Source organism: Protopterus annectens, chromosome 5.part0 (assembly GCF_019279795.1).
Source record: "Protopterus annectens isolate FY-2018-M chromosome 5.part0, PAN1.0, whole genome shotgun sequence".
Taxonomy (NCBI): domain Eukaryota; kingdom Metazoa; phylum Chordata; order Ceratodontiformes; family Protopteridae; genus Protopterus; species Protopterus annectens.
The window spans coordinates 781,962,546-782,106,724 of NC_056735.1; positions in this window are offsets into that span (position 1 = coordinate 781,962,546).

A 144,179-nucleotide genomic window follows, 5' to 3' on the forward strand; every position below is an offset into this window, starting at 1 on the left:
AGGCAGACATGATTGCAGCTTTGGTCAAAACTGCAGCAGAAAATAGCAGCCAGGAGGATGATCAGACTGGCCGTGGAGATGTAGAATACTCAGAGAATGGACAGCTCAACCTTTCTGCAGAGGACTTAAAAATCCATATGGAACTAAAGAGACTTGGGTTGGAGGCCAGGCATTTGGAAATGAAAGCTGTGGAGAAGGAGAGGCAGAGGCAGCACAAAAAGGAGATGCTGACTCTTCACTAGAGTCATGGAGGTAATGGGGAAGTGAGTAACCGGACCCCAGAAGCACAAAAGGTCAGTAAATTTCTTCCACAGTTTACAGAGGGGGATACTTTTGATAATTTCATTCACATGTTTGAGAGAGTATGTAAACAGTATGATGCTGATCAAAGGCTCTGGGTATGGTTCCTCAACCCCTTACTCCATGATAAAGCTGTAAATGTACTTTCCAAATTATTTTACATTGACTGTTTTAACTATAATGCTGTAAAGAAGTGTCTGTTAGAATTTTTTAAGCTAACACCTGAAACTTATAGGAAAAAGTTTTGTGAACATAGTACAAGGCAGATGAAATTGTGTGTGAATATGTTGCTGAACTGAGCACTTATTTTCATAGGTTGGTGAGTGGATGTCAGGTCACCACTTTTGAAAGACTGGCAGATATTTTGGTGAGGGAAAAAAAATGTTAGCACTTTGCCTGAGGACATGAGGATCTGGTTAGCTGATAGACAATGTGCTACTTCAGATGAGTTGAGGAAGAACGGAGACCTATACCTAGCAAGCAGGGCATCACTACACAGGAAAAGGATGCCCAGTGCTGCTCATGGATCTAAAGGAAACCATGGTGGGCAGCCCAGACAGCCTCAACAGAATCTGCCAGTAGCAGAGGAAGCCACTAGTCCAGGTACATGTCCAGGACCTAGGGTTAAATGTTTTGAATGCAACCTGTTGGGCCATGTGGCATATAGATGTCCACGGAGGCAAGGTGAGGAACATAAGTTGAGGGAGCCAGTAGGTGTGAAGGACAAAATTTCAATAGTTGCTTGTCTTGAAGCAACAAGGGTACCAAACTACCACCAGAGGTCATAGCTCTCAACCAATCAAGTCAAGAAAAAAATCAGGGACAATCAAGGACACTTTTAAAATATTAATGCTATTAACTTGAGACATTGACAGAATCAGAGCATATGAATTTATAAACATTTTCTGAAGTAAAAGAAGTCTTTAACTTGTAATTATTGTCATTATTCATGAAGTGTAATTCACCACCTGAGGTTATATCCTATCGTAATGAATGGCAAAGAGGCCATTGCTAAGAGAGACACAGCCTCTGACATAACCATTGTGAAGCTTGCAATAGTTACAGAGGAGCACAACTTGCCTGGACAGTCTACTACATGTCAGAGGTGTAGGAGGGACCCCATTCCAAATATCTTTGGCTAGGGTTCACCTTAACTGGGGGATGGAAAAGGAAGCCAGCAAGTAGGTGTCTTTGAGGATATCCCTGCAGATGCCTTGATAGGAAATGATTTTGATAATGCAATACCATGTGCTCATGTAGTTACACACAATCAGGCTTGGAGACAAGCATGTGGGTCTGGTAGCCTGGGGGAGAACCAGACAGACCTCACAATTGCAGCCAGGACTGGCTAGGTGATTACTTCAGGGAGGGAGCTACAATGGAGCAGTGAGACTGAAGGAGAGCCACAGCTGCTTGTGGTACTGATGTTCCCTTGGACAGAGTGACTGCAAAGATAGAGGTGAGTAGTTGTACCAAGGCTGACAGTGAGGCACCACTGTTAGATGAGGCCAGACTTTGTAGAAGGGGAGCTGGGAAGGGTTACAAGGAGAGAGCTGAGACAGGCTCAGGTCTCAGACCCTACATTGCAAGGCTTGAGGCAGGTAGATAGTGAGGCACTTGATTCTCAAGGGAAGGGGGAATCTGTATAATGGGACAAAGGGTTACTGTATAGCGAGTGGACCCTTGAAGGAGGGCTAGAAGGTGAGAAAATACAGCAGTTAGTAGTGCCTAGAGCCTACCATCTGGTGCTTCTAGCAATAGCCCATGATATTCCCTTTGCAGGTCATATGGGCATAAAACATACAAAGAGACATATTATGCAGAACTTATATTGGCCTAGAATTTCCATAGATGTAACAAGGTACTGCAGGACCTGTGAGCAATGCCAAAAGGTAGACAAGGCAGGAGACAAGGGGAGAGCTCCTTTGATGCCATTGCCTGTGAATGAGGAGCCATTTCAGAAGGTATATATGGATATTGTAAGGCCTCTGAATACTCCAAGTTACACAGGGAAAAAGTATATCCTGGTGGTAGTAGATTTTGCTACAAGATACACTGAGGCAGTGGCTTTGTCCTTCACTGAGGCAGAAAAGGTGGCAAATACTTTGTTAGAGGTTTTCAGCAGGGTAGGTTTCCTTTACGAAATGCTGACTGACAGAGGTGCCAATTTCATGTCAGACCTCCTGGCTTGTCTGTGGAAGTACTGTGGGGTGAAGCACCTGAAGACCCCAGAGGTTAAACTCTACAATCAAGTTCATACTACAGGCATTTGCAGACCAGTTTAAGTGGGAGTGGGACAAATATTTGCCCTATCTGTTTTTTGCTCACAGAGAGGTTCCCCAGGAATCCACAGGTTCTTCACCCTTTGAGATGCTGTAGGGGCATAGGGTGAGGGGACATCTAGATTTATTTCATGATGAGTGGGAAGATGAGTGTAAATCTCACAAAGAGTCTGTTGTGGCATATGTCCAAAACCTTAGGACAAGGCTCTGGGAACTCATGCCCAGGAGAACCTGGCAGAAGCCCAACAATAGAAAAATGCCTGGTTTGACAGGAATGCTCGAGCTAGAGCGTATGCTGTAGGGCAGCAAGTAATGGTTCTCATTCCTGTCAGACACAACAAACTGCAAGCAGCTTGGGAGGGACCCTACAAGGTGATAAGAAAGGTAAGTGATGTTAACTACATGGTAGAACTGCTAAGCAGGAGGCAGGGACACAAATGATACCATCTTAACATGATGAAACCTTACTGTGATAGGGAGGCCCTTGTGCTTAGAATTTGCAGTGGATTGCAGGAGGAGTCTGAGGGAGATCTGGTGAGTGATCTCCTCAGTGAGGTTCGGATTGAAGGAAGGGGTAGCAATGTCCCAGCAGCTATCACCTACCCAGGTTCGAGAAATCCAAGCAGTGTTACAGGAGTTTAGGGACATGTTCAATGGGAAACCACAGTGTACCCACCTGGTGCAGCACCACATGGATACAGGACCCCAAAGGCCTATTAGGCTGTCCTCTTATTGGGTGCCTGAGAGAGTCAAACAGACTCTGAGGGAGGAGATACAGGAAATGTTGGAACTAGGGTTAATTCAATAGTCAAAAAGTCCCCTCCCCAGTGGTGCTGGTGCCAAAGAAGGATGGCAGCACCAGGTTCTGTGTAGACTACAGGAAATTAAATAGTCACACAGAGTCAGATGCTTACCCCATGCTCAGGACAGATGAAGCCCTAGAGAAGATGGGTGGGGCTAAGTATCTTACCACCATTGAACTTACCAAGGGTTACTGGCAAGTGCCCTTGACTCTCAGTGCTAGAGAAAGGTCCTCCTTTGTGACAGCTTTTGGCTTGTATGAGTTCACAAACATGCCCGTTGGAATGAAAAATGCCCCAGTGACTTTCCAGAGGCTGGTACATCATACCCTAGCAGGAGCCAGAGGGTTTGCCCTTGCTTACCTAAATGATATTGCCATCTACAGCCATTCCTGGCAAGAGCACCTTCAGCATGTCAGGGAGGTGCTGGGCAGATTACAGAAGGCAGGATTGACCATTAAGCCCAGCAAATGTCAGGTGGGTATGGCAGAGGTCTCCTACCTGGGGCATAGAGTGGTGAATGGTAAGATCAGGCCAGAACCTGATAAAGTTGAAGCCATTCAGGCATGGCCTGCATCTGTTACCAAAAAGCAGATGAGGACATTTTTAGTGACAGCAGGGTACTACAGACAGTTTGTCTGCAGTTATAGTACCATAGCTGCTCCCCTTAAAGATCTGACAAGGAGAAACAGGCCAGATAAGTTAATGTGGACCCTAGCATGTGAGCAGGCATTCCAGAATCTTAAAGAAGCAAACAAAACCAAAAAGAGAGTGAGAATAGTCACCACGATCAAGGGTACTCCCAATATAAATTCAGCCAAAGGACTCCATATACATATAAAAACACTTTATTGCAAAAAAATGGATAAGCGCTTTCGCGTAGTCCAGGCTACGCTTCATCAGATAAAGTTACAAAAATCACACCACATTTATATACAAAAACTTTTTGGCGGGCTCAGTAAATCATTAACCCAATTATTTAATAATCACATATCCCTGATAAGCCAAAGCTTTAGCACCATTAACATCGTATTTAGTTTGAATAATCGGAAACACCATATATGGCCACACAAAATTCAAAACAAAGATTCACCATCCAGTTTCGTAAAAAGCCATCCAAAACTAAATATCCTATAATGTTTGCACATAATGATTTGCAATATTCATATTAAATATACAAAAAACAAGTATGACATTCAAAAAATGAGGATAAGAATAAAAATAAAAATAAAAACATAAGGATACATAGAACGCTACAACATTCAACGCTGCTGAAAAGTTCAGTCAGCTGCATCAAAACATACTCATATATACCTCAATCGCAAGATGTATCCATATATTCCGTTCACTCCTGACAAGGCTGTATATCAAAAAAACGCATATCACCCTGATCATCAGAGTTTCATATTGCTAACTCTCCCTGTTCGTTAACAGAAAGTATAGATTGCATCCACTGCCATATCTCTAAACATCCGCATAGGCACCTAGCATCCCTGACGTAACTAACTATCTACAGGGTGCTAGAGTCTGTTGCGTATAGCTTAATGGTCAAAAACGAACCCAGTTTTAACATTCTACACATCCCAAAATATATTAAACTAATAACAGAGGAAATATATAATTTATAGATGAATTAAAAAATATGTAGTATATTTAATAACATGTAATAGATAAATAAATAAATGTGTTCTAATGTGATTTTATGAAGTGTTGTGACCATCTGTACACTTGTTATTACATTTAGTTTTTACATTTATATACATATCTATTCATTTTAAATTTATAAATATTACAAAATCAAGTTCATTATTGTATAGTATACAAACGCAAACACAGATGTATGTAATCAATTTAAATAAATATAACAATTTAAAACATAAAATAATATTGTAAAATAAGAAGTGAATACAGAGGTGTTATTCATATTCAAATCCATTATGTTATTAAAACACCTATATTATTATATGCTTATCCAATACACAATATGTATGTGTAAATACTAATACGTACAAACCCACTTCTGAATCATATGTAATATACATTATGAGTTTGTAGACTTAATCCATTATTAGGATACATAACATATTATAAAAAATATATATAGCGAGACCAATGCCAATACCTATGCCAACCTGGTAGTATATTGGTGGGAACAAATGTTTCTATTCCCCCATGAATCAGCTAAGTTTATTAAATATTACAAACGTTTTGTTGACGACATACTGATTGTATGGGAAGGTACCAGTGAAGGTTTTAATAGTTTCTTAAACTATTTGGAAACTACTACAGAATTTCTGAGATTCACCAAAGAATACTCATGTGAACAGGTTAATTATTTAGACGTTACACTTAAACTGACACCTGAAGGTGATATTATATCTACCCTATATAGAAAAACTGTATGGAAGAATGCAATACTGGCGTTTGACAGTATGCATCCCAGATTTACCTTCTATGGCATAGTGAAAAGCCAGTTCATCAGAATATCTAGATTGTGTCAAGATAGATCCGATTTGATGAGGGAGGCTGATAGCATGGAACATCTTTTCAATGATAGAGGCTATGATCCAATAATGGTAAAGGGAATAAGACATGAAGTTATAGGTGATACCAGAGGTGTAGGTGTTCCAACAAACTTGAGTCACACTATTTATAAAGGGCCACGTGAATTTACAACAAACAATTGCATGGTGAACTATGTCACTAAATATACCAGTGACATAGAGAGAGTAAGGCAAGTGATTAGGAAGAACTGGAACGTCCTTACGATTAACAAACAAGTTAGAGATATTGTAGGGACTACACCTAGATTTTGCTATAAGAATAGTAATAACTTGAAGATGTTATTATGTAATGACCAACATGTTACCAAGGTGAAACATCTTGACTTAAGGAGAATTGTGAACAAAGGTACCTATCCATGTCGACAATGTCCCAGATGTAACTACATCACTAAGGTACAGATATACAAACATCCCTCTATGAACTACATTTTCCAACCTGATCACTATGCCGATTGTAATACCAAGAATGTGGTGTACCTAGCCACATGCACCCTGTGTACGGCTTTCTACGTAGGTTTGACCAAGAGGAGGTTGAGGGATCGAATATATGATCACCTCTATGATATCCGTAGACAGGATGAAAACAATGCATTGGCTAGACATGTTGGAGTACATCCCACACATTCTTTTACTTTCAGAGTATTACAGATCCTGACAATGAGTATGAGAGGGGGAGATAATGAGAACACCCTAGCTAAGATAGAACTACATTGGATCTTGAAACTGGCAGCACACCTACTACCAGGATTGAATAATTATGTTTCCATTAAACCTGTGTTACTTGGGAAGTAATAGACATATGTCTAGATGGCCTTGGTTAAGGTCTCCATTGAGAATTGTCTATATATTGAGATATGCTCGATTTAGATCCACTATACAATGAGTATGAGAGGGGAGATAATGAGAACACCCTAGCTAAGATAGAACCACATTGGATCTTGAAACTGGCAACACACCTACTACCAGGATTGAACAATAATGTTTCCACTAAACCTGTGTTATTTGGGAAGCAATAGACGTATGTCTAGACGACCTTGGCTAAAGTCCCTATTGAGAATTGTCTACATATTGACATATGCTAGATTTAGATCCACTATACTTTGATAGTAGACTAGATGTATGAGGACGATGTTCTGCTATTAGACATTCTTTAGCCCTTGTTATATATATTTCTACAATTGTTTTCGGTTGTTTTCAACTGTTTTTACATTTCATTGGAGACATTGATGTCCATTTAGTGTCTCCATGTACCACAATGTTTTCATATATGTATCAAGATTGGTGCACAACAATATAGAGTGTAGTACATGTCTTTCCCCCATATATATATATTTCTTCATCTTCCTTTATGGTAAAGAAGTGTTCTTATCAAGAATTACAATTACACCTAACTTCAAGTGATCCCGCTTTTTTGTCACTACCCAGATATATTCATAATGGATCAACTATGATTATGTTTGTACAAAAGGGTCTCGCTATATATATTTTTTATAATATGTTATGTATCCTAATAATGGATTAAGTCTACAAACTCATAATGTATATTACATATGATTCAGAAGTGGGTTTGTACGTATTAGTATTTACACATACATATTGTGTATTGGATAAGCATATAATAATATAGGTGTTTTAATAACATAATGGATTTGAATATGAATAACACCTATGTATTCACTTCTTATTTTACAATATTATTTTATGTTTTAAATTGTTATATTTATTTAAATTGATTACATACATCTGTGTTTGCGTTTGTATACTATACAATAATGAACTTGATTTTGTAATACTTATAAATTTAAAATGAATAGATATGTATATAAATGTAAAAACTAAATGTAATAACAAGTGTACAGATGGTCACAACACTTCATAAAATCACATTAGAACACATTTATTTATTTATCTATTACATGTTATTAAATATACTACATATTTTTTAATTCATCTATAAATTATATATTTCCTCTGTTATTAGTTTAATATATTTTGGGATGTGTAGAATGTTAAAACTGGGTTCGTTTTTGACCATTAAGCTATACGCAACAGACTCTAGGACCCTGTAGATAGTTAGTTACGTCAGGGATGCTAGGTGCCTATGCGGATGTTTAGAGATATGGCAGTGGATGCAATCTATACTTTCTGTTAACGAACAGGGAGAGTTAGCAATATGAAACTCTGATGATCAGGGTGATATGCGTTTTTTTGATATACAGCCTTGTCAGGAGTGAACGGAATATATGGATACATCTTGCGATTGAGGTATATATGAGTATGTTTTGATACAGCTGACTGAACTTTTCAGCAGCGTTGAATGTTGTAGCGTTCTATGTATCCTTATGTTTTTATTTTTATTTTTATTCTTATCCTCATTTTTTGAATGTCATACTTGTTTTTTGTATATTTAATATGAATATTGCAAATCATTATGTGCAAACATTATAGGATATTTAGTTTTGGATGGCTTTTTACGAAACTGGATGGTGAATCTTTGTTTTGAATTTTGTGTGGCCATATATGGTGTTTCCGATTATTCAAACTAAATACGATGTTAATGGTGCTAAAGCTTTGGCTTATCAGGGATATGTGATTATTAAATAATTGGGTTAATGATTTACTGAGCCCGCCAAAAAGTTTTTGTATATAAATGTGGTGTGATTTTTGTAACTTTATCTGATGAAGCGTAGCCTGGACTACGCGAAAGCGCTTATCCATTTTTTTGCAATAAAGTGTTTTTATATGCATATGGAGACCTTTGGCTGAATTTATATTGGGAGTACCCTTGATCGTGGTGACTATTCTCACTCTCTTTTTGGTTGATATCGTAAACTTTTTGGTGAGCTACGTCTTTGGCTGAGAAGTGGTGTTCCTTTTACGGAATCTTAAAGAAGCCTTGGGAGGACCCCCTGTGTTAGCCAGTCCAGATTCCAGGAAATAATTTGTTGTGCAGGTGGATGTTTTGAACCATGGGGTGGGGGCTGTACTTAACCAGATTTCTTCAGAGGGAGAAGAACACCCAGTGGTTTATCTCAGTCATAGGCTTCACACCAGGGAGGAATGCCACACAGATGTAGGAAAGGAATGTCTAGCCATAGTGTGGGCACTGCAGAAACTTCAGCTTTATCTGTGTGGAAGAAAATTCACTGTAGTTACAGATCGCAATCCCCTAACATGGTTACACTGAGCCAGCCAGCAAAATGCCAAGTTGCTAAGGTGGAGCCTAGTGTTGCAAGCATATATGTCAGTGCTGCACCACACTGGGGTTAGCAATGCCAATGCAGATGGGCTCTCAAGACAAGGAATGGGGTAAGGTATACTCAGATAGATCTAACCCCCTCAAGCAACATTTCTCAAGGGTCACTTGAAAAACTAGCTTGCGTTCTCCGGGGTGGGGAAGGTATGTGAAGGCTGCCAGCATAGCTAGATAGAATTTTGTAAATAATTCTATGTCATTGTACATATTAATGTAATCCACAGACTTGCTTTATGTTATGATTAAACTGTATGTGTATTAAGCTTTAAAATGTAACCACAGTGCACTCTGCTGGAAGAAAGCTGATAAGTCACGCATTATATGACTGATCTCAAACTTGGCGACAGGATGTCTGGACCAGCAAATTCTTTCTATTGTTATTAAAAAAGAGTTAATTACCAGATTTTACATGTAAAATGTCTTTTATTGCTGTGGCTTCATGCAGGTGCAGATTACAAAAAGAAATGCAAATTTTAAGTTCTGTGAGCCTGGGAAACTAAATCAGAACTGCTAAGAATTATGTAATCTGAAAGGACTCAGCAGTACTGTGTTATCAATTTAAGGACAGAAAGAAAGTAGAGCATTTTGGATTTTGTCTGAACCTGAACACATCAGCTAACCAGAACTTGCTTTGCTATGGGACTAGGATCTTAGACTTTGGTATTTCTCTGAGAGTTAGGAGTTTAGCCAAATTAGTCTAGCTGTTTTTCTGCATTTATGTCAGACTATCCAGCAATATTATTTTAAAGTTTCCTGTGATTTCTGAGCTCTGTAATGTCATTGTGTTGAAGTTATAAGTATTGTCTTGTGTTATTTATTATTAAATATTTTTAAACCTTTCAACTGTGGTTGTTTTGTGTAGAGATAATGTAAGCTCTTGAGAGTACTTGCATGTATTTGGTGATACTGTACTAAGCCACTCCAGAATAGCCTTTGGGTTACACTTACTATTTGGATAACAGTAATATAATACAGTGACATTGGTCACCCTTTGGGAAGAGCCTTATTAGTGGCGGATAAGAGTAGTTGGTGACAGTGATCACTACCTTATAGCCTGGCAGGAAGGGGCATAGCTGGAGAACCTGTGCCGGCCTTTCCCAGGAGTGTCTGTATGTTTGTATATAAACTAAATCTCAAAGTATGTGTGTGTTAGCTACTTGGGCAGGGACACAAAGCACTGGTTGGATAGAGAGGGTACTGGAGATTTTGTCTTGACTACTTGGCTGAGATCTGGACCCTATAGCTGTGCCAGTGTGTAGTCTTCATGAGGATCTGGAGAGAAATGGAGAAACCAGCCCCAGACTGACTGTGATCTCTGTGTGCTCTTAAGGGAAATTGTACTTTGCTGTGTGTGTACTTGTTATCCTTCCCAGTGTGCATGCCCCTCACTGGTGCTAGTGGTGAGGATTGAGGCTCCTTGATTACTGGGCCAGTGTACAGGTGTCAGGCCATCATTCACATATTTCACTCCAGTGTTGTCTCATTTTCACTATATACTTCCCCTGCAATACAGTTTCTACCTTATTAGAATGTCTATGGGATAGGTAGCTTAATGAAAACAATAGGATCAAAAAGCAAAAAAGAAAATGGGAGTGATGCAAGTTAGCAGAGGTAACCAATTTAGTTATTATTTTAAATACTAGCATATATGCAACCGCATCTCATTAGAGTGACACCTTTTTATTTTATTCACTTCCTAACTGAATTAGTAAATGATTTATCAAAAATCCCTTGTTGCCTGGACCTGTGCCACAAAGACAAGGGTATAAACAATATACATGGGCACTTTAGAGTAGACAGTCAATCAGCATGTGTTAGGGAGGGGAAGGAAAACAGATTACTGAGAGAACTGTCACTGAGACAGTACCGGTATATAAAGTAATGAGCTGGCTATCCTGATGCCTCCTCTTCACTAAAAGACCTCCCAGAGATAGCAACTGAGGGTAGGAACTTAAGAGCTGCTCAGGCAATATACCAATAACAGTGCCATCAAATTCTGTCAAAGACCTCCTCAGGGTTGGAGTCACATCACTGTCCTGGGCATAAGTCTTCAGGATGTCACACAGAGCTCACAGCACACTTTGTCATTGGAGTTGTATGCTGTAAGTGTGCCAATATATAGGGATGGGAATGTACGTAAATGAATATTTAATGTAAAGGAATGAGTGACAACTGGAGACCCATTATTAGGAATCTGTAGGGTGAAAACAGATGTGGCTGTATTGCCTATGTGCTACAATGAACATGTGTTACAGCATGAAGAAACTCAAATCTCATGGGGTCCTTTGCTCATAAACCTAAGACTTCTTTCAGATTATGCTCCTTAGCAGCTACATTTCTCCTATTTGGGTGAGGCTATTCCCACATATCAAAGTATCATGTCTTTCATTGGTAGTGCCCTGATACTTCTGTAGAATCATCAGCAGGTGTTGCATGGCAGAGTGGCATACTCATGCACCTCTTTCAGCCTTCTACTTGATTCTATGTTCTTGATAAATTACACTCCATGAGTTCATGCAGAATCTAATGTGTGATGGAGAACATATGAGGGACACACAGCATCTTGCATGATTTCCACCATTCTCTCAGAAATGACCTACAAGTAATTGTACTCCATGACGTGCTGGATCTACCAAACCTTGGCAGGTGAGGATCTATCCACTTTGTCAAACCATTCCTGGATCTCACTGGGAGGCACACATTCAAAGTTGTTGTGGCAATCTGTGGTCAGTGATGTAATTCAATGCAAGGTGGTGCTTCTGAATCTATCATGACAAAGTGTGCCTCAGTTGAAACAGGCAACCCTTTGTTAATGATTCAGTTTTGACTTTTGAGTAAACCTTATAGCAGCCCCTAAAATCCATTAAGATGAACTTTTGTGTTTATGGCAGACATTCAGTCTTGACCATCTCCTTTGTAGAACATCACATGTATTTATAGCTGGCCATTGTCTTCCTTCACATTAGGCAGTATATGAGGGGGACCATTCTATAGTTGGTTCTTGTGCCAGTTTTGTTTTGCGAGGTCCACAACTGCCTCTCAACTGGCCAAATTCCAGAGGGACAACCCTAATTTGTTTCAAACATTTACTCCATTTCTCAAAAAACTGGAAATTATTTTAAGAAGTTCTAAGCTAATAGTGTCAACATTTATAATGTTTCTCTTATTTGTGGTCTTTTTCATAATTCTATTTTGCTTTGTCGCTAACTTTGGAGGTAAATGTTGAGAGCTATGGCAGACTTGCAGACTGTGCCTGTGGTGGGAAATATGCCATTTTGTACAAGTATGTCAAAGAAGCACAGATCAGCAAGAATGCTGTCAATTTTTTTTTGTGGCAGGAGAGTGCCTCCTGGTATTGTATATTTGGTTGTGACATCAAGCAGTGATGCAGGACATAGTGTTGTGGTATAATATGGCTTCAGACGTTTCTGAACAATGTTACCTCTTCCATGTTCTTGTGGATACAAGGGGCTGCACAACATTACTGTTACCAGTGGTTATAACATCCTGCATTACTTGGGAGTGGAGCTAATTTGAAGTGCTAGCCCTGTCTCTGATTGGTGGTGTAGCCACAAGTACAAGTACCTTGGCTGGATTTGGGGGATGGTTCTCGGATGTACTTTGTACAAGTTCCTCCTCTTATGCAGGAGCTTGTACAGTTTCTATACATCCTGCACTTGCATACCCAAATGTCACATTTTTTTTTTTTAGATGGAAATTTATAGCTTTCCAATACTATGTTTCTTTCCTATCTGAGGTCCAACAGTCTCATATATCCTTTTAGCTTTCCCTGGAATATGTGCCAGTCCTGGGTAGCTTTTTTACTACATTGCATATGCTGACTATGCAGTTTGCATAATTCACTTTATCACACGTGAATGGAAACTAACTGCCCACTGTATTTCCTTACATATCATTAAATCATCTGCAATTGTGCTTTGTTAAAGTGAAGTTCCAACATTAAGTGGAGACTGTAGCACTCTGACTACATTGAAGTATAAATTCAGACTATATCTGGTACCTGCTGATAACTTCCTGGATGTTCTGCAATGTTTCTTGTTTTGGAGATTGCATCTCCCTGTTACTTTTCATCTATATGTTGTGGGAGGTGTAGCCATCTACAATATAAATGAATGTAATTTACAACTTAGCCTAAAAGTAAAATACTAAGTTAAAATATAAAAAATTCCTCTGTTGAACCAAATACTACCTGATAAATAGTTTCAATACTCATAATTGAATATCACTTATAATATAACCACAGAAGAAATACCTTTTTAATCTGTGTATGGTATCACTAAAGAACCATTACATGTTTGCATCTAGATTTCTATCTATGTAAAATAGCTTTGCAAAAAAAAAGTTTTGTCAAGAGTATCTTAAATATATCTGGTAGAGCCTTTCTCCCTGGGCCTCCACTGAAAAGTGATCTTTGTCCAGTCTAACTTCCCCAGTAAACAAAAGCAAATACATACATAAACTATAATTATAAATATAGAGCACACATGCTGAAACCATGTTGTTCAGATAAATGATCTCCAATATACAGAACATCGTTTCATTAGGAGACTCTGAAAGACTGAGATTTTTATGAAGTCTTAGAAGGTGCAATTTTGTGTTACACAGTAGACACAACAGAAAAATACACATAAAATGGGGTAGGGGCTTAACTTCAATAAACATGCATTTTTAAGACTATAATACAATTTTTATAATTCTTGATTTAGTTTGGAAGGGTATTTTCATTTAATATGGTGTACTATAATCAAGACAACAAAAAAATCCAAAAAAAAGAAAACTCATTCTCAATTTGGGTTCCAAAGTTTATCTCCTAAACTGTACACATTAAACTACTGATGGAAAAGTATATTTTAAATGGTTGTATGAGTTATTCAGAGGTAATTTCCTATGCATTTCACTTCTTGAATTGTTGTGTCAGTCAGCTTTTTGGGTTTTGAGAATAACCATTTGTATAACCTCAGCTTTATTATGTCTAAAAAGCAAACAGACTTCAAGGAGGTTATAGGGAAAAGTCTTCTGAAAACACCCTGCTAGCAGTGCGACATATCTATGCACAACATACATATATGGAAAATATACACCAATATCCACAAAAGTGCCCACTACAAGCATTACTGTGGAAGAAGCTTCACAAATGTAAGCAGTATCATAATGTATTGACAGAAGGATCAACTGAATCTATATTAGATCATTGAAATACGTACTCATCGATGGCTAAACAGCAAAATTCATTACAGCTAAGCACGGAACTTTTCCCAGGATTAAGAACCACTGGACCATCACCACAAATTTGCCCTTTTCCCCACTGTAGTGCAATCTCAGAGTTGGCATATATAGTTGGGGGTTGTGGGGGCGAAACCCCCCACTTGGGTGGGTTTGATTTAGTGCAGTGTGTGTTCTGGAGTGCTAGAGGTGAATGGTTCCTAACCCTGGGAAAACTTCTGTGCTTCACTGTAATGAATTGTTTAGCCTTTGCTGAATACTTATTCGATGAATACAAATCTTGAAGAATTAATATAGACCCACATCAACTTCAACAAAAACATGGCAGGAGCATTATAGTCATGCACACATTGAACACAGATCCAACAAGTGATACAGCACAAGCGATGACACAAAAAATAAGACTAAATTCCTTTGTATCAGGTAGCTATACTTGCCTTTGTAAAGGTAAGCCCATATGTCTGAGCATTTCAGAATGGTTCAGACAAATACGAAATGTTGGCTGCCATATTTTGTTCTTCAGCACAATATAGCACTGATGAATCTCACTGGCATGTGATATTTCAGAATTTCAGGGACTGACGGAATACAGCTCCAGTTTCTGCCAAACCTTCTTGAATACAAAACTAAATGCCAAATTTAGAAATATCACAGAGGAAGCCAGGCTACTTCAGTAGCATAGAGGGATAAAATCTTAACTACAGCTTCTTATCCAGGTTCAGTTAGTGACTTGTAGACTGGCAGAGGAACAGGGAGGGATGGGAGTGCCCAACTTGGTGGGGGTGGATGCTCATTGATGACATTCCCTAAGGGGAGATGTGGTCCAAAGGGGAGAGTTGCCCTTGTATACAATTAGTTTGATGAGGAGTAGTAGGTATGGCACATTAAAAAAAAAAAATTAAAAGGAGCACAGACAGGCAGCCAATCTCCGAGGATGCCCTTAAGATCCATGACCAGCCCCAGCAATACTGGATTAAGTCCTAAGGAGGTAGGAAGATGGCTGGTAGACCTGGTGTGAGCATGAGGCATTGGGGGCTGGGCTGGTAATATGAAGTCTGAGGAGACCAAAAAAATAATATTGCAACGAAAAACCAGTACTGTAGGTATAGAGGGATAATGTCCTTGCTAGAACCCAGGCAGCCTGATTTCATTTAGTGATCCAAGCATGCCTCTTAACTGTACACATTTTTGCAGAATGGTTTTGGTCTGTTTCTCATAAAATTGTGGTTTTCTGGCAAATCACTGGCAAATCATTGAGGGTTGAAATCAAAAAATAATGACAGACATTTCAACTTCAGCTTTCACACCCTTCAAAAACTTCATGCTAATGCAAAGCCTGTTATTCTATTAATTTTCCAATTTGTAAGAGCAATATTTAAAAAATGTCCCTATTTTTGGGCCTTTGCACCCCCCTCCCCCATTATTTATGGCTTTGTCCAGATTCTTTCTCTAAGAGGTTGAGAGTTATGGAAGCACTTGTAAGAGCTGGTGGGTGAAGGAAAGAATGATGAGACTATGCCTGCTCATCTCTGTTCAGAGGAGGCACAGGGATGTCATGCTGGTGTGGCGATTCAGTGAAGCACAGAGCCATGAACAGTGGGCAGAGAAGGATAACAATAAGGCTATAAAAGTGTATCACAAGTTTATAAAGGGGTATGGACACACCTAAAGAGATACTCATGTCTGACAGCTCACAATGGTTTTATGAATAATGCTATCACAGAAGGGATTGGGGTTCCCAGCACTTCGTCAAGCCATCATCGGTAAGAACTGATGTTGGCTCCCAATTTCTCCCTTCTCCTGCTTCCTCTCTTCACTAGTCTGTACCAGCGGATGAGCTGGTCTGGAGGGTTTACATACATTGGTGATACTGTAAAACTGTGGTATCGTAGAGAGGAGGGCTGAGGAGTACCACACTTTCTCAGATGTCATCAAGTCTCACAGAACCACCATAGATTTACAAAAAAATATATAGTCCTGCAGATGAACATGTGGATGATGCATGGCATATAACCAAAGTGAAACATCAGCAGAGTTATAGAAATGTTTGGGCTTTTCAGGTATGTCTTGGATATTGCAGAGTATAATGCAGTATGATCATACCTGGATATACGTATAACTGATATATACTAATATGTGGTAGTCTAGGTAGTATGACCATATGTATGTACAATACTGAATGGTGTAATGCCATTTTTAACAGCAGTAGATATTGGTTCGTGAATGCTTATAATGCAATTATTGTGCATGGAAGTTCACTGTAACAATACGGTTGTGCACAAAAGTTCACTGTAACAGTATGGTTGTTTACCACTCCTAAGTAGCACTAGTAGCTGTGCTAACCAGAATGCCATGCTATTAGAAAAGGCTTTGTCATGCTAGTAAAATGTAGTTATATGTATAAGAAACTCAACAGTTATGATTAGAATATTACCCACTCACTTAGGAGTACTTGTTGCATACTTATAGGAAATGTTATATGATTACATAGCAGGAGACATTTAATAATTTGTGTAATCCTAGTAGTGACATCAAAAGGTAAATTTAAATATATCCAACATGCATTGAAGCCGAAAAGTCAGTATAGCAACCACATATACAATGAAAAGTATGGATAAGTAAAATAGTAGATTCTAGTTTCATTTTCATTTGCAAGTACATTGTATTGTTGATTGTTGGTAAGAGATATGTAGTTAATAGAATAATGCGTTATGGACAGTGTATTGCAGTGAGTATGATAGTGGAATGCTGCTGATACAGTCTTTGTGTTGATGCCACAAGTCAGTGACTGCTGCAGCTATGTAAAGCACTTATGCTCTTCTGGCATTGCTGGATGTTGTAATGTGCATTATGGGAAGTGATGCTTTAAAAAGATGTGCTGATGACATGGGACCAAAACTCAGGAAAGTACAAAGAGAATATGATCTAATAGTGAGACTACAAAATAATAACTGATTTTCTATTAATACATGGATTAAGGATGTCACCACTACCATTATTTTGTCACTTAGCTATAATAATGATCTCATAATGCCAGTTATCTAAGTTAAGCCTATATAGTCACAGTTTAAGGAGATGTAATTAAGATACAAGTCCACGCACTGTACAGTGCAACTATCATCTGCATAATGAAAATAAAAAGCACCTATAATAATAATATTATTATTATTATTATTATTATTATTATTATTATGCCCCTGCAGTGGGCCAGTAATCAAGGAGCCTCAATCCTCACCACAAGCACCAGTGAGGGATGTGCACATTGGGAGGATGACAAGAACACACACAATAAAGTACAATGTCCCTTAAGAGCACAAAGAGATCACAGTCAGTCTGGGGCTGGTTTCTCCCTCTTTTTCCAGATTCCCAGTAAGACACCCCACTGGCACAGCTATAGGGTTAAGATCTCAGCTAAATGGTCAAGCCAAAAAATCTAGCACCCTCTCTGTCAAACTAGTGCGTTGTGTCCCTATCCAAGTACCTGACACCCATACACACACTTTGAGATTTGATTTATATACAAACACAGAGACACTCCCGAGGAAGGCTGGCATAGGTTCACTAGCTATGCCCCTTCTGCCCAGACTATATGGTAGTAAAATCTGCCACCAACCACTCTTACTTATCAGCTACTATAAGGCCCTTCCCAAAGGGTGACCAATTCTACTGTGTAATGTTACTGAAATCCAAATGGTAAGTGTGACCAAGAATTTAAAGCTATTGGAGTGGCCTATACAGTGTCACCAAATACATGTGCAAGTACTCTAGGAGCTTAAATATCCCTAAACAAACCAGCCACAATTAAAAGTTTTAAATATATTTAATAACACATAATAAATGAACAAGACAATACTCAACTCAATACAGTGACAACAGAGTTCAGAATCACAGGAAATATTTTAAAACAACATTGCAGGACAGTCTCAAAAATACAGAAAATATCTAAACTAATCTTACTATATTCCTATCTATCTCTAAAAGAGATACTATGACCTAAGTCTTACTTACACAGCAAAGCAAATGCAGATGAGAAGTGCTAAAGATGGAGATTTCAGGTCCAAAGACAGGATACAAAATCCCCAGACTCCCTCTCTGAGATAGTTCTTAAATTATTATCAAACATTTCTGCTGGATTATCTCAAATTACATCATTCTTTGTCACCTCAATGACAAAAATACTTATCTCTCAGAAGCTTGCCTGGAACTGGAAGACATAAAACAGTTACACACTTTTACCTTTGAAACCTGTAATTATTTCTGTTTCCAGACAATAGAAAAAAATTCTAGCTGCAGACATTCTGTCTTTTAGCTGAGATAAACACCGTCATAAACAATTCACTTATTTTCTTAGAGTTTGCAAGTTAAATCTGTTCTTTTCCAGTAGGGTACACTGTGGTTACATTCTTAAAGCTCAGCACATAACATATAGTTTAACACACACTTCTGTACCAGCAGTTTAATGCACACATGCCATATAGTTTTCTTATATTTGTAGTTCAAGCATACAAATCATATTACTATTCCCAAATGACATTGAATTATTTACAAAATTCCAGCTAGCTGGGCTGGCAGCCTTCACAACCCCCCCCCCAAAAAAAAAAAAACAGAAGCTAGTTTTTCAAATGACCTCTGAGAAACTTTGCTTGAAAAAGTTGAACCTGAGTATACCTTGCCCCATTCCCTGTTTTGAGAGCTGATCTGCACTGGCATTGCTATCCCCATATGCTTGCAACCCAAGGCTCCACCTTAATAACTTGGCATTTTGCTGGCTGGCTCAATGTAACCATGTCAGGGGATTGTGGTCTGTAACTACACTGAATTTATTTCCATACAGATAAGGCTGAAGTTTCTGCAGTGCCCACATTATGACTAGTTATTCCTTTTCTATAGCTGCATAGCATTCCTCCCTGGGTTGGAGTCTATCCCCGGGATTCATGAACCTTGCGCCAGGCGAACGCATAGCGTAGGCGTTACAATGCCAAATATGGCCGCCGAGCGATTCAGGTACGATCCAATTCCACGTGCACTACCGGCGTGCGCCAGATCTGCGCAGCCCCCGGCGTAGGTATGCTAAACACCCCATGTGCGGTGTGTCACCATGCAAATGAAGGCATATAGCGATTCACGAAGTGGTGCAGGTGTAGCATAAGCCCACGGCAATGTAAACCAAAAAAAAAATGGTTTACATTTTCCCAAACATAACATCGGAGTAATGGAAGAGTATCAGACCCAGGTATCGCACTGTTAACATATGCCAATGGCGAAATACACAGACAATGGCAAAAGAAAACATGCACAACACGTAAACAACAACTTAAATGGCATGTCCACAGTAACTCACAACAGAACCGCAGGACATGTGTGCGGAAGGTGCAACATAATGAAATAATATAACAATGCTATAAAACAGCATCGTAATAGACATCAGGTCCACAGCATAATACACCATGGTATGCATGGAACGCCACAACCACGGTGCAAGGGTTGCCAAGGACTCGCGGCAGTCTTCAGCATGGTAACTATGAATTAGTAGTCAATGCCATGCAAATGAGGCAGATAATACTGAATCGCAAATTCCCCGCCGGAGTAAGGTTGTACCAAACGGTGCAGCGGTAATACACCGAGGAGTGGCTCAGAGGGAATACATGACATCTGCAGAGGGGTGTGCCACCTTAGCAGTAAGCACATTGGAGCACAGCAAACCTGGGCTGTACATCGCAAATCAAAGCTGCAGGACCGGGGTGTGGGGTAATAGTTTAGCTGAGAGCACACAATGCGCGCAAAAGTGCATGTGTACGAGGATGACAACGTTCCCGGAACCTAGTCATGGGACACACGCCCCGCAAACAATATCGGAAACAGGAAGGTGATGTGAAGAATATAAGGAAATGCGGAAGAAGTGTAATTGGAGTACTAATGAGCAATCAACACTAATCAACCCACAAAGGCCAATCGGCGGCAGCTGACAACTCTGCATGCAGAAACCTGCAAAACGGGATAGGGGAGGCATATGAATGCAAAGAAAGTAGGGGAGGTAGCAGATTGCAAAGATAGAAGACCTGACACAGCAGAGCAAAGCAGACAGGCAGCACAACGGCAGTAGCACACAAAACGCATGATATGCCATGTCCATGAAAGCACAAATGACAGTGCTTTGCAGGATGCATGCCAGAAAATGGTAGGTGCAACGTGCAGAAATAGTAAGGGAAGGTCGAAAGGTAATCCACGGCAGGCAAGAGTAATGCAACACCAAAGGCAACACCGTTGTAGTTCCATCGGTAAAACATGGAAGATAACCCTTAGATACGGCCGTACAAACACACCCTATGACATCATCGGTGTGCACAGCACAATAGTATAAAGTGTGAATGCACACAACACACAGCCGTGTATTCCCAAATGCCGCACCATAGGTGTAAACACACGGGGAACTTTTAAAATGTACATGTTGGGTGCTGCCGTAGCTGTGATCCATCAGCATGTGTTAGAGACAGATGGTGTTGTGGAGGAGGATGCCGACAACCACCGCAGGCCTCGGAGGAGAAGGAAAGTGTTCAGACCAAGGGTAACCTACCAAGGGCTATATGACCAGGAGATAGTAGAGCGTTACAGGGTGGACAGGGACATGTTACAGCAAATAGTGGAGCTGTGCCGGCCATGCCTGAGACCAAGAAACAACAGAGGGGAACCCATCTCAGTGCTCACAAAGGTATGTGTAAGCATGCGAATACTGGCCACAGTTACCTTTCAAAGGCCAACTGGAGATATAATGGGCATCTCACAGGCATCAGCATCCAGGGTACTACACCAGTTCCTGGATGCCATGTTACCACATGCCAATGAGCATATATACTTCCCCAGATCTCAGGAGGAGTTGGCTAGCAATATGCGCCACTTCCAAGGTGTGGCACAATACCCGGAGGTACTGGGTGTGATAGACTGTACGCACATACAAATCAAGTCACCACCTGGTGAGCAGGGTAGACGCTACATAAACCACAAGGGATTCCACTCCATCAATTGCTAGGTCATGTGCAATGCCCAGGGCATTATCATGGATGTGTGTGCTGGCAGCCCTGGAAGTTACCACGACTCCCATATCTGGCATGCCTCATAGCTGTATCAGGTATTTGTCAGGGGGGACATCCCACAAGGCCATCTCGTGGGGGATGCTGGCTATGCACTGGAGCCGTGGATGATGACTCCCATCAGAAATGCACACACATACATGCAAGAACGCCATAATGAGGCACACGCACAAACCAGAATAATCATAGAGCATGTGTTCGGGATGCTGAAATCACGGTTCCGGTGCTTGGATACATCTGGTGGAGCCTTGCAGTACTCTCCAGGCACATGTGCCCATATATTCATAGTATGTGCCATGCTACATAATATGATCCTGTGGAAGCAGCTGCTGCAGGGACATAATGGTGAAGGGCCACAAAGCCCACCACAATTGCCAAGGCCAGTCCAGGCACAGAGGGTTCCAAACCAGGAACACACTGTGCCAGCCCCAGTAGGCAGACGGAGGCGTACCCAATATGCCTACGCCTTGGCAAAGAGGGAACGTATAGCACATACTCTGACAGCATAGGCCCCATGGACTGACACCTCCCCACCTGCACACACAGTGAAATGGACGACACACAAACATGACCACCTGTAAAGTGTAATGTATGAGTGGCCTTATGCGTGACTCCAACAAAGGCAGCCCCCAAACACTGTAAACCCAACAGCCAGTGGAACATGTAACGCCAACACCTGAACAGTACGTGAGTCCTACAGCATATGGCATTGCTGTGTGCCTGCCACAGTCGCCGCAAGATGTATACATATAAATATATATATATATATATATATATATATATATATATATATATATATATATATATGTATGTATATATATATATATATATATATATATATATATATATATATATATATATATATATATATATATATATATATGTATATATATTTATGATATATATATATATATATATATATATATATAGATGAATATGTACACATATACATATATATAATACAGATAAGACAGGGAATTAGAGGGATATAAGGTGAATGAGAGGTATCCCGCGATATCTGTACATAGTATACATAGTGCAACGACAATCTGAACATCTGGGAGGTTCAAAATAAGACGATACCGCCAACCATGGAACGTGTAACATACCGATATGCATAACCGCGAGGCTGAAAGACCGCCAGAACACAGTACTGTAACAGTACATGCGCATGTAATAGTATGATGATATGAAGGGAGAGGTAGACACTGCCGCCGGTGTTGCGGTCCACGTAGGTACTGTGTGCAACCGTCCCCGTGAATGCCGTAGTATGTGTACGTGTGCGCTGAGGGTGCTGTGTGCGTCGCTGTGTGAGTGTAATGTGTGTGTGTCTGCAACATGTGTATGTTGGTGCCAAGTTAGAGGCAGAGCAGAATATTAGGTGTAGGCATACGGTAAACTAGCCTCAGGCATATGTTCACTACTAGTCCCACAGTAGTAGTGACAGCCCCACCCTGGCTAGGTGTGTCGTGACATAGAACGATACAAAGTGAATATGTCCCAGATGGTAGCACAGGAATATTCCCCATAAGAAATGGAAAGGACGTATGTAATAGTCATGCCTGCATGTACGACACTGATATGTTACATGCAATATGATACGTTGGCAAAGTCACATAGCAATAGGTATGTATCGCGGTAATATGTATGTGCTACCCCAGTACTGACCGTGGCCACGTGTTGGCCCGTAAACACCGCTGTGTGTTCTACAAGTGTCAAACAATCAATTCCCATCTGAATATGTGGCAACCACTGGCAAACAGGCTATCCCAACAACAGGACCACAATGACTGCAAATATCTGGGACAGACTGACAAGGGATAGTTGTCTCGTACACATAACCGCTGATATACCACAGATGTTACGGAGGTATACATGCATCAAGCTCACCTGCAGGCGATACCAACACCACATGACAACAGCCCAACCTACAATCCCATAACAAAAGACTATTAACTGCTAACTCTCCAAGTAGGGATGGAGCACACAGACAACTATACTGGTTATGTAGAGATGCAAGGCCCACAAACCGTATCCGTGACGTACAAACACCGATATCCCCCACTGTAGATAATAAAGGAATACAAACCGTAATAGCAGCACAAACATACAGTCAGTCAATGACATCTGCATAACCACAACATATCGCGTGGGAGTCACAATTAAAGGCGGATGCATAATTGCATGCGTTGTATAATTGCAAACAATAGCCATGTTACAGTTTGGAATGCAATACTCCGTTATCATTCGTCGGCAGGACAGGTACACCCACATGTCGAACCAAATACTACACCTGTCACACACAATCCACGGGTGACTTGAATGCAGAATATACTTGTCCCTATGCATAGCAGATGCAGTTACACATAACATAAGACAATACAGACCATCTCCACGAAGGTAGGGCAAATATCCAATGCCCAGGCGGAGAATCCAATTATACCCCAGTATCGACGCGTTATTACCAAATGGAGTAGATGCACAGGTGATATGCATGTAATTACTCACGTACACATAGCCGCTGATATACCACAAAAGTTACGGGGGTATACATGCAGCAAGGCCACGTGCAGACGATATCGGAACCAATTAACAACAGCCCAACCTACACTCCCATAACAAAAGACTATTAACTGTTACCTCTACAAGTAGGGATGGAGCACACAGACAACTATACTGTCTATGTAGAGATGCAAAGCCCACAACCCGTATCCGTCACGTACAACCACCGATATCCCCCACCGTAGATATTAAAGGAATACAAACCGTAATAGCAGCACAAACATACAGTCAGTCAATGACATCTGCATAACCACAACATATCGCGTGGGAGACACAATTAAAGGCGGATGCATACTTGCAAACATTGTATAAAGGAATACAACAGCCATGTTACAGTTTTGAATGCAATACCCCATTATCATTCGTCGGCAGGACAGCTACACCCACATGTCGAACCAAATACTACACCTGTCACACACAATCCACGGGTGACATGACTTCAAAATATACTTGTCGCTACGCATAGCAGTTGCAGTTACACATAACATAACACAATACAGACCATCTCCATGAAGGTAGGGCAAATAGCCAATTCCCAGGTGGAGAATCCAATTATACCCCTGTATGGACGCGTAATTTCCGAATGGAGTAGATGCACAGGTGATATGCACGTAATTACTCACTGAGGAACAGCAATTGGTGGGATGAATCCACATGTTGCAGGTATCGACGTATATAAGGATGACTCTCAGGATATTCAAACCGTATGCTCATACCGAAACAGCAATGTACTACCGAAAACGAAAGTAAACGGAAAAACGATACATGGAATGACACACCAACAAGGTATGTAGAACACACGATATGTAAGGTTGTGTAACGCATGATCTGTATTAATAAGCTGTACTGTATGTGAATGGTGGTTGTAATTAATTACACTTGTCCGTAATGCAGAACGTGGTGAAAGGTAGTTATGTAGTGATATCTTGCTGAGCATACCAACGCTTGTAGACACCGTGTGTACAGCAGTGGGACATCATGTACACAGCGGAGACACCACAAGGGATGCCACAGGAGGGCATTAAAGAGAACAATGCCATACCACACGCTGTTACTGGCAGTGGATGTCCAACAAGGAAGCGCCATAGCAGGGGATAGTACATGTATGTATACTGTCACAGCACGCATGTGTATGAGCATATACCGTTGATGTCATATGTAAGGTGTGGCCGACGTGCAAGTATGCCCTGCATTAGGGGATACTATGTGAAATATGTGTAATGTAAAGTTGTCTAGGTAGATATGGCAGATATCATACACGGTATCACAGGCATATCATGCATAACACAGGTATCACCTATTGGTATGTACAATAACAGGATACATATGGCCTGTAGGTATGGGACAGAGTAGTAGCATGATAGCTAGTCTAAATGGAAGGGACACCAAGTAACCATGCCCAAAGGACTTGTAGTAGCTGCACAGGTGCACAGTGGGCAACAATGCAGTCTGGCAGGTCCATGTGTAAGCACATGGGCAGTGTACACAGTAGTGTCACCTCTCCATGGTAGTGTCCTGTGAACAGCAGAGGCAGGTGTCAACAGCACCACTACACAGTACCACTGCTGTGGTGGTACCAGGACTACGTGTCACTCAAACAGCAAGGGAGGTATCACATGAACAGTGCTACTGTGTGTCCCTGCGGGATGTACACAGGACCTATGTTCCACAGCATGGTGTGTGTTGTGTTCGTGGAAGTAACACAGAAGACCAGCCCATGCAGTGTGGCATGTGTGCACATATCCAGGAGCATTTTGTTCACACTGCCCACCGCAGATGGCATGTATGAGGAGTATAGTTTTATATATATATAATATATATATATATATATATATATATATATATATATATATATATATATATATATATATATATATATATATATAAAAAAATATATATATATATATATATATATATATATATATATATATATATATTTTTTTTTTTTTTTCTTTGCCTACTGTAGTTTTTATTTGTAACCTGTCCTTTTTGGACATTTTTCTATTTTAGTCATTTGTTACAAAGATGTTTACTTTGTTCTATTGGGATTTTTTTTTCTTTTGTGTGTGGAGCTTTTCTCCCCGGGCCTCTACTGAAAATGGACATATATCCAGCTAGACTAGCCCGGTCAACAAATGTAAAATAAAAATAAAATAAAAATAAAATAAATATGCATCAATAATGTGGAGGACATGGGCCGTTTCAGAGCAGAAGACACCCCTGAGTATGTGGTATGCAGATGTGTACAGATGTGTTGTCCGTATGTCAGACGCATATGTAAACTGTCTGAGCCCAGTAAATATCGTGGCATGTCAGTGTTGTGCCATGTAAAGCTGTAGCTGTTGTTGAAGGTACACCATAAATGTAGTATTGTACCCTTGACTGTGTGTAGATGTGTGTAGTTCACAGGTACAATGGCTACCTATGTACCAGCATCACACACAGTACAGATAGGTGTGGCCTTGCAGAAGGATATCCATTCCACAGTGGAATACGGTAACCACAGCACTGTGTGTGGCATATGTGTGTACTGCAATTATGTACAATATGATATGTATGTACGGGACCGCTATCCATGTGATAGTCAGTGGGTGAATGTTGTTATGCAAAGGTGATGTGCATGCACCATGTGTCATGCATCCTGATGCCATGATACACATATGAAGTATCTGCCACACTGACACCCATATGGTTGGTATCGGTATGAGCTGGTGGAGCAATAATGGCACTTGGTATGTAGGTGTGGGAAATCTAGGCATGGACAGTACTCTGTGACAGCATGTTCTGTATGTAAGCATATAGTGAACATGAGTGGCCCTATGACTGAGGACTGTGTAATGCAATATGTACCTGACATGTAGTAGGTACTATGGTATGCTGGCACCACTGTGTTTACAGTCCATGAGCCACATAGCATAACATCCTGAGACACAGGGTATGATGTGCAGGTGGATGTGTATGTTGTCAATACCAGAATGTGGAATGTTGCTGAAAGGCAATGTGAGGACAACGTATGATGTGTCGGCCTCCGTACCATCCTCAACTGCCCATGCAACTGTATGACAGGTGGCCAGCATGTGTATGTGCCTTTCTGTGGCATACACAAGCCCAACACGGGTGCTAGGAAAGGACTGGAGGCCATCAATATGTGTGTGTGTAGTGCGATAAATGCCGCTGTGCGGCAGTCAGGATCCACAATGTCCGACAAAAGGCTAGCAGTGAATATAGTGGCCTGGTGCGGAGACATATACCGAACAGGTTGGTGGGACATTACAGCCAGGGACATTGGAAGGTGACATTGGGCCAGTGTCCCAGGACATATTGTGTGCATGTCAGTACTGTGTATGTGACCACAGGGACGCTACGATGTCCATGTACGGATTGCGACCCTGTAGTGAGTGAGAGGGTGTATTGTCGGTAAGTACGCCATCGCCTGGCACCTTGCCAACATTAGCTCGGTCTGCAATGCTTGGGTGACTATTGTATGTGACATCAGATGTGGATGTTGCCAAAGAATACTGACATACCACCACAATGCCTGCGGCCCCACACCGCAATGTGCGGCAGTCATGTTTAGGTAGCTAGCCTTGGAGTATGTGATGATGGACCTCGAGGACCCACCATGGCTGAAAAGTGATACACCCCACACATGTGAATGTACACCACTGTGCAACAGCCTGTACATGTGGTTGTACATCATATGTGCATGGAACATGACCACCACAGTGGCGTCTGTGAACTGGTCAGTACCGCCATGTCTCTGTGTGGAATAGCATGATTCCTGCAATTGTGTACATGCTACTGAAGTGCACTGTGGTATGTGTCAGTATATGTATGTGCAGTGTCCATCTGCTTGGGTGTCATGATGTTAACAACTGCTGCCAGCAGACGTCCGTAGTAGTTGTTGTAGTACACATGTTCCGTGTATGCTGTGATGGGTGTGTTTCCAGGGTGTGGCTAGCAAGGCCGTGTAGCATATGTGTTGAATCCACCAAAAAAGGGATAACCCCAGGTGTGTCACACCAGTCACATGGAGGTAGTGTTCATGCTAAGGGTAGTGTAGGTATGGTATGTGTTGTGTATTGTTTCATCCGGCTGAGCAGAGTGCATGACTCAAGCATGTGTAGGTACATGGGTGTCTATCCCAGGGAAGTGTGGGTTACTGTCAGCACACAGCAGTGGTAGCTGTCTGAGGCCCAATGTACACTATAAAAACACAGACGGTATGTAACCTGTGGTGTACACTGTTGACTCTGTCATGTGTTACAATGTGTATAGCGGTCACAAACACGGTTATCTGCACATGGAGCACCTATGATGCATTGTGTTAAGCAACTATCCAGGATGTGTGCAAAACACTGTGTGATGTGTCAACCCCTCATCTGTGGGTGTTCCGGTCCAGATATGTGCCTGGAAGGTACGGTCTGTGTACAATCCGTAATCGCAGGTGTGCTGCACAGAGCATGGAGGCAGGTCCCAGTCACCGCAGAGATATGTGAGTGGTGCAATAGTGTGTGTGCCTCACTTGTGTGCATCACAGTGGAAGATGCAAGCATTGTTCCACATGACCCCATGCCGTGCCTGCCAGTTACAGCCCTGCCAGTGACAGTTATGTGAAACTGCCAGAGAGGCAGTATAGCATGTGATGATGTACATGTGTGCTCTACACCCCAGGCCGATGGCTGCAGGTCATGAGTGCCACAGCATTGTGTTTGACCTGGACTGTCATTGCGGTCAGATACCACATGCCTGTACAATAACAGTAGGAGCATAGGCAACTGTTGCAGTGACACAGTAGGTCAATGTACAGTGTCCCCGTGTCCAGACCACTGCCGACTGTACACCATGGCTAGACACACACCTAGAGGGCTATAACACCGGTGAGCCATTGCATGTCCCAGTACACATAGTCTGTGTATTGCCATCACAGAGCAGTCACAATAACATGATGTATGAGAGATATATTGTACCAGGTGATGTGTCATGTGTGCGTATGTTGAGTTTCAGAGGTGTTCACCCGTCCGCAACATCTCAGTGCATGATGCCTTGTGTAACATGATGTGTGGAACTGCAGTGTGATTCACAACAGCATCATCCGTGACTGGTGTGTTGTGAATGGTGTAACCCATGAGTCTGCGGGATATACACTGATGTTGGCTGCCATACTGGGGGCCACCAGTGGTGCCTACAGTGGTCATACAGACATACAGACATATTGCATACATTGTTTTTGCAGGGATGTCCATTGTTGTAGATGATGTGGTACTACGTGATGGTAGGTGTGTGTTATGAATGTTACCCATCAGACGTGACTGTCAGGTGCAGTCATGGTTGTCGACAGCATCACCCCCTTCCACAGCTGTCAGCACCCTGTCCCCAGAATGGGTAACAGTAGCCCTTGTACTGTGTGACTAATTTGCAGATCGTAGAACACCTACTACTGGCTGCCTAACAGTGTCATCTAGTAAGGGTATATGATGGCTGGAATACACTGCTCCAATGTATAAATATGATATCCCAATGAATTACAATGATTCCCATCTAGTAAGCCATGGCTGGCATGTAAACCGTGTACAACAATGACTGTGTGACAGACCCTTCCAATGTGGAGCTGTGATGAACATGCACCCATTAGAACACCAAATGAGGTATGTTGCACGTAATGATGTACAACTGACAGCTATGGGCACAGCATGGATGCAGAAGCACATCTCCCACAGGCAGTACCGCTGTACATTTGTAGGGGGGCATTGCACGAGTACATGTGACAGTTGCTGTATTGCCACATGTACGACATATCCGTCATATAGGGGTAGCACTGGTACGTGATGGTTGGACATGCCTGTACATACGACCATGTCCCACAGGATATGTGTTAAGTGTGTACAACACCTGTCGTACCTTCAGCAAGCTGTGAAGTGTATGACTGCCAGTGTACCTGTGTGACATGTTGTGCAATGGGTGCAAAGGTACGCAGTAGCACATTACATGCTCACATGTCCTGCACAGATGCATAGCTTGACAATACAATACAAATAGGGTGTTGGATAATAGCAACCCACAAGATGTGTGCATGTCCATGACACATTAGCACCTGAGATGTTAGCAGTACAGCTGTACAGGACGGCATGTATATTTGATTACAAATACCCTTGCGTGTTCCACCAGTGGCCTGTTGACAGACAGACATCAACACAATGTGCAGCATTGACATGTGCACAGCACATCATGCTGGCTACAGTAGAACAGGGTTAATGTGTTGACATGTGCACAGAACATCAGCGCCAGCTACAGTCGAACACAGTATGTGTTGAACCCCACCGCCATTGTAGCCCATGCCACAGAGAGAAATGTTATGCATCTGTGTATGTACGGCTGGGAATGGACCTGGCCTAGCAGTATAGCTGTGTCAGTGTTGTGAACAACATACTGAATGGGCTGTGTGTGAGAGGTGTGCGTCATAAGTGTATGGTCTGATGGATGATACCAGCATTGCCACCGCTATGTGAACATCCCCGTCCCCATAAATGAATACCTCGGCTCTACTCAACACCATGGTCACTGTGGAAGGGATGGTGCTGTGCGGTGCACCCGCCGACATGGTGGTGACAGCAGGCACTGGATGTAGACATATGAGGTACCCATGTCAGGTCAGGGTACCATCCATGTGCACGGGATATCACCGTGCGGGCATATACAGCACTGTGTTGAAGAATATTACAGCACATAGCACCTGTCAGGGGTAATGTTTATGCATGGATGTGCGATACCAGCATGCACCATACACACCCCCACCATGCAGCATGCTGCCTACCTTGCAGAAGGACATTGTCCACACCATGATGATGGGCATGCAACATGTCCATATACCCATATAAATGACATATGGAATGGACAGCCACCATCCCAATACTGGCATTCCACAGGCTGGACACATCCCTGTGCCATATATGTGATATACCCTGCCATACCATGCAACCCTGTCCATCAAGGCTGCACGTGTCATCACAGTCATACATGGTGCAATGGCCACATGGCACATGCACTATCAACAGACTGGATCAGTAATGTGGCACTGATGCACCTTGTGGTGTCACAATTGCTGTGTGACAGCATGTAAAACGTGCACGCACATGCTATGTTTGACCATCCCTGCAAATGACATATGATTAGACATTGTCCCATGTGTATCACATGTGCAATACAGGCGAGCCATGGCAGGATGTCCAACACCCGTACAGTGCTGAGTAGATGTATATGGCAAAACACATGCATGTACAGGTGTCCATGTGTATGTGTGCAGTGCCACTGTTGACGTCCATAACGGCTGTGTCTGTGATGCTATGTGACATATACACAGCATCCAGGTGAACAGTAGTACTGTGGACACATCAGGCCAAGTGCAGATTGGTAAGAACACAGGTGCAGGCAGGTACACATGTCCACAGCAAGTTACCATCTACATGGAGTATGTACAGTGTGATGAGTTGACACAGAGATATGATATGATATCCACTGCATAACGGTGTGACAGGTGTGGCAGCAACACGTCAGCTGTGTCAGTGTCATGATGCGTCCCAGAGATTACTGTGCAGATGTCGTACATGTCATAGCAATGTATGTTCAGTGGTATGCCAGTACATCAGCGTGAATGTGACCTGTCACCATCATTATGTCTTACAGATAATGCCACGTTCATGGCTCCCAGGAGGATGAAGTCATCATACCACTGCTCCATGACAACTATGACGTGCTGTTCAGCCATGCGCCACAGCAAGCGCAGCAGCGGGATGACCTGTGGCAGGATATACGCAGGAGGGTGAATGACATGGGTGGCAACAACCGCACCTACCAGCAGGTACGCCGACACTGCACGGACCTCATACGGCATGCGAAACAGCGTGCCACTGCAATCGCCAGAGAACAAGGTGGAACAGGTGGTGGGCCACCAACCCAGCCCCCACTCACACACACAGAGGAGCTACTGGCCAGTCTGGGGACACCCAGGAACAGCATGCAGAAACACTAGCCGCCATCGTGGAGGTGGGTGTCTCCCAACCAATGAGCCTGGAGTTGCCTGGTAAGTCAGTCCTGCATATGAGTATGATACCCACTGTAGTTGCAGGTGTCACTGTACATCATGTAAAGTAACAACACATGCCAGGTATATGGGCACACAAACCGCATACTACAGTATGCTACGTTGTGTATGCAGACGTGTGCATACCATATGCTATCACACAGGTACATGATGTCACATGCACAATGCGAACTGTGGCTGTCATACAGTCATGGATAATGTTTATACTGTTGTGCCGCCCCTATACGGGTACCTCTGGCGTGTCGCACAGACATGGGTCCGTCGCAGGTGAGACTGTTGTCAGTATCAGGCATGTTACAGTGTAGAGTTATTTGCCATGTGGCCAGGTATAACATGCACACCTGGGTTTAGTTCCAGTCACGTTATACAGGTTGCACCACCAGACACACACATGCCACCCATGTGCAGTAGATACAACCGTTATTATACACCGGCATGAAACCACAGTACCTGTCAATGTGATATGTGCGGTCAGCTATGCATACCACGGTGGAGGTGTTCTACAATGGATGCATATGTAGTATGCATTGGAACAACATTCATGGTATGCACACAGTACCACACAGTGAGCAGTGATCTGGGCAGCACACAGGTGTCACCAATGTGACATATGCCCCTGCATTGTGTGCACACATTGTGACATGCCACCCGACATGTCCCAAGCTTGTGGTGTTCTGTCTGCAATATTGTCACTCCATCACATGACCTACACCTGACATAACAAACATCCACACTGTTGTCTGCATAGCCCTGTGGATTGTGACACCTCTGACATGTATGGGTGTATGTCACATGGGACACCACAGACATGTGTACAAGATGCCCATCATACACAATTGTCCAAGTCCCGTTCACACATGGCCATGGGTGATAGCCACAGGCATGTTGCCACACAGTACGTCTGATGTGGATAGACCCCGTTGCACATTGTCCACACATAGTGCAATCATAGCCATAGTGGACCACCTGCACATTTGATGTGTTACACCGGACAACCGGAATGCCTGTCTGCAGCCACCGGAGGTGTCACCGATGTCTACCATATATGTGCTGTGGAACAGCATGACTGTGTTGCAGTCATGGCAATGCAATGTGTCCATGTTATGCATTGCACAGCAACATACATGCGTCATGTTGCCATGCAGGGGCACAGTGCCAGTACTCCACACTGTATAGCTATGTACATGGCTCACACTAACCACACCTGCACATACATATTTGCTAAACATGCATTCTATCTGTAGGCTGTACACACAACACTGCACTGTGAAGCCCATTATGATGCGGTGCATGTGGCGGGACACCATTGTGTCACACATGTATACATGTTACTGCACATGTCAGCAGATTACATGTCAAAGTAACGTCAGCCATGTGTACTGTTAACCTGTTTGTGGCCACATGGTGTATCACGGTGATGCATGCAAACTACCATGATTGTGTGTACTGCATGCCTACTGATATGACACCTGTTTGATGTAGTGTGCACCCCAGGGTGGTATGCATACTAACACTATTAATGTCTGAGCTGCATTCCCTGTGCTGTAGTGCAGGAATGCTGCATACCATCTGAAATATCACATGCATGGTGTGTGTGTGTGTGTGTGTGTGTGTGTGTGTGTGTGTGTGTGTGTGTGTCTGTGTGTGTGTGTCTGTGTGTGTGTCTGTCTGTGTGTGTGTCTGTCTGTCTGTGTGTGTGTCTGTCTGTGTGTGTGTCTGTGTGTGTGTGTGTGTCTGTCTGTGTGTGTGTCAGTGTGTAATGTACCTTACAGTATGTCTTTGCATTCACAGGTGGTGTAGGTGCGTTACCCTCCTGCGGTCCATCTGATGTTAGTGTCCCCACAGATACTAGCGGTGATGACCAAATGCATGAGGTACAGGCAGGGTTGTCAGGGGCAGAATCTGTGCCATTGGTTACCATCCCACCTATGTCCCCCTCATCCCCGCACACGGTTCTGATTCCAACACATACCACATCACCGTTGCCCATAGAGGAAGGACAGTCAGCGTCTGTTGGCATTGAAGAGGAATGTGTGGTGGCTACAGAAGGTGTGACTACACACCATGTTGCCAGTGTAATGACTGGTGATGTGCCACACAGGCATGTGGCTGGTGCTGCTCGTAGGAGGACCTCTGGCAGACATGCACCTGCAGTACAGGGCGCAGCAGCTGGTATCACCAGATGCATGTTCCAGACTGTAATGGCGGCACAGGCACATGCAGAACGGCAGAACCAAGAAGGGAAGAGGCTGCAGAGGGCTGCAATCCGTACCCTAAATGACAACATCCAGTCACTGGCGAATGCTCAACAGCAGATTGCTAATGTACTGGATAGGCGATTAGGTGAAATGGTTGGAATCCTCGACTGAGGCATGACAATCCGCGAGCGTGAGCTGTCTGTGCTGGAACACCTGGTAGGGGTGAGGTGTAGGACACGTGGGCATAGGCCAGCAACACCACCTAGTGGAGGTCGACGTGTGCGTGCCACCTCTCATGCCCACTCACATAGTGCCGGTAGCAGTAGCAGTGCAGCTGGTGCTGCACTGTCCACACCAGGACACAGCAGGCCATGTGGACGTGGCCCTGGCTGGTCCCATCGTGGGCACAGTTCCAGCGGACATGTGTCATCAGACAGTAGCCACTCTATACCTCCACCTGGTAGTGCCTGTGCAACCCCAGGCAGGCACAGGTCACGTGGCCGTGGACGGACACAGTGAGCTGTACAACCTGCACTGTACAGTCTGGGGCTGTCAATTATAACCTGTCTAGGCATCACATATGGCTGAACTGTGTACACACATACCCACACACAGCAGACACAACTGTAGGGCTCCACCACATCCACATGCATTCTGCACTGACATGCCCAGTAAACTCACCGGCCCTTACACACACACATGATGTTATCCATTGGTGCAGCCTATGCCCCTGGCTAACATATCACCCTGTGCATATGATGAAGCCTCTGCTGCATCCCTGTCATCCACACCATTGGTGCAGGGTTATGCAAATATATTCTGATGCACAGGGTGGACAGGATAGTGAGAGGTGTATGTGATACCTGTGTATGCATAGCGTGGGATGTGTATGTTGCAGTGGTTGTGTATGAAAACTGACAGATGCGTATGTGACGTGGGTTGTGTACTGTCAACATGCAGCAGACATACCATGTTGTGCAGGTGCAGCATGCATTGTGATGTGTTCACGGTATGTGTGACGGTTACATGTGTAGCACCATGTTGGTTCTGATAACCTGAATCCCTCCTATGGTGTACTCGCATGTGCCTACAGGGAGCACTGTTATCGGTCCCCCACGTGTAGCTGTGGATTACCCACAGGCACATCTGGCAATAGCAGCATACTACATGTACCCGCAACCTGCCTGGACACCTACATGACACACATGTCCGCACATATACTGCACCTGACGCATGTGGTCGGTGTCACAGGCTACAGTGGACATAGACGTCACATACATAGCAGGACACACTACAGGTATGGTGACATGGCGCAGGTGTCGTACACAGCGTGCTGGCCACTGACTTCACGTGCCACTTGTCAGCTGTGGGGCACACTGTGGAGCAGTAGGACCCTGTAACAGTACAGGAATATGGTCGCAATCGCTGGGTGTACACCACTATGATGCACACCCCATAGTGTGCAGATGGGGACACCTGCCTGTGTGGTCAGCACCCTCACAATACTATGCACCCACATGCCATGTCACAGGGGATGGACTTGCACAGGTGGCCAGTATGGCTCACACCTATGGCATCGACAGGGTTGTGCAATGCAGCACCAGTACGGGATGGTCACCCTGTGTGGTTAGTGTCCGTTCACATCAGTATATTTGCATACACCCTCACACCAAGCAGCAGACATACAAACATGTCGACACACTCACATTGTGGTGACCACTCATGTATACACGGAGAGACAACGTGTTGCATGTACTGCACTATCCAAATCCATGCACCCCACACTGAGGTATGTATAGATCTCTACTATGGTGTACAGGGATGTGTAGCACATGGGACATATTCCCCCCGATATGTGGCATACATGGGCACACATTCATGCATACGTGTCAGTGCTGGGAATACTACACCCGCCATATGATACGTGTGCAGGCATGCAGCGGTATGTAGTGCATTACGTGTGCCAACACTGTATCCGGCAGATGTGCCGATATATGCACTTGGGAGGTGGTAGGTGTTACAGTTGCCATGTGACATACAGGCGATGATACCTGACCACTGGGTATGCATTATGTCAGCACTGTTATGTAACAGCGACATAGCATACTGTATGCACATGGCAGGGTAGGATGGTGTGTGACACACCTGTGAGCCACCACCTGCACACATGCATGTAGACAGGTGTTTAAACACATGATGTACACACATACCTCCATACGTGCTGTTTCTATGCCACCATATAACGGCCCCTATAATGGGTACACATGTGGTAGGGTGTTGCAACTATGTTATGGACATCAGCCACTGCTCATGCATGGCTGCTCCATGCACAGTACACGTGTCACATGTGTCTCCTGTTGCCATGTGTGCATGCATTGCTATGTTTTGACATGTGTGTTGACATACATAAAACATGGACTGTGGTATGGTATCACAGCTGTCACAGGCAAACAATACAAGGATATGTGTCCCAGTCAACACCGCTACACCCTGTAGTGGGAGCATTCCACAGACATGGGTCCACCTTCCATTCATGTGTGTAGCACTATGTACGCCAGTGTTATGCATGTGGTACATCACAGGCTTTGTATGTGTCATGTATGCAGTCCATGCACACATCCAGACAATCACATGTATGACATATCCAGACGTTGGTTCACTCTGGTACAGCAGCAGTTGTGTGTCACAGCTTTTTCAGGGCAGTGGTATGTGTGGAGCCGACCTGTCCATGTATACAGATATGGGTGGACTACATCACACATGTTGGATCATTGTTAGTACATGTGTACTCTGCACAACTGGTGTGCACTGCTATACAGACCTGTGGACATATGTCACATGCTGTTGTTGGACCGTGAGGCTTACTGCTGCACCGATGACATGGTGCTGGCATGGCAGCTACACTGCTCACTGCAGTGTGTACATGTTTGACCTGCACCCGTGACGCCTGTGATGTCATCTGTGTGTGTGTACGAGTAACTGCATGTGTGACCACCCTGTGCATGTGGACAGGTTTACCTTACTGTGACCTGCAGTGTGTACACTCAGTCTGCATGCTGGACGGCGTGTAGCAAATGTTAAGTGTGTGAGCATGCCCAGTAAGCAGTTGTGTAGATGGACACACAGTACAGTGCACACTGCGCCCTTCTGTGAGTATACCCTGTGTGCATGTATGTTTCCCCTTTGCAACCGCTAAGTGTGTGAGCATGCCCGTTTTGCTGTTGTGTAGGTGGACACACAGTACGTTCCGCACTCTACCCTTTCATGATTACACTCCATGTGTATGCATGTTTGCACTTTGCAAATGCTAAGTGTGTGAGCATGCCCAGTAAGCAGTTGTGTAGATGGAAACACAGTACAGTGCACACTGCGCCCTTCTGTGAGTATACCCCGTGTGCATGTATGTTTCCCCTTTGCAACCGCTAAGTGTGTGAGCATGCCCGGTTTGCTGTTGTGTAGGTGGACACACAGTATGTTCCACACTCTGCCCTTTCATGATTACACTCCATGTGTATGCATGTTTGCACTTTGCAAATGCTAAGTGTGTGAGCATGCCCAGTAAGCAGTTGCGTAGTTGGACACACAGTACAGTGCACACTGTGCCCTTCTGTGAGTATACCCCGTGTGCATGTATGTTTCCCCTTTGCAACCGCTAAGTGTGTGAGCATGCCCTGTTCGCTGTTGTGTAGGTGTACACACAGTACGTTCCACACTCTGCCCTTTCATGATTACACTCCATGTGTATGCATGTTTGCACTTTGAAAATGCTAAGTGTGTGAGCATACCCAGTAAGCAGTTGTGTAGATGGACACACAGTACAGTGCACACTGCACCCTTCTGTGAGTATACCCTGTGTGCATGTATGTTTCCCCTTTGCAACCGCTAAATGTGTGAGCATGCCCGGTTTGCTGTTGTGTAGGTGGGCACACAGTACGTTCCACACTCTGCCCTTTCATGATTACACTCCATGTGTATGCATGTTTGCACTTTGCAAATGCTAAGTGTGTGAGCATGCCCAGTACGCCATGCATGGACACACAGTACATTCGGCACGGACGTCTGATACTAGGCGTGTAGCCATGCCCAATGACATCCTGCATAGCCATGGTGGCCGTCCAGGCGAATTATATGTAGTTGCTATGCCACAATGGATGCCTACATCATACACACTGGTTGCTCTCTCAAAGGGTGTACTGTCTGTGGTGCATCCTGTATCCATTTCATGCTGTAATGCTCCGTAGATAGGTAGTATTCCCGAGTGCAGCACTGCCGTGTTACTGTACATCCACCTTGGGATAGTAACATGCTGTGTGACTGCTCACTCTGTATTCATTCCCTATCAGCATCCTTGCCTTTGCAGATGATATCACCCACCTAGGAGTATGCCTCTTGACAGTGCTGTGCTCAGTAATCTCGGTAGCACATTCTGTAAATGCATCATGCTGTAGTGTGTTCATGTAGTTAGGTGTAGGTTCAACTCCCAGCCCTTCCCAGTGTGTGTGTGTGTGTGTGTGTGTGTGTGTGTGTGTGTGTGTGTTTCCAGCCGCCTCTGGGGACAGTAATGCTTTTAGACACTTCACAACACATACATTTGCTATCAGCGTCTATTCCTTTGCGGATGATGTCACCCACCTAGAAGAATGCCTCTGACAGTGCTGTGCTCAGTAATCTCGGTAGCGCATTCTGTAAATGCATCATGCTGTAGTGTGTTCATGTAGTTAGGTGTAGGTTCAACTCCCAGCTCTTCCCAGTGTGTGTGTGTGTGTGTGTGTGTGTGTGTGTTTCCAGCCACCTCTGGGGACAGTAATGCTTTTAGATGCTTCACAACACATATATTTGCTATCAGCGTCTATTCCTTTGCGGATGATGTCACACACCTAGAAGTATGCCTCTGACAGTGCTGTGCTCAGTAATCTCGGTAGTGCGTTCTGTAAATGCATCATGCTGTTGTGTGTTCATGTAGGTAGGTGTAGGTTCAACCCCCAGCCCTTCCAAGTGTGTGGTGTGTGTTTCCAGCTGCTTCTGGAGACAGTAATGCTTTTAGACGCTTCACAACACATACATTTGCTATCAGTGTCTATTCCTTTGCGGATGATGAACAAATAACGCCAGTCGATAAAATCCCAAACTTTTTACTTAGTTAGCGCTTTCATGCAGGACACTGCCTGCACTTCTTCAGACAAAGTAAAATAAAGCACCTTACATTTTTATATGGTATAAAGTACTTAGACCAAACCCACAATTAATTGAGTAATTACATTAATTCATTCAATTAAGTCAACAAAGCAGCAACCACACAAAAGTTGACTTTAAAAAAAAAAGGTACATTCAAGCAAATGTAAAATTGTTTGCACACAAATCCATCCCAAACCAACATTACCAAACACTGTCTTTATGTATTATAAAATTAAATGTGTATTATATTAATAATATCCATTCTATACTAAATTAAAAAACAATAATAATAATAATAACAATAATAATAATAGTATGTATAATAAATTTGATCTTAAATAGACACCAAAGCAAACTTCTATTAACATTAATGCATTAGATGTTAAATATAATTTTTAATTTAAACTACATCTAGAAAATTCGTCCTTTCAAGGACATAAAACTATCTTATCCAAAATTTTGTGTATATATGTCTTTTTCTCTCTATCTCCCCAAAGCCTTAATATTTAGTAAACATTTAATAGAACATGCATCATTGATGCCTGGGTGGTTGTAAGCATTGGTTTTCAGTTGCCATAATAGTTCGGATTCTTGCAACTTCAAATACCATGGTCCTCCTCTAGGGTTTCTTTCAACCTTTTCCACAACATTAAATAAGAAACTGTGGGAATCGTTGTCCATTATATGCTTAGCTAGAGCATTAGATGAATTTTTTCTGGAAATGGCATATAAATGCTCATAAATTCTATTCTTGAGCAACCTTTCGGTTTTACCGAAATAATAAGCAGGACAATCTTTACATCTAGCAAGGTAAACAACTCCTTGGGTCTCACAATTAAACTTACCATTAATGTAGTATCTAGACCCTCTTATCGTAAAATTAGACCCTATTTGTATATGTTTACAGTATTTACATCGCCCACATTTAAACATACCTTTATTAGTCTTGTAGGGTCTGATAGAATACTCAAATAGGTTTTTCATGGAAGGGGCCTTTTTATAAACTACTTTTAAATGTGAACCCACTAAGGAGTGTAATTTTCTATCTTGCATAAGTAGTTCCCAATTAGTTTGCAAAATGGTTCTTACTTGTGGGGAATATTGGTTAAACTGTGTTATAAAACCAACACTATAGTTCATATTGTTGTTATTATCGTTGGTAGAAACCTGATTAATATTTTCAGGCTCACCAGTGTTGATATTAATAGCACCATTTATAACATTTTCATCATTTAAATCATTTGGTGTCCCATTATATAATGGTGCGAATATCCCTTCTTTCCTTTTGTTTTTTAACACAAGAATATACCGTAAACCAACATACAGTAACTCTTTCTTACATTTCACGAGTTGCCACCCCTATTTTCAAAAGAAGGGGGTAGTAAAAGGCCAACTCGTTCGAGCTTCACGTATGTGTTCCACAGAGGAGGGTTTCAAAGAAGAATGTAAAATTCTTTGGGAAATGTTTGAAAATAGAGGTTACCCCCACAAACTTTTGAACACGGTTTTCTAGAAGTTAAAAACAAAAGGAAAGAAGGGATATTCGCACCATTATATAATGGGACACCAAATGATTTAAATGATGAAAATGTTATAAATGGTGCTATTAATATCAACACTGGTGAGCCTGAAAATATTAACCAGGTTTCTACCAACGATAATAACAACAATATGAACTATAGTGTTGGTTTTATAACACAGTTTAACCAATATTCCCCACAAGTAAGAACCATTTTGCAAAGTAATTGGGAACTACTTATGCAAGATAGAAAATTACACTCCTTAGTGGGTTCACATTTAAAAGTAGTTTATAAAAAGGCCCCTTCCATGAAAAACCTATTTGAGTATTCTATCAGACCCTACAAGACTAATAAAGGTATGTTTAAATGTGGGCGATGTAAATACTGTAAACATATACAAATAGGGTCTAATTTTACGATAAGAGGGTCTAGATACTACATTAATGGTAAGTTTAATTGTGAGACCCAAGGAGTTGTTTACCTTGCTAGATGTAAAGATTGTCCTGCTTATTATTTCGGTAAAACCGAAAGGTTGCTCAAGAATAGAATTTATGAGCATTTATATGCCATTTCCAGAAAAAATTCATCTAATGCTCTAGCTAAGCATATAATGGACAACGATTCCACAGTTTCTTATTTAATGTTGTGGAAAAGGTTGAAAGAAACCCTAGAGGAGGACCATGGTATTTGAAGTTGCAAGAATCCGAACTATTATGGCAACTGAAAACCAATGCTTACAACCACCCAGGCATCAATGATGCATGTTCTATTAAATGTTTACTAAATATTAAGGCTTTGGGGAGATAGAGAGAAAGACATATATACACAAAATTTTGATAAGATAGTTTTATGTCCTTGAAAGGACGAATTTTCTAGATGTAGTTTAATTAAAAATTATATTTAACATCTAATGCATTAATGTTAATAGAAGTTTGCTTTGGTGTCTATTTAAAACAATAATAATAATGATAACAATAATAATAATAGTATGTATAATAAATTTGATCTTAAATAGACACCAAAGCAAACTTCTATTAACATTAATGCATTAGATGTTAAATATAATTTTAATTTAAACTACATCTAGAAAATTCGTCCTTTCATGACATAAAACTATCTTATCCAAAATTTTGTGTATATATGTCTTTTTCTCTCTATCTCCCCAAAGCCTTAATATTTAGTAAACATTTAATAGAACATGCATCATTGATGCCTGGGTGGTTGTAAGCATTGGTTTTCAGTTGCCATAATAGTTCGGATTCTTGCAACTTCAAATACCATGGTCCTCCTCTAGGGTTTCTTTCAACCTTTTCCACAACATTAAATAAGAAACTGTGGGAATCGTTGTCCATTATATGCTTAGCTAGAGCATTAGATGAATTTTTTCTGGAAATGGCATATAAATGCTCATAAATTCTATTCTTGAGCAACCTTTCGGTTTTACCGAAATAATAAGCAGGACAATCTTTACATCTAGCAAGGTAAACAACTCCTTGGGTCTCACAATTAAACTTACCATTAATGTAGTATCTAGACCCTCTTATCGTAAAATTAGACCCTATTTGTATATGTTTACAGTATTTACATCGCCCACATTTAAACATACCTTTATTAGTCTTGTAGGGTCTGATAGAATACTCAAATAGGTTTTTCATGGAAGGGGCCTTTTTATAAACTACTTTTAAATGTGAACCCACTAAGGAGTGTAATTTTCTATCTTGCATAAGTAGTTCCCAATTAGTTTGCAAAATGGTTCTTACTTGTGGGGAATATTGGTTAAACTGTGTTATAAAACCAACACTATAGTTCATATTGTTGTTATTATCGTTGGTAGAAACCTGATTAATATTTTCAGGCTCACCAGTGTTGATATTAATAGCACCATTTATAACATTTTCATCATTTAAATCATTTGGTGTCCCATTATATAATGGTGCGAATATCCCTTCTTTCCTTTTGTTTTTTAACACAAGAATATACCGTAAACCAACATACAGTAACTCTTTCTTACATTTCACGAGTTGCCACCCCTATTTTCAAAAGAAGGGGGTAGTAAAAGGCCAACTCGTTCGAGCTTCCCGTATGTGTTCCACAGAGGAGGGTTTCAAAGAAGAATGTAAAATTCTTTGGGAAATGTTTGAAAATAGAGGTTACCCCCACAAACTTTTGAACACGGTTTTTCTAGAAGTTAAAAACAAAAGGAAAGAAGGGATATTCGCACCATTATATAATGGGACACCAAATGATTTAAATGATGAAAATGTTATAAATGGTGCTATTAATATCAACACTGGTGAGCCTGAAAATATTAACCAGGTTTCTACCAACGATAATAACAACAATATGAACTATAGTGTTGGTTTTATAACACAGTTTAACCAATATTCCCCACAAGTAAGAACCATTTTGCAAAGTAATTGGGAACTACTTATGCAAGATAGAAAATTACACTCCTTAGTGGGTTCACATTTAAAAGTAGTTTATAAAAGGCCCCTTCCATGAAAACCTATTTGAGTATTCTATCAGACCCTACAAGACTAATAAAGGTATGTTTAAATGTGGCGTAAATACTGTAAACATATACAAATAGGGTCTAATTTTACGATAAGAGGGTCTAGATACTACATTAATGGTAAGTTTAATTGTGAGACCCAAGGAGTTGTTTACCTTGCTAGATGTAAAGATTGTCCCTTATTATTTCGTAAACCGAAAGGTTGCTCAAGAATAGAATTTATGAGCATTTATATGCCATTTCCAGAAAAAAGTCATCTAATGCTCTAGCTAAGCATATAATGGACAACGATTCCCACAGTTTCTTATTTAATGTTGTGGAAAAGGTTGAAAGAAACCCTAGAGGAGGACCATGGTATTTGAAGTTGCAAGAATCGAACTATTATGGCAACTGAAAACCAATGCTTACAACCACCCAGGCATCAATGATGCATGTTCTATTAAATGTTTACTAAATATTAAGGCTTTGGGGAGATAGAACGAAAAAGACATATATACACAAAATTTTGGATAAGATAGTTTTATGTCCTTGAAAGGACGAATTTTCTAGATGTAGTTTAAATTAAAAATTATATTTAACATCTAATGCATTAATGTTAATAGAAGTTTGCTTTGGTGTCTATTTAAGATCAAATTTATTATACATACTATTATTATTATTGTTATTATTATTATTATTGTTTTTTAATTTAGTATAGAATGGATATTATTAATATAATACACATTTAATTTTATAATACATAAAGACAGTGTTTGGTAATGTTGGTTTGGGATGGATTTGTGTGCAAACAATTTTACATTTGCTTGAATGTACCTTTTTTTTAAAGTCAACTTTTGTGTGGTTGCTGCTTTGTTGACTTAATTGAATGAATTAATGTAATTACTCAATTAATTGTGGGTTTGGTCTAAGTACTTTATACCATATAAAAATGTAAGGTGCTTTATTTTACTTTGTCTGAAGAAGTGCAGGCAGTGTCCTGCATGAAAGCACTAACTAAGTAAAAAGTTTGGGATTTTATCGACTGGCGTTATTTGTTCAGCCTCCGTTTTTTTGCTTTTCTGAGTTTGTGTTTTGAATTTTGGTTTTAGTCCTTTGCGGATGATGTCACCCAGCTAGAAGTATGCCTCTGACAGTGCTGTGCTCAGTAATCTCGGTAGCGTGTTCTGTAAATGCATCATGCTGTTGTGTGTTCATGTAGGTAGGTGTAGGTTCAACCCCCAGCCCTTCCCAGTGTGTGTGTGTTTCCAGCTGCCTCTGGAGACAGTAATGCTTCACAACACATACATTTGCTATCAGCGTCTATTCCTTTGCAGATGATGTCACACACCTAGAAGTATGCCTCTGACAGTACTGTGCTCAGTAATCTCGGTAGCGGGTTCTGTAAATGCATCATGCTGTTGTGTGTTCATGTAGGTAGGTGTAGGTTCAACCCCCAGCCCTTCCCAGTGTGTGTGGTGTGTGTGTGTGTGTGTGTTTCCAGCTGCCTCTGGAGACAGTAATGCTTTTAGATGCTTCAAAACACATACACTTGCTATCAGCATCTATTCCTTTGCGGATGATGTCACCCACCTAGAAGTATGCCTCTGACAGTGCTGTGCTCAGTAATCTCGGTAGCGTGTTCTGTCAATGCATCATGCTGTAATGTGTTCATGTAGTTAGGTGTAGGTTCAACTCCCAGCCCTTCCCAGTGTGTGTGTGTGTGTGTGTGTGTGTGTGTGTTTCCAGTCGCCTCTGGGGACAGTGATGCTTTTAGACGCTTTACAACACATACATTTGTTATCAGCGTCTATTCCTTTGCGGATGATGTCACCCACCTAGAAGTATGCCTCTGACAGTGCTGTGCTTAGTAATCTCGGTAGCACGTTCTGTAAATGCATCTTGCTGTAGTGTGTTCATGTAGGTAGGTGTAGGTTCAACTCCCGGCCCTGCCAAGTGTGTGTGTGTGTGTTTCCAGCTGCTTCTGGAGACAGTGATGCTTTTAGACGCCTCACAACACATACATTTGCTATCAGCGTCTATTCCTTTGCGGATGATGTCACCCACCTAGACGTATGCCTCTGACAGTGCTGTGTTCAGTACTCCGAGTAGCGTTCTGTAATTGCGTCATACTGTCGTGCAATAAGGTAGGTAGGTAAGGTCAATTCCCATGCCTGCCAGATGTGTGTGTGTGTGTGTGTGTGTGTGTGTGTGTGTGTGTCTATGCTCCCTGCCGCATGGGTTCTTAGGTTATGGTTTTAGATGCTTCGCAACACACATATATCCTGATGACATCTCTGTGTTTGCGGATGTTGAGACACAGCTAGTGGACTGCCTGTGTGTCTGCTGTGGTTAGCGACCTCCGTAGCGTATTCTCTACATGCGTCCTGCTGTGGTGTGATAGGGTAGTGATGTGTAGGTTCCACTACCGGCCTTGCCACATGTGTCTGTCTGTATCTCTCTCAATGTATATACATATACATATTTTATGCCTATGGCGCTGCTCTTGCATGGACAGCTGTCAGTCCCATGTATCACATATGTGCACAGCTTACACATAGCAATGTGGTACGATACAAATCCAAACATTGTCCATGCAATGTCCGTGTTCCGGGAGGTGTTACACGCCCTACAGACATCTGCTGTATATCTTGGCAGACAGCTATCCTTGCTGTACTGCCACTGTACTCGTACATGCCATAGACTTAGTGTGTCATTGCCTGTTTATGGTGTGTGTATGTCTATCTGAGCTGTGTGCATGGTCGTGTGTATGTCCCACTATAATCATCTGTGTAGGTGTCGCCAATATAGGTAATTCATGTAGACTTCTGTTTAATGTGCATTTCAGCACATACCTGCGGACAGTACTGCCCCTCCTACTGCGGCACATTTCATCTTCTTGCAGTGGATAATAATGTTTCCACACACATGTATCTGTGTCTGTTCATAACACTCCACCTCAAGGAGCGTATATCTGGACAAGGCCTTATGTGATAGTGGGACACTCAGGGCCAGTCATGACATGTTGCTCTTAGAAACATTGATAGTGGGCACAGTGATATGTTATGAATGCGTATGGCATTTCTGTCTGATTTGGTGTCTTCATCGCATGTTTGTCATTGTTTCCTGTCGTCAGTTATCATGAGGGTGCCGGACTGTTACTGTTATATGGAACACAGCAAACATATGAGGCATACATCTACACAGTCTGCGTACATCTGTGCAGTTGCACAGTATGTGTCTGATACAACATACCTACTGTCTGACTACAATACACACACAGTGTATGGCGGCATGACAGACCACATGACATTACTTTGTATTTGCACGACACACCCACGCAGACAGTTGTACTCCTCACATAGGTCTACATCTGCTTATCCACACTAATTGTTCTTTCATGTACCATATGTGTGCGTCGTATTTGCGCTTTCCGTCAGTGGCGGGGCTCACGTACGACTATGGGGGCCTGGTAATTATAATGTTGACACGTCATGTCATGACACCCTGGGGGACACTTTACCTTTGTGTCTGATTACCTTCCACATTGACCTTCGTGGGGCATACGTTGTCATTCACATCTTCCAGGGTATGACTTATACATGTTTGCACATTTGTCCTGCTGTCTTTCTTCTCACTTGTCCACCTAGTATCACCGGTTCAGTACATGTATTTTGGACAGGTTAGCTCCTTCATACCCTTGACCTGTTGTCATTATGTGTACACGCCCTAACGTTCGGCCTTTGCCCTTGTTACGTTTCACATAGTGATGTGCCTTCCTAGCAGATTGCTGCCTAGGCATTACGGACTGTGTGGTAGGTGATGGTGACCGCTATTTCCATTGCATGATTAGTGACATTCATAGCATCCATATTCATGGCTACGCCAGTATTCGCACAATGGTCTGACTTTGTCTGGGGTATTTATAATATAGTCTCTATCTGTATTTCCTGTACTATGCCTTACTGCAGCTGTGTTATTCTGACAGTTGTCCAGTTATGGGTACCATCTTGGTCGTACGCATGTCCATCCATGGGAATCGCCTACAGGACACTGATATAGGGCTGTACATATTTCCAACCTGCTTTCCGCATTATCCGGTGGATGCTTTGCACCATTAGTGGGGATAAAGGCATGTGCTATACCCACATCCCTCCCACGGGGCGGGCCTACGGATTATCCGCCAAACAACACCTAGGCCCATTTCTGCATACCCAGGTTCCCATGCCTGCAACCCTCTACGGTACACATTACACATGGTTAATGTGTGCGGTACTGGGATGTGGACGCACTTATATGCACTCTCCACTCTAGGGATATCTGTCCATATGTCCTGCATTTCATGGCCACATGTGTCATCACCCTTGAACCTGCTTTTAGTGCATGTATAGCTGATTCGTATTTGCGGGTGTCACTTCTTTTGCGTCGATCATAGCAGGTGCTGCGAATGGATACATTTTTGGAGTCCTACAATGGACACCAGTGTGCATGTTTAAAGTGTAGAACTTGCTGGACTGTCACTTTCTGGCCAGTGATTTTGACTGCTGCTGTATGTTCCCCATTCGTGGATGTCTGTTTGACTACCCATATTATCTATTACTTGGCATATTTATATCCATGTGTCATATATACGGGACATAGGTCTGTTGTGTGTACATATATACATGTAAACTCCTCGTTTCATACCTTGCTTTGTTAATGTCTGTGGATTACCTGTGTACACACATCTATAACCATACCATACCTTTCCACTGTACAGATACTGGCAGGTACGGATGGTTGACCCTTTATCTTAGGTGTGTTTTACATTGACCTGTGTCTATCTGGCAATTTGCTGGCATTTCATGTGAGACTTACAGTGGCACCTTCTGACAAGTAGGTCAGGTTACAAATGCATACCCTTCGTCAATCCCTGCTACTAACACACCCGTTATTCTATCCACTTTCTATGTTTGTCTTAGCACATATCATGTGTTTCTCACTATTTGTACCAGTACTTTGCATGGCGTTGTCCGGTTCCATACTTTCAGAGGCTGACAGTTTTGAGACATGTATAACTAACGTGGGGGAAACAGCATTAGGTTACTCTGCTGTGAGCGGATCACACACGCACAGGCGCACTTGCATTTCCTCATTGTGGGTTACGCGCAGGCGCACATGCATATCCGTATTCTGGGTTACATATGTTTACTGAGTCTGTGTGCTTACGTGGCCTGTATTAGTTGTGACAGTTCCAGGGACATATCTCTGATCCGGTTAATGGACGTATGCGGAACACACTTTCACCTTTACATATGTAACTGTCTTTGCGACACAGGCGCATTAATTACACGTTCACAATTATATGTTCTATAGTCGTAATTCAAACAGGACTGCATTCACATTGGCCGGTTGCTGTGACCACTACACGTTTGGTGTTCTGTCTCATTTATATGCATACCCATGGTACATAGCTACATTAACATATCCCCCCCCCCGCACTCACTTACGTCACAGGCATCCATTCTCCTGCTGGGAAAAGTGTGGTACTACATGTTACACATTCCCTATTCCCTAATGCTCTTGACCCAGGATGCATATGGCGTAACTGCAGGGATATTCAGATCACAGAGGCTTATAGCCCCAATGCATACAGGTCTTTGATTGTCAGGGTGTTCCTGTGGTGCTCTGGGTTTGGTCTTGTCCGCCTAGTGTACAGAACTGCCCTGACCATGTACGAATGTCAGACGAGGTACATGGGCACGGTTTGTCCATGTTCATTATACCATAAACCCCCCATTATTCCAAACCGTGCATGCTGATTGGCCAGCGTGCCCATTGTAAATCGAGTTATAGTAATGGAACACGGTCCGGTCGCCCGGACCTATTTCCATTAGTATACCTCAGTATTTAAAACCTGTCTCGTTATGTTACATGGGTTTAACATAGCGTGACAGCTTTAAATAAGCCATGGAGATGTCCGTTGCTTAGGTTGAGGCAGTCTCGCTATGCTATACACATTTAACATAGTGAGACAGGTTGTAAAACAAAGCAACGGGGACAGCAAGCTCTCCGTTGCTTTTTTGTAGTGTTTTGCTATGTTAACTGGATTTAACATAGCGAGACAGTTTCGACATTAGCAACGGACATCTCGCACAGTACATCAGCACCACCACAGATGCCAGACTTCTGCGGATGGGCAGCAGACAGGCATTATACTATGCCATTATGTAAGGGAATTAATAGTTTATTTCTTACATGATGTCATGGTATAATAGCAATAACCCACTTCTGGGTGTAGGTAATGCTGTATTTACCCACGGTTGCCTTTGTTTGGTCCCTCGGGCTTCGCCCTCGGGACCGCACCACACCAACCATGGGTATATCCAGCATTACCACACCCAGGCATGGGTTATTGCTATAATATTCAATCAGTGTTTACAGACACGGGTGTTTGGACAACCGACAATAGCTTATACTGTTGGCATACAATGATGTGGGTGGTGCCGGTTATCATACATATTCCATGTTGTGCGTTGTTCCCATTCACAATTGTCTATCCCCTGTCATCATTCATACGTGAATATTTATGTAGCACATGACTGAACTATGTATTACCTGCAGGTATGCTGTGTTACAGTGAACATATGTGACGGTTGGTTACAGTGTATATGTGTACGTACCTCTGTGATACTGGGGGCTACCACACATCCTTCGCAGCATTTCATGCGTATGTACATACTATTATTCGGTGGCCTGTTGAAGGTTGTGAGAGCACCGATTACATGTGTCCCTATTTGTGCACGCATCGTGTTAGTCTTTGTCCAGCTTTTGTTGCTGTCATGGGTTGGACGGTGGTGTTGGTGTGTCATTGGGTTGTATTTCTACTACCGATACTTCAGTGTGGGGGGTGGGGTTGGCACTTGTTCCTCTTTGCAGGGGAGGCCCCATTATGGACATTTGTGTCCTGCGTGGACACTTGACAAGTGCCATATGTCCTGTGATATTAATACAGTAGTGTATTTCTTACCTTCATTACTACTTGCATGTTACAGGCATTTTGTATCTGGTACACATGACTATTATATTGGATAGCTTAAGCTATTCACATGCTATGCAATAACCGTTCATTCTGGCCTATACGTGTTATTCTATCCTTTGCATTGGCCATGGGTGTTTTACCATACAGATCCACATATCTACGAGTGATGTCCCACCTTGACAATCTGTGCATGTGGCAACCCTGCTTGGGTGGCCTGCTTGGTGAACGGCTGTTCCGCCCTGTGTATTGTGTTTGGCATGTCTGCGTAGCTACTCATCAGTACCATGGCTGCACATACTGCTTTGTCCAGATGTGTACAGTTATGGACACCGTGGTGTGTGAACACCTTTGGGGTTTCGACAGGTCAGTAACCACACGCGGGATGTACATATTCTGCTGACACATTCACATGCAGCCATTTGGATTTCAGTACCTGGGATGGGATGTTGACATATGTGGGGTACATATTTGCAAGCATGTCACTGCCTAGGACAATACTTCCTACTACATATGGGGTATACCTGCTCTGTGTAGGTGTGCAGCTGCGCATGGCTGCTAGCTGGATTGGGTGGACATTCGGACATGGGTGCAGGTTACGTGCTATGACGGGGTTGTTGTGTATTACATTTGCATGCATGGGTTCTGCTTCTGGATATTCCGATTCGGCATATGCCATCCTATGTGTATGTGACAGTTACGTTGCTGTGTATAGCACATTTTACTATACATATGTTTGTGTGTGTTTGGGATATCTGGTTTCTTTATGGTTGTTATATGGCCACGACTGCCTGGCCGTGTACTATCACTACCACTGTGGGACTGCTGGTGACCATGCCTATGGGGCTGGTCGTGTGTATTTGCGGCGCGCTGACATGATGCAGTACACCTCCACTGGGTATGACTGCTGACAGTGCAATACGTAACGGACACAGTATTCTGAGTATCGTGTGTTCCATGAACGGGAACATTTTGTATGTCGTGCATTTATGTTTTGGTTCTCCATTTTGTGTGGACGGGTACTATGTAGCATACTTTGCATATGTTTCATTATCCACGGACACTGATAGGTGCGGTTACTATTGCAGGCAGCCTGTAAGACTCAGCACATTAGGTTGCTCATCGCCTGCCGACTTGGCCACGCCTCCGAGCGCAACCTAGTTAGGCTCCCTGGACTCGCGCACATGCCCTATGCACGTGGTTGTTGTTGCAGCGCACACTCATTACTATGCATGTGGCGCTGCTATGCCATTTGTACGCTGCACGGCCGGCACAAGCCTTACACCAGCCTTGCGCCGAGCTTCATGACTCCGGGGGTATGACTGAGATAAACCACTGGATGCTCTTCTACCTCTGAAGAAATCTGACTAAATACAGCCCTCACACCATTGTTTGAAGCATCCACCTGCACAAAACATTATTTGCTGGAACCTGGACTGGCTGACACAGGGGGTCCTCCCAAAGCTTCTTTAAGCTTCTGGAATGCTTGCTCACATGCTGAGGTCCACACTAACTTATCTGGCCTGTTTTCCCTTGTCAGGTCTGTGAAGGGAACAGCTATAGTACTATAATTGTGAACAAACGTTTTGTAGTACCCTGCTGTCCCTAAAAATGCCCTCACCTGCATTTTGGTAACAGGTGCAGGCCATGCCTGAATAGCTTCCACTTTGGCCGGTTCTGGCTTGATCTTACTACGCTCCACTCTATGTCACAGGTAGGATATCTCTGCCATACCTACATGACATTTGCTGGGCGTAATGGTCAACCCTGCCCTCTGTAGTCTGCCCAGCACCTCCCTGACATGCTGAATGTGCTCTTGCCAGGAATGGCTATAGATGGCAATATCATGTAGGTAAGCAAGGGCAAAATCTCCTGCTCCTGCTAGGAAATAATCTACCAGCCTCTAGAAAGTTGCTGGGGCATTTATCATCCCAAAGGGCATCTTTGTAAACTCATACAAGCCAAAAGGAGTCACAAAGCCTGACCTCTTTCTAGCACTGGGAGTCAAGGGCACCTGCCAGTAACCCTTAGTAAGATAAGTGGTGGTAAGATACTTAGCGCCACCCAGCTGCTCTAGAACTTCATCTGTCCTAGATATGGCATAAACATTTACTCTGTATGGCTATTTGATTTTCTGTAGTCCACACAGAACCTGGTGATGCCATCCTTCTTTGGTACAAGCACCACTGAGGAGGAACAGGGACTGCTGGACTCCTGAATTACCCCTAGTTCCAACATTTCCTGTATCTCCTCCTTCAGAGTTTGTTTAACTCTCTTAGGCACCCTATAAGGGGCCTGCTTAATAGGCCTTTGGCGTCCTTTATCACATGGCAGTGCACCAGGTGGGTGCACTCTGACTTCCCAGTGAACATGTCCCCAAACTCCTGTAACTCTGCTCCAATTTCTCAAACCTGGGTAGGGAATAACTGCTGGGACATTGCTACCCCTTCCACTGAGGTGTCTGTCCGAGTCTGCCTGAGGAGATCAATCACCAGATCCCCCTCAGACTCTTCCTGCAATCCACTGCAAATACTCAGCACAAGGGCCTAACTATCATGGTAAGGTTTCATCATGTCAAGATAGTACAATTTGTGCCACTGCCTCCTGCCTAGCAGTTCGACCATGTAGTTAACATCACTGACCTCCCAACTACCTTGTAGGGTCCATCCCAAGCTGCTTGATGCTTGTTGTGTCTGACAGGAATGAGAATCTTTACCTACTGCCCTACAGCATACTCTCTAGCTTGAGCATTCCTGCCATACCAGACCATTTTCTGTTGTTGGGCTTCTGCCAGGTTCTCCTGGGCCAAGCCCATGAGCTCCCTGAGCCTTGCTTTGAGGTTTAGGACATATGCCACAACAGACTCCTTGTGGGATTCACACTCACCTTCCCACTCATTTTGAATTAAATCGAGTGCCCTCACCCTATGCCCATACAACAACTCAAAGAGTGAAAACCTATGGATTCCTGAGGCACCTCTCTGTAAGCAAAGCTGATGGGGCAAATATTTGTCCCAGTCCCTCTTAAACTGGTCTGAAAATGCCTGTAGCAATGTCTTGAGTGTAGAGTTTAACCTCTCAACAAGACCGTTAGTCTGGAGATGGTAGGGGTGGTCTTTAGGTGCTCACTCCACAGTACTTCCACAGACAAGCCAACATGTCTGACATGAAATTGGCATGTCTGTCAGTCAGTATTTCTTTTGGGAAACCTACCCTGCTGAACATTTTTAACACAGCATTTGCCACCTTTTCTACCTCAATGGAGGACAGAGACACTGCCTCAGGGTATCTGGTTGCATAATTTACTATCACTAGGATATACTTTTTCAATGTGGAACTTGGGGTACTCAGAGACCCCACAATATCCATAGCTACCCTCTGAAATGGCTCCTCAATCACAAGCAAAGGCATTAAAGGAGATTTTGCCTTGTCTCCTGCCTTGCCTACCTTTTGGCACTGTTCTCAGTTCCTGCAGTACCCTGTTACACCTCTGGAAATTCCAGGCCTATAAAAGTTTTGCATAATATGTTGTTTGGTACGTTTTATGCCCATATGATTTGCAAAGAGAATATTATGGGCTATGGCTAGAAGTGCCAGATGGTAGACTCTAGACACTATCAATTGCTGTATTCTCTCAAACTCTAGCCATCCCTCAGGGGTCCACTCCCTGTATAGTAACCCTTTGTCCCAGTATACAGAATCTCTTGATAATCTGGTGCCTCACTAGCTACCTCTCTCAGGCCTTGTGAAGTAGGGTCTGAGAGCTGAGTCTGTCTCAACTCTGTCTTTGTAACCCTTCCCAGCTCCCCTCCCACAGGAAGTCTGGTATCCTCTGACAGTCATGCCTCACTGTCAGCCTGGGTACTACTACTCACCTCTGCCCTTGCAGTCACTCTGTCCAATGGAACATCAGTACCCACCAGCAGCTGGGGCTCACATTCAATCTCACTGCTACAGGGTTGCTACCTCCCTGAAGCAACCATCTCACCAGTCCTGGTGCAAGTGTGCAGTCTGTCTAGGTCTCCCCTAGGCTGAATGTGTGTAACTTTATGAACACATGGTACTGCATTATCAAAATCACTCCCTATCAGGACATCTGCAGGGTATTAGTTTGGTACCCTTCTTTTCTCAAGACAACCTACTGTTGGTATTTTGCCATTCCCACTTACTGGCTCTCACACCTTTTGTTCCCCACCTTGCATCCATGGACACCTATATGCTACATGGCCCCACTGGTTGCATTTAAAACATTTAACCCTAGGTCCTGGACATGTACCTAGACTAGTGGCTTCCTCTGCTACTGGCAGATTCTGTTGGGGCAGTCTGGGCTGCCCACCATAGGTTTCCTTAGACGCATGAGCAGCACTGGGTGTCCCTTTCCTGTGCAGGGATGCCCTGCTGGCTAGTTATAGGTCTATCTTTTTCCCCAACTCATCTACAGTAAGACATTGTCTATCAGCTAACCAGATTCTCATGTCCACAGGCAAAGTGATAAGGGCTTGTTCCCTCACCAAAATGTCTGCCAGCCAAGGTGCCCACAGGCAGGTGCAAGGGGGTGCACTTGCACCCCCCTGGAATCTGCTGACTAGTTAATCTTTTCATTTAAAATTACAAAAAAGTTTTTTGGGTGTTCTTCTTTAAGAACGCCCTTCAAGTCCAGGCGCAGATACTGACATCATCGTGCGGTGCACAGTTTGCGAGCGGGAACTGAAACAAATGGTTTCAGGTTTTGAAATGGGTTTACTTTACCTGCGACTCGGACTTAACAGACGGGATGCTTGTCAGGGTGAGTAAGGTGTGTGTGTGTGTGTGTGTGTGTGTGTGTGTGTGTGTGTGTGTGTGTGTGTGTGTGTGTGTGTGTGTGTGTGTGTGTGTCTGGATGTGGTCTGTGTTTCATTTAGATGTATGTAGTAGCTAGTACATATTTATAGACTCTACTTCAGCTACTAAAAGATAACTGTTTCTCTACTCTCTTTGGACTCCCTTGCCCTTCTAAACTCAACAACTCAGTCGACTGCTTGCCCTTCTCAGTTATTTAAGCAGAGAAGCACTCCTTGCATATATTCCTGATAACAAACACATTTTGTCCATCACTTTTCCATACAAGGTATAATGATATAACAAACTGAAATTCGCTATGGAAGCTGACATTCATCCTCTGTATACCAATTTGTATGATGCAGCAGGCAAAACATTTATATTCTGTTACACTATAATTTCTTTAATTGTTTTGTTTATAATTTGTTGATCCAGTAAGACAAAGGAGGTAAAAGTGGTGACAGAAAAGTATTAGGCCTGACAAAATGAGCTACCTAGGTTAGCACATTCTTTGTCACGGGTTGTGTAAATTGAACCCTGATATGCTTTATATTGTTCCTTACCTCAGCCTGCTATGAATCACTGTCACTCTGTTTTTTTTCGTTTTCATGAAGTTGACAGCAAATTAGGTGACACTATAGGGACTGTATTGGAATCCAGCAGTTTTTACTGTGTATAGTCCTAGGAAAATATAAATGTTGGATATTTCTTTTTTATTTTTAATTTTATTAAAGTCATGCTAAGGAGCCTGCAGAATATATGGCATTTCCAATAGAAAGTTTTCTTAAGAAATTATTAAAACAGACTACACTTATTGCTTTTGGGACTTACTTTTGTTTTTTGTCTGGCTAAAAGAGAATATTGTCCAGGTTGTTTATATCTATGGCGAGGAAACTGAGATTCTCCCCTGGATTCATGAAGCTTGGCGCAAGGCCGGTGTAAGGCTTGCGCCGGCCGTGTGGCGTATATATGGAGTAGTAGCGCCATATGCATATTAATGAAGGCGTGCAGCCACCACAGCCACGTGCATAGGAAATGTCCATGAGTGCATGGGGCGTAACAAAGTTGCGGAGGGAGGCGTGTCAATGTCGGCTGTCAATGAGCAACCTAAACTGCTGAATATTATAGTCCGTCTGCAGTAATACTCGCACCTATCAGTGTCCGTGGAGACTGAAACATATACAAAGCATGCAAGATAGTCCCTGCGAACAGAAAATGAAGAAGCAAACACAAATGCATGATAGGGAATAACAGGTCCCTACCCTTGAACAAATGACAGGAAAACCGTGTGCCCGTAGTCCAACGTAGTATTGATAGCTATACCATGTGGAAGTGAAACATATCATATGCTAGGGCGCCGCCAGGAGGTACGTCCAGCCCAATGAAGAGGGTCAACAGCTGACCCATAATGTTAGGGAGGGTACATAGCTGTGCAGATGTGTCCATAACAAAATACACTTGGAGAAATGTAGATATATGTAGTGACTGTATGTCCGAATCATATCCCACAAGGGATGTAATAGTCACATACAAAAGGTATGTCTGTATCCCACATAACAAATGTGATAGGGAATAGAATGCACATGTAAACGTATCAGGAACATAGAAACAGCTACAACAATAAGGACACATGTAGGCCGAAAGGAACAGTATGACCCGTACCATCGACTAAGAATACCACCTGTCCCACTTTGCGAGCGACAGTACCACTGCGGCCAGATGTGTCCTGACACAAGCTTGTGAACATGGCAAATGTGCAGAGATTATAGGACATAATTATCCCTCAGGCGTCATGTAATAGTGGCATTAAACAGTTGTTCTCCACACGTATATTACATAAATGTCATAAGAAAAAGAATAAGCCACTGAAATGCTACAAGACTAAAGCTTAAATATAGGCAAGAGTTGTAAGTTGTATCTGCTGAACTGACCATGGGTATGTGTCGGCGTGTAAAATGTGTTGTGTCCACCGCAAATGTTACATTGTGGCCAATTGAAAATGTGGAAACAGTACCATAGACTGTGGGGAGGCATTGTCCACAACAGTCAGATATGTGGAAGGAATAGCATGGACATAAGAAAAGGTGCCATCCCCCCAATGAGTACAACAGGTCTGCAAAACCCGGGAGTCATCGGTGGAAGCCAAACTAGTATGTGACCCAGCCGAACGGGTAGCACCCGGGTATACCAACTAAGTAATGAAAGTGAAGTATGGGCGTGTACCTATGTGTGTGAGGTATAGCACGTGGGAAGCAAACATGGCAGGGTAGTCCACACAACCATAAATGTACCCAACACCTGTAGGGCAGTCAATGTGCTACTCTGGCCGTGTCATGGCCCAACAACAAAAGTAGTGAGCTATCGGATGTGAGTAATCTGCATGTGAGGGGTGGATGGGTAATGGTAAAACCCGCAAAGGCAATACTGTGTTGTATGCAGAAAAGGTGAACCAGAGGTATAGGAGGGGGCAGTGGGTGAAGTGGACATAAACACAAACACATGGAGAAACAGCTGCAAGACAAGCAGACAGGCCATAGTGTAGAACACAATCCCACAAACATATGTATCATGTAAATGTGCGATCAAAATGTATAGATATGTCACCATCACATACCCACAGGTTGGTCCTGATGGAACTGGCCATAACAAATGTAACACACCTAGCTGCATAATGAGCTACCCAGCATACCCTCCACATCACACAACCCACCCCCGTAACAGACCGTCCACCAAATCCACCCGTACGTGGCCCACTGGTTCGTTGCAGACACAGGTGCACATACCGACCCCTACGCATATGTAGTAGGTATTGTCACCCTAGGCAGTGTCAGGATAGCAAACCATGTATTCCCTGCATGTTAAACCCCCTGCACATTTTCATAAAGCCAAAATACATTTCAATATCGTTTCTGTGTGGAATGGTCCAATTTCTGGAATATCCCTTACAGGATAAGTAACCTGTGTAAATAGTAGAATGGGTATGACGACAAGATGTCCAATCCTGTACATATCTGGACACAAGTCAGAACATGAAGTACAGTTCCAAGACACTGTCCAGACCTGAGTGGTCATGCATAACCTAGTACCCAGGATAAAACACCTTCCCGTGATGCACGTGTCCCCACACAAATATGTGGGAGAATATATTGCACACTCGCATAGTGGCAAATGGCAGAAGGGTGAGGAAGACACCTGACATTAACAGGATAACCCTGATGAAGTGTGAGGGATACCTAGTGTGTGCCAGCATGACCGACCATACCTGACAACTTGTGTGAGCTAGATATCTGGACAGAGCCATGAATACAAGTGAGACAAAGGTACAACAGCAGGTACAATATGCAAAGATAGCTGTTAGAAGTTATTCATGTATGTGCAGTCTGAGTACCCGGGAAGTCCACTGGGCGAAGAAGTGCCCAGTAACAGCGGAGGCCCAGGTAGAAAAGCTCCACAAGCAATACAAGGAAATAAAGGCTACATAATGTTAAAGGTAAAATACAAGAGTAAAAGGCATACAGTCAGGAAATACACATGCATAAAATGTGCATAATAAGACTGCAAATCCAGAGTTTTGTAGTGGTAATACGGAAATTTACAACAATGACATACTTGGAGTCAAGTGAGTGTCAGCTAAGTCTGGTTAAGCTGGAGGGTAGAGAGGAGCAGGAGTATGGACAGCTCAGAGGAGTGAGATCCCTAGAATGTATAACAGGTGCAAGCAGGAATATATCCATGTGGATGGATAAACATAGATATATCATAGAATGACAGTTTGCACAATGGCATTAATGTCCGGAGTATGAAGTCTGAAACTCAACTGTCTGCCAGCACGTCCTGACATCTGTCCCTAATGCCGAGCTACTGCTGTGCCAGAACACAACAGCGTATTACAGAAGTACGTACCATATCACTCAACTGTCGAGATATTCGCAGAATGACCAGAGTGTTGGCTCATATTGTTGTGTGCCTCCGAAAATCTGTATCTGTCTGGTAAATAGGTGTGGATTGACATCACAAAATAATGAGGATTAAGTATAACACTCCACATCCCGCAGAAGAGTCATGATAATGCAAAACCTAGTATTCTATCAACGTTATAAGCTTGTAAGGAAACTAGTTAAAATGTGTCCCTCTTACTCTCCCCATCATGTAGGGTTTGCGCAGATTTGTTGCGCAAAGAGGTCGAGGGGTATGGTCCGTACATATGTACAGTAACAACCCATGACATTTGTGTAGTGTACAACTGCATACCTGTAGTCACAACATGTCCAAGAAAATAATCCCCGTATGAATGAATACAGGTAATAGTGAAATGTGAATGGGAAACCCCCACCCCTCACCGTGGAGTATGGACCGTAACAACCCCACCCATAATATGTACAGCCAACAGAATTAGCTCCTGATAGGTGCCCAAACACGTGTCTAAATACAGGTAAAATGTTCATAATAGGGAGAAGTTCCCTGTCCACATGCTTCATCTGACATTTGAACTCGGCCAGGGAAGTTCCGTTTACCAGGTGGACAAGCCTATAACCAGATCACTACATGAACACCCTGACAATAAGAAATGTGTATGTGATACGACTATATGCCCTGGTGTTCTGCATATCCTCGGAGTGATTAACAATGCAGCTGGGGTCCACAGCAGTAGGCAATAGGGAATGTGTAATATGTAGTACCGCATTTCCCACAGCAGGGGAATGGTTGCCTGTGTTGTAAGTGAAGCGGTGAGGCATATGTTGATGTAGCTAAGTACTATGGGTATGCATATCAATGAGGCAGAACAGCAACAGAATACTGTTTCCAGCATCCGTCCAACGTGAATGCAGTCCTGGTTGACCTACGACCACTGCAGATATCCCTGTAAAGTGTAATGAATGCATTCATGCTGTACACACAGTTAAATACACAAAGGTGAACTGTGTGTTTCACACCAGTCCATAAACCAGACTACAGATAAGTAAGTGTTACGGTCAGAAGTATGAAAGGCCGCGCAAGCACACATATCTATTAAACAGATGTAACCCACAACATGTAAATGCAAGTGCGCCTGTGTGTGTGTGATCCGCTCACAGCATAGTAAATGAATGCTGTTTCCCCCACGTTATATATACATGGCTCAAACCTGTTAACCCTGTAAAGTATGAAACCAGACAAAGCCATGCAAACTACTGGTACAAATAGGGACCAACACCAGATATGTGCCAGAACAAACATAGAAAGTGGATAGAATAAAGAGTGTGTCAGTAGCATGGATTCTCTGAAGGGTATGCAGTCGTAACCTGAACTGCTTGCCAGTATTTCCCAATGTAAGTCTTTAATGAAATGCCACTAAATTGCCAGATAGACACAAGGTTATGAAAAACACACCGAAGATAAAGAGGCAACCAGCTGTACATTCTGCGACAATCTGTACAGTGGAAAGGTATGGTATGGATATAGATATATGTGTATACACATAATCCACAGACGTAAACCAAAGCAAATTATGAAATGAGGACTGTACATGTATATATGTATACACAACAAACATATGTCCCGTAGATATGACATATGTACATAAATAGGCTACGGCATAGCTAATATGGGTGGACAAACAGACATGCACGAAAGGTGAATAAACCGCTGCTTTCCAAACCATGGGCCAGAAAGTGACAGTCCGGCAAGTTCTACACTTTAAACATGAATATAGGTGTCGATTGCAGGACCCCAAAAATTGATCCATACGTAGTGTCAACCGTCATCGACGCAAAATAAGTGACCTCAGCAAATACGATATAGCTGTACATGCAACAGTAGCAGGTGCAAGGGTAATAACACATGTGTCGATAGAATGTATGATGTACGAACTGATATCTGGAGAGTGAGGAGTGCTTATAAGTGTCTCCACGCTTTAGTACCGCTCACATTAAACATGTGTAATGGGTACTGTGGAGGGGTGTCAGGTATGGGAATCATGGGTATGCAGAAATGGGCCTAGGTGTTGTTTGGCAGAGATTTATTAGGTTCGCCCCATGGGAGTGATGTGGGTATAACACACACCTATATTCTCAATAATGGGGCAAACCATCCACTGGATATTGCGTAAACCATTGTGGGAATATGCAGGACCCTATATCAGTGTCATGTAGGTGATTATCATGGATGGACATGCGTACGACCAAGATGGTAACCATACCTGGCAAACTGTCAGAATAAGACAGCTGCACTAAGGCATAGTACATGAAATACAAATAGGGACTATATTAGATATACCCCAGACAAAGTCAGAACGTTGATAGAATACTGGCGTAGCCAGGAATACGAATGTTATGAGTGTTACTAGTCATGCAGTGTCACCGTTACAATGTCCAGTCCCCCATACTCGTACGTGAGCTTTGCCACTGACGGAAAGCACAAATACCGGCGTACACATAAGGTACATGATAGAATAATTAGTGTGGATAAGCAGCTGTTGGCCTTTGTGAGGAATACAACCCCCTGGGTGGGTGTGTCCTGCAATATAAATGTAATGGCATCTGGCCTGTGATGCTGCCATACAGTGTGTGTATTGGTGTCAAAAAATTGATATCTTGTATCAGACACATATTCCGCAACTGTACAGATTTACGCAGAATGTGCAGAGTTTTGCCTCATATGTTTGGTGTGTTCCTCTTAAAATCAGTACCATTTTGGCAAATTCCTGAAAACTGAAGTCATTAAATAATGACAAACATGTGAGTTTAAGACACCAAATCCGTCAGAAAAGTCATACTAATGCAAAACCTATTATTGTGTCAACTATCTATGTTTGTAAGAGCAATATTTAAATTCTGCCCCTAAGTGTCCCACTATCAGTTAAGGCTTTGTCCAGATGTTTGCTCTAGGAGGTGGAGTGGTATGATCAGAAACAGATACATGTGTGAGGAAACAGCATTATTGACTGCAAGATAACTCAAAAGGTATGAAAAGCACTGCAGTAGAACGTTCAGTACTGTCCACAGGTATGTGCTGACATGTCAAATGACACAGCAGTCTACATGAAGTACCTATAGGGCTGTCACCTTTACAAATGATGAAAGTGGGACATACCCACAGCCATGCACTCAGCACAAATAGACATACACACAGCAAAACTAGGCCATGATACATGAAGCCTCTGGCGTGTACGAGTAGAGTGAGAGTACAGCAAGGATAGATGTCTGCCAAGCTATACAGCAAATGTCTGTAAGGGCGTGTAACACCGCCCGTAACATGAACGTTGCATGGACAATGTTGGGATTTGCAACATACCCCATTGGTATGTGAAAGCTATGCAAATATGCGATACATGAAACAGTCAGCTGTCCATGCAAGAGCAGAGTTATGTGCAGAAATTATATATATATATATATATATATATATATATATATAGATATAGATATAGATATAGATATAGATACAGACATACACACACACACAAACACACACACACACACACACACACACACACACACACACACACACACACACACACACACACACACACACACACACACACACACACACACACACACACACACACACGTGGCAGGGTTGTGAGCAGAACACGAACGTAACCACTGTACCACACAACAGCATTATGCAGTGACAGAACATGCAATTGTGGTTAGTAGATCACGGAAATCACACAGGCATAAGTCTAGCCTGTAGACAGCGGCATCAAAGGCAAAGACGCTGCACAGATGTTATGGTGAGTGAATACCGTAAAAGCAATGTACTGTTGTCATGCAGCTGGAAACACACACACACACTTGGCAGAACTGGGAGTCGAACATACACCTAACTACCCTATCACACTACAGCATGACGCATTTACAGAGCGCGCTACCAAGATTACTAAACACAGCAGTCCAACAGGCATTCTTCTAGGTGCGTGTCGACATCCGCAAAGACAAAGACATCAGCAGGATATATCTGTGGTGTGAAGCATCTAAAAGCATAACCTGAGTCCCCAGGCAGACGGGAGCATGCGCACACACACACACACACACACACACACACACACACACACTTGGCAGGGCTGGGAATTAAACTTACACCTAACTACCCTATCACACTACAGCATGACGCATTTACAGAACGCGCTACCGAGATTACTAAACACAGCAGTCCCACAGGCATTCTTCTAGGTGTGTGTCAATATCCGCAAAGGCAAAGACGTCAGTAGGATATAACTGTGGTGTGAAGCGTCTAAAAGCATAACCTGAGTCCCCAGGCGGACGGGAGCATGTGCACATACACACACACTTGGCAGGGCTGGGAATCGAACTTACACCTAACTACCCTCTCACACTACAGCATGACACATTTACAGAACGCGCTACTGAGATTACTAAACACAGCAGTCCCACAGGCATTCTTCTAGGAGCGTGTCGACATCCGCAAAGGCAAAGACATCAGCAGGATATATCTGTGGTGTGAAACGTCTAAAAGCATAACCTGAGTCCCCAGGCGGACGGGAGCATGCGCACACACACACACACACACACTTGGCAGGGCTGGGACACTACAGCATGACGCATTTATAGAACACGCTACCGAGATTACTAAACACAGCAGTCCCACAGGCATTCTTCTAGGTGCGTGTTGATATACGCAAAGGCAAAGACGTCAGCAGGATATATCTGTGGTGTGAAGCGTCTAAAAGCATAACCTGAGTTCCCTGGTGGATGGGAGCATGCTCACACACACACACACACACACACACACACACACTTGGCAGGGCTGGGAATCGAACTTACATCTAACTACCCTATCACACTATAGCATGACGCATTTACAGAATGCGCTACCGAGATTACTAAACACAGCAGTCCCACAGGCATTCTCCTAGGTGCGTGTCGACATCCGCAAAGGCAAAGACGTCAGCAGGATATATCTGTGGTGTGAAGCATCTAAAAGCATAACCTGAGTCCCCAGGCAGACGGGAGCATGCGCGCACACACACACTTGGCAGGGCTGGGAATCGAACTTACACCTAACTACCCTATCACACTACAGCATGACACATTTACAGAACGCGCTACTGAGATTAGTAAACACAGCAGTCCCACAGGCATTCTTCTAGGTGCATGTCGACATCCGCAAAGGCAAAGACGTCAGCAGGATATATCTGTGGTGTGAAGCGTCTAAAAGCATAACCTGAGTCCCCAGGCGGACGGGAGCATGCACACACACACACACACACTTGGCAGGGCTGGGACACTACAGCATGATGCATTTATAGAATACACTACCGAGATTACTAAACACAGCAGTCCCACAGGCATTCTTCTAGGTGCGTGTTGATATACGCAAAGGCAAAGACGTCAGCAGGATATATCTGTGGTGTGAAGTGTCTAAAAGCATAACCTAAGTTCCCTGGTGGATGGGAGCATGCACACACACACACACACACACACACACACACACACACACACACACACTTGGCAGGGCTGGGAATTGAACTTACATCTAACTACCCTATCACACTATAGCATGACGCATTTACAGAATGCGCTACCGAGATTACTAAACACAGCAGCCCCACAGGCATTCTCCTAGGTGCGTGTCGACATCCGCAAAGGCAAAGACGTCAGCAGGATATATCTGTGGTGTGAAGCATCTAAAAGCATAACCTGAGTCCCCAGGCGGACGGGAGCATGCACACACACACACACACACACTTGGCAGGGCTGGGAATTGAACTTACACCTAACTACCCTATCACACTACAGCATGACGCATTTATAGAATGCGCTACTGAGATTACTAAACACAGCAGTCCCACAGGCATTCTTCTAGGTGCATGTTGATATCCGCAAAGGCAAAGACGTCAGCAGGATATATCTGTGGTGTGAAGCGTCTAAAAGCATAACCTGAGTTCCCTGGCGGATGGGAGCATGCGCGCACACACACACACACACACACACACACACACACACACACACACACACACACACACACACACACACACACACACACACACACACACACACACTTGGCAGGGCTGGGAATCGAACTTACACCTAACTACCCTATCACACTACAGCAAGACGCATTTACAGAACGCGCTACCGAGATTACTAAACCCAACAGTCCCACAAGCATTCTTCTAGGTGCGTGTTGACATCCGCAAAGGCAAAGATGTCAGCAGGATACATCTGTGGTGTAAAGCGTCTAAAAGCATAACCTGAGTCCCCAGATGGATGGGAGCATGCGCACACACACACACACACTTGGCAGGGCTGGAAATCGAACTTACACCTAACTACACTATCACACTACAGCATGACGCATTTACAGAACATGCTACTGAGATTACTAAACACAGCAATCCCACAGGCATTCTCCTAGGTGTGTGTCGACATCCGCAAAAGCAATGACGTCAGCAGGATATATCTGTGGTGTGAAGCATCTAAAAGCATAACCTGAGTCCCCAGGCAGACGGGAGCATGCTCACACACACACGCACACACTTGGCAGGGCTGGGAATTGAACTTACAACACCTAACTACCCTCTCACACTACAGCATAACGCATTTACAGAACGCGCAACCAAGATTACTAAACACAGCAGACCCACAGGCATTCTTCTAGGTGCGTGTCACCATCCGCAAATGCCAGGACACCGGCAAGGATTGTATAGAGAGTGTACGGTCAGACATAGTACTGTCCCACGGTAGACGTACACAAACACATGGCAGTGGTGTACTTGGGGCAACTATACATGTATGGAGCACTACAACAACAATACATAGACACAGTACGCACCACAGACAGTACACCCTTCAAGATAGTCACCCAGTGTGTACTCGGTAGGCATCCATCCTGAAGTTGAAGATGGAAATCTGTTGCCTGCATGACCACCATGGCAATACAGGATGTCAACGGCCATGCCCATGCATAGAGGGACATCACCGACAGAAGGTGTCACTGGCCATGACCGCACACCTGGTAATATACGTCAGTTCGGACTGTACTGTGTGTCAATCTACACAACGGCGTACTGGGCATGCTCACACACTTAGCTGTTGCAAAGGGCCATCTTGCATGCAGATGGAGTGTAAACAAGGAAGGTCTCAGTTTGGACTGTACCGTGTGTCCATCTACACAACTGCGTACATGGATTGTACTGTGTGTACATCTACACAACAGCATACTGGGCATGCTCACACACTTAGCTGTTGCAAAGGGCTGTCATGCATGCAGATGGAGTATACACACAGAAGGGCACAGTACAGAAGGGCACAGTAAGGTATAACTGTCCTCATGCACAGGGCAGTCACACACATGCAGTGACCTGTATACACACACAGCTGCCATCACAGCTGTCACAGGTGCAGGTCACACACGTACACATTGCAGTGTACACTGTGGTTGTCAAGTCATCACCATGTTGTTGGTGCAGCAATACACAGCCTTACAATACCACAACACCATGTGACACATGACCACTGGGCTGTACAGAGGTGTACACCAGCTGTGCAGAGTACACATTTACCGACAGGGATCCAACAGGTGTTATGCATTGCAACGATACCAGTATACATGAACAGGTCAGCTCAAGACATACCACGGCCCTTACACAGCTGTGACACATGACTGTTGCTGTACACCAATGAACACACGTCTGGATATGTCATACATGTGATTGTGTGGATGTGTGCATGGACTGCACATACAACACATATACACATAGCATAGCCTTTGATGTACCTCGTGCATAACAGTGGCCTAAGCAATGCTACGCATGCAAATGGAAGGTGGGTCCATGTCTGTCGAATGCTCACACTACAGGGGGTAGCAATGTTGACTGGGACACATACCCTTGTACTGGTCACCTGTGACACCTGTGATATCATACCACAGTCCATGTGTTATGTATGTCAACTCACATGACCAACAATAGCAATGCATACAAACATGGCAATAGGAGACACATGTGACATCTGTACTGTGCATGCAGCAACCATGCATGTGCAGTGGCCGATGTCTGTAACATAGTTGCACCTAACTACGACATGCAGTCACAATGCAGCCCCATCATTGACACCTGTATACGGTGACATACAAACAGCACGTATGGAGGGATGTGTGTACATAAAGTGGTGAACCACCTGTGTAGATGTATGTGTGCAGGGGTGGCTCACAGTTGTGTCACACACCATCCTATCATGCCATGTGCAAACAGTACGCTATGTCACTGTTACGTGATGGTGCTGACATAATAATACACAGCGGTCAGGTGTTACCAACTATATGTCACATAGCACCTGTAACACCTACAACCTCCCGTGTGCATATAGCAGCACAATTGCCAGACATAGCATTGGTACACATAATGCAATCAATACCGCTGCATTTCTATCAAACGTGTCATCATATGGCAGGTGTATCATTCCCAGCACTGCCATGTGTGTCTGAATGTGTGACCAGAGATGCCACATATCGTGGGGATTATGTCCCAGTTGTTACACATCCCTGTACACCATTGTAGAGATCTGTACATACGTCAGTGTGGGAAGCATGACGTCGGCCGGTGTGGTGCATCACACACGTCGGCTGTCCGTATACACATGTGTGGTCACCACAGTGTGTGTGTGTGTGTATGTATGTATGTCTGGTGCTTGGTGTGAGGGTGTATGCTAATATACAGTGAGAAATGTTCACTAACCCCACGTGGTGACTAACCCATAATGGTGATGCAGTGCACTACCCTGTTGATGCCATAGGTCCCAGCCATACTGGCTACCTGTGCAAGTTCCTTCTCTGTGACATGTCGTGTGGGTGCATAGTACTGTGAGGGTGATGACCACATAGGCAAGGGTCCCCATGTTTGACCTGCACCCGTGACGCCTGTGATGTCATCTGTGTGTGTGTACGAGTAACTGCATGTGTGACCACCCTGTGCATGTGGACAGGTTTACCTTACTGTGACCTGCAGTGTGTACACTCAGTCTGCATGCTGGACGGCGTGTAGCAAATGTTAAGTGTGTGAGCATGCCCAGTAAGCAGTTGTGTAGATGGACACACAGTACATTCGGCACCGACGTCTGATACTAGGCATGTAGCCATGCCCAATGACATCTTGCATAGCCATGGTGGCCGTCCAGGTGAATTATATGTAATTGCTATGCCACAATGGATGCCTACATCATACACACTGGTTGCTCTCTCAAAGGGTGTACTGTCTGTGGTGCATCCTGTATCCATTTCATGCTGTAATGCTCCGTAGATAGGTAGTATTCCCGAGTGCAGCACTGCCGTGTTACTGTACATCCACCTTGGGATAGTAACATGCTGTGTGACTGCTCACTCTGTATTCATTCCCTATCAGCATCCTTGCCTTTGCAGATGATATCACCCACCTAGGAGTATGCCTCTTGACAGTGCTGTGCTCAGTAATCTCGGTAGCACATTCTGTAAATGCATCATGCTGTAGTGTGTTCATGTAGTTATGTGTAGGTTCAACTCCCAGCCCTTCCCAGTGTGTGTGTGTGTGTGTGGTGTGTGTGTGTGTTTCCAGCCGCCTCTGGGGACAGTAATGCTTTTAGACACTTCACAACACATACATTTGCTATCAGCGTCTATTCCTTTGCGGATGATGTCACCCACCTAGAAGAATGCCTCTGACAGTGCTGTGCTCAGTAATCTCGGTAGCGCATTCTGTAAATGCATCATGCTGTAGTGTGTTCATGTAGTTAGGTGTAGGTTCAACTCCCAGCTCTTCCCAGTGTGTGTGTGTGTGTTTCCAGCCACCTCTGGGGACAGTAATGCTTTTAGATGCTTCACAACACATATATTTGCTATCAGCGTCTATTCCTTTGCGGATGATGTCACACACCTAGAAGTATGCCTCTGACAGTGCTGTGCTCAGTAATCTCGGTAGTGCGTTCTGTAAATGCATCATGCTGTTGTGTGTTCATGTAGGTAGGTGTAGGTTCAACCCCCAGCTCTTCCAAGTGTGTGGTGTGTGTTTCCAGCTGCTTCTGGAGACAGTAATGCTTTTAGACGCTTCACAACACATACATTTGCTATCAGTGTCTATTCCTTTGCGGATGATGAACAAATAACGCCAGTCGATAAAATCCCAAACTTTTTACTTAGTTAGCGCTTTCATGCAGGACACTGCCTGCACTTCTTCAGACAAAGTAAAATAAAGCACCTTACATTTTTATATGGTATAAAGTACTTAGACCAAACCCACAATTAATTGAGTAATTACATTAATTCATTCAATTAAGTCAACAAAGCAGCAACCACACAAAAGTTGACTTTAAAAAAAAAAGGTACATTCAAGCAAATGTAAAATTGTTTGCACACAACTCCATCCCAAACCAACATTACCAAACACTGTCTTTATGTATTATAAAATTAAATGTGTATTATATTAATAATATCCATTCTATACTAAATTAAAAAACAATAATAATAATAATAACAATAATAATAATAGTATGTATAATAAATTTGATCTTAAATAGACACCAAAGCAAACTTCTATTAACATTAATGCATTAGATGTTAAATATAATTTTTAATTTAAACTACATCTAGAAATTCGTCCTTTCAAGGACATAAAACTATCTTATCAAAATTTTGTGTATATATGTCTTTTTCTCTATCTCCCCAAAGCCTTAATATTTAGTAAACATTTAATAGAACATGCATCATTGATGCCTGGGTGGTTGTAAGCATTGGTTTTCAGTTGCCATAATAGTTCGGATTCTTGCAACTTCAAATACCATGGTCCTCCTCTAGGGTTTCTTTCAACCTTTTCCACACAACATTAAATAAAAAACTGTGGGAATCGTTGTCCATTATATGCTTAGCTAGAGCATTAGATGAATTTTTTCTGGAAATGGCATATAAATGCTCATAAATTCTATTCTTGAGCAACCTTTCGGTTTTACGAAATAATAAGCAGGACAATCTTTACATCTAGCAAGGTAAACAACTCCTTGGGTCTCACAATTAAACTTACCATTAATGTAGTATCTAGACCCTCTTATCGTAAAATTAGACCCTATTTGTATATGTTTACAGTATTTACATCGCCCACATTTAAACATACCTTTATTAGTCTTGTAGGGTCTGATAGAATACTCAAATAGGTTTTTCATGGAAGGGGCCTTTTTATAAACTACTTTTAAATGTGAACCCACTAAGGAGTGTAATTTTCTATCTTGCATAAGTAGTTCCCAATTACTTTGCAAAATGGTTCTTACTTGTGGGGAATATTGGTTAAACTGTGTTATAAAACCAACAATATAGTTCATATTGTTGTTATTATCGTTGGTAGAAACCTGATTAATATTTTCAGGCTCACCAGTGTTGATATTAATAGCACCATTTATAACATTTTCATCATTTAAATCATTTGGTGTCCCATTATATAATGGTGCGAATATCCCTTCTTTCCTTTTGTTTTTTAACACAAGAATATACCGTAAACCAACATACAGTAACTCTTTCTTACATTTCACGAGTTGCCACCCCTATTTTCAAAAGAAGGGGGTAGTAAAGAGGCCAACTCGTTCGAGCTTCCGTATGTGTTCCACAGAGGAGGGTTTCAAGAAGAATGTAAAATTCTTTGGGAAATGTTTGAAAATAGAGGTTACCCCACAAACTTTTGAACACAGTTTTTCTAGAAGTTAAAAACAAAAGGAAAGAAGGGATATTCGCACCATTATATAATGGGACACCAAATGATTTAAATGATGAAAATGTTATAAATGGTGCTATTAATATCAACACTGGTGAGCCTGAAAATATTAACCAGGTTTCTACCAACGATAATAACAACAATATGAACTATAGTGTTGGTTTTATAACACAGTTTAACCAATATTCCCCACAAGTAAGAACCATTTTGCAAAGTAATTGGGAACTACTTATGCAAGATAGAAAATTACACTCCTTAGTGGGTTCACATTTAAAAGTAGTTTATAAAAAGGCCCCTTCCATGAAAACCTATTTGAGTATTCTATCAGACCCTACAAGACTAATAAAGGTATGTTTAAATGTGGTGATGTAAATACTGTAAACATATACAAATAGGGTCTAATTTACGATAAGAGGTCTAGATACTACATTAATGGTAAGTTTAATTGTGAGACCCAGGAGTTGTTTACCTTGCTAGATGTAAAGATTGTCCTGCTTATTATTTGGTAAAACCGAAGGTTGCTCAAGAATAGAATTTATGAGCATTTATATGCCATTTCCAGAAAAAATTCATCTAATGCTCTAGCTAAGCATATAATGGACAACGATTCCCACAGTTTCTTATTTAATGTTGTGGAAAAGGTTGAAAGAAACCCTAGAGGAGGACCATGGTATTTGAAGTTGCAAGAATCCGAACTATTATGGCAACTGAAAACCAATGCTTACAACCACCCAGGCATCAATGATGCATGTTCTATTAAATGTTTACTAAATATTAAGGCTTTGGGGAGATAGAGAGAAAAAGACATATATACACAAAATTTTGGATAAGATAGTTTTATGTCCTTGAAAGGACGAATTTTCTAGATGTAGTTTAAATTAAAAATTATATTTAACATCTAATGCATTAATGTTAATAGAAGTTTGCTTTGGTGTCTATTTAAGATCAAATTTATTATACATACTATTATTATTATTGTTATTATTATTATTATTATTGTTTTTTAATTTAGTATAGAATGGATATTATTAATATAATACACATTTAATTTTATAATACATAAAGACAGTGTTTGGTAATGTTGGTTTGGGATGGATTTGTGTGCAAACAATTTTATATTTGTTTGAATGTACCTTTTTTTAAAGTCAACTTTTGTGTGGTTGCTGCTTTGTTGACTTAATTGAATGAATTAATGTAATTACTCAATTAATTGTGGGTTTGGTCTAAGTACTTTATACCATATAAAAATGTAAGGTGCTTTATTTTACTTTGTCTGAAGAAGTGCAGGCAGTGTCCTGCATGAAAGCGCTAACTAAGTAAAAAGTTTGGGATTTTATCGACTGGCGTTATTTGTTCAGCCTCCGTTTTTTTGCTTTTCTGAGTTTGTGTTTTGAATTTTGGTTTTAGTCCTTTGCGGATGATGTCACCCAGCTAGAAGTATGCCTCTGACAGTGCTGTGCTCAGTAATCTCGGTAGCGTGTTCTGTAAATGCATCATGCTGTTGTGTGTTCATGTAGGTAGGTGTAGGTTCAACCCCCAGCCCTTCCCAGTGTGTGTGTGTTTCCAGCTGCCTCTGGAGACAGTAATGCTTCACAACACATACATTTGCTATCAGCGTCTATTCCTTTGCAGATGATGTCACACACCTAGAAGTATGCCTCTGACAGTACTGTGCTCAGTAATCTCGGTAGCGGGTTCTGTAAATGCATCATGCTGTTGTGTGTTCATGTAGGTAGGTGTAGGTTCAACCCCCAGCCCTTCCCAGTGTGTGTGTGTGTGTTTCCAGCTGCTTCTGGAGACAGTGATGCTTTTAGACGCCTCACAACACATACATTTGCTATCAGCGTCTATTCCTTTGCGGATGATGTCACCCACCTAGACGTATGCCTCTGACAGTGCTGTGTTCAGTACTCCGAGTAGCGCGTTCTGTAATTGCGTCATACTGTCGTGCAATAAGGTAGGTAGGTGTAAGGTCAATTCCCATGCCTGCCAGATGTGTGTGTGTGTGTGTGTGTGTGTGTGTGTGTGTGTGTGTGTGTGTGTGTGTGTGTGTGTGTGTGTGTCTATGCTCCCTGCCGCATGGGTTCTTAGGTTATGGTTTTAGATGCTTCGCAACACACATATATCCTGATGACATCTCTGTGTTTGCGGATGTTGAGACACAGCTAGTGGACTGCCTGTGTGTCTGCTGTGGTTAGCGACCTCCGTAGCGTATTCTCTACATGCGTCCTGCTGTGGTGTGATAGGGTAGTGATGTGTAGGTTCCACTACCGGCCTTGCCACATGTGTCTGTCTGTATCTCTCTCAATGTATATACATATACATATTTTATGCCCATGGCGCTGCTCTTGCATGGACAGCTGTCAGTCCCATGTATCACATATGTGCACAGCTTACACATAGCAATGTGGTACAAATCAATCCAAACATTGTCCATGCAATGTCCGTGTTCGGAGGTGTTACCGCCCTACAGACATCTGCTGTATATCTTGGCAGACAGCTATCCTTGCTGTACTGCCACTGTACTCGTACATGCCATAGACTTAGTGTGTCATTGCCTGTTTATGGTGTGTGTATGTCTATCTGAGCTGTGTGCATGGTCGTGTATGTCCCACTATAATCATCTGTGTAGGTGTCGCCAATATAGGTAATTCATGTAGACTTCTGTTTAATGTGCATTTCAGCACATACCTGCGGACAGTACTGCCCTCCTACTGCGGCACATTTCATCTTCTTGCAGTGGATAATAATGTTTCCACACATGTATCTGTGTCTGTTCATAACACTCCACCTCAAGGGCGTATATCTGGACAAGGCCTTATGTGATAGTGGGACACTCAGGGCCAGTCATGACATGTTGCTCTTAGAAACATTGATAGTGGGCACAGTGATATGTTATGAATGCGTATGGCATTTCTGTCTGATTTGGTGTCTTCATCGCATGTTTGTCGTTGTTTCCTGTCGTCAGTTATCATGAGGGTGCCGGACTGTTACTGTTATATGGAACACAGCAAACATATGAGGCATACATCTACACAGTCTGCGTACATCTGTGCAGTTGCACAGTATGTGTCTGATACAACATACCTACTGTCTGACTACAATACACACACAGTGTATGGCATGACAGACCACATGACATTACTTTGTATTTGCACGACACACCCACGACAGTTGTACTCTCACATAGGTCTACATCTGCTTATCCACACTAATTGTTCTTTCATGTACCATATGTGTGCGTCGTATTTGCGCTTTCCGTCAGTGGCGGGGCTCACGTACGACTATGGGGGCCTGGTAATTATAATGTTGACACGTCATGTCATGACACCCTGGGGGACACTTTACCTTTGTGTCTGATTACCTTCCACATTGACCTTCGTGGGGCATACGTTGTCATTCACATCTTCCAGGGTATGACTTATACATGTTTGCACATTTGTCCTGCTGTCTTTCTTCTCACTTGTCCACCTAGTATCACCGGTTCAGTACATGTATTTTGGACAGGTTAGCTCCTTCATACCCTTGACCTGTTGTCATTATGTGTACACGCCCTAACGTTCGGCCTTTGCCCTTGTTACGTTTCACATAGTGATGTGCCTTCCTAGCAGATTGCTGCCTAGGCATTACGGACTGTGTGGTAGGTGATGGTGACCGCTATTTCCATTGCATGATTAGTGACATTCATAGCATCCATATTCATGGCTACGCCAGTATTCGCACAATGGTCTGACTTTGTCTGGGGTATTTATAATATAGTCTCTATCTGTATTTCCTGTACTATGCCTTACTGCAGCTGTGTTATTCTGACAGTTGTCCAGTTATGGGTACCATCTTGGTAAATGCGCATGTCCATCCATGGGAATCGCCTACAGGACACTGATATAGGGCTGTACATATTTCCAACCTGCTTTCCGCATTATCCGGTGGATGCTTTGCACCATTAGTGGGGATAAAGGCATGTGCTATACCCACATCCCTCCCACGGGGCGGGCCTACGGATTATCCGCCAAACAACACCTAGGCCCATTTCTGCATACCCAGGTTCCCATGCCTGCAACCCTCTACGGTACACATTACACATGGTTAATGTGTGCGGTACTGGGATGTGGACGCACTTATATGCACTCTCCACTCTAGGGATATCTGTCCATATGTCCTGCATTTCATGGCCACATGTGTCATCACCCTTGAACCTGCTTTTAGTGCATGTATAGCTGATTCGTATTTGCGGGTGTCACTTCTTTTGCGTCGATCATAGCAGGTGCTGCGAATGGATACATTTTTGGAGTCCTACAATGGACACCAGTGTGCATGTTTAAAGTGTAGAACTTGCTGGACTGTCACTTTCTGGCCAGTGATTTTTGACTGCTGCTGTATGTTCCCCATTCGTGGATGTCTGTTTGACTACCCATAATATCTATTACTTGGCATATTTATATCCATGTGTCAGATATACGGGACATAGGTCTGTTGTGTGTACATATATACATGTAAACTCCTCGTTTCATACCTTGCTTTGTTAATGTCTGTGGATTACCTGTGTACACACATCTATAACCATACCATACCTTTCCACTGTACAGATACTGGCAGAGTGTACGGATGGTTGACCCTTTATCTTAGGTGTGTTTTACATTGACCTGTGTCTATCTGGCAATTTGCTGGCATTTCATGTGAGACTTACAGTGGCACCTTCTGACAAGTAGGTCAGGTTACAAATGCATACCCTTCGTCAATCCCTGCTACTAACACCCGTTATTCTATCCACTTTCTATGTTTGTCTTAGCACATATCATGTGTTTCTCACTATTTGTACCAGTACTTTGCATGGCGTTGTCGGTTCCATACTTTCAGAGGCTGACAGTTTTGAGACATGTATAACTAACGTGGGAAACAGCATTAGGTTACTCTGCTGTGAGCGGATCACACACGCACAGGCGCACTTGCATTTCCTCATTGTGGGTTCACGGCGCACATGCATATCCGTATTCTGGGTTACATATGTTTACTGAGTCTGTGTGCTTCGTGGCCTGTATTAGTTGTGACAGTTCAGGGACATATCTCTGATCCGGTTAATGGGCGTATCACGGAACACTTTCACCTTTACATATGTAACTGTCTTTATGACACAGGCGCATTAATTACACGTTCACAATTATATGTTCTATAGTCGTAATTCAAACAGGACTGCATTCACATTGGCCGGTTGCTGTGACCACTACACGTTTGGTGTTCTGTCTCATTTATATGCATACCCATGGTACATAGCTACATTAACATATCCCCCCCCCCGCACTCACTTACGTCACAGGCATCCATTCTCCTGCTGGGAAAAGTGTGGTACTACATGTTACATTCCTATTCCCTAATGCTCTTGACCCAGGATGCATATGGCGTAACTGCAGGGATATTCAGATCACAGAGGCTTATAGCCCCAACGCATACAGGTCTTTGATTGTCAGGGTGTTCCTGTGGTGCTCTGGGTTTGGTCTTGTCCGCCTAGTGTACAGAACTGCCCTGACCATGTACGAATGTCAGACGAGGTACATGGGCACGGTTTGTCCATGTTCATTATACCATAAACCCCCCATTATTCCAAACCGTGCATGCTGATTGGCCAGCGTGCCCATTGTAAATCGAGTTATAGTAATGGAACGGTCCGGTCGCGGACCTATTTCGATAGTATACCTCAGTATTTAAAACCTGTCTCGTTATGTTACATGGGTTTAACATGGCGTGACAGCTTTAAATAAGCCATGGAGATGTCCGTTGCTACGTTGAGGCAGTCTCGGCTATGCTATACACATTTAACATAGTGAGACAGGTTGTAAAACAAAGCAACGGGGACAGCAAGCTCTCCGTTGCTTTTTGTAGTGTTTTGCTATGTTAACTGGATTTAACATGGCGAGACAGTTCGACATTAACAGCGGACATCTCGCACAGTACATCAGCACCACCACAGATGCCAGACTTCTGCGGATGGGCAGCAGACAGGCATTATACTATGCCATTATGTAAGGGAATTAATAGTTTATTTCTTACATGATGTCATGGTATAATAGCAATAACCACTTCTGGGTGTAGGTAATGCTGTATTTACCCACGGTTGCCTTTGTTTGGTCCTCGGGCTTGCCTCGGGACCGCACCACACCAACCATGGGTATATCCAGCATTACCACACCAAACATGGGTTATTGCTATAATATTCAATCAGTGTTTACGAACCGGTGTTTGGACAACCGACAATAGCTTATACTGTTGGCATACAATGATGTGGGTGGTGCGGTTATCATACATATTCCATGTTGTCGTTGTTCCCATTCACAATTGTCTATCCCCTGTCATCATTCATACGTGAATATTTATGTAGCACATGACTGAACTATGTATTACCTGCAGGTATGCTGTGTTACAGTGAACATATGTGACGGTTGGTTACAGTGTATATGTGTACGTACCTCTGTGATACTGGGGACTACCACACATCCTTCGCAGCATTTCATGCATATGTACATACTATTATTCGGTGGCCTGTTGAAGGTTGTGAGAGCACCGATTACATGTGTCCCTATTTGTGCCGCGATCGTGTTAGTCTTTGTCCAGCTTTTGTTGCTGTCATGGGTTGGACGGTGGTGTTGGTGTGTCATTGGGTTGTATTTCTACTACCGATACTTCAGTGGGGGGGGTGGGGTTGGCACTTGTTCCTCTTTGCAGGGGAGGCCCCATTATGGACATTTGTGTCCTGCGTGGACACTTGACAAGTGCCATATGTCCTGTGATATTAATACAGTAGTGTATTTCTTACCTTCATTACTACTTGCATGTTACAGGCATTTTGTATCTGGTACACATGACTATTATATTGGATAGCTTAAGCTATTCACATGCTATGCAATAACCGTTCATTCTGGCCTATACGTGTTATTCTATCCTTTGCATTGGCCATGGGTGTTTTACCATACAGATCCACATATCTACGAGTGATGTCCCACCTTGACAATCTGTGCATGTGGCAACCCTGCTCGGGTGGCCTGCTTGGTGAACGGCTGTTCCGCCCTGTGTATTGTGTTTGGCATGTCTGCGTAGCTACTCATCAGTACCATGGCTGCACATACTGCTTTGTCCAGATGTGTACAGTTATGGACACCGTGGTGTGTGAACACCTTTGGGGTTTCGACAGGTCAGTAACCACACGCGGGATGTACATATTCTGCTGACACATTCACATGCAGCCATTTGGATTTCAGTACCTGGGATGGGATGTTGACATATGTGGGGTACATATTTGCAAGCATGTCACTGCCTAGGACAATACTTCCTACTACATATGGGGTATACCTGCTCTGTGTAGGTGTGCAGCTGCGCATGGCTGCTAGCTGGATTGGGTGGACATTTGGACATGGGTGCAGGTTCGTGCTATGGCGGGGTTGTTGTGTATTACATTTGCATGCATGGGTTCTGCTTCTGGATATTCGATTCGGCATATGCCATCCTATGTGTATGTGACAGTTACGTTGCTGTGTATAGCACATTTTACTATACATATGTTTGTGTGTGTTTGGGATATCTGGTTTCTTTATGGTTGTTATATGGCCACGACTGCCTGGCCGTGTACTATCACTACCACTGTGGGACTGCTGGTGACCATGCCTATGGGGCTGGTGGGTGTGTATTCTTGGCGCTGACATGATGCAGTACACCTCCACTGGGTATGACTGCTGACAGTGCAATGCGTGCGGACACAGTATTCTGAGTATCGTGTGTTCCATGAGCAGGGAACATTTTGTATGTCGTGCATTTATGTTTGGTTCTCCATTTTGTGTGGGCCGGTACTATGTAGCATACTTTGCATATGTTTCATTATCCACGGACACTGATAGTCGCGGTTACTATTGCAGGCAGCCTGTAAGACTCAGCACATTAGGTTGCTCATCGCCTGCCGACTTGGCCGCCCTCGGCGCAACCTAGTTAGGCTCCCTGGACTTCAGCGCACATGCCCTATGCCGCGTGGTTGTGGTTGCAGCGCACACTCATTACTATGCATGTGGCTGCTATGCCATTTAATGCGCTGCACGGCGGCACAAGCCTTACACCAGCCTTGCCGAGCTTCATGACTCCGGGGTATGACTGAGATAAACCACTGGATGCTCTTCTACCTCTGAAGAAATCTGACTAAATACAGCCCTCACACCATTGTTTGAAGCATCCACCTGCACAAAACATTATTTGCTGGAACCTGGACTGGCTGACACAGGGGGTCCTCCCAAAGCTTCTTTAAGCTTCTGGAATGCTTGCTCACATGCTGAGGTCCACACTAACTTATCTGGCCTGTTTTCCCTTGTCAGGTCTGTGAAGGGAACAGCTATAGTACTATAATTGTGAACAAACGTTTTGTAGTACCCTGCTGTCCCTAAAAATGCCCTCACCTGCATTTTGGTAACAGGTGCAGGCCATGCCTGAATAGCTTCCACTTTGGCCGGTTCTGGCTTGATCTTACTACGCTCCACTCTATGTCACAGGTAGGATATCTCTGCCATACCTACATGACATTTGCTGGGCGTAATGGTCAACCCTGCCCTCTGTAGTCTGCCCAGCACCTCCCTGACATGCTGAATGTGCTCTTGCCAGGAATGGCTATAGATGGCAATATCATGTAGGTAAGCAAGGGCAAAATCTCCTGCTCCTGCTAGGAAATAATCTACCAGCCTCTAGAAAGTTGCTGGGGCATTTATCATCCCAAAGGGCATCTTTGTAAACTCATACAAGCCAAAAGGAGTCACAAAGCCTGACCTCTTTCTAGCACTGGGAGTCAAGGGCACCTGCCAGTAACCCTTAGTAAGATAAGTGGTGGTAAGATACTTAGCGCCACCCAGCTGCTCTAGAACTTCATCTGTCCTAGATATGGCATAAACATTTACTCTGTATGGCTATTTGATTTTCTGTAGTCCACACAGAACCTGGTGATGCCATCCTTCTTTGGTACAAGCCCCACTGAGGAGGAACAGGGACTGCTGGACTCCTGAATTACCCCTAGTTCCAACATTTCCTGTATCTCCTCCTTCAGAGTTTGTTTAACTCTCTTAGGCACCCTATAGGGGCCTGCTTAATAGGCCTTTGGCGTCCTTTATCACATGGCAGTGCACCAGGTGGGTGCACTCTGACTTCCCAGTGAACATGTCCCCAAACTCCTGTAACTCTGCTCCAGTTTCTCAAACCTGGGTAGGGAATAACTGCTGGGACATTGCTACCCCTTCCACTGAGGTGTCTGTCCGAGTCTGCCTGAGGAGATCAATCACCAGATCCCCCTCAGACTCTTCCTGCAATCCACTGCAAATACTCAGCACAAGGGCCTAACTATCATGGTAAGGTTTCATCATGTCAAGATAGTACAATTTGTGCCACTGCCTCCTGCCTAGCAGTTCGACCATGTAGTTAACATCACTGACCTCCCAACTACCTTGTAGGGTCCATCCCAAGCTGCTTGATGCTTGTTGTGTCTGACAGGAATGAGAATCTTTACCTACTGCCCTACAGCATACTCTCTAGCTTGAGCATTCCTGCCATACCAGACCATTTTCTGTTGTTGGGCTTCTGCCAGGTTCTCCTGGGCCAAGCCCATGAGCTCCCTGAGCCTTGCTTTGAGGTTTAGGACATATGCCACAACAGACTCCTTGTGGGATTCACACTCACCTTCCCACTCATTTTGAATTAAATCGAGTGCCCTCACCCTATGCCCATACAACAACTCAAAGAGTGAAAACCTATGGATTCTGAGGCACCTCTCTGTAAGCAAAGCTGATGGGGCAAATATTTGTCCCAGTCCCTCTTAAACTGGTCTGAAAATGCCTGTAGCAATGTCTTGAGTGTAGAGTTTAACCTCTCAACAAGACCGTTAGTCTGGAGATGGTAGGGGTGGTCTTTAGGTGCTCACTCCACAGTACTTCCACAGACAAGCCAACATGTCTGACATGAAATTGGCATGTCTGTCAGTCAGTATTTCTTTTGGGAAACCTACCCTGCTGAACATTTTAACACAGCATTTGCCACCTTTTCTACCTCAATGGAGGACAGAGACACTGCCTCAGGGTATCTGGTTGCATAATTTACTATCACTAGGATATACTTTTTCAATGTGGAACTTGGGGTACTCAGAGACCCCACAATATCCATAGCTACCCTCTGAAATGGCTCCTCAATCACAAGCAAAGGCATTAAAGGAGATTTTGCCTTGTCTCCTGCCTTGCCTACCTTTTGGCACTGTTCTCAGTTCCTGCAGTACCCTGTTACACCTCTGGAAATTCCAGGCCTATAAAGTTTTGCATAATATGTTGTTTGGTACGTTTTATGCCCATATGATTGCAAAGAGAATATTATGGGCTATGGCTAGAAGTGCCAGATGGTAGACTCTAGACACTATCAATTGCTGTATTCTCTCAAACTCTAGCCATCCCTCAGGGGTCCACTCCCTGTATAGTAACCCTTTGTCCCAGTATACAGAATCTCTTGATAATCTGGTGCCTCACTAGCTACCTCTCTCAGGCCTTGTGAGTAGGGTCTGAGGCTGAGTCTGTCTCAACTCTGTCTTTGTAACCTTCCCAGCTCCCTCCCACAGGAAGTCTGGTATCCTCTGACAGTCATGCCTCACTGTCAGCCTGGGTACTACTACTCACCTCTGCCCTTGCAGTCACTCTGTCCAATGGAACATCAGTACCCACCAGCAGCTGGGGCTCACATTCAATCTCACTGCTACAGGGTTGCTACCTCCCTGAAGCAACCATCTCACCAGTCCTGGTGCAAGTGTGCAGTCTGTCTAGGTCTCCCTAGGCTGAATGTGTGTAACTTATGAACACATGGTACTGCATTATCAAAATCACTCCCTATCAGGACATCTGCAGGGTATTAGTTTGGTACCCTTCTTTTCTCAAGACAACCTACTGTTGGTATTTTGCCATTCCCACTTACTGGCTCTCACACCTTTTGTTCCCCACCTTGCATCCATGGACACCTATATGCTACATGGCCCCACTGGTTGCATTTAAAACATTTAACCCTAGGTCCTGGACATGTACCTAGACTAGTGGCTTCCCTCTGCTACTGGCAGATTCTGTTGGGGCAGTCTGGGCTGCCCACCATAGGTTTCCTTAGCCGCATGAGCAGCACTGGGTGTCCCTTTCCTGTGCAGGGATGCCCTGCTGGCTAGTTATAGGTCTATCTTTTTCCCCAACTCATCTACAGTAAGACATTGTCTATCAGCTAACCAGATTCTCATGTCCACAGGCAAAGTGATAAGGGCTTGTTCCCTCACCAAAATGTCTGCCAGCCAAGGTGCCCACAGGCAGGTGCAAGGGGGTGCACTTGCACCCCCCTGGAATCTGCTGACTAGTTAATCTTTTCATTTAAAATTACAAAAAAGTTTTTTGGGTGTTCTTCTTTAAGAACGCCCTTCAAGTCCAGGCGCAGATACTGACATCATCGTATGCGGTTGCACAGTTTGCGGCGGGAACTGAAACAAATGGTTTCAGGTTTTGAAATGGGTTTACTTTACCTGCTTCGGACTTAACAGGCGGGATGCTTGTCAGGGTGAGTAAGGTGTGTGTGTGTGTGTGTGTGTGTGTGTGTGTGTGTGTGTGTGTGTGTGTGTGTGTGTGTGTGTGTGTCTGGATGTGGTCTGTGTTTCATTTAGATGTATGTAGTAGCTACTACATATTTATAGACTCTACTTCAGCTACTAAAAGATAACTGTTTCTCTACTCTCTTTGGACTCCCTTGCCCTTCTAAACTCAACAACTCAGTCGACTGCTTGCCCTTCTCAGTTATTTAAGCAGAGAAGCACTCCTTGCATATATTCCTGATAACAAACACATTTTGTCCATCACTTTTCCATACAAGGTATAATGATATAACAAACTGAAATTCGCTATGGAAGCTGACATTCATCCTCTGTATACCAATTTGTATGATGCAGCAGGCAAAACATTTATATTCTGTTACACTATAATTTCTTTAATTGTTTTGTTTATAATTTGTTGATCCAGTAAGACAAAGGAGGTAAAAGTGGTGACAGAAAAGTATTAGGCCTGACAAAATGAGCTTACCTAGGTTAGCACATTCTTTGTCACGGGTTGTGTAAATTGAACCCTGATATGCTTTATATTGTTCCTTACCTCAGCCTGCTATGAATCACTGTCACTCTGTTTTTTTTCGTTTTCATGAAGTTGACAGCAAATTAGGTGACACTATAGGGACTGTATTGGAATCCAGCAGTTTTTACTGTGTATAGTCCTAGGAAAATATAAATGTTGGATATTTCTTTTTTATTTTTAATTTTATTAAAGTCATGCTAACGAGCCTGCAGAATATATGGCATTTCCAATAGAAAGTTTTCTTAAGAAATTATTAAAACAGACTACACTTATTGCTTTTGGGACTTACTTTTGTTTTTTGTCTGGCTAAAAGAGAATATTGTCCAGGTTGTTTATATCTATGGCGAGGAAACTGAGATTCTCCCCTGGATTCATGAAGCTTGGCGCAAGGCCGGTGTAAGGTTGCGCCCGGCAATGTGGCGTATATATATGGAGTAGTAGCGCCATATGCATATTAATGAAGGCGTGCAGCCACCACAGCCACGTGCATAGGAAATGTCCATGAGTGCATGGGGCGTAACAAAGTTGCGGAGGGAGGCGTGTCAATGTCGGCTGTCAATGAGCAACCTAAACTGCTGAATATTATAGTCCGTCTGCAGTAATACTCGCACCTATCAGTGTCCGTGGAGACTGAAACATATACAAAGCATGCAAGATAGTCCCTGCGAACAGAAAATGAAGAAGCAAACACAAATGCATGATAGGGAATAACAGGTCCCTACCCTTGAACAAATGACAGGAAAACCGTGTGCCCGTAGTCCAACGTAGTATTGATAGCTATAACATGTGGAAGTGAAACATATCATATGCTAGGGCGCCAGGAGGTACGTCCAGCCCAGCCCAATGAAGAGGGTCAACAGCTGACCCATAATGTTAGGGAGGGTACATAGCTGTGCAGATGTGTCCATAACAAAATACACTTGGAGAAATGTAGATATATGTAGTGACTGTATGTCCGAATCATATCCCACAAGGGATGTAATAGTCACATACAAAAGGTATGTCTGTATCCCACATAACAAATGTGATAGGGAATAGAATGCACATGTAAACGTATCAGGAACATAGAAACAGCTACAACTATAAGCACACATGTAGGCGAGAAAGGGAACAGTATGACCCGTATCAACGACTAAGAATACCACCTGTCCCACTTTGCGGCGACAGTACCACTGCTGACCAGATGTGTCCTGACACAAGCTTGTGAACATGGCAAATGTGCAGAGATTATAGGACATAATTATCCCTCAGGCGTCATGTAATAGTGGCATTAAACAGTTGTTCTCCACGTATATTACATAAATGTCATAAGAAAAGAATAAGCCACTGAAATCCTACAAGACTAAAGCTTAAATATAGGCAAGAGTTGTAAGTTGTATCTGCTGAACTGACCATGGGTATGTGTCGGCGTGTAAAATGTTGTGTCCACATAAATGTTACATTGTGGCCAATTGAAAATGTGGAAACAGTACCATAGACTGTGGGAGGCATTGTCCACAACAGTCAGATATGTGGAAGGAATAGCATGGACATAAGAAAGGTGCCATCCCCAATGAGTACAACAGGTCTGCAAAACCGGAGTCATCGGTGGAAGCCAAACTAGTATGTGACCCAGCGAGCGGGTAGCACCGGGTATACCAACTAAGTAATGAAAGTGAAGTATGGGCGTGTACCTATGTGTGTGAGGTATAGCACGTGGGAAGCAAACATGGCAGGGTAGTCCACACAACCATAAATGTACCCAACACCTGTAGGGCAGTCAATGTGCTACTCTGGCGTGTCATGGCCCAACAACAAAAGTAGTGAGCTATCGGATGTGAGTAATCTGCATGTGAGGGTGTGGATGGGTAATGGTAAAACCATAAAGCGATACTGTGTTGTATGCAGAAAAGGTGAACCAGAGGTATAGGAGGGGGCAGTGGGTGAAGTGGACATAAACACAAACACATGGAGAAACAGCTGCAAGACAAGCAGACAGGCCGTAGTGTAGAACACAATCCCACAAACATATGTATCATGTAAATGTGCGATCAAAATGTATAGATATGTCACCATCACATACCCACAGGTTGGTCCTGATGGAACTGGCCATAACAAATGTAACACACCTAGCTGCATAATGAGCTACCCAGCATACCCTCCACATCACAACCCACCCCGTAACAGACCGTCCACCAAATCCACCCGTCGTGGCCCACTGGTTCGTTGCAGACACAGGTGCACATACCGACCCTACGCATATGTAGGTATTGTCACCCTAGGCAGTGTCAGGATAGCAAACCATGTATTCCTGCATGTTAAAACCCCTGCACATTTTCATAAAGCCAAAATACATTTCAATATCGTTTCTGTGTGGAATGGTCCAATTTCTGGAATATCCCTTACAGGATAAGTAACCTGTGTAAATAGTAGAATGGGTATGGCGACAAGATGTCCAATCCTGTACATATCTGGACACAAGTCAGAACATGAAGTACAGTTCCAAGACACTGTCCAGACCTGAGTGGTCATGCATAACCTAGTACCCAGGATAAAACACCTTCCCGTGATGCACGTGTCCCCACACAAATATGTGGGAGAATATATTGCACACTCGCATAGTGGCAAATGGCAGAAGGGTGAGGAAGACACCTGACATTAACAGGATAACCCTGATGAAGTGTGAGGATACCTAGTGTGTGCCAGCATGACCGACCATACCTGACAACTTGTGTGAGCTAGATATCTGGACAGAGCCATGAATACAAGTGAGACAAAGGTACAACAGCAGGTACAATATGCAAAGATAGCTGTTAGAAGTTATTCATGTATGTGCAGTCTGAGTACCCGGGAAGTCCACTGGGCGAAGAAGTGCCCAGTAACAGCGGAGGCCCAGGTAGAAAAGCTCCACAAGCAATACAAGGAAATAAAGGCTACATAATGTTAAAGGTAAAATACAAGAGTAAAAAGCATACAGTCAGGAAATACACATGCATAAAATGTGCATAATAAGACTGCAAATCCAGAGTTTTGTAGTGGTATACGGAAATTTACAACAATGACATACTTGGAGTCAAGTGAGTGTCAGCTAAGTCTGGTTAAGCTGGAGGGTAGAGAGGAGCAGGAGTATGGACAGCTCAGAGGAGTGAGATCCCTAGAATGTATAACAGGTGCAAGCAGGAATATATCCATGTGGATGGATAAACATAGATATATCATAGAATGACAGTTTGCACAATGGCATTAATGTCCGAGTATGAAGTCTGAAACTCAACTGTCTGCCAGCACGTCCTGACATCTGTCCTAATGCCGAGCTACTGCTGTGCCAGAACACAACAGCGTATTACAAGTAATGCCATATCACTCAACTGTCGAGATATTCGCAGAATGACCAGAGTGTTGGCTCATATTGTTGTGTGCCTCCGAAAATCTGTATCTGTCTGGTAAATAGGTGTGGATTGACATCACAAAATAATGAGGATTAAGTATAACACTCCACATCCCGCAGAAGAGTCATGATAATGCAAAACCTAGTATTCTATCAACGTTATAAGCTTGTAAGGATCTAGTTAAAATGTGTCCCTCTTACTCTCCCCATCATGTAGGGTTTGCGCAGATTTGTTGCGCAAAGAGATCGAGGGGTATGGTCCGTACATATGTACAGTAACAACCCATGACATTTGTGTAGTGTACAACTGCATACCTGTAGTCACAACATGTCCAAGAAAATAATCCCCGTATGAATGAATACAGGTAATAGTGAAATGTGAATGGGAAACCCCCACCCCTCACCGTGGAGTATGGACCGTAACAACCCCACCCATAATATGTACAGCCAACAGAATTAGCTCCTGATAGGTGCCCAAACACGTGTCTAAATACAGGTAAAATGTTCATAATAGGGAGAAGTTCCCTGTCCACATGCTTCATCTGACATTTGAACTCGGCCAGGGAAGTTCCGTTTACCAGGTGGACAAGCCTATAACCAGATCACTACATGAACACCCTGACAATAAGAAATGTGTATGTGATACGACTATATGCCCTGGTGTTCTGCATATCCTCGGAGTGATTAACAATGCAGCTGGGGTCCACAGCAGTAGGCAATAGGGAATGTGTAATATGTAGTACCGCATTTCCCAGCAGGGAATGGTTGCCTGTGTTGTAAGTGAAGCGGTGAGGCATATGTTGATGTAGCTAAGTACTATGGGTATGCATATCAATGAGGCAGAACAGCAACAGAATACTGTTTCCAGCATCCATCCAGCGTGAATGCAGTCCTGGTTGACCCTCGACCACTGCAGATATCCCTGTAAAGTGTAATGAATGCATTCATGCTGTACACACAGTTAAATACACAAAGGTGAACTGTGTGTTTCACACCAGTCCATAAACCAGACTACAGATAAGTAAGTGTTACGGTCAGAAGTATGAAAGGCGGCAAGCACACATATCTATTAAACAGATGTAACCCACAACATGTAAATGCAAGTGCGCCTGTGTGTGTGTGATCCGCTCACAGCATAGTAAATGAATGCTGTTTCCCCCACGTTATATATACATGGCTCAAACCTGTTAACCCTGTAAAGTATGAAACCAGACAAAGCCATGCAAACTACTGGTACAAATAGGGACCAACACCAGATATGTGCCAGAACAAACATAGAAAGTGGATAGAATAAAGAGTGTGTCAGTAGCATGGATTCTCTGAAGGGTATGCAGTCGTAACCTGAACTGCTTGCCAGTATTTCCCAATGTAAGTCTTTAATGAAATGCCACTAAATTGCCAGATAGACACAAGGTTATGAAAAACACACCGAAGATAAAGAGGCAACCAGCTGTACATTCTGCGACAATCTGTACAGTGGAAAGGTATGGTATGGATATAGATATATGTGTATACACATAATCCACAGACGTAAACCAAAGCAAATTATGAAATGAGGACTGTACATGTATATATGTATACACAACAAACATATGTCCGTAGATATGACATATGTACATAAATAAACTACGGCATAGCTAATATGGGTGGACAAACAGACATGCGAAGGTGAATAAACGCTGCTTTCCAAACCATGGGCCAGAAAGTGACAGTCCGGCAAGTTCTACACTTTAAACATGAATATAGGTGTCGATTGCAGGACCCAAAATTGATCCATACGTAGTGTCAACCGTCATCGGCCTTAAAATAAGTGACCTCAGCAAATACGATATAGCTGTACATGCAACAGTAGCAGGTGCAAGGTAATAACACATGTGTCGATAGAATGTATGATGTAGAACTGATATCTGGAGAGTGAGGAGTGCTTATAAGTGTCTCCACGCTTTAGTACCGCTCACATTAAACATGTGTAATGGGTACTGTGGAGGGGTGTCAGGTATGGGAATCATGGGTATGCAGAAATGGGCCTAGGTGTTGTTTGGCAGAGATTTATTAGGTTCGCCCCATGGGAGTGATGTGGGTATAACACACACCTATATTCTCAATAATGGGGCAAACCATCCACTGGATATTCGTAAACCATTGTGGGAATATGCAGGACCCTATATCAGTGTCATGTAGGTGATTATCATGGATGGACATGCGTCGACCAAGATGGTAACCATACCTGGCAAACTGTCAGAATAAGACAGCTGCACTAAGGCATAGTACATGAAATACAAATAGGGACTATATTAGATATACCCCAGACAAAGTCAGAACGTTGATAGAATACTGGCGTAGCCAGGAATCTGAATGTTATGAGTGTTACTAGTCATGCAGTGTCACCGTTACAATGTCCAGTCCCCATACTGTGCGTGAGCTTTGCCACTGACGGAAAGCACAAATACCGGCGTACACATAAGGTACATGATAGAATAATTAGTGTGGATAAGCAGCTGTTGGCCTTTGTGAGGAATACAACCCCCTGGGTGGGTGTGTCCTGCAATATAAATGTAATGGCATCTGGCCTGTGATGCTGCCATACAGTGTGTGTATTGGTGTCAAAAAATTGATATCTTGTATCAGACACATATTCATAACTGTACAGATTTACGCAGAATGTGCAGAGTTTTGCCTCATATGTTTGGTGTGTTCCTCTTAAAATCAGTACCATTCTGGCAAATTCCTGAAAACTGAAGTCATTAAATAATGACAAACATGTGAGTTTAAGACACCAAATCCGTCAGAAAAGTCATACTAATGCAAAACCTATTATTGTGTCAACTATCTATGTTTGTAAGAGCAATATTTAAATTCTGCCCCTAAGTGTCCCACTATCAGTTAAGGCTTTGTCCAGATGTTTGCTCTAGGAGGTGGAGTGGTATGATCAGAAACAGATACATGTGTGAGGAAACAGCATTATTGACTGCAAGATAACTCAAAAGGTATGAAAAGCACTGCAGTAGAACGTTCAGTACTGTCCGCAGGTATGTGCTGACATGTCAAATGACACAGCAGTCTACATGAAGTACCTATAGGGCTGTCACCTTTACAAATGATGAAAGTGGGACATACCCACAGCCATGCACTCAGCACAAATAGACATACACACAGCAAAACTAGGCCATGATACATGAAGCCTCTGGCGTGTACGAGTAGAGTGAGAGTACAGCAAGGATAGATGTCTGCCAAGCTATACAGCAAATGTCTGTAAGGGCGTGTAACACCGCCCGTAACATGAACGTTGCATGGACAATGTTGGGATTTGCAACATACCCCATTGGTATGTGAAAGCTATGCAAATATGCGATACATGAAACAGTCAGCTGTCCATGCAAGAGCAGAGTTATGTGCAGAAATTATATATATATATATATATAGATATAGATATAGATATAGATATAGATATAGATACAGACATACACACACACACACACACACACACACACACACACACACACACACACACACACACACACACACACACACACACACACACACACACACACACACACACACACACACACACACACACGTGGCAGGGTTGTGAGCAGAACACGAACGTAACCACTGTACCACACAACAGCATTATGCAGTGACAGAACATGCAACTGTGGTTAGTAGATCACGGAAATCACACAGGCATAAGTCTAGCCTGTAGACAGCGGCATCAAAGGCAAAGACGCTGCACAGATGTTATGGTGAGTGAATACCGTAAAAGCAATGTACTGTTGTCATGCAGCTGGAAACACACACACACACTTGGCAGAACTGGGAGTCGAACATACACCTAACTACCCTATCACACTACAGCATGGCGCATTTACAGGCGCGCTACCAAGATTACTAAACACAGCAGTCCAACAGGCATTCTTCTAGGTGCGTGTCGACATCCGCAAAGACAAAGACATCAGCAGGATATATCTGTGGTGTGAAGCATCTAAAAGCATAACCTGAGTCCCCAGGCAGGCGGAGCATGCGCACACACACACACACACACACACACACACACACACACTTGGCAGGGCTGGGAATTAAACTTACACCTAACTACCCTATCACACTACAGCATGGCGCATTTACAGAGCGCTACCGAGATTACTAAGCACAACAGTCCCACAGGCATGCTTCTAGGTATGTGTCAATATCCGCAAAGGCAAGGGCGTCAGTAGAATATAACTGTGGTGTGAAGCGTCTAAAAGCATAACCTGAGTCCCCAGGCGGCGGGAGCATGTGCACATACACACACTTGGCAGGGCTGGGAATCGAACTTACACCTATCTACCCTGCCACTCTACAGCATGACATATTTACAGAACTGGCTACTGAGATTACTAAACACAGCAGTCCCACAGGCATTCTTCTAGGAGCGTGTCGACATCCGCAAAGGCAAAGACATCAGCAGGATATATCTGTGGTGTGAAACGTCTAAAAGCATAACCTGAGTCCCCAGGCGGACGGGAGCATGCACACACACACACACACACACTTGGCAGGGCTGGGACACTACAGCATGACGCATTTATAGAACACGCTACCGAGATTACTAAACACAGCAGTCCCACAGGCATTCTTCTAGGTGCGTGTTGATATCATAAAGGCAAAGGCGTCAGCAGGATATATCTGTGGTGTGAAGCGTCTAAAAGCATAACCTGAGTTCCCTGGTGGATGGGAGCATGCTCACACACACACACACACACACACACACACACACACACACACACACACACACTTGGCAGGGCTGGGAATCGAACTTACATCTAACTACCCTATCACACTATAGCATGACGCATTTACAGAATGCGCTACCGAGATTACTAAACACAGCAGTCCCACAGGCATTCTCCTAGGTGCGTGTCGACATCCGCAAAGGCAAAGACGTCAGCAGGATATATCTGTGGTGTGAAGCATCTAAAAGCATAACCTGAGTCCCCAGGCAGACGGGAGCATGCGGCGCTACACACACTTGGCAGGGATGGGAATCGAACTTACACCTAACTACCCTATCACACTACAGCATGACACATTTACAGAACGCTACTGAGATTAGTAAACACAGCAGTCCCACAGGCATTCTTCTAGGTGCATGTCGACATCCGCCAAAGGCAAAGGCGTCAGCAGGATATATCTGTGGTGAGCGTCTAAAAGCATAACCTGAGTCCCCAGGCGGTGAGCATGCACACACACACACACACACACTTGGCAGGGCTGGGACACTACAGCATGATGCATTTATAGAATACACTACCGAGATTACTAAACACAGCAGTCCCACAGGCATTCTTCTAGGTGCGTGTTGATATACGCAAAGGCAAAGACGTCAGCAGGATATATCTGTGGTGTGAAGTGTCTAAAAGCATAACCTAAGTTCCCTGGTGGATGGGAGCATGCACACACACACACACACACACACACTTGGCAGGGCTGGGAATCGAACTTACATCTAACTACCCTATCACACTATAGCATGACGCATTTACAGAATGCGCTACCGAGATTACTAAACACAGCAGCCCCACAGGCATTCTCCTAGGTGCGTGTCGACATCCGCAAAGGCAAAGACGTCAGCAGGATATATCTGTGGTGTGAAGCATCTAAAAGCATAACCTGAGTCCCCAGGCGGACGGGAGCATGCACACACACACACACACACACTTGGCAGGGCTGGGAATTGAACTTACACCTAACTACCCTATCACACTACAGCATGTCGCATTTATAGAATGCGCTACTGAGATTACTAAACACAGCAGTCCCACAGGCATTCTTCTAGGTGCATGTTGATATCCGCAAAGGCAAAGACGTCAGCAGGATATATCTGTGGTGTGAAGCGTCTAAAAGCATAACCTGAGTTCCCTGGCGGATGGGAGCATGCGCGCACACACACACACACACACACACACACACACACACACACACACACACTTGGCAGGGCTGGGAATCGAACTTACACCTAACTACCCTATCACACTACAGCAAGACGCATTTACAGAACGCGCTACCGAGATTACTAAACCCAACAGTCCCACAAGCATTCTTCTAGGTGCGTGTTGACATCCGCAAAGGCAAAGATGTCAGCAGGATACATCTGTGGTGTAAAGCGTCTAAAAGCATAACCTGAGTCCCCAGATGGATGGGAGCATCGCACACACACACACACACTTGGCAGGGCTGGAAATCGAACTTACACCTAACTACACTATCACACTACAGCATGACGCATTTACAGAACATGCTACTGAGATTACTAAACACAGCAATCCCACAGGCATTCTCCTAGGTGTGTGTCGACATCCATAAAAGCAATGACGTCAGCAGGATATATCTGTGGTGTGAAGCATCTAAAAGCATAACCTGAGTCCCCAGGCAGATGGGAGCATGCTCACACACACACGCACACACTTGGCAGGGCTGGGAATTGAACTTACAACACCTAACTACCCTCTCACACTACAGCATAACGCATTTACAGAGCGCAACCAAGATTACTGAACACAGCAGACCCACAGGCATTCTTCTAGGTGGGTGACACCATCAGCAACTGCCAGGACACGGGCAAGGATTGTATAGAGAGTGTACGGTCAGACATAGTACTGTCCCACGGTAGACGTACACAAACACATGGCAGTGGTGTACTTGGGGCAACTATACATGTATGGAGCACTACAACAACAATACATAGACACAGTACGCACCACAGACAGTACACCCTTCAAGATAGTCACCCAGTGTGTACTTTCGGTAGGCATCCATCCTGAAGTTGAAGATGGAAATCTGTTGCCTGCATGACCACCATGGCAATACAGGATGTCAACGGCCATGCCCATGCATAGAGGGACATCACCGACAGAAGGTGTCACTGGCCATGACCGCACACCTGGTAATATACGTCAGTTTGGACTGTACTGTGTGTCAATCTACACAACGGCGTACTGGGCATGCTCACACACTTAGCTGTTGCAAAGGGCCATCTTGCATGCAGATGGAGTGTAAACAAGGAAGGTCTCAGTTTGGACTGTACCGTGTGTCCATCTACACAACTGCGTACATGGATTGTACTGTGTGTACATCTACACAACAGCATACTGGGCATGCTCACACACTTAGCTGTTGCAAAGGGCTGTCATGCATGCAGATGGAGTATACACACAGAAGGGCACAGTACAGAAGGGCACAGTAAGGTATAACTGTCCTCATGCACAGGGCAGTCACACACATGCAGTGACCTGTATACACACACAGCTGCCATCACAGCTGTCACAGGTGCAGGTCACACGTACACAATGCAGTGTACACTGTGGTTGTCAAGTCATCACCATGTTGTTGGTGCAGCAATACACAGCCTTACAATACCACAACACCATGTGACACATGACCACTGGGCTGTACAGAGGTGTACACCAGCTGTGCAGAGTACACATTTACCGACAGGGATCCAACAGGTGTTATGCATTGCAACGATACCAGTATACATGAACAGGTCAGCTCAAGACATACCACGGCCCTTACACAGCTGTGACACATGACTGTTGCTGTACACCAATGAACACACGTCTGGATATGTCATACATGTGATTGTGTGGATGTGTGCATGGACTGCACATACAACACATATACACATAGCATAGCCTTTGATGTACCTCGTGCATAACAGTGGCCTAAGCAATGCTACGCATGCAAATGGAAGGTGGGTCCATGTCTGTCGAATGCTCACACTACAGGGGGTAGCAATGTTGACTGGGACACATACCCTTGTACTGGTCACCTGTGACACCTGTGATATCATACCACAGTCCATGTGTTATGTATGTCAACTCACATGACCAACAATAGCAATGCATACAAACATGGCAATAGGAGACACATGTGACATCTGTACTGTGCATGCAGCAACCATGCATGTGCAGTGGCCGATGTCTGTAACATAGTTGCACCTAACTACGACATGCAGTCACAATGCAGCCCCATCATTGACACCTGTATACGGTGACATACAAACAGCACGTATGGAGGGATGTGTGTACATAAAGTGGTGAACCACCTGTGCAGATGTATGTGTGCAGGGGTGGCTCACAGTTGTGTCACACACCATCCTATCATGCCATGTGCAAACAGTACGCTATGTCACTGTTACGTGATGGTGCTGACATAATAATACACAGCGGTCAGGTGTTACCAACTATATGTCACATAGCACCTGTAACACCTACAACCTCCCGTGTGCATATAGCAGCACAATTGCCAGACATAGCATTGGTACACATAATGCAATCAATACCGCTGCATTTCTATCAAACGTGTCATCATATGGCAGGTGTATCATTCCCAGCACTGCCATGTGTGTCTGAATGTGTGACCAGAGATGCCACATATCGTGGGGATTATGTCCCAGTTGTTACACATCCCTGTACACCATTGTAGAGATCTGTACATACGTCAGTGTGGGAAGCATGGCGTCGGCGGTGTGGTGCATCACACACGTCGGCTGTCCGGTATACACATGTGTGGTCACCACAGTGTGTGTGTGTGTGTATGTATGTATGTCTGGTGCTTGGTGTGAGGGTGTATGCTAATATACAGTGAGAAATGTTCACTAACCCCACGTGGTGACTAACCCATAATGGTGATGCAGTGCACTACCCTGTTGATGCCATAGGTCCCAGCCATACTGGCTACCTGTGCAAGTTCCTTCTCTGTGACATGTCGTGTGGGTGCATAGTACTGTGAGGGTGATGACCACATAGGCAAGGGTCCCCATCTCAACACTATGGGGTGTGTGTTATAGTGGTGTACACCCCGTGAATGTGGCCATGTTCTCATTCTGTTACAGGGTCCTACTGCTACACAGTGTGGCCTCCAGCTACCAAGTGACACCTCACATCATCATTGGCCAGACCGCTGTGTACAACCCCTGCACCATGTCACCATACCTGTAATGTGTCCTGTTATGTATGTCACGTCTCTGTCCAGTGTAGCCTGTGGCACTGACCACATGCAACAGGTGCAGTATATGTGCGGACATCTGTGTCATGTTGGTGTTTCCAACAGTCAGGTTGAGGGTACATGTAGCATGCTGATATTGCCAGACGTGCCTGTGAGTAATCCACAGTTACATGTGGGGGACTGCAAACACTGCTACCTGTAGGCACATGCAAGTACACCATAGGAGGGAACCAGGGTATCACAACCAACATGGTGCTACAGATGCAACCGAGACACATACCGTGAACACATCACAATGCATGCTGCACCTGAACTACATGGTATGACCGGTGCATGTCGACAGTACACAACCTATGTCACATACACATCTCTCAGTATTCACACACAACCACTGCAACACACACATCCCTCACTATGCATACACAGGTAATATTACATACACCTCTCACTATACTGTTCACCCTGTGCATCAGAATATTTGAGCATATCCCTGCACCGATGGTGTGGATGACAGGGATGCGGCACAGGCTTCATCATATGCACAGGGTGATATGTTTGCCAGGGGCATAGGCTGCACCAATGGATGACATCATGTGTGTGTGTAAGGGCTGGTGATTTGATTGGACATGTCTGTTCAGTATGCATGTGGATGTTGTGGAGCCCAACAGTTGTGTTTGCTGTGTGCGTGTATGTGTGTACACAGTTCTGCCATTTGTGAAGCCTACACAGGGTATAATTGACAGCCCCAGATTGTACAGACCAGGTTGTACAGCTCACTGTGTCTGTCCACGGCCATGTGACCTGTGCCTGCCTGGGGTTGCACGGGCACTACCAGGTGGAGGTACAGAGTGGCTACTGTCCAATGACACATGTCCGCTGGAACCGTGTCCCTGCTGAAAACATCCAGGGCCACGTCCACGTGGCCTGCTGTGTCCTGGTGTGGACAGTGCAGCACCATCTGCACTGCTACTGCTACCGGCACTATGGGAGCGGGCATGTGAGGTGGCACGCTCACATCGACCTACACTAGGTGGTGTTGCTGGTCTACGTCCATGTAGACTATGCCTAACTCCTACCAGATGTTCCAGCACAGACAGCTCATGCTCGTGGATTGCCATGCCACGGTCAAGTATTCTGGCCATGTCACCCAGTCGCTGTTGAGCATTTGCCAATGCCTGGATGTTGTCATTTAGGGTATGGATAGCAGCCCTCTGCAGCTTCTGCCCTTCTCTGTTCTGCCGTTCAGCACATGCCTGTGCCGCTATTACAGTCTGGAACATGCGTCTGGTGATACCAGCTGCTGCGCTCTGTCCTGCAGGTGCATGTCTGCCAGAGGTCCTCCTACGAGCAGCACTGGCCACATGCCTGTGTGGCACATCTGCAGTCATTACACTGACACCATGGTGTGTAGACACACCTTCTGTAGCCACCACATGTTCCTGTTCCACGCTAACAGACGCTGACTGTCCTTCCTCTATGGCCACTGGTGATGCGGTATGTGTTGGCAGCAGAACTGTGCGCGGGGAAGAGGGTACATAGCTGGGATGGTAACCATTGCCACAGATTCAGCCCCTGACAACCCTGCCTGTACCTCATGCATATGTTCATCACCGCTAGTATCTGTGGGGACACTAACATCAGATGGACTGCAGGTGGGTAACGCACCTACATCACCTGTGAATGCAAAGAAATACTGTAAAGTACAATAGACACAGACACAGACACACACACACACAGACACACACACACACACACAGACACACACACAGACACACAGACACACACACACACAGACACACAGACCCAGACACAGACACACACACACACAGACACACACACACACAGACACACACACACACACACACACACACACACACACACACACACACACACACACACACACACACACACACACACACACACACAGACACACACACAGACACACACACACACACACACACAGACACACACACACACACACACACACACACACACACACACACACACACACACACACACACACACACACACACACACACACACACACACACACACACACACACACACACAGACACACACACACACAACATGCATGTGATTTGACAGATGGCATGCGGCATGCCTGTGATACAGCAGAGGGCATGCAGCTCAGACATCAATAGTGTTAGTAAGCATACCTCCCTGGGGTGCACACTACAACAAGCAGGTGTCATATCAGTAGCCATGCAGTTCACACAATCATGGTAGTATGCATGCATCCCCGTGATACACCATGTGGCCCAGAACAGGGCCACCTTATCATGAAGGGATTCTCATCTAGATCAAGGGAGGTCATAGTCTCCCTATACTCATCACTCATCAGACCAATGATTGAGTACAATGCCCCATTCGGAATGTATCTGACCCGACACTTGCAGCAGCTGGAGAGGCCACAAAAGTTCCTCACCAAAAGGATAAAGGGTCTCAAACATCTGTCCTATGCTGCCCGACTGAAAGAACTCCAGCTCTATTCAGTCGCAGCTTGCTCAGAGGTGACCTTTGCCTAACATACAAGGCCATGTCAAACCCAGATTTGATGAATATGCTTCACCTCAAAAATCTAGATCCATCAGAGCCACAAGGCGGGAGACTTAAACCTCGACCGGCAGGGCGGCTGGAGGGATAGATTCATCACCCAAAGACTCCCTATGCAGTGGAATAAAATCCCGGTATATGTGAGGCAGAGCACCTCGCTGGCCTTGTTCAAGAGAAATCTTGACCAATGGATGGGAGATCGCAGATATACCCCAGGGATTACCTCAGTGTCACTGCTCAACAGAGGCACAGCAAAATAATGGGTATAGTTCCCCATACTAAAGGGGTGGCGTAAGCCACAAAACTATGGGCTAGGCTTGTAAATGCCCTCGGGCAGATAGCCTAGTATGAACCTATGAACCTATGAACCTATAAAAGTACACATGGCTGACATGACCTTGACATGTAATCTGCTGACATGTGCATTAACATGCATACATGTCTGACACAATGGTGTTCTGACACATGTACAGCATCATAATTGACTTCACATTGCAGTGTTGTCTGTATGCCCTACAGATAGAATGCATGTTTAGCAAATGTGCATGAGCATGGGAGGGTAGTGTGAGCTGTCAACATTGCTATACAGTGTGAAGTGCAGACACTGTACCATTGCATGGCATCATGAGGCATCTATATTGCTGTAGAATGCATAATATGTACACATTGCATAGCCATAACTGCATGCTATGACACAGTCATGATGTTCAACAGATCGTATATGGTAGACTTCAGTGACACCTCCAGTAGCTGTGCACAGGCTTTTAGGATGTCCAGTGTACCACATCAACTGTATAATCAGTCAACTAAGGCTATAATTGGACCATGTGTGGACAATGTGCAACAGGGTGTATACACATCCCATGTACTGTGTGGCTACATGTCTCTGGCCATCCCCCATGGCCATGTGTGCACATGCATTGGCCAAATGTGTGTGTTGGCCATCTATCTCACATGTCTGTGTTGTCCCATATGACATACACACATAGATGTCAGATATGTCACAATCCACAGGCCTATGCAGACAATGGGTTGTATGTTTGGTATGTGGGGTATAGGTCATGCGATAGTGTGACAATATTGCAGACAGAACACTACGTGTCTGGGACATGTCAGGTGGCACATCACAATGTGTGCACCCAATGCAGGGGCATATGACACAATGGTGACACCTGTGGGCTGCCCATATCATAGCTCACTGTGTGGTACTGTGTGCGTACCACACATGTTGTTCCAATGCATACTACATATGCCTCCATTGTAGAACACCTCCACCATTGTATGCACAGCTGACCACACATGTCGCAATGACAAGTACTGTGGTTTCAAGTCGGTGTATCATTTTGTTTGTATATATTGCACATGGGTGGCCTGTGTGAATGATGGGTGATGCGACCTGTATATCGTGACTGGAACAAACATCAAGTGTGCAAGTGTTAACTGGCCACATGGCAAATAGATCTACACTGTAGCATGCCTGATACTGATTACAGTCTCACCTGCAATGGACTCATGCCTGTGTGGCATGCCAGAGGTACCTGTATAGGGGTGACACAGCAGTATGAACATTATCCATGACTGTATGACAGCCACAGGTTGCACTGTGCATGTTAACACATTCACCTGTGCAATAGCATATAGTATGCACATGTGTGCATACACAGAGTAGCATACTGTAGTATGCAGCATGTGTGTCCACATACCGTGCATATGTTGTTACTTTACATAATGTACAGTGACACATGCAACTAAATGGGATATAATAGATAGCCATATGTGCAGTACTGACTTACCAGGCAACTCCAGGCTCATTGGTTGGGAGACACCCACCTCCACGATGGCAGCTAGTGTTTGTGGATGCTGTTCCCTGGGTGTCCCCAGACTGGCCAGTAGCTCCTCGGTGTGTGTGAGTGGGGGCTGGGTTGGTGGCCCACCACCTGTTCCACCTTATTCCCACGCGATTGCACTGGCACGCTGTTTTGCATGTCGTATCAAGTCCGTGCAGTGTCTGCGAACCTGCTGGTAGGTGCAGTTATGGCCACCCACATCATTCACCCTCCTGCGTAGATCCTGCCACAGGTCATCCCGCTGCTGGGCATGCTGTGGCACATGGCTGAACAACAAGTCATAGTTCTCATGGAGCTGTGGGATGAGTACATCATTCTCCTGGCGGCTGTATGCTGGAAGGCGTGTACGGGGCATTATCTGTAAGATATAATGATGATGACAGGTCACAGTTTCAGAGATGTACAGAGATACTGCTGCACATACATTTCTATGACATCTACTACATCTGCACAGTTATCTTTGCCAAGCATCATGACACTGACATGACTGACGTGTTTGTGTCACACACATGTCACACCCATTATGCATTGGATATCATCACCATATATGTGTGTCACCTCATTACAGTGTTCATACTCCATGTGAATGCTGTCTTGCTGTGGGCATGTCTATTTGCCTGCACTTGTGTTCTTACCTATCTGCACATGCCTGGCTGTGTCCGCGGTAATGCTGTTGACCTTGATGCTGTGTATATGTCACATATCAACACAGACACAGCCGTAATGGACTTGAGCAGTGACAATGCACACATAAGCATGGGCATATGTACATGCATGTGTTTTGCCATATACATCTACACAGCACTGTACAACTGTTCAACATCCTGCCACGGATCGCCTGTGTTGCACATGTGATAGACATGGGACAATGGCTAGTCAGACGTCATTCGCAGGGATGGTTATCAACCATAACATGTGCGGGCACAGTTTCCAAGCTGTAACAGACAGCCATTATGCCACCGCAAGATGCATCAGTGCCACATTACTGATCCAGTCAGTTGATAGTACATCTACCATGCGGCCATCACAGCATGTATGACTGGGATGACATGTGCAGCTTTGATGGACAGGGTTGCATGGTATGGTGGGAGTATGTCACATATATGGCACAGGGATCTGTCCAGCCTGTGGCGATCCTAGTATTATGACGGTGGCTGTCCATGACATATGTCTTACAGATCAGGATATGGACATGTAGCATGTCCATCATCATGGTGTAGCAAATGTCTTTCTGCAAGGTAGACAGCATGCTGCATAGTGGAGGTGAGGATTGTGAAGGCTGGTATCGCCCATCCACGCATGGCCATTACCCCTTAAAGGTGGTATGTGATCCAATATTGGTCACCACCGTGCTGTATATGCCTGTCCAGTGATCTCCGTGCTCATGGATGGCACCCTGACATGACATGGGTACCTCATATGACTACCTAAGGGGCCTGGAGATGTCACCAAGTCAGGGGGTGCACTACACAGCACCATCCCTTACACAGTGTCCATAATGTTGACCACAGCCTAGGTAGTAGTTAATGGGTACAGGGATGTTCACCTAGTGGTGACAATGCTGGTATCATCCATCAGACTGTGCACATATGTCACACACCTCACCCACACAGCCCATTCTGTATGTTGTTCACAACACTGACACAGCTATACTCATAGGTCATGGCCATTCACAGCCTTACATACACAGATGCCTAACATTTATCTGTGTGGTATGGGCTGCAATGAGGGTTGAGTACAACACATTAACCCTGTTCTACTGTAGCTGGCACTGGTGTGATGTGCACATGACACTCTTGCACCTTTTGTAGTTGTGAGTCTGCCAACAGGCCACTGGTGGAACACTCCTGTGACATACAAAGGTATTTGTAATCAAACATCCGTGCTGTCTTGTACATCTGTACTGCTAACATCTACAGTGATAATGGTTCATGGACATGCACACCATACTCAGCAGGGTTATAGTGCGGTGCCACCCATAACGACTGCCATCACCACTTGTGGGTTGATATTATCCAACACCCTATCTGTATTGCATAGTCATGCTAGGCACTTGTTCAGAACTTGTGAGCATGTCATGAGCTACTGATTAATATAGCACCCATTCCACACCATTTCCCACAGGTACACTGGCTGTCCTACAATTTCCAGCTTGCTTATGGTACAACAGCTGTTGTACACACGTAACACACATATCCAGTGGGACATGGTTGTATATACAGGCATGTCCAACTCTCACGTACCGTGCTACTGCCTGTCTATATGATGGATATGTCATACATGTGGCAATAGAGCAATTGTCTCATGTACACATTCAATGCTCACCTCCCAACATACGACACTACAGCCTGTGGGGGATGCACTTCTGCAGCCGTGCTGGGGGCATAGCTCTCAAGTGTACCTCATTACGAGGAACTTACCTCATTTGGGGTCTTGAAAAGTGCATGTTCCTCAAGGTTCCACATTGAAAGGGTCTGTCACACATTCATTGTTGGAAATTGTTTAACTGCTAGCCATGGCCAAATAGATGGGAATCATATTAATTCATTAGAATATCTTTTTTATACGTAAAACCAGCCCATTTTAGCCATCATATGCCCTTCCTAGTTGAAGCTGTTAGTAAGCCAGTTGTAAGTGTTCCACGTTTTGCCCATTTGTCACACATTATGAGGGCTAATGTTCCTCATTTTGTGGACAGGAGATTGACAGTTATGGCTGGGGGTAATGCTGTCACCAACCCTGACTGCACCTCACAGTCATGTGGGGATGTGTAACATTCGCAACACACCCCACCCATCACATAGTCTCACATGATCTCCACCACAGGCCACACCTATGAGGACAACGTGTGCAGTACATCTGCATACTCTGTGTAGGCACCAGAGGTAGCCCCCATCATGGAAAACAACATCACCAACTTTTAGCCGACAGACTCATGTGTGCCCATCACATACAGCCAATAGGGAGTCATAACATTCACAACACACCAGTCATAGGTGACTGTAGGGAGTCACACTGCAGTTCCACACAGCAGGCTACACAAGGCGATAGTTGCTTACATCTTGCTGTCGGGTAACTGGTTCTGCAACATAACCTATGCACCCATGCCACACCTCACCAGGTATGATGTGACTGTCATTCTCCATGTTAGTGTGACTGCCCTGAGATGCCACTACACAGACTACGTGTGCAGAGACATGCAATAGCTCACCAGTCTTATAGCCTTATAGGTTGTGGGCCAAGCCCTGGGGAGCATTATGCATTCATCCGGACACGATACCACTGTACAATGACCGACTGTGTCACTTCAACAGTTGCCTATGCTCCTATTGTCATTCCACAGGCATCTGGTATCTGTCCACTTTGACTGACCTGGTCAAACACAATGCTGTGGCACAGATGACTTGCACCTGTCAGCCCTGGGAGTACAGCTCACATGTAAGGCTCTTGCTGCTTCTATACTGCCTGTCTTGCACAGTTTCCAATAACAGTCACTGGCAGAACGGGAACTGGCAAGCACGACATGGGTTCATGTGACACAATTTTTGCATCTTCCTCTGTGATGCACGCAGGCAAGGCACACCTTATAATGCACCACTCCAATATCTCTGCAGTGACTGGGACCTGCCTTTAGGCTCTGCAGAGCACACCTGCAATGACAGGTTATAGGCAGACCATACCTTTCAGGCACATACCTGGACCGGCACACCCACAGCTGAGGGGTTCCCATATCCCACTATGTTGTGCACACATCCTGGCTAGTTACTTAGCACAATGCATCAGAGGTGCTCCACGTGCAACTAACTGTGTCCGGGACTGCTATACACATTGTAACAAGCTACAGAGTCAACATCATACCCCACGGTTAACATACCTCATTCGTTGGTATATTGGACAGTGGTGCTCAGACAGCTACTACTGATGTGTGACTGACACTACCCCACACTTAACTGGGATAGCCACTCATGTACCGACACATCCATGAGTCATAACCTCCGCTCTGCTGGATCAACCCATACACACCACCTCCAAGACCAAAATTAACCTTGACATGAACACTACCACCATGTGACTGGTGTTACACACCTGGGGTTATCCCCTCATTGGTGGATTCTGAACAAATGCTAATCGACCTTGTTAGCCACATCCCGGCACCACACCCATCACAGCATACACAGTACATGAGTACTACACCACCTACTACAGACATCTTCTGACAGCGGTTGTTAACGTCATGACACCCGTGCAGATGGACGATGCACATACAAATGCTGAAACATACCCCAGTGCACTTCATTAGCATGTACACAACTGCATGGATCATGCTATTCCACACAGAGCCATGATGGTACACACCAGATAACAGACGCCACTCTGGTGGTCATGTTCCATGGACATATGATGTACAACAACAGGTGTAGGCTGTTGCACAGTGGTGTACATTCCCATGGGTGGGGTAGCTCACTGGTCAGCCTTGGTAGGGCCACAGGATCCCTCATCACATACTCCAAGACTAGCTACGTAAACATTACTGCGACACATTCCGGGGTGTACCACCAGGCATTATGGTGGTATGTCAGTAGTCGATGACAACACCCACATCTGCTGTCACATACAACAGTCACTCAGGAACATTACAGACCCAGGTGATGTTGGCAACATGCTGGAGGATGGATTCAATGCCAACATTACACCCTCTCACTCACTACAGGGCCACAATCCATACAGGAACATTGTGGTGTCCCTGTGGTCACACCTACACAGTACTAACCTGCACTCTATATGTCCTGGGACACTGGCCCCATGTCACCTTCCAACGTCCCAGGCTGTGATGTCCACAAACCTCTGAATGACATGTCTCCCCACTAGGCCACCATATTCAGTAATAGCCTTGTTTCAGACATTGTAGCCCCTGAATGGCACACAGCAGCATTTATCACACTACACACAGGTGGCACCACAATGCACGTGTGGGACTATAGTCCTACACACCTGACTGGACTGTTCTGCATGGCTATGGGGCACATCATCAAGGACGTCATTCACAGAGACATTGTTGGGCTCCCGCCCTTTGATGCCACCTGGGTTGGGCTTGTTAGGGCCAGAGCATGGCCCCTACACCTGGTAGACTCCTTTCATACAGTTACCAGGGCAGTTGCTGATGGTACAGGAGTCCACACATCCTACATTGTCCTCTCATTGCCTTTCAGCACCATTCTCAATTCTGGTATTGACAACATACACATCCACCTGCACATTGTACCCTATGTCTCAGGTTGTTATGCAATGTGGCTCATGGACAGGACACACACAGTGAAGCCAGCATACCATAGTACCTACTACATGTCAGTTACATTTGGCATACCACAGTCCTCAGTCATAGGGCCCCTCATGTTCAGTATATGCTTCTCTGCAGTACAGGCTAGCACAGGGGACTTTCCCTGCCTAGCTTTACAAACCCCTGCATACAAAGCGCCATGATTGCTCCACCAGCTGATACTGACTCCATCCATACGGGTGTCGCTGTGACAGATACCTGATATAACTATCATGGCGTCAAGCTGCATGACACAAGGTGCATGAACATCACCTTTGCATTACACCATTCACCCACTGACTATCACATGGGTGGTAGTCCCCTACATACATATCACATTGTACATGTTTGCAGTACACACATATGTCGCACCCACTCCTGTAGTTACCGTATTGCCACTGTGGCGTGGATATCCTTCTACGTGGCCACACTTATCTGTACTAGGTGTGTAGCTGGTACATAGGCACCCACTGTACCTCTGAACTCAAGACTTCTACACACATTCAAGGGTACACCACCCCATTTAGGGTGTACCTTACACAACAGCTACAGCTTTACATACCACAACATTAACACGCCATGACGTTTACTGAGCTCCAACAGTTTAAGTATGCGGCTGCACTACGGGCACCACATCTGTACACATTTTCATGCTACATACTCAGGGGTGACCTCTGCTGATCAGACAGGGCCATGTCCACAACATTATTAATGGATATACTCCTCTTATGCGACATAAGCAAAAGCCACTGTGAGCAACATGCTCATGGATATGTGCACACATGCCACAATGAGTGGGATGTGCTTGAGGGTTACATTCCCAAACCGGACACTCACCATGCTTTGGAACATGAGTCCTATGTACATCACGCAGGGACACTCAGTAGCACTGTTCATGTGATACCTCCCTTGGTGGTTGGGAGACACATGTCGGCCTGAGATCACTGCAGTGGCTGTACTGTGCAGAGTTGCAGGTGACACATGGCTCTGCTGTTCACAGGACACTACCCTAGAGAGGTGCCACTGGTGTGAACACTGTAGCTGTGCTTACACATGGATTTGCCAGACTGCATAGTACCCCACTATGCACCTGTGAAGCTATTACATGTCCTTTGTGCATGGTTACTTGGTAGCCCTTCCATTTAGATTAGCTATCATGCTATTACAATGTCTCATGCCTACAAGCCATATGTATCCTGTTATTGTACATGCCAATAGACAATACCTTTGATATGCATGATATGCCTGTTATGCTGTGTAGAATATCTGTCATATCTACCTACAATACTATACATTACACATATTTCACATAGTATCCCATAATGCAAAGCATACTTGCACAACGGGACCACCTTAGATATGTCATTGACGTTATATGCCCATACACATGTGTGCTGTGACAGTATATCAACATATACTACCCCCTGCTATGGCACATACTTGTTGGACATGCCCTACCACTGACGGCGGGTTGTATGAAATTGTTCTGTTTAACGCCCTCATGTAGCATCCCTTGTGGTTTCTGTGATGTGTACCTTGTGGCCCACTGCTGAACGCACAGTTTCTACAAGCGTTAGTATGCTCAGCAAGACATCACTACATAAATATCTTTTCCCACTTTATGCATTGCGGACACGTTTAATTAATGCAAACCAGGCTATACATACAGTAAAACTAATTAATACAGATCATGCTATACATAACCTTACATATCGGGTGTTCTACATACCTTGTTATCGTTACGGAGTTTCGTCTCTATCTCTTTCACAGAGTTTCAACTGGTATTCGGTATGAGCATACGGTTTGAATATCTGGCAAGTCATCCTTATATACGTCGATACCTGTAACGTGGTTTCATCCCGTCAATTGGTGTTCCTGAGTGACTAATTACTTGCATATCAGCTGTGCAGCTACTCCATTCGCCAATTATGCGGCAACAGTGGGGTATAATTGAATTCTCCACTTGGGCGTTGCCTATTTGCCCTACCTTTGGGGAGACGGTCTGTATTGTGTTTTGTTATGTGTAATTGCAACTGCTATGCATGGAGACAAGTATACTTTGGATTCATGTCCCCCATGGATTGTGTGTGACAGCTAGAGTATGTGGTTCAACATGTGGGTGTACCTGTCATCCCAACGTCTGATAACGGACTATTGCAAACAAAACCTGCAACATGGCTGTTTGTTCCATTATACAACGCCTGCAATTTTGCATGACGCCTTTAATTGTGTCTCTCACACGGTATGTTGAGGGTTCTGCAGATGTAATTGACTGACTGGATGTTTGTGCTGCTATTACAGTCTGTGTTGCTTTAGTTTCTAGTGTGGGGGATGTCGGTGGGTGTATGTAGCATATACAGGTTTGTGGGGCTTGCATTTCTACATATTCCATATATATGTGTGTGTGGGCTCCATCCCTAATTAGAGAGCTAACAGTTAGTAGACTTATGTTACGGGATTGTACGTTGGGCTATTGTTAATTGGTTTCTATATCGTCTGCAGGTGAGCTTGCTACTTATATTCCTCCAGAATTGCCACGATATATCAAGGGATATGTGTAAGTGACAGCTATCCCTTGTATTTCTGTCCCAGATATTTGCAGTCATTGCGGTTGTGTTGGTAAAAGAACCTGTTTGCCATGGGTTGCCACCTTTTCATATGGTCATTGTTGGACACTTGCGGGACACACAGCGGTGTTTACAGGCCAACACATAGCCACGGTCAGTACACAGGTTAGCACATACTTTTATCCCCAATATATACCTATTGTTGTGGGACTTTGACTACTTATCATATTGCATGTAACATTTACGTTTCTTACATACAGGCATAACTATTAAATACGACTATTACATTATATATGGGACATATTAATGTCCTAAAATCTCGGACATTTGCCCTTTGTACTGTTTTATGTCAGGACACACCTGCCCAGGGTGGGGCTGTCCCTCCTACTGTGGGACAGGTGGTAACCGTATGCCTATGGCTAGCTATATCCACACCTACCGTACTGATCTACCTCTGACTTGGCACTAACAGACACATGTTGCGGACACACACACACACATTACAGTCACACGGAGATGCACACGGCACCCTCAATGCACACATACACAGACTACGGCACTCACAATTGAACACAGTACCTACATGGACCGCAACACCGACAGCAGTGACTAAATGTCCCTTCATATCATCATACTATTGCTCATGGCTGTACTGTTCCGGTACTGTGTTCTATCGGTCTTTCAGCCTCGTGGTTACGCATGTCGGTATGTTACACATTCCATATTTGGCGGTATCATATTTATTTGTACCTCCAAGGTGTTATGAATGTCGTTGACCTATCTATATTTGCAGATATCGCTGAATCCATCTATATCAACATATATCACTCTATTGCCCTTTTTATCTGTATTATATATGTGCAGCATCCAGGAACTGGTGTAGTACCCTGGTTGCTGATGCCTGTGAGATCCCCATTATATCTCCAGTTGGCCTTTGAAAGGTACCTGTGGCCAGTATTCGCAGGCTTACACATACATATATATATATCTGGCGGGGAACGTGACAGGCACACAGCACCACCATATGCTGTAAGGCTCATGTACTGTTCAGGTGTTGACATTCCGTGTTGCACTAGCTGTTGTGTGTACAATGTTTGAGGGCTGCCTATATAGGAGTCACACATTGGGCCACCTATACATTACAATTTACAGGTGGTCATGTTTGTGTGCCATCCATTTTACTGTGTGTGCAGGTGGAGAGGTGTCAGTCCATAGGGGCCTAGACTGTCACAGTATGTGCTATACGTTCCCTCTTTGCCAAGGCGTAGGCATATTGGGCACGCCTCCGTCTGCCTACTGGGGCTGGCACAGTGTGTTCATGGTCTGAATCCCTCTGTGCCTGTAATGGCCTTGGCAATTGCGGTGGGCTATGAGGGCCTTCACCATTTTGTCCCTGCTGCAGCTGCTTCCGCAAGATCATATTATGTAGCATGGCACATACTATGACGATGTGGGCACACGTGCCTGGAGAGGACTGCAAGGCTCCACCAGATGTATCCAAGCACCAGAACCGTGATTTCAGCATCCTGAACACATGCTCTATGATGATTCTGGTTTGTGAGTGTGCCTCATTATGGCATTCTTGCATGGGTGTGTGTGCATTTCTGATGGGAGTCATCATCCATGGCTCCAGTGCATAGCCAGCATCCCCCACAAGATGGCCATGTGGGATGCCCCCCCTGACAAATACCTGATACAGTTGTGAGGCATGCCAGATATGGGAGTCATGGTAGCTTCCAGGGCTGCCAGCACACACATCCATGATAATGCCCTGGGCATTGCACATGACCTGGAAGTTGATGGAGTGGAATCCCTTGCGGTTTATGTAGCGCCTACCATGCTCACCGGGTGGTGACTTGATTTGTATGTGCATGCAGTCTATCGCACCCAGTACCTCCGGGTAGTGTGCCACACGGTGGAAGTGGCGCATATTGCTGGCCAACTCCTCCTGAGTTCGGGGGAAGTATATCTGCTCATTGGCATGTGGTAACATGGCATCCAGGAACTGGTGTAGTACCCTGGTTGCTGATGCCTGTGAGATCCCCATTATATCTCCAGTTGGCCTTTGAAAGGTACCTGTGGCCAGTATTCGCAGGCTTACACATACCTTCGTGTCCACTGGGATGGGTTCCCCTCTGTTGTTTCTGGTTCTCAGGCGTGGCTGGCACAGCTCCACTATTTGCTATAAGATGTCCCTGTCCACCCTGTAACGCTCTACTATCTCCAGGTCATGTAGCCCCTGGTAGTTTACCTTTGGTCTGAACACTTTCCTTCTCCTCCAAGGCCTGCGGTGGTTGTAGGCATCATCCTCCACAACACCGTCAGTCTCTAACACATGCTGATGAATCACAGCTATGGCAGCTCCCAACATGTACATTTTAAATGTTCCCCGTGTGTTTACAGCTATGGTGCAGTGTTTGGGAATACACAGGTGTGTGTAGGGTGCTTTCACACTTTATACTATTGTGCTGTGAACACCGATGATGTCATAGGGTGTGTATGTACGATCGTAGCTACAGGGTATCTTATGTGTTTTACTGCCGGAACTACTATTGTGGTGCCTTTGGTGTTGAATTACATTTGGCTGCCGTGGATTACCTCTTGACCTTCCCTTTACATTTCTGCACGTTGCACCTGCCATTTTCTGGCATGCATCCAGCAGCCTACTTTCATTTGTACTTTCCTGGACCTGGTGTATCTTGCGTTATGTGTGCTACTGCCGGTCTGCTGTCGGTTTGCTTTGCTCTGCTGTGTCAGGTCTCCTGTCTTTGCAATCCAATACCTCCCCTCCTTTCTTTGCATTCCAATGCCTCCCCTATCCTGTTTTGCAGGTTTCTGCAAGCAGACTTGTCAGCTGCTGTCAATTGGCCATCGTGAGTTGATTGGTGTTGATTGCTTATTAGTACTCCAATTACCCTACTTCAGCATTTCTTCTTTTCTTCCCCTGACTTTCCTGTTTGTGCTATTGTTCGCGGTGCGTGCTTCCGATTACTGGGTTTCGGGTATGTTTTCATCCCCGTACACATGCGCTTTTGGGCACCATGTGTGCTCACAGCTAAACGATTCTATACCTTCCTCCCCACCCCTGTCCTGCAGCTTTGCTTAGCAACGGACAGGCCAGATTTGCATTGCTCCAATGCGCTTACTGCTACGGTGGCACACCCCTCTGCTGATGTCATGTATCTCCTCTGAGCCACTCCTCGGTGTTATATTGCTGCGCCATATGGTACAACCTTCGTCCGGCGGGACATTTGCGATTCAGTATTATCTGCCTCATTTGCATGGCATTGACTACTAATTTATAGTTACCACGCCGGACACTATTGCAGGCCCTTAGCAACCCTTGCATCTTGGTTGTGGTGTACCATACCTACCATTGTGTATTATGCTGTAAACCTGATTTCTATTACATTGCGATTTTATGACATTTTTATATTATTTCTTTATGTTACAGTTTCTGCACACATGCCCTGCGGTTGTGCTGTGCGTTACTGTGGACATGACATTAAATGTTATTTTTTACTTGTTGTGCATCTTTTCTTATGCCATTGGCTGTGTATTTCGCCATTGGCATATGTTAACTTTGTGATACATGGGTCTGGCCCGCTTCCATAGCTCCGATGTTCTGTTTGGGAAAATGTAAACCGTGTTTTTTGGTTTACATTTCCGTGGGCTTACGCTACGCCTGCACCACTTCATGAATCACTATATGCCTTCATTTGCATGGTGCGACACTGCGCATGGGGTGATTAGCATACCTAAGCCAGGGGCCGCGCAGTTCTGGCGTACGCCGGTAGTGCACGTGGAATTGGATCGTACCTGAATCACTCGACGGCCATATTTAGCATTATACCGCCTATGCTATGCCTGCGCCTGGCGCAAGCTTCATGAATCCTGGGGTCTCTCTTCTTTCTGTGAATCTGAATTTTAAGCATAGATTATTAAAAAAGAATTCAATGGTAAAAAAATAAAAATGCCAATTATTACTATATTTTCATGTCTGACATTCAGTAAAAGAACTAATAATTTGTAAGTTCAGAATTTAGCATAAAGTACTTTTTCTTGTTAATAGCTTAACTTTCCCTCATACTTGTTCAGTTCCTCAGAAAATCTATGGTTTCTGTATTTTTGTGTCCTTGCAAAGCCAGTAGTGCATTAATGCAGCGGTAGCATTGTTGCCTGACAGCTACATGTTCTCTGGTTTGATTCTTGGCTGGGGTGCCTTACCTTCTGTGTGGAGTCTGTATGCCCTCCCTGTTTTTGTTTCCTCCCATCTTACAAAGACTTGTCTGTCTGGAGTGTTTCTCCCTGGGCCTCTGCTAAAAATTAGCTTTTGTTCCAAGTCAGACTTTCCTGGTTAACAAATGTTAAAAATGACACACATTTAAATATCAGACTTCATATTCTTCAGAAAGTGCATGGTAACACAAAAGCTTTTATTATAGCAATTTTCTAAGTGTATAAGATGAATTTTTGAAATTTGTCCCTATTTTTGGGACTGTATTCCCTCATTATTGGCTTCATCCAGGTTTTGTGCTAAGGTTGAGAGCTATGGTAAGAACTGAATATGTTTGGGGGCTATATCCCCCCATTGCTGGCTTTGTCCAGGTGTTTTTTTTGCTAAGAGGTTGAGAGCTATGGTGAGGACTGAATTCACTGAATGTTTGGGGGCTGTATTCACCCATTATTGGCTTTGTTCAGGTGTTTTGTGCTAAGAGGTTGACAGCTGTGCTATGGTGAGAACTGAATTCACTAAATGGTAGCCATTTAAGTTTCCGTCTTCCTCTCTCACACAAAACAGCTGATCTGGCATAGTGGTATGTTGCTCTGACTGTTTTGCATAGGGTCCCCTGGGTTCAAGACGTGGCAGTGAAATGTATGGTGGTAACGCAGCATTTTATTCTAGCAACTTTCCAACATTATACAAGCAATGTTTAAAATGTGTCCCTGGTTTCTGCCCCCCCCCAATAAATTTTGGCTTTTTCCAGATTTCTTGTGCTGCAAAATTCAGAGATACAGCTGAGTGTCGAGTATTTACAAGGAGTTGAGAGCTGCAGGGGAACAAAAGTTTAGTGCTGCTTATGCTTGGCCTGCTTGCATTGTTAATAGCACAACAGGTAGTGTACTTGCTTTTGATTTTGAAGGCTGTGGGTTCTACTCCCACAGTAGGTAGATACATTGCTCATACTGTACTGTGTTGTAGAGGGGGTGGATGCTGCAGTCCTTTTTAGCAAAGACACCTAGCAACTATGAACCTGTTATCAGTTTGCTATCCATTCCCTATTGCGGTATTACTAGCTTATCATTTTTTTAATGCATGCAACATAGGCAATTTATTCTTCAAGGGCAACAGGCACTTTATTGTAGATGAAACAATGACATATAAAGTTGTTTGCTAGCAGCAACCTCTTTATTAGTTATAGATTTCTTTAATGTGGATTTTACTACTTCAGAGATTGTGCATATTTACTGATACTGGTGGACTATAGAAGGTTGAGTAGACTTTTTATGATGGAAATGTTCTGAATTGGGCAGTTTTGTCATTGGTGTATGCATTTTGTTTCATTGTTTGCTGGAAAAATGTTCAAAACCATAAACTTAAAATGACCTCTAACTGTACTGTATTGTACAAGGAATATAATGTAATACAGTCAGGAAGGTGTATCAAAGAGCATGTGTATGTTTCATGTTCAAGGGGCCTATGATTTTGAAAACAGCCCAGAGTTAATCTTTATCTGCCACTGTCAAAATGTATTTTCTTTGAATGTGGGTTTCAATGCTGTTTCAATGCATGTGAGTTTCAAGGGCAGAGAAGTTTTAATGCTAAGTCTATTTTCATTGTGAGACTGCATTGCTTTGTTTAACAGATATCTATTAGGGTTTGTGCTGTAAAATGCAAAATAAAGCTTTCAAATGAAATCTAAATCATTGCAGAAGTAAAGCAGTATGCACATTACAGTGTTTATGGTAAATGGGGCAAAATAACAAAGGAATGGGACATTGGGATGGCTGCAGGGGGGAGGCTCCATTCGACCATGATTTTGTGAGGGGGGGAAGGGTAGCAAACTCAGACAGCCCTGGTTGAACTATACCTCTCAGTTCATCATATTTTTGCAGAATGAATAGATATTTGTTTCTTATTTTTGGTTTGTTCCTCATAAAATTTGTGGTTTTCTAGCAAATCATTTAGGAATGAAGTCACTACATGACAGACATTGAGTTTCAGACGTCATAACCTTCAGAAAAATGCATGCTAATGCAAGACCTGTTATTTTATCAACTGTCTTAAGTTTATACAAGAGCAATTTTCAGTAGTGTTTGTATGTTGCCCAAATATATTTGGCCTTGTTCAGATTTCCTGCATTAAGAGGTTGAGAGGTATGTGCAAATTGCTTTGTAGAATCTGAAATATCCAAACCTCTCTATTGTCCCCAATTTTGGCTCAAAATGTTGCTCTCCCCTAATAATCCCTCCTCCAAATGGCAATTTTGGAAAAAAACGTGGAGGGTTTACAATTATATATAACTGTAATGATCAGAGTTATTACTTTTATTTCAGAATTGCACGTAGATACTCTTATTTTGTTAGCTGCTCCAGTTAACAGTGTTAATATTAAAAAGGTGTCCCTTTTTTGACAGGCTCCCAGCTGTATTGTGTGGCAACTTTATATTTTTGCATCACATTTTTGGTCTGTTTTTCATAAAATTGTGGTTTTCTGGCAAATTAGTGGCAAGTCATTAAAGATTGAAGTTAGAAAATAATGGCAGACATTTGAGTTTCAGATTTCATACCCTTTAGAAAATTCGTACTAATGCAAAACCTACTACTGTTCTATTATCTAAGTTAATAAGAGCAATATTTAAAAATTGTCCTTATTTTTGGGCCTGTGTCCCACTTCTAGTTCTATGTATGGCTTTGTCCAGATTTCTTGCTCTGAAGTTGAATGGTATGAGTGTCAGAGCCATCACTGTCAGCCAGAGACATTTCAAATTGTGACATACTTGTTGCACCCCACTCCCCATTGTAGTGGCTCTGGATGTGTCCAAGGAAGGCAAGGAGCAGTTATGCAGTGTAAGTGTGTAGAGTATTCCCCCATCCAAGGTAGACCACAAGTACGACTGTGGCTTTTCATCTGTCCTTGATTTTGCAGAATGTTCTGATTTTCTGTCATATTTTTATACTGTTGACTTATGCTTCTTATTATTCAGGAAATGCATGCTGTCACGGTACCCTGTTGCTCTGTTTAAGTAGCAATGATTTAATGACCATCAGGTACGCTTGTCGGAGATTGTAAGATGCAAGTAAGCTTTAATAAGCATACTGTTAAAGAATTACCAGCATTGAAAGCCTTTCCATTGTTGCCATGCCAAGAATATTTACATAACTAGATAATATATAAGCCTTGGGTATTGAAATGCATATGACAGTATTTGTAATAAAAGGACAGGATTACAGTATTTTCAGAAGCTCATTACATTTGTTGGAGACTTGCAGTCATCTTTTGTTGGAGACTTGCAGTCATCTTTGCAGGCTTACCCGTAAACTAAACAGAATGCCAATCTATCATGTGTGGTCCATAACTTGTGCAGGAATCCTTTAAGCAATTTATCTTGAGCTTGTTTCTTGCTTGCTGTTCATTTTTGACTTTGATCATGTCTTCCCCATGAACCAAGTAGATAGTTGTGTCAGGCAGTAGGTCTTTTTTGGATAAGAAACAAATATTGTCTGTATAAGAAAGAGGTTGCATACCCCTCAGTTGTCCATGTTTTTGCAGAATGTCCAGATTTTTTGCCCCATATTCTTCCTAAAAAGGATTGAAGTTGCTAAATAATGAAATACATTTGAGGTTTAGATGTCATATCCTATAGAAAAATGCATACTAACATCATCATCATATTCTTTCGGTCGCCACAGCAGATCATCTGTTTCCATTTCTTCCTGTCCTCTGCATCTTGCTCTGTCACACCAACCACCTGCATGTCGTCTCTCCCCACATCCATAAACCTTATCTTAGGCCTTCCTCTTTTCCTGTTATCCTTAGCATCTTTTTCCCAATATACTCAGCATCCCTCCTCAGCACATGTCCAAACCAATGTAATCTTGCCTCTCTGGCTTTGTCTCCAAACCTTCCAACCTTGGCTGACCATCTAATATACTTATTCCTAATCCTGTCCACCCTCGTCACACCCAGTGCAAATCTTAACATCTTTAACTCTGCCACATCCAGCTCAAACTCCTGCCTTTTTGTCAGTGCCACTGTCTCCAACCCATATAACATAGCTGGTCTCACTACCCTCTTGTAGACCTTCCCTTTCACTCTTACTGGTACTTGTCTGTCACAAATCACTCCTGAAACTCTTCTCCACCCACTCCATCCTGCCTGTACTCTCTTCTTCACCTCTCTTCCACACTCACCATTACTGTGAACTGCTGATCCCAAGTATTCAAACTCATCCACCTCCACCACCTCTACTCCCTGCATCCTCACCATTCCTCTATCCTCCCTCTCATTCGCACACATATATTCTGTCTTAGTCCTGCTGACCTTCATTCCTCTTCTCTCTAGGGCATATCTTAATCTCTCCAGGTTCTCCTTCACCTGTTCCCTACTCTCACTACAGATCACAATGTCCTCTGCAAACATCATAGTCCACGGGGACTCCTGTCTGATCTCATTTGTCAACCTGTCCATCACCATTGCAAATAAGAAAGGGCTCAGAGCTGATCCTTGATGTAACCCCACCTCCACCTTAAACGCATCTGTCACTCCCACTGCAGACCTCACTGCTGTCACACTACCCTTGTACATATCCTGTACCACTCTTACATACTTCTCTGACACTCCTGACTTCCTCATACAGTACCACAACTCCTAGCTAGGCACCCTGTCATATGCTTTCTCTAAGTCTACAAAAATACAATGCAACTCCTTCTGACCTTCTCCATCAACACTCTCGGAGCAAACATCACATCTGTAGTGCTTTTTCCTGGCATGAAACCATACTGCTGATCACTAATCATCATGTCCCTTCTTAACCTAGCTTCCACTACTCTTTCCCATAACGTCATGCTGTGACTGATCAATTTAATCCCTCTGTAGTTACTACAGATCTGCAGATCACCCTTATTCTTAAAAATCGGTACCAAAACACTTTCTCCATTCCTCGGGCATCCTCTCACTTTCCAAGATTTCATTAAACAATCTCTAGTTAAAAACTCCACTGCCATTTCACATAAACACCTCCATGCATCCACAGATATGTCATCTGGACCAACAGCCTTTCCATTCTTCATCCTCTACATAGCTATCCTTACTTCCTCCTTGCTAATCCATTGTACTTCATGATTCACTATCCCCACATCATCCAACCTTCTCTCCCTCTCATTCTCTTCATTCATCAACCCCTCAAAGTACTCCTTCCATCTCCTCAACACACTCTCCTCACTTGTGAGTATGTTTCCCTCATTATCCTTTATCACCTTCACCTGCTGCACATCTTTCCTAGCTCGGTCCCTCTGTCTAGCCAATCGGTAAAGGTCTTTTTCTCCCTCCTTAGTGTCCAACCTTTCATACAACTCTTCATAAACCTTATCCTTAGCCTTCACCACCTCTCTCTTTGCCATGCACCTCATCTCCTTATACTCCTGTCTACTTTCTTCATTTGTCTGACAATCCGACTTCTTTGCAAACCTCTTTCTCTGTATACTCTCCTGTACTTCCTCATTCCACCACGTCTCCTTATTGTCTTTCCTCTGTCCAGATGTCATACCAAGCACCTTTCTAGCCATCCCCCTTACTAGCTCTGCTGTAGTTACCCAGCTATTTGGTAACTCTTCACTGCCACCCAGTGTCTGTCTTAACTCATCCCTGAACTCCACCTCACAATTACCCTTTTTCAGTTTCCACCGTTTGATCCTTGGTGCTGCCCCCACACTCCTCATCTTCTTCTTTGTCATAGCACTAGCAGAAGATGAGCAAATTTAGGTACAAAGGAATGTAATTAATTGAAGTGACGATTTGACTATATAAGTGACTCAACTAAGTTTTGTGATTATCTTGAAAAGGCCTGACAGAGTCTCAGGTGAAAGCGCTTGTGGATATTCACTTTATACTGTTTGTTTTGTGCAATAAAGTAAGTTCTGCTTTTTCAGGAAGAGTTCATTGGATTTTTTTGCTCATCTTCTGCTAGTGCTATTACTGTTTTTTTTGGGACTCAGTTCGTTCTGGTTTTTTTGGTCTTGCTTCAATGGCAGAAGGGTCTGATTTATCCGACTTTCCTGGTACACCTTTAATTCTGCGAGGGGAACCGGATGATGCACCGGTCACAAGAGCGGAGTTTCGTCAAGTCATCAGTTTGCTCATGCAATTGACCAACACGCTGAAAGATAATCAAGTTACCGCTGGTAATACTATTCCAGGGAACCAGTTACTGGAAATTGGAGCTAACATTAACTTGGATACAACAGCGTCTAAAGATTTGCAGATTTGTAACAGTCAAGGACATCAAGGGCAAACAACTGGAGCGATACCGAAAAACGGCTCTACCGCTCGGCAAACGGGAGTACAAAAAACCCCTATCAACAGCAGCACACCCTTCAACTTCAGGGCATGGACAGCAAAACAATTTGCTTTCCAACAAGGTACTGTTACAAATAACTTTGATGCCATTAACCAAACGGGCAACAACTTTACCTTATTTAATGATAAATTATATGCATATAAAGCTACACAACTTGAAATTGATTATCTGAATGAATGTTTACGAGTTAAAAGGGTTCCTAAGGGACTTCGTTTGAACAAGTTCCCCAACAATGCTACGCCAGGCTCGGTCCTGTTTAAAGATATTTTAGACTTGTTTGATAGAACTGGTCTGGAAATGATTGAATTAATGATTAAGGTCTATGAGCAAAAATTAGAAACGCTTTTGGGCGAAGTAAATGAACTTAATGATATTATTGTTGGTGATGTCAATTTTGCATGTGTAACAAAAGATTATGATAAAGTATTTTCTGAAGTTGATAAATATTGTTGTAGAATTATAGACAGAAAGTTGAGAAAACTTAAAAGGGATTTGAATGACTATAAAAATAGCACTGCCTATTTTTTGGCAACTAAAGGGGGAAGATTTAATAAACAGGAACATAGAAATATAGTTTTTAACAACCCCAGTAATGCCAATAACCCTACGTCTTACAATGAAGCACCACGAAGAAGTGAGCATCTAGCCCAGAAGCACAACAGTAGTAGTAATAACAACAATTTTAACACTTCACATAATAATTCTAATCAGGTTTTTCAGTTTCCCCAAAACAGGCAAGGAAACAAGACTCTGCACCAGCAACAACAAGGATGGGGGAAACTAAGGAGATAATTTTGGCTGAAGAAGCCATGGAAAAACTTGTCCCGATTGTAACAAAACCTGATTGTTATCAGCCTTTCAGTGTAATTAAGAAATTAAACTTTTCAATATTTAATTACACAGATATATGCATTCAAGATAGACACTTTGAACTTTTCACTAAGGGGTTTCAATTTGTACCAGCCAGAACTATGGACATCTCCAAGAGCATACTGGAATTGAAGCTGTTTACTAGACAGTTGAATTTAAGTATATTTTTCAAGGGTCAGGCCTTACCACAGGAATTATTTACTAGAACAAGTGTTTTTAACCCACCGATGCACCCAGTGGTTAAGATTTTCGAGGATTTGGTAGAATTAGATATTAGGAATGTACATTCAAACACCAGCAACAAACCAAAAAACTTATCTTCAGAATGTTTTGCACTAATAGAACAATTGAGAAATGAAGATGTTAGAGTAATGAAACCAGGCAAAGGGGGTGGTGTTGTTTTGATGTACAAAAATGACTATGAAGAGAAGATTTTTAATATGCTACATGATACTGAACAATACAGCACCATCTCATTGAATGAGATCAACATAGCATATGCAAAAATTAAATATATTTTACAAGACAATTTGTTTCAAGGTGCCATTAATGAAAAATTATTCAATTATTTATTGGTGAACAAACCTTTAATACCAGTCATTTTTGGCATCCCAAAAGTTCACAAAACCCTCCATCCCCTAAAATTTATGCCCATAGTAGCGGGTGCTGGGGGCATTACGGAACCGTTAGAAAAATTCATAGATTTAACCTTAAAAAATACAATAGCATCATTTAAACACATTTGTAAAGATTCCTGGGAATTTCTTAGGAACATTAAAAATGAATTGTTCCTAGAGACTGACTATATGGTTACCATAGACGTGGTTGATTTGTTCCCCAGCATCCCTCACACTATTGGACTGGACTGGTTTAGCCAAATTTTAACTAAACATTCAGGTTTAAGCACAAATATTAACAACTTGCTGGTAGAATTTATGGAGATTATATTATATAACAATTTTATTTATTTCAACGGAGAAATCTTCAAACAGAGAAAAGGGGTGGCAATGGGCACACCTTGTGCCTCGGCATATGCCAACATTGTTTTGTTTTTTTGGGAAAGTACATACATTTTCTCAACACCATGGAAAAACAATATTACCCATTACCAGAGATACCTAGATGATATTTGTATTCTCTGGAAAGGTAGTTATGAAGAGCTCCAAAAATTTTTAGTATTTATTAACAGTACTACGGAATTTTTAAGATTCACATTTAATATAAGTGAAAGTAGATTAAGCTATCTGGATGTTTTACTCACAAAAAACATGGAAGCCAAAACATTTCAATCAACAGTGTTTAGGAAAAATACATTTTCTAATACATATTTGCACTACAGCAGTGGACATCCTTTCTCACAAAAGAAAGGAATTGTAAAAGGGCAATTTATCAGGGCATCTCGAATGTGTAGTACAGACACACTATTCGAAAAAGAATTTACGCTCTTATTTGATTTCTTTCTTGAAAGAGGTTATCCTAGGTACCTGATTGAAAAAATGCTGACAGAAGTTAAAAGTAAAAGAGTAGACACCTTCTTTCCACTTCTGGGTTGTTCCACAGAACAAGTTTCCACAAAAGAAAAAAACAAGCCCAACATTGAACATAATAAAGCATTTATACATACTTATAACAATGATTCACTAAAAGTGAAACATTCTGTATTGAAATATTGGCCAATTTTAAGGTCTAGTGAGGAAACTATTAAATGCTTACCCCTAAGACCAACTTTTGTAAATGCTAGAAATACCAACCTTAAAAATATGTTTGAAAAGCAGCAGTATCAGTTGAGGAAAGTGAATGGTTCAAGAACTGGTAATTTCAAATGCAGTAGTTGTAAGCAATGTCCATATATAATGAATGTTAATAGTCACTTCCTCAAACACAGAAATTTCAAAGTTAAATCTGACGCATATTACAACTTTGCATCTAAAGGGGTGATTTATTTAGGGGTTTGTCAATTGTGTGGAAGTTTCTACATGGGCAAAACTGAAAGGACACTACGTAGAAGAATCTACGAGCATTTATATGACATACAGAAAAGGAAAGACAACAACGCCTTTTGTAAACATCTTGCAGTATGTCCTAAGATGTCTTTAAAGTTCATGGTACTAGAGCAGGTACCTTTAAATCCAAGAGGTGGCGACTGGGAGTCCACATTGGAACAGAAAGAATTAATGTGGCAACTGAGGCTTGATGCCTCTAGACCACCAGGGCTGAAAGAAGCTATTAGTATCAACAGTACATTAAAATTAAGACGAGCTAAATTATAACTTTTTCGACTACCGGCTGTTGTTCTGGGAGTATTTTAGGTCCACTACTAGGTACATGTGCTTAGTTCAGGGTTGCACAATAATGGATGTATTATGTAGATAGAAATAAAGCATACTAAGAACACTGTTGAAAATTGGGATGATTCTATGTATATTTCCCGAACTACTAGAAGAGAAAATATATGAGTGAAACTCATTAAAAGAAAAATTATTGCTGAGATACAGCAACAGTTAGGAGTCAATATTAGAAACGTAACATTTTATTTTTTCATTCTAGCTACGCTCCTAAGAATTTTAACAATTTTATCAGTTTTTACAAGGCAATACAAGTTTTTACAAGTCGCTATTCATTTATATAATGTTATACAAGAATTTATGGTGGGTTATCATTACATATAAGGTATGAGTTGTTTTTATGTGTATATGCAAATATATTTTTGCACAATTTTCATTTCATATTAACCCAGACATCTAGTGGTTATGTTTCTACTTTTGTGTAGTATGCAAGTTGACAGGTAGGGCTATGTAATGTTGTGTTTTAACAATTTGCATCTAATGCGCATACAAAATAATGGGTAGGTACTACGAAGTACCAATTAAATTATCAATTATTGAATTAGGTACAAAGGAATGTAATTAATTGAAGTGACGATTTGACTATATAAGTGACTCAACTAAGTTTTGTGATTATCTTGAAAAAGCCTGACAGTGTCTCAGGTGAAAGCGCTTGTGGATATTCACTTTATACTGTTTGTTTTGTGCAATAAAGTAAGTTCTGCTTTTCCAGGAAGAGTTCATTGGATTTTTTTGCTCATCTTCTGCTAGTGCTATTACTGTTTTTTTTGGGACTCATTTCGTTCTGTTTTTTCTTCTTTGTCATCCTACAAACCACATCCTATGCTGCCTACCTACACTTTCCCATGCCACCACTTTACAGTCTCTAATCTCCTTGAGAGCGGCCCTCCTGAATAAGATATAATTCACCTGTGTGCATCTTCCTCCACTCTTGTATGTCACCCTATGTACCTCCCTCTTGTTAAAATACGTATTCACCACAGCTATGTCCATCCTTTTCACAAAATCCACTACCATCTGACCTTCTGCATTCCTTTGTTTAACACCATACCTACCCATCACTTTGTCATCCACTCCTCTGTTCCCTTCACCAACATGCCCATTGAAATCTGTTCCAATCACCACTCTCTCACCCTTGGGTACAGTCATCACCACTTCATCCAACTCACTCCAACATTTTTCTTTCTCATCCATCACACACCCAACTTGTGGAGCATATGCACTAATAACCAGTGGCGGCTGGTGACTTCAAATCAAAGGGGGGCTGCAGGAGGCAGCTGAATGGGTGGGGTCAAGGAGAAGGGGTGTGGCCAACCAGAAAGGGGAGGAGCTATGTTCAAAACCACAAAAACTAACTTTAATTAAATACACTGCCCTGGGTGGCAAACCATCATTATGAGAGTCCAATCAAGACAAAAATAAGTGTAGAAGAATAAAAATATTTCAATGCATTGGCTGCATGACAGCTTACTTAATATCTAGATGGAAACAAAAGGTTGTGAGGCATGAAAAAATAAATTACTTTTTAAATACATTACTGGAATGCCAGTCAAAATCAAGTACAAGCAAAACCAGAAGCACTCAACTCAAACCACTTCTCCTTGCACTGCAGTTCTAATTATAATTTATATTCAGCTTTATTAAAGTGCCAAGTAACATGCTGAAAGTAGAAATCTCTGTGATGCCCCCACTTGTAAAAATGTTTCTTATCCAAAAAAGACCTGCTGCCTGACAACTATCTACTTGTTTCATGGGGAAAACATGTAAGTAAAAATGAAAAGCAAACAAGAAACAAGCTCAAGATACATTGCTTAAAGGATTACTGTACAGGTTATGGACCACACATGATTGGCATTCTGTTTAGTTTACGGGTAAAGTCTGTAGAGATGACTGGAAGTCTCCAACAAGTGTAATGAGCTTTTTAAAATAATGGAATCCTGTCCTTTAATACCCAAGGCTTATACATTATCTAGTCAAGTATTCTCTGCATGGCAACAACAGAAAGGCTTTCAATGTTGGCAATTCTTTAACGGTATGCTTATTAAAGCTTACTTGCATCTTATGATCTCAGACAAGCTTACATTATGGTCATTAAAGCATTGCTACATAAACACAGAGCAACAGGCACTTTGAGTAATAAGCATAAATCAACAGTACAAAAATATGACAGAAACCAGACCTTTCTGCAAAATCAAGGACAGATGAAAAGCCACTGTAGTACTTGTGTCTACCTTGGATGGGGGGGGACACACTGCACATTTACACTGCATAACTACTCCTTGACTTGCTTGGACACATCCAGAGTCAGTACATGGTGGAGTGGGGTGCAACAAGTATGTCACAATTTGAAATGTCTCTGGCTGACTGTGATGGCCCTGACACATGTGTCATACCTCTCAACCTCAGAGCAAGAAATCTGGACAAAGCCATACACAGAAGTGGGACAAATGCCCACAAATAAGGACAATTTTTAAATATTGCTCTAATAAACTTAGAAAGATAATAGAATAGGTCTTGCATTAGTATTACTTTTCTGAAGGGTATAAAATCTGAAACTCAAATGTCTGCCATTATTTTCTAACTTCAGTCTTTAGTGATTTGTCACTATTTTGCCAAAAAACACAATTTTATGAAAAATGGACCAAATGTGATGCAAAAATATAAAATAGCCACACAATACAGCTGGGAACCTGTCAAAGAAGGGACACTTTAATATTAGTACTGCTAACTTGAGCAGCTGACAAAATAAAAGAATCTACATGCATTTCAAGTAATCTATAACTTTGATTATTACAGTTATTTCTTAATTGTAAACCCTCCATGTTTTTTTACCAAAATTGCTATTTTGCGGAGGGATTATTAGGGGGAAGAGCAACATTTTAAGCCAAAATCGGAGACAGTTGAGAGGTTGGCTATGCCTAATTCTATAAAACAATTTATTTGCATGTACCTCTCAACCTGTTAATGCAGTAAATCTGAACAAGGCCAAATATACTGGGGGAACATGTAAACAGTACTAAAAATTGCTCTTGTATAAATCGAGACAGTTGATAGAATAACAGTTCTTACTTTAGCATGCGTTTTTCTGAAGGTTATGAAGTCTGAAACTCAGTGCATCATTATTTAGTGACTTAATTTCTAAATGATTTGCCAGAAAACTACAAATTTTATGAAGAACAACCCAAAAATAAGAAGCAAAAATCTATTCATTCTTTGAAAATCTGGACAGTTGGGAGGTATATTTCAGCTGGGCCTGTCTGAGTTTGCTGCCCTTCCCCCCTGACAAAATCACGGTTGAATGGAGCCTCTGCAGCCATTCCTATGAACCATTACTTGGCTATTTCACTCCATTTACCATAAACACTAATGTGCATACTGCTTTACTTGTATGATGAATTGGACTTCATTTGAAAGTTTTATTTTGTATTTTACAGCACAAACACTAAGTCATCTACTAAACAAAGCAATGCAATCTCACAATGAAAACTTAGCATTAAAACTTCTCTGCTCTTGAAACTCACATTCATTGAAACAGCATTGAAACCCACATTCAAAGAAAATACATTTTGCCAGTGGCAGATAAAGATTAATTTTGGGCTGTTTTCAAATCATAGGCCCCTTGCATATGAAACATACATGTGCTCTTTGATACACCTTCCTCATTGTACTAAATTATATTCCTTATACAATATATTACAGTTGTTAGAGGGCGTTTTAAATTTGTTTTGAACATTTTTCCAGTAAACAATGAAACAAAATGCATGCACCCATAATGACAAAACTGCCCAGTTCAGAACATTTATCATAAAAGTCTACTCAGACTTCCTCAGTCCACCATTATCAGTAAATATGCACAATTCTACAGTCCACCATTATCAGTAAATATGCACAATTCTACAGTCCATTATCAGTAAATATGCACAATTCTACAGTCCATTATCAGTAAATATGCACTATCTCTGAAGAAGTAAAAGTCATCGAAATAATTCCACATTAAAGAAATCTGTAACTAATGAAGAGGTTGCTGCTAGCAAACACCTTTATATTTCATGGTTTCATCGAAAAATAAAGTGCCTGTTGCCCCTCAGGAATAAATTGCCTATATTACATTAAAAAAATGATAAGCTAGTAATATTGCAAGAGGAAATGGATGGCAAACTGATAACGAACTCATAGTTAGTATCTTCACCAAGGAGAACATTCTCAGTACAGCAGTTTCCACCCCTTGTGGGAGTAGAACCCACAGCATTCTGCATCAAAGACAAATACACAACTTGTTGTGCTATTAACAAGGCAAACCAACTTCACTTAAGCAGCACTAAACTTCTGTTCCCCTGCAGCTCTCAGCTCCTTGTAAAATCTACTCAATACTCAACTTTGCAGCACAAGAAAACTGGAAAAAGCCAAAATGTATTGGGGGGGGGGTCAAAAGCCCAAAAACCAGGGACACAAACATTGCTTGTATAATCTTGGAAAGTTGCTAGAACCATACATTTTACTGCCAAGCTCCCTGTGCAAAACAGAGCAACATACCACTACGCCAAATCAGCTGCTTTGTAAAAGAGGAAGACTGAAACTTAAATGGCTATCATTTAGTGAATTCAGTTCTCACCATAGCTGTCAACCTCTTAGTACAAAACACCTGGGCAAACCCAGTAATGAGGGAATACAGCCCTCAAACATTCAGTGAATTCAGTTCTTGCCATAGCTGTCAACCTTAGCACAAAAGACCTGGACGAAGACAATAATGAGGGAATGCAGTCCCAAAAATAGGGACAAATTTCAAATATTCATCTTATAAACTTAGAAAATTGCTAGAATAAAAGGTTGTGTTATGGTTGTGTTACTATGTATTTTCTGAAGAACATGAAGTCTGAAATTCAAATGCCTGTCAATTTTACTGCTGACAGAATAAAAACAATTTTCAGCAGGGACCCAGGGAGAAATACTGCAGACACGTCTTTGTAAAATGACAGGGTACCAGAGCAAATCCACACAAACACAGGGAAGAGATGCAGACTCCACACAGAAGGCACCCCAGCCAAGAATCAATCCAGAAAACCTGTAGCTGTGAGGCAACAATACTACCACTGCACCATCAAATATGCAAGGACTTAAACATTCAGAAACCTGAAGTCTGAAATTCAAATGCCTGTCAATTTTATTTAACATTTGTTAATCAGGACAGTCTGACTTGGAACAAAAAAAAATTCAGCAGAGGCTCAGGAAGAAATAATGCAGACATGTCTTTGTAACATGGGAGGACACAAAAGTAAACCCACACAAACACAGGGAGAAGATAAAGACCCCACAAAGAAGACACCCCAGCCAAGAAGCAAACTTGAGAACCTGCAGTTGTGAGGCAACAGTGCTACAACTGCCCCATCAAATATCAAGCATTGCAGCATTTACAAACCACAGATATTATGAGGAACAGATCAGATCAAACATGAGGCAAAAATCTGCAGTTTTTTTTTTTTCACAAATGGTGGTGGGTAGGGAATTAAGGTCTTTAAAACCTGCATACAAGGTACAGGATTCAAGCCTGTGGTATTCCCTACCACACACACAAACACCTGTAGTAGCAAACCACAAAAACTAAATATACTGCATTAGGTGCCAAACAGTTGTCATGAGAGTCCAATCAAGACAAAATGAAGTGTAGAAGAATAAAAATATTTCAATGCATTGGCTGCATGACAGCTTAATATCTAGATGGAAACAAAAAAGGTTGTGAGGCATGAAGAAATAAATTACTTTTTTTTAAATACATTAATGGAATGCCAGTCAAAATCCAGTATAAGAAAAACAAGCAGCACTCAACTCAAACCACTTCTTGCACTGCAGTTCTAATTATAATTTATATTCAGCTTTATTAAAGTACCAGGTAACATGCTGAAAGTAGAAATCTCTGATGCCCCCACTTGTAAAAATGTTCCTTATCCAAAAAAAGACATGCTGCCTGACAACTACTTGTTTCATGGGGAAAACATGATCAAAGTAAAAAATGAAAAGCAAACAAGAAATAAGCTCAAGATACATTGCTTAAAAGGATTACTGTACAGGTTATAGACCACACAATTGGCATTCGGTTTATGGTTAAAGCCTGCAGAGATGACTGTAAGTTTCCAAGTGTAATGAGACTCTTAAAATAATGTAATTCTGTCCTTTATTACAAATACTGCCATATGCATTTCAATACCCAAGGCTTATACATTATCTAGTTAAGTATTCTCTACATGGCAACAGAAAGGCTTTCAATTTTGGCAATTCTTTAACAGTATGCTTATTAAAGCTTACTTGCATCTTGCAATCTCAGCCAAGCTTACCTGATGGTCATTAAAGTATTGCTACTTAAACACAGAGCAACATGCACTTTGAGTAATAAGCATAAATCAACAGTACAAAAAATATGACAGAAACCAGACCATTCTGCAAAAATCAAGGACAGATGAAAAGCCACTCTAGTACTTGTGTCTACCTTGGATGGGTGGGATTCTCTGCACATTTCCACTGCATAACTTCTCCTTGCCTTGCTTCGACACATCCAGAGTCACTACATGGGGGAGTGGGGTGTAACAAATATGTCACAGTTTGAAATGTCTCTGGCTGACTTGTGATGGCCCTGACACATTTGTCATACCTCTCAACCTCAGAGCAAGAAATCTGGACAAAGCCATACAAAGAAATGGGACAAAGGCCCAAAAATAAGGACAATTTTTAAAATATTGCTCTTATAACCTTAGAAAGCTAATAGAGGTCTTGCATTAGTATGAATTTTCTGAATGGTATGAAATCTGAAACTCAAATGTCTATCATTATTTTCTAACTTCAGTCTTTAATTATTTGTCACTAATTTGCCAAAAAAACATAATTTTATGAAAAATGGACCAAAAATGTGATGTAAAAATATAAAATAGCAACACAATACAGCTGGGAACCTGTCAAAGAAGGGACACTTTAATATTAGTACTGCTAACTTGAGCAGCTGACAAAATAAAATAATCTACATGCATTTCTGAAATAAAAGTAATCTGATTATTACAGTTCTTTCTTAATTATAAACCCTCCATGTTTTCTTCCAAAATTGCTATTTTGCGGAGGGATCATTAGGGGAAGAGCAACATTTTGAGTCAAAATCAGGGACAGTTCAGAGGTTTGGCTATGCCTAATCCTATAAAGCAATTTATTTGCATGTACCTCTCAACCTGTTAATGCAATAAATCTGAACAAGGCCAGATATATTGGGGGAACATATAAACAGTACTAAAAATTGCTCTTGTATAAACTGGGACATAAATCTGGACAAGGCCAAATATATTGGGGGGAACATATAAACAGTATTAAAAATGTTCTTCTATAAACTGGGACAGTTGATAGAACAGGTCTTACTTTAGCATGCATTTTTCTGAAGGTTATGAAGTCTGAAACTAGGTGTGTCATTATTTAGTGACTTAATTCCAAAATGATTTGCCAGAACACCACAAATTTTTATGAGGAACAAATCAAAAATAAGAAGCAAAACATTTATTCATTCTTTGAAAATCTGGACAGTTGGGAGGTATGGTTCAGCTGGGGCTGTCTAAGTTTGCTGCCCTTCCCCCTCACAAAACCCTGGTCGAATGGAGCCTCCCTGCAGCCATTCCAATGATCCATTAATTTGCTATTTCACTCCATTTACCATAAACACTAATGTGCATACTGATTTACTTCTATGATGATTTGAACTTCATTTGAAAGTTTTATTTTTGCATTTTACAGCACAAACACTAAGACATAACAAACTTGGCATTAAACCTTCTCTGCCCTTGAAACTCACATTCACTGAAACAACATTAAAATCCACATTCAAAGAAAATACATTTTACTCGTGGCAGATAAAAATTAATTCTGGGCTGTTTTCAAATCATAGGCCCCTTGCATATGAAACATACATGTGCTCTTTGATACACCTTCCTAATGCTTTGAACATTTTTCCAGTAAACAATGAAACAAAACTTTCCAATTTAGAACATTTCCATCATAAAAGTCTACTCAAACTTCTACAGTCCACTATTATCAGTAAATATGCACAATTCTACAGTCCACCATTATCAGTAAATATGCACAATCTCTGAAGTAGTAAAAAAGTCATCTAAATAATTCCACGTTAAATAAATCTGTAATGAAGAGGTTGGTGCTAGCAATCACCTTTATATTTCATGGTTTCATCGAACAATAAAGTGTCTGATGCCCCTGTGGAATAAATTGCCTAAATTACATTAAAAATAAGCTAGTAATATTGCAATAGGAAATGGATGGCAAACTGATAACAGGTTCATAATTAGTATTTTAACTTTCAGCATTCACCCCTTATGGGAGTAGAACCAACAACCTTCTGCATCAAAAGCAAGCACACAGCTTGTTGTGCTATTAGCACTAAACTTCTCTTCCCCTGCAGCTCTCAGCTCCTTGTAAAATCTGCTCAATACACAACTGCATCTCAACTTCACAGCACAAGAAGTCTGGAAAAAACAAAATTTATTGGGGTGGGTCAAAGGGGCAAAAAACAGGGACACATTAAACATTGCTTGTATAATCTTGGAAAGCTGCTAGAATAAAATGCTGTGTTACCACGGTACCACCATACATTTTACTGCCAAAGTCCCTGTGCAAAAAAGAGTCAGAACATACCACTTTGCCAAATCACCTGCTTTGTGAAAGAAAAATGCTGTGTTACCACCGTACATTTTACAGACAAGGTCCCTGTGCAAAACAGTCAAGAGCAACATACCACTACGCCAGATCAGCTGTTTTGTGAACGAGAGGAAGACTGAAACTTAAATGGCTATCATTTAATTAATTCAGTTCTCACCATAGCTGTCAACCCCTTAGCACAAAACACCTGGACAAACCCAGTAATGAGGGAATACAGCCCTCAAACATATTCAGTGAATTCAGTTCTTGCCATAGCTGTCAAGCTTAGCACAAAAAAACTGGACAAAGCCACTAACAGGGTATTACAGTCCCAAAAATAAGGAAAAATTTCAAATAGTCATCTTATAAACTTAAAAAATTGCTATAATAAAAGGTTGTGTTACAATATATTTATTGCTAGAATAAAAAGTTGTTTTACTATGTATTTTCTGAAGACTATGAAGTCTGAAATTCAAATGCCTGTCAATTTTACTTCTGATGGAACAAAAACAATTTTCAGCAGAGGCCCAGGGAGAAATACTGTAGACACGTCTTTGTAAAATGGCAGGATACCAGAGCAAATCCACACAAACACAGAGATAAGATGGAGACTCCACAAAGAAGGCACCACAGCCAAGAATCAAACCACAAATCCTGTAGCTATGAGGCAACAATACCGCCACTGCACCATCAAATATGCAAGAAATCAAACATTCAGAAACCTGAAGTCTGAAATTCAAATGCCTGTCAATTTTATTTAACATTTGTTAATCAGGACAGTCTGACTTGGAACAAAAAAACAATTTTCAGCAGAGGCCCAGGAAGAAATAATGCAGGCATGTCTTTGTAACATGGGAGGACACAAAAGCAAACCCACACAAACACAGGGAGAAAATACAGACCCCACAAAGAAGGAACCCCAGCCAAGAATCAAACCTGAGAACCTGCAGCTGTGAGGCAAATATGCTACTACTACACCATCAAATATCAAGCAAACAGACCCCACAAAGAAGGAACCCCCAACACTGCTACTACTACACCATCAAATATCAAGCAAACAACCCAACAAAGAAGGAACCCCACCAAGAATCAAACCTGAGAACCTGCAGCTGTGAAGCAACAATGCTACTACTACACCATCAAATATCAAGCATTGCAGCATTTACAAACCACAGATATTATGAGGAATAGATCAGATCAAATATGAGGCAAAAATCTGCATTTTTTTTTACAAATGGTGGTGGGTAGGGAACTCAAGTCTTTCACACCTGCATACAGGGTACAGGGTTCAAGCTTGAGGTATTCCCTATCACACCACCATGAGCACCTGGGGCATTTACACACACACACACACACACACACCAGTCCATTCAAATAGGCATAACTTCATTCACACACACACCAGTCCATTCAAATAGGCATAACTTCATTCACACACACACCAGTCCATTCAAATAGGCATAACTTCATACACACACCAGTCCATTCCAATAGACATAACTTCATTCACACACTTCCCTACCATTCTAAACAATAATTAACACACTTACCTGTCCTTGCTGCCCATTCTCCATGTAATTCAAAGTCCCGCGATCCAAACCCTTCCTGACAAGAGAGACTGACTGCTGGTGATGCATTTTCCCAGCGAGTCTGTGCACTTTAATAGTGCACAGACATCTCCTCATGTTTCCCTACCTGGAGCATGTGCAGTAGTCTGGACTACTGTGCATGCGCGAATTTTAAAAATTTTTTTTCCTTTTTTTTTTCTTTTTTTTTTTAATTTGTTTGTAGTTCTTTTGTTGAGGGGGCTGCAGTCCGGCAGCCCAATAGCACAGGCCGCCCCTGCTAACAACATTCATCATTACACCATCAATTTCCAGCTTCATAAACAACACTCCATCCAACACTCTTTTCAACTCCAAAACACTCTTAGCATACTGTTCCTTCAGGATAACTCCTACGCCATTTCTCCTCCCATCCACACCATGATAAAACAATTTGAACCCAGCTCCGATACACCTAGCCTTACTCCCCTTCCATCTGGTCTCTTGCACACACAGTATACCAACCTTCCTTCTGTCCATCATATAAAATGCATACTAACATAAATGCTGTTATTCTAGCAATGTTCTAAGTTCATGAGAGCAATATTTATAATCTGTCCCTATTTATGTTGGGCTTTGTCCAGATTTCTTGCAGAGGTTGAGGTGCGTGAGAGAAAGTGAAATGTCCTATTTAGAGTTAGCAGGTGGAATTTATTTTCAAGTGTATTTTCAAGGAATTGTGAGCTTCAAGGGAAGAGAAGTTTACTGCTGCTCATGCTAAGTCTGCTTAAAATGTGCAACTGTTTTGTTTAGAAAATGGTATCATTATTGTGGTATAGAATTTTAAAGCAGTGTTAGTAGTACAGCAGGTAGCATACTTACATCTTGATACAGAGGGCTATAGGTTCTACTCCCACAGCATGTAGATTTGTATTTTAAGGGGTGGAGTGCTGCAGTCCTGGCTATGTCCTCCTTTGGATGAGATGCCTAATAACTATGAACTTGTTTTTCAGCTTACCACCCATTCTTTATTGCAAATATACCAGCTTGCCATTTTTAATGTAACATAGGCAATGTATTCTTCAAGGGCAGCAGGCACTGAATTTGTTGATGAAATGCTGAAATATAAAGTTGTTTTCTAGCAACAACCTCTTCATTAGTTTCAGATCTCGATAATGTGGAATTATTCAGATGACTTTTACTTCTGCAGAGATTGTGCATACTGACTGACATTGATGGATTGTAATGACAAAAGTTTAAGTGGCCTTTTATGGTTGAAATGTTTTGAATTGGGCAGTTTCATTATTGGCTCATATGTTTTGTTTCATTGCTTGCTGGAAAAACGTTCAAAACTATAAATTTAAAACAGTCTAACAAGTGGTGCTATATTATAGAAGGGATATAATTAAATTATTTTATATTAGAATGAACACAATCTGTATATATTATAATTGTGCATAATCATATGTATAAATATGTACACTTCTTATGCATGGCTACTCTTGCTTATCACAGTAACAGGAAGGATACTGTAATGGCTGTGTCAAGAAAAAAGGTCCAAAGCTTTTAGTTGAGCATATAATGAAGTTGTTCACATCGGTGATAATGCAGACCCAGTTTCATATAACTAAGGGCCAACCACACAAAATCAGAAAACACCCAGAGTTTCCCTTGCCCACTCAGTAAAACTAATTTTGAAAAAATAATTAATAATGTCCATATATTAGGGCTATTGGAATTATCTATAAAACGATGAAGTGATTTGCAACTATGTCAATGTTGGAATTATGAAGAAATGCTTGATTAAGTATTAATTAAAAGATATACATAATTCAGTGAATGCACACAGTTTAAGTTAAATACAGCTATAACGTGTCGTGCATTCATAGCATAGAATGCCAGCTTTTATTTAAACAGCAACTTGTGTTACTGAGAGCTAATCTTGGAAGGCAAAGAACACTAGTGTTATAAACTAATCTATTTAAATCTGTATAATCTGAACAGGCTCATGGGACTCAGTTTAGTGTCCTACATGAAAAATACTGAGCTAATGAACACTATTCCCCAGTAGTTGTTTCTAAGTCACTTACACATAAATAAATAAAACAAGGGGAAGTATTTTGAGGTAAAACAAATATATTGTCTTTATGGTAGGTAAAAAGTAAAACTCTGTTAGTACCCAAGTAAATAAAAATTATTATTAGCAATGAATGAGAAATTATTCTAGTATAGAGAACTGAACAGCCAAGCCTTCTTGATCAGAATTCAAATGGGCTGCCAGCCGAAAGTTCCCTTGAGTTAGTTGCAATGTACATAACATGGGGTATGTAAAACAAAATTATCATGGATTCCTAATTAAATCTAGATACCTGTAATCATTGTAGAAGTAAAGCATAAGACAGTATGCACACTGAGACTTTTGAACAGTGTTTATGGCAACTGGAGAGAAATAGCCAAGTAATGGGACCATGTAATGGCTGTGTGGGGGTGGGACTCCATGAGTGGGGGGGCTCCATGGGCGGGGCTCTGAGTTTGCACCCCCCCTGCAAAAAATCCTGCGGGCTCCCTTGCTGCCAGCCCTTCAAAAGTGATGAACTGACATCCACTCACCCACATATGAAAATAAGTGCTTAGTTCAGCAGCATATTCACACACACGTTCATCTGCCTTGCATCTAAGCTCACAAAATGTTTTCCTATAAGCTTCAGGTGTTAACTTAAAACATTCTAGTAAACAGTTTTTTACAACATTGTAATTTAAGCAGTCATTATCAGAAAGTTTAGAAGAACAGTTAAAGCTTTACCATGGAGTAAGGGGGGGGGTCAGGAACTGTACCCAGAGTCCTTGGTGAACATCATGCTGTTTACATATCATCTCAAACATATGAATGAGGCTATCAAAATTATCCTCCTCTGTAAATTGTGGAAGAAATTAACTGACCTTTGTTGCTTCTGGGGTTGAGTTACTCCCTTCCTCATTACCTCCATGACCCTGGAAAAGAGCCACCATCTCCTTTTCATGTTGCCTCAGCTTCTCCTTCTCCTCAGCTTCCAGGCATAGTGGTTTCTCATTTCCTTAGTCTCTAGACACCTCAGTCTCTCTGCTGCCTCTTTTTTCAAACACTTGGCCTGTAGCTCAAGTCTCTTTAACTCCAGATAGATTTTTAAGTCCTCCGTGGAAAGGTTGAGCTGTCCATTTTCTGAGAGTTGTACATCTCCATGGCCAGTCTGATCATCCTCTTGGTTGCTATTCACTGATGCAGCTGTGACTAAAGCTGCAATCATATCTGCCTTAGTTAGGTTTCCATGCACCAGTCCTTTAGCCTCGCATTTTTCAGCCAATTGGCTCCTTGTCAGCTTGCCATACTCCTCTGCTGACATTCTTGTCTGCTCTCCCTGACTAACTGAGCTAATGAAAAAAAAAATAAAACAATTGTGATATGAACTCTGAATGTTCACTGCATGGCTGATTAAGAGTACAAGCACATTCAGTGATCAATGTACACAATCAACAGGGATTCAATATCCACACCACTACAAGCCAATTAGTATGTGATGTGGCTATCTTACCAATATCAACCAATTAATATGTGATGTGGCTATCCCACCACTGCCATCTAATTAATATGGGATGCCCCTGCACTGGCTCTACCCAAGTAGCTGACACCCACAAACATACTTTGAGATTTGATTTATATACAAACACACAGACACTCCTGGGGAAGGCTGGCACTGGTTCACTAGCTATGCCCCCTTCTGCCCAGACTATACAGTAATACCAGCTGCCACAAACCTCTCTTACTTATCAGTTACTATAAGGCCCTTCCTGTTGGGCGATCAATTCTACTGCATACCGTTACTGTAATCCAAATGGTAAAAGTGACCAAGACTTTAAGGCTATTGAAGCGGCCTATACAGTGTCACCAAATACATGTGCAAGTACTTTAAGAGCTTAAATATCCCTAAACAAACCAGCCACAATTAAAAGGTTTAAATATATCTAATAGTAAATAAAAGAACAAGACAACACACAATAACTCAATACAGTGGAAACAGTGTTTAGAATCACAGGAAATGTTTTAAAACAACATTGCAGGACAGTCTCACACAAATACAGAAAACATCTAAGCTAATCTTATTATATTCCTATCTATATCTAAGAGAGATACTATGATCTAAGTCTTAATTACAGAGCAAAGCAAATGCAGATGAGAAGTGCTGAATACGGATGTTTCAAGTCCAAAGACAAGATGCAAAATGCCCAGACTCACTCCCTGAGATAGTTCTTAAATTACTATCAAACATTTCTGCTTTCATTCTTTTTCACCTCTGTGTCAAAAATACTTATCTCTCAGAAGCTTGGCTGGAACTGGAAGTCTTTCACCTTCGACACCTGTAATTATTTCTGTTTCTAGACAATAGAAAGAATTTCTAGCTGCAGATATTCTGTCTCCTGAGATAAACACCATTGTAAACAATTCACTTATTTTCTTAGAGTTTGCAAGTTAACTCTGTTCTTTACCAGTAGGGTACACTGTGGTTACATTTTTGTAGCTCAGCACATAACATACAGTTTAACACATACTTCTGCACCAGCAGTTTAATACACACATAGCATATAGTTTTCTTACATTTGTAGGACAAGCATACAGATCATATTACTATTCCCAAATGACATAGAATTATTTACAAAACTCCAGCTAGCTGCTTTGGTAGCCTTCACAATTATTATTACTATTATTAAATTTTTTAAGCACTTTTGAATTGGTGCTGTAATTCTTGGTATGTTAGTTTGCTACAAGTATTCCATTATTGGTTAGTCATCACTTGTGTAAGTTAATTATATACATGTGAAGTATGTCAGTAAAATCTGCAATTCTCCACCTACTCTGTATTATCTATCTTATTTTGCATATGAGCCTATTACTATAAAAGTTAAATATGCCACACATCATACATGGGCATTCCTAAATTATCAATAAAAGATGTTTTTGTTAACTTTATAGATATGTTTTGACTATACAATATTTATTTCAACTGAAATGGTGACATTGCATGCTTGCACACTGCGCATATAATATGCTGTATTACAATATAGTTGTACCAAAGTACACATTGCATGCACATTATGATGCAGTTATTTTAATAGATCATACATGTCTATATCACAAAGATGAAATCCCCAAACCACAAACATTAAAACATTGAGGCCAAAAGAATGAAATGTTGCAAACACAAATATTTATAACATGGCATCACACATCAACAAAATGCATAACATCGAATACAAAGACTAGAATACATCACCATGTAATTCATGGGTCTAACCAGTAGCGGATGTGATGCTTTTGCACATCATCACATGATTCCACCAGTGAAAATAATGCATTACTAACATCTCTGTCCCTTTTTGGCTTCTCAGTTGGTAATAGTTTCCTTAGCAACCAGGAGCATTTGTCCTAACATCAGCATATTCCAGCCATCACAACACCAAACCATACATTCAAGAATAATGAAATATCAAAAGTAGTATCAGTTAAGGAAACCAATACAGCACTGCTTTGATCGCTGGAATACACTGACATGTTCTTGCTTGCTGAGGAAGCATATACCAAATGACATGGAGCCAGAAAGGGATAAAATGTTAGTAATACATTATTATCATTGCTGGATTCAGTATCGCGATTGATTTACTTTGGCTGTGGTATATTTATATTCTGTAGCCTTTGGATTTAATGTTATACATATCTTTAATGTTTTAAATGTTCATGCTTTTAGCGTTTCATTCATATGATCTCGATGTTTTAATGTTCATGGTTTTGGTATTTCATTTTTATGATACTGACCTGCATAATACATGCATCTGACAAAAACTCTTGAGTTATGCACAAACTATAGCTGAACACATCTCTATTCCACCTCTAAATCCAGATATAAGAGGCCTATATAATATATGAATTTCAACATCTTTACTGTCTGCAAAAAGCAACTTGAGTTAAAAAGGCTCACAGGGAACCAAACAAAGAAAATAGCAAGAAATCCATTTTTTTCTACAATGAATAATACATCAGTGATACTACAATAATATTTCAGCACAACATTATTTTATCACCAAACTCTAGCAGGCAAATATCTCCCTTAGGTGTACAAACAAATTGCTGGCTGATCAAGTTTGCAGATGACTGCAAATTGGACACAGTTATCAATTCCCCAAGTGATGAGGACGTCCTCCAAGAGAGTCTCACCCAAACAAATGACTGGTGCCAGAATCATGGCCTCAAGCTGAATGCCAAAAAATGCATCATCATCCCCTTTGGGGAGAGTGATGTCCCCACCTATTATCACATTAATAACAACATCCTAAGTACACAATCAGTAGTGAGAGGTTTGGGTACCCAGGTTGACAGCAACCTGACTTTTGACCACTGAGTTGCTTCCATTGTACAGAAAGCTTTCTACATGGCCCACCTCATAAGTAAGGGTATCTTATCCAGGGACAAAGAGGTCATAACATCCCTGTATTCTTCCCTTATAAAGCCAATTATTGTGTACAACGCCCCCTTCGGCATGTACCTTGCAAAGCACATGCAGCAGCTGGAGAGACCTAAGAGGTTCCTCATCAGGAGAATCCAGGTCCTCAAACATCTACCCTACACAGATAGGCTAAAAGCCCTGACCCTCTACTCAGTTTCATACAGACTCCTCAGAGGAGACCTCTGTCTGGCATACAAAGCAATCTCAGATCTCACCTTGATGGGACTGCTGCATATCAGTAAGTCAAGCTCCACTTGAGAAACCTGTATTCACAACCTCAACCTGGTCTGTAATATCAATAGGACTTGTTGGTGGGAGAGATTTGTGTCCCAGAGACTCCCCCATCTGTGGAATAGACTCCCTGTCCATGTCAAGCAGAGTACCTCACTATCCCTTTTTAGGCATGACCTGGATACATGGATGGGAAACAGAAAATAAACCCCTGGGATTCCACCTGTTTCCCTGCTGGAAAGGGGCTTTGGGTGCTGACTTGTCTAACCATGGGCTAAACTCTTGGCTAGGCTTATAAGGCCCTCAGGGCCAATAGCCTAGTAACCTCCTATGATCCTATGATCAATGGAATCTTTCTACATGTGGTTGATAAACTTTCTGGTAAACATAATCTATGTTTATATTACCCGTGTATGCCAGTATTGTCAGTACATTGTGCAGTGTGCAGTAACCTTCATTAAATAGCCTGGCAATTATACAATTAACTAATTAGTGAAATCTAGTACTAAGGTACTCTGATGCTTTAAAGTTGGGTGTTAAAAAAGTTAATCATTATATCAACTCAAAAAATGAAATGTTTGCAATAACATGTGCACTTAAATAAAAATGACTAACCATAAAAAATGGTTAAAATGTTTTTTATGGTTAGTCATTTTTATTTAAGTGCACATGTTATTGCAAACATTTCATTTTTTGAGTTGATATAATGATTAACTTTTTTAACACCCAACTTTAAAGCATCAGAGTACCTTAGTACTAGATTTCACTAATTAGTTAATTGTATAATTGCCAGGCTATTTAATGGAGGTTACTGCACACTGCAATTTGTTTTCACTTGATAAAGCTCAGGATTGCCTGAGCGAAAGCGCTTGTGTGATTTTATCTGTGACTTTTGGAATACTTCAGAAATAAAAATACAGCCTTTTGGACTTTAGCAGAGTTCCGGTTTCTTTCTTCAAGGTCGTGGATTATTCTTTGCTTGTCTTTGGTTTTTTGTGCATTACTTCACATTGTGCAGTGCGTGTACACTGCTATGCAATCATATAAACTTTTCTACAAGTATTCGACACATACTCATGGGTACTTTGATAACATGTTAACTACATAACTGTGAGTGCTACTTTTGTAGGTCATTATTAATATAACTACATTTTATCAACATGATAATAGTATTTTATAAGTGATAATACAGCTGCAGGTACTGTTCAAGAGTGGTATGTGAGATCATTGTTACAGTTTTGCCATCTATCACATTACTAGACTATATAAGACACTACTGACTAGGTGTTAGCCTGGGGACTGTCACTGATGCTTACATAGAATGTCTTGAAACAGTGCTAGTATGCTTTAGCCCTGTGTGCTGGATTTATTCAGAAGGCAATTGTGAACTACTAGGCATGGGTCTCAATTTAGGTGTTTTCCCACCTCCACCATACTGAAGTGACAATACTCCCTCAGGGTCTGCCCAGTCACCTAATACTGCCACCATTCACAGGTTCAGTCTTGACCAAGCCTCAAGGCACAAGGACTGCCTCAATTCAGCATATTATCTTATCCATCTCCCAAAAGAACAGTGAGCAGGTATAGTCTCATATTTATTTCTACTGCCAGCTCCTACAGGTTCCTGATCTGCGTAAATGATCCCAGGTCTGGGTCATCTGTATTACATACCTTATTTGCAGTTTTATTTAACAGCCATGCTGATGTTCTACCACAACAGTTAATAAGTCTCTCATCTGACATCTGCACTTATTAATATTTTCTAACACTTTGTCGTGCTCTTTTATTATTGCTTTGATTGAATTCTGTATTGCTTGTAGACTGAATCTGCTTTGTGAAGTGTTTCACCTGGGCTGTAACTTCAAAAGGTCAGCTATATTCAGTGTATTACCCCAGTACACAAAAAGAAATTAATTCATTAACTCAATTTAGCAGAGGTGCTCTGAGTTTGACAACCTTAGCCAGAGATCTGGAGTGAATCTGAACTAAATCCAAGGCATCCACTGTGTTCAACAAAATATAAATATATGCTAAGTTTGCATTGCACTTTTGTGAACTGCAATTTGACTAATTGCTGCTTCGTTTTTTGCTGTTCTTCTGCTGTGACTATATTTTTCTATACTTTGAATTTCCAGTACTTCTGCATTTTATAGCATAGACTAGATTCGGACTTGCTGAATCTACGTTGTTTGGTATTTACTGAGCACTAAAATCAACCATCTTACATTAAGAAGGCCCCCCTGCACCCTTGTGACAGAGGTTTGGAGACCAGGACCCATCTGGGCTGAGGACTGTTGGAATAAGGCTGTTTTGGGCTTTCACATTGGTTAGTTTGGGTTAAAACTGTTTAACTTTGCTTGTATTTAAGCACTGCATTTGCACATAGCTACACACCACACAGCAGGGTTTAGCACTGCCATGTATAGACACAAATGCTTAGAAACACAATTCTTCCATTGATATGAGCTAGAGAACCCTCCTTAGCTCCACTGCCTCACTGGCCACAATCCAGTTGTGTGTTGCTAGACAGCAAGTGACTCAGCTGCATATTCTGAGCTGCTGATACAGTCTGCCACCCTTAGCCTTCCACAGAATAGCTGCCTTTGTTAGTCCACAAGCAAACCCTGGTCCATCTAGTCAATCCCCACTAGTTACTACAATATATACTTGCCTTAATGGATGGATAGTTTCCCACCATTTCTCCAGCCAACCTGATTGAGATGGATCTGAAGACGTTTAAGTTAATATAGTGGATGAAAAGCACTTTATTTTATCCATTAAATACACTTATTTCATTTGGAGTTTACCATTTTATTTGGATGAACCAATTGTCAGTGTTTCATTTTTGTTTTGCTGGGAAGACATGTTAGACAGTCCATGCTGCTTTGCCAGGAATGGCCTTCACCTGTCTCCTCAAGGCTGTCAGATACTAGGAAAGGTGCTTGTCTCTCACATAGTGCCTTTTTAGGCAATGTCCAAACACTAAAACTTCTGACGTAAAGAAATCCACTAAAAATAAACTCAAGGTCATGCTGCTTAATGCTAGTAGCTTAAACAGTAAACTGCACTCCCTGGAAACACTCCTCAGCTTGGAAGATGTTGACATTTGTGCAGTCACTGAGACTTAGTTCAAAGCCACTGAGAGCACCCTGGCTGTACAAAGATACAATGCATTTCACAAATTCAGACCTCAAAAAGAGAGTGAAAGAACCAAATATGGAGGCATATACATCTTCATTAAATTCAAATATACCGCAAGACTGGTGAAACAGTACAATTCTCTTGAGTTACTCCAGGCCAAATTAACTATAGTTAAAATACCCTTACACATCATTGCTAGCTACAGATCCCCCACCATGAATCATGAGAAGCACACTGCCTACCTGGACTTGCTAGAGTCACTTACTCACTATACAGCCAAACACCTTGGTCATGGGAGACTTCAGCTATCCTTCCATCAATTGGGCATTTACATGAGCACAAACATGATCACTATAAAGTTCCTGGACTTTGTTAATTCAAGTGCTCTGAAACAGTTGGTCTGCAAGCCCACAACATTCTCAAATATTCTGGACCTAGTGCTCATCAGTATGGGGGGGTTCACTACACTACCCCCTGTGTGTTGCCCTTCCTGATAAGGTCAGACCACAAATTTGTCTCATTGAAGTAAATACCAAATCTGACACCCTCACTAGAAGTAAAAAAACTGACAAATTTCTGCAAAGCAAACTGTTGCCTACTAAGCAATGGGATAAAAAAATTGCAAAGCCCTTGCCAACATAGCCAACAATAACTCCTATGCAAAGGACTACACAAATGCCCTATATAGCCTCTTAAATAAATGTGTTGACTCGGCTGTACCTAACAGGACCAAAACCAGGCCTTCCCGTAAAAACAAGTCACCCTGGTGGACTGTAAGTATAAATAAGTTATGCAACAAAAGAAATAACCTGATATCTAAGAACAGGATGGAACTTATTGATGAATATCCTCCACAGCTTAAACAAGCAAATCCTCTAAGGCTAGCTGTGAGGCTAAATTAGCATTCCTAGCTAAAGATAAGGCATTCTTTAGCAACATCTGAAACCTAAAAGGGAATGCCTAGTTGTGTGCCGAACTTATAGTGGATGGTACCACTCACACTGAATATGAAGAAATTGCCAACCTGTTAGCCAACAGATTTGGCAATAACTTCACTCCCCTATCCCCACCAGATATACTCCAAAGCATTTCTGACACCAGTCTTTTATCGAGTATCTCCAATTAACAGGTCATACAAGCACTCTCCAAGGCCAAAAACATGGCCTCTGTAGGACCAGATAACCTCCCAGGTTGCTTACTAAACAATTTAAAACATGACCCAGTGGAACTACTTGGCATTCTCTTTAACTACAGCCTGAGAACTGGCTTTGTCCCAGCAGAGTGGAGAACAGCAATAGTAATCCCCTATCCATCAACTGACCCTGGAAACCATTAACTCACAAGCCTAACCAGCCTTACCTGCAAGACCATGGAAAGAATCATCACGGACCTTATCCACAATGACATAGACAACTTTCATACTCTTACCTGAGCCAGTTTGGTTTTGTCAAGGGTAGATCTTGCTTATTAAACCTAGTGGATTTCTTTGAGAATGTTACCAAAGCCCTGGATGAGGGCAAAGCAGTGCATTCAGCTTATCTTGATTTAGCCAAGGCCTTTAACCCAACCACACATTCAGTTATCATAGAGAAACTCTCCCAGCTGGATATTAACCCATACATTACTATATTAGATGGGCAGCCAAATGGATCACCAACAGAATGCACACTATCACAGTTGTGGAGTCCATCTCCACCAGTAACAAGTTACCAGTGAGATACCACAAGAATCTGTGCTGGGCCTTCTACTGTTTGGAATCTATTTCTCTGAAGTCCAGAAAAAGGTAGATGGCCTGTTTACCAAGTTTGCAGATGACTGTAAACTGGGCACAATTATACAGTCCCCCAATGATGTTAACATATTACAGAAAGGGCTGACCCAGACAAATGATTGCAACCCAGTACCAAATAATGGACTCAGACTAAGAAAACTGCAGCATGGTCATAGAAAAACATTCAGTTCATGCCACTTTAATTCCAAAGCACTTTATTTCCACATAAAAGATAAAAGTGATTTAGACTTCATCAGATAGTTACCATTACACACTCTGAGTATTTAAAACCTGAAGAAAGTCACATGACAGCAAACTGCCAGAATTTATAAAGTAACATAGAATCCAAATAATTACGTATTACTGGAAAACATATTTAAATGCTTTTAAAACTACGTTGATCAAACATTGTACTAATAACAGTGTAAAACCACTTTGTTCTGAAGAACAACATTTATCTATGATATGCTTTTAATTTCAACAAGCAAGAAATAGACATAGTCCCATTAATACCAGGAGTGTAGCCTGCATTCAAGCTTAGCTGCTAAACAAGTTCTTTCCTTTCTAACATTATATCCCAATGTTGCGCTCTCATGTTTTCAGCA